This window comes from Cynocephalus volans, chromosome X, assembly GCF_027409185.1.
Source record: "Cynocephalus volans isolate mCynVol1 chromosome X, mCynVol1.pri, whole genome shotgun sequence".
NCBI lineage: Eukaryota > Metazoa > Chordata > Mammalia > Dermoptera > Cynocephalidae > Cynocephalus > Cynocephalus volans.
In genome coordinates this window covers 161299887-161444065 of record NC_084478.1, presented here as the reverse complement: position 1 = coordinate 161444065, position 144179 = coordinate 161299887, and the positions used below count along the sequence as shown (strand labels likewise).

At 38.6% G+C, this 144179-nt stretch overlaps 1 protein-coding gene, 1 non-coding gene and 1 pseudogene across 2 annotated transcripts in view; 1 reads left to right on the top strand and 2 right to left on the bottom strand.

Moving 5' to 3' along the window:
- SLITRK2 (SLIT and NTRK like family member 2) overlaps positions 1-1511 on the bottom strand; it is a 2538-nt gene extending 1027 nt beyond the window's left edge. The window contains exon 1 of the mRNA XM_063084419.1: positions 1-1511. This exon is cut by the window's left edge and continues 1027 nt beyond it. Within this exon, the coding sequence (XP_062940489.1) occupies positions 1-1511 (1511 nt within the window).
- A 48342-nt stretch (positions 1512-49853) lies between these two features.
- On the top strand, positions 49854-49959 carry LOC134368771 (U6 spliceosomal RNA). Its single transcript, XR_010022480.1, has one exon. It is a non-coding gene; the product is annotated as a U6 spliceosomal RNA (small nuclear RNA).
- A 15723-nt stretch (positions 49960-65682) lies between these two features.
- Positions 65683-137836, bottom strand: LOC134368501 (peptidyl-prolyl cis-trans isomerase FKBP1A-like; annotated as a pseudogene).
- Between the last annotated feature and the right edge of the window lie 6343 nt (positions 137837-144179).

Genomic DNA, 144179 nt, shown 5'->3' with positions numbered 1-144179 from the left:
TTGTTTCTCAGATTCAGTCTGGTGAGAGCTGTGCCCCCAAATACATTATCAGGTAAGGACCGCAGTAGGTTGTTATTCAGAAACAGTAGCTGTAGGTTAATCAAAGCATCAAAGGTCAGTGGCTTAATTTCCTTAATGACATTATACTCTAAATAGAGATACTGCAAGCTCTGCAGTCCATCAAACATAGAAGGATACAGCACTTCAAGGTAATTGCCATTCAGATAAAGTCTCCGTAAACTGGTTAGGTTTGTGAAGGCACCTTCCTGAATAACTGCAATCCTGTTGTTTCCTAAATGCAACAAATCCAAAGAACTGTATTCTAAGAGGTCATTCTTATAGACAGCTTGCAGATAGTTCCCTGTTAGGTAGAGTTTCTTTGGACTGGTGGGTTTGGGCTGCAGGTCGGAGATATTACTGAACTTCCTTTCTTGGCAGTTTACATTTAGACCATTGTCTGAGCTCTGAGAGGTGCAGACACAGCTACTCGGGCAGGTGAGGGGCACAGGGGACTTGGTCTGGTATACCATGATGGGGCCAAAGCTCTGCCTGTCCTTTGACACAGTCACTCTGGGAGTTGGACGGTTTCTCATTTTAGGTGGTCGGCTGGCTTTTGGAACCCTGGTTGGGTTGAGAGCAGGATTCATTGTAGGTGATAGCCTTTGGACGTGTGTGTCAGCATGGCTGCCCCTCTGACTAGAGTCACTGGCACTTTTTCTGGGACAGAGGTCTTGCCTGGTCAGTTGGGTTACATCTTTTCCATGCAATCTAAAGGGAGTTTCACAGACAATCTCCCCCACAAAAACAGTTATGGTGTCCAGCCAGGCCTTGAGAGGAAGTAAGTCACAAGTGCAATTCCATGGGTTTTCCTCCAGCTGAATCTCCATGATCCCTCCGATATGTTCAAGGACACCAGCGAAAGGCATTACTTTCAGCCTGTTCCCTCGCAGGTCTAAGTGGGTCAGCAGGACAAAGCGAAACACATTGCTGGGCAGCGACAGCAAAAGGTTGTCATTCAGGATGAGCACTTTGAGCTTATTAAGTTTGCTGAATGCCCCTGCCTCAATGGCACTGATGTAATTGTAGTCAGCCTGGAGGTACTCAAGGCTCTCCAGGCCCAGGAAAGTGTCCTCCCTCAATACCTCGAGCTTGTTGTTGTTGAGGTGCAGTCTCTTGAGGGTTTTCAGGCCGCTGAATGCCCCCGTTCGGATCTCCTGCAGCCCGTTATTACCCAGGTGAAGAGTCACGGCGTTGGAGTAGTTGACAAATTCGTTTGGGTACAGTCTGGTCAGGAGATTTCCATTGAGAAAAAGCTGATAGATTCGATACTGGGGGGGCTGGAGCAGGCTGACAGTTGTAAATCCTTTGTTTTCACAGTTAATATTCAGTACATTTTCCTTCTCTTCGCACAGGCAGCGGATCTTGCAAATGTCTTTGGCAGTTTTGCGACTCTCCGTCTGTAAGATCCCGGCCACGGTTAACATACTGAGGAACCAAACGCTGCTCAGCATCTTTAGGCACCTTCGGTGTCAGCCCAGGTACCTACAGGCAAACCTTGGGTGGGGGGCGAGGGGAGGAAGCGGGATGCAGGGAAGAAAGAAACAAGGAAGCCCGATTAAAATGGCAAAGCAAGGAGGTGGAGTGGGAGGGAGGGAGAATGAGGGGGTGGGCAACACGGCAGAATGAAATCACTGCGTTTTTCAAAGCGGTTTCTTGTCTCCTCTCCTTTACCGCCCCCCGCCCCCAGCCCACCCACACACAGGCGTCCCGGAACGCACATGCTTGCACCTGATTTCCAGGCAGGTCACAGCCAACCAAGGAGTCATTAGTAACCGAGTTGTCCTACTAAATCCAGCCCATCTTCTCCTCCCCTGGGGTATCTAAAAGAGATCTCCGGCGGCTCGCCCCTCTTGGTCTCGCAGCAGAAATTGCTTTACATTTTTTTTTTCTAAATGCTTTTTTTTTTTTTTTTTTTTAAACTGCGCAAAGAGGGGGTGGGAATATCAGGAATCAGGGGGCTGGCAGCAGGGGTGGAGATGGCAGAGCAAAGACAGCGCGGTGGGGGGGGGGGTACTCACACATCAGGAGAAGACGGGACGCCCCTCTGCAATCCGCCAGGAGTTTAGCATCTTCAGGAAGAGAGGGAGAGCAAGGTAAAGGAAGACGCCGCTTCCAGGGGGGATGCCCTGCTTTTTGTTGGTTGATTTAATTTGGTTGGGGGTGGTGTTGGGGGACGGTGCGCAGAAATTAAAAATCCGGCAGGCAGCAGAAGAGGAAGAGGAGGGTTGGGGCGAGGGAAGCTGAGCCGCCAGAGATCCGGGGTGCGATTGCGTACGGAGGTCTGGGAGCCGGCCGGCCAGGTCGGCGGGCGGCGGCGACGGCGGAGCCTGGGTGCGCGCTTCCAATCCGGTAGTGGCAGCAGCAGTGCGTCTAGCAGTTTGAATTTGAGAGGCTTTGCAGGCTCCCCGGGACAGGGCTAGGGTGACGTCACGGGGGGAGGGGGCAGGCAGAGGATCGCGGTGGGGGAGGGTGGGGCAGATGCTTCCTTTCCCTGCGAGTGGCTTTGCAAAGCTTAATTCCAGGATGCGTCATTTGATTCTGAACTACTTCACTTCCATCCAACCCTGCTGGCTGCGGGAGAAGCTCCTGCAGAGGGGTTTCTCAAGGAGGGGCCCCACTAAGGGACTGACATCGCCGGAACTCCATGGGCCCCTCTGAGTGGATTCTTCCACCCGCCCCTCCCTCCCTCACCTAAACACTGGCCATTGGGGGTGGGGGGTGGGGTGTCTCAGCACAGATTCTCAAGCAGGGCTCCAGACCCTCCCAGGAAGATTAGTTGTGTGTGTGTGTGTGTGTGTGTGTGTGTGTGTGTGTGTGTGTGTGTGTGTGTGTGTGTGTGTGTGTGTGTGTGTGTGTGTGTGTGTGTTGTGTGCCTCTTTGCTACAGGACTGGTGCCTGCTTGCCAGCCTCCTAGTTCACATGCTGTCGATGTGCAGAGTGGGGTGTGTGTGCGCACCAGTATGTCTATGTAGGAGGGTGAGGAGTTTTCCTAGGGGATTTATGCTTTACATACAGAGCTTTATTTCAGTACTGAGAGAATGACTTTCTGTGTGGTGACCAGCCAAACAGATATTGGCCTGAACTCCGAAAGCCAGCTCAATGTTAGCTTAAAGTCTGAGATAAACAGAAACAAAACCCTTCTCTCCCTGAGGTTTATACTTAGCCAGATAATAAGGTTTGAACATGAGCTTTTTGTCTGGGGGAAGAAGAGGAGTGGGTGTCAGAAAGGTACTGCCAGGCTGAGCCTCAGCTGAGAGTGGGAGCCCACGGAGGGGTGGTTGAGCCCTCCAGGCTGCAGGGCCAGGGGAGCTAGGAGAACAGAGGAAGGCAGTGCAGGAAGACTGGCTCCTGAGGAAGAGAGGAGAGGTAAAAGGAGTCCTGGCCTGAGATCCAGCCTACCTGAGTTCTGATCTAGCTTTTGCCAAGTATGTCACTAGCTAGTGTCTGGATCTTCTTGTCTCCATTTGCAAAAAGGGGTAGACTATGTAGGCCCTCCCATCTCAGACATTCAATTTGAGTTCAGATAACCTTTTCAGACCATTACTTAATGACAGGTGTTGGATTTTTGCCTTCACTATCTCTTTTCTCCTTAATGATCTTATAGCCCCCTAGACCCAGGTGTCTCCCAGTGTGGAGTCCATTTGCAATGTGTGAATAATGTCTGCTGTTGCTTGGAAGGGCCATGAGCTGCCTTTGGTGGGAAGGGAGAGATAAGTCAGGAAAAGGAGAGAATGAAATACAGTGGGAAAAGGAACTGAACAAACTATGCCTATCCCACAAAACAGTTCACCTTGCTTTCCCTGCCTCTTTAGTCCTAGACCTACTGCAGAGAGAGTCAATGCAGGGTCCCATTGCCTGGCCAAGCGTGGAAGTGACAACCACATAGGCAAAATGAGCCATTTGAGAATGGAAAGCCTCTTGCTTCTCCCCTCCTCCTTCCCTGTTAAGCCAGAGTCCTAGGATCCTTCCGCTGTTACAAGCTCCTTCCTTCACAAGAAGGGTTGGGGTAGTTTATAAACTTAGGCAGTAAGGCAACCTGTGGCTCTGGCGGTCTCCTGTGCATTTTTCTCGGGCTTTCTGCCTTCCCTCTCCTTCTCCTTCCAAGAAAGCCTTGGACAAGAAGATATCAGGAGCCTCCTCCCCCTTCCCTTTCTGGCCTCAAATTTTCCTTCTCTATGCCATAGGGCAACCTTGAGGTGAGGCGTCCTGGGGGCGGGGTAACAGCGTTGAATGGCCTCCTACTGTCTATTGCAGTTGCACCATTGGATGCAAACAGAGTGATGCAGTGTGAGCACAGTTGGGCTTCCTTTCATAGCAAAGGGGCATTTGTTTCTACGTATTTCCAAATATTAAAAGTACATAGTTCCTAGAGAGATAGGGTTTATTCGTTCAGTCATTCATTCAACAAACATTTATTAATTAGGTTAATATTTCACTGAATTAGAAGCCAATGTGAGAGCTGGACAAGACCTTAGAAATCAGGTTCATTTTACAGATGAGGACATTCCTCAACCAGGGGAAGTGCTGACTTGCTTAAATTCAGGAAACTAAAATTAGAAGCAGAACCCAGGGATTCTGAGACCAGCAGCTTTCCAAAGAAGCTCTCTACTGCTTAATATGAATTAGAGAACTATCTACCTAAAAACTTAAAACAGGGGTGGTGGTGGGTTACCTAAATGTGTTCTTTTTAAAAATTGCATTTGAAAGTGAAATATCAAGTATTAGTTGTAGCTCTCAAATATAGTAATTTCCTCCAAGACATTGATGATGTTATACTCCTTGAGGATAGAGATTCTTTTGCTAGGAATTTCGGGGCTGTGGGATAGATGGAGACTGAAAGGTCAAGGAGAGTTGGGGCCTCTTGAAATTCTTGATACTTATGGAATCAAGGAAATGCGGTGGTAAATTAGCTGGGGGGAGCAACACCAGGGACTCTGAGGTGGCGTGGCAGGTCTTCCTTCCAAGGTTAGCTTCCTACACGGGGCTGCTGACCCTTCCACCCCTCCTTGGTCTCCCGCCTGTCTCTGAGCGTCCACAGCCGCTTTCCGAAACATAGTTACTGGGAACAATTCAGCCTAAAATCTAATAAACACTTTTAAGGAAGTTTTCATTCGGCACCGCCTCTCGGGAAGAGCCGCCGCAGCACCCCGCTTTTGAGGCGGTGGAAAGGAGCAGGGTGAGCTGGGAGCCCAGGGGAGGCAGAGGCGGGCGCTAAAATGAGGACAAGGTCCCTCTCCTCACTGAGGCGAGGGAGGCTTAAACAGGGACACTGTCGCCTAGGTCGCACTCGCATCTAACCGAGTAGAGCCTGGTTCGGGTTGCCAAGGCTTTCACAGGACGCGGTGGATGCCGGAGGGTGTACAGCCCACCTCTGTCCCCGCCGCCCGCCAGGCAACGAGGGGGTTCAGAGGCATCCAGCTGGCATGAGAGGGGACACTGCCTGCCCGCAGCCCCCTTCTTCACCCCACCCCCCGCAACTCTGGGCGAATCCCATTTCCGAAGGACTCTTTCCGGAGACAGGGGGTCTCGGGGTGGTCCCGGTTGCTGGGGACCGGGCACCGGCCGCTAGCGCAGCCTTGTCCCTCTCCCCCTGGCCGCTAGACGCCTGGTACCCAGCGCGGGGCCCCACGACCGCGACGGCCACTCGTACTGCCCTCGTCCGGGGCCTTGGGCACCGCAGGCCAATGGAGCCTTGTGTCGAGCGGCAGCTCTCACCGGGTGCGCGGGCCGCCCCCGGCACCGGTGGCCCCGGCGCTGCGCGACGCGTCGAGCCCCACCACGGCCGCGCGGACGATCCCGGGGCGAGGAAGCCGGCACGAGGGTGGAGGGCAGAGGGGCGTCCGCCAGCCTGCTGCCCCCGGAGGATCGCGCCCAGCCTCCCCACGCCCGTTTCCCCCGCGAAGGGAGGCGGCTGGGAAAGGCAACGGGCTGAGAGAAGCCAGCTCGCTGGCCGCGTCGCCACGGCGTCCCCGAGTGCTCAGAACTTACCCAGCGAGCGCGCCGCCCGGATCTTCCCCCGGAGGCGCCCGCAGCATCTGCCACTCTGGGAGGCGCGGGAGCCGGCACAGCCTCGGACCGGCGCGGCTCGGGAGCGAGGGCGCGTTGTGGGGCGCGGGCGGCGCCCCCAGGGCTGGCAGATCCCCACGGGAGCGGCTAGCCGCCGGGCAGCGCTTCTGGCAGGAAGGAGGGAGGGAGCCGACGAGGAGGGAAGAAGAGCGGGACGGAGGGAGGGAAGGACGGCGTCCCCTCTCCCGCACTTATCAATCACCCCGTAGATCAAATGTCGCCGCTGTGCACCCGGGAGGGGGACGTACCAGCCCACAAAGGAGCCACGGCTCCATTTCTCTGACAAGCGCCATGGAGCGCTGCTCACGCCTCTCGGCCCCTCTCGCCTGGAACTCTGCCCAGCGCTTGCAGCTCCTGCCGTGGGCTGCAGCTCAGACTCGGTCAAGTGAAATAAGGATGGTAGTCGGTCGGCACCACATCCGAGGGGAGACTAAGACCACTGGGTGGAAGTTACGGACAAGTGAGAGCGCAGCCAGCCGTCCCAGCTGGACACCCTCCGGGACGGCTGCCTCCCCTCACTAGTAAGCGCACGATCATTGGAGTTCGCAGGCAGATATTTAAGGTCCTCCTACGAGGATGGTAAACAAGGAATTTCCATATAATACAGAGCTGAGCTAGACCTGTGCATATGTGTTAACAAAAGCAAGCCCTTTGCAGCGTTTCAGTCCCCATTTTAATATTGATTGTTTTTATTCTTCACGATAACTTTGCCTGGATCTACTAGAGCATTCTTTCTGCCGTCCTCCTTTGCTTTTTCTTGTTTCTTCTTCCTCTTATTAGTGGTCCAGGTGGTTGGGATTCTATTAAAGGAAGGCGCTGAGTGAAATAGTCAATGTACTTGGAGAGGGAGGTGTGGTTTTCTCCAAGAGCGTCGCGGTTCTCCTCAAGACTTGCTCTCCCTGGGGCCTCTCCTCCACGCTCCCATAGTATTCCGGATAAAGTTGCAGTTTTATTAATTTAAGCCAGGAGTAGGGATTTCATTTGATGGCACCAAGACATTTCCCCCTCAATCCTGGAAAAGAGCTGCCTTAGTTGAAATCATCACCGTCCCCTTTCCTTTTCATACTCCCCACAGAATCTGTAAAACCCCCATTCTTCAGAAGATCCAGAAGCTGGGTGGTCGAGAGCAGAAGGGGAGGCGGAGGAGAGGGATGCAAAATTGGAGCAAAAATTACATCTGGAGCTAACGAATCCGCACAGAGATTAGTCTGTTTTCAGGGTTATTCCCCATATGTCTAAACCAGGTTCACACAGCACCGACTTTCACCTCAGTCTTCTCCTCACCCTTGGGAATCTTTTGTGCTTCTTCTGCCCTTCTTGGCTTTCTTTTCATGATGGTTTTCAGAGGAGACTATGCTAGGTCTTTTTAAAAGGAAACTACTGATAATCTTATATTATGAACACATGCAGAGTTTAGTAATAGACCAAATAATTATCTTATAAGCTTATCTCTGGGGTCTTAAGGATCATTACTGTTCCTTTTACTTTATTCTTGAGAAAGCCTTTTATGAAATGTCCCTACCATACAGATAAGCAATTTTAGAATAACATAGTCTTCACATATTCACATGGGCAGGTTATTTACAGTTACATATTCGGAAATATTGCTCTTCTCTTTTAATATCCGTATTTATGTAAAACAGCCAATGTGCTGTTTCCTACAGACTGTAGCAGCGCCCTGGGTACGTCATATTATTGCTAACTGAGGGCAGTTAATGCTTTTTCCTCTTTGTCTTTACCTCATTTCAGACTGTGTCATCTTTTCATGGAGTTACTTAATGGGTGCTGTAAACAACCACAAAACACAGAGCCAAGAGGCCATTCAAATGCAGAAATAGTGAGACAGTCATGCCGGAAAAAGGAGACAGTTTACTGAGAAGAGTGGTGTGTCTCTAGACAGAGAGAACACACGCAAAAGCAATAACTTGTATACCTATTGATGGAGAACATGGTATCAATGACAAAAACCTGATATTTAGATCCGGTGGAAACCCGTAATATATGGCACACATCAATTTTAATTAGCCTTGTAAGCAAGTCTAACATGCTTACCAGCCTTCAGAAAGCATTTAGCAGCCTGCCTTTCCACATGGGACCACACTGCTAGTAAGATAAAATTAAAAAGAGAAGACTTTTCTTTTAGTCAGCATAAAATTTTCAAGTAGGTACGTAGTTATTTAGAAGGGTGCCCTGAATGCACACACACACGAAAATGATGAGCAATAACCAAAACTTTCTGTGAGGGTTGTTGCCTAGATAATTATAGTACAGGAGAGCTTGAAGTGTGTGAAAAATTTGAAAGCTGCTTTATACTGACTTTTCTAAAAGTTTCTGTGTTAGGGAAAATTACCAGGTGCAATTGAACACCAAAGAGGCACATATTAATGTACTTTTGTTAATTAATAAAAATCACATTATTAATTCTTTTGTGTAGTAGCATTGTAAATGCATCTATGTATTTGTGTGCTGTTCTCTATTGTACAGTTCATGTTGCTAAAGGGCTACATCCCTGATTACAATGCTAGTGGGAAAATAGAGAATTAAAGTGAAAGTTTGCCTGGGTTTTTAGAATTTCATTCTAAGATTAGAAGAAAACCAATAATTTCATCTAAAATGAATGAAAAAAAGTGCATATGTTTCTAAGATGGTGCAAATGCTGTCCAGTTACTGTGGAGTACATAGTTTACCTGAGAATGTTGTTACTCCACCTTCTCCACACCTATCCAGAGCTAGAAAGCTTTAAAAAATAAAAAATAAGACAAAGTAGAAACATCATACAGTTAGTAGTTCTAAGACAAGTGTGCTACATTTTCAGAGAATACTGTCCCTTTTGAACCAAAGGTTTAAAGAAGAGTTCCATAGGACAGACAGATTCCTAAATAAAGAAATGCATCACAAAGAGGACATGCCCTTAATACCAGTAATTATAGCTTAAAGGATATTGTAGACTGTGGTTCCTGATGCTATTGAAAGTGTGGATATTTTTAAATTCAATTCAATTATTTTGATTATTTTGGCAGGCATTTTGGCTTGGTTGGAATAGTGCTGAGCCAGGACCCAGAGCAGTTTGTCTTTGAATCAAACACATATCCAAGCCCTTGGAGCCCAATGACCTGGGTTCAAATCCCTCCCCTGCTACTTCCTCAGGCTGGGACCAGAGTAGGCAGTGCACCTCTTTCTGTTTCCCCATGTATAAAACTGGCTACTGGCACTTGCCACGTGGAATCAGTAAGGACGGGCTGTATATAGAACTCTTGAAAAAGTGGTACACATATGTGCAGGGAAATCTGAACTGAACGATTCCTAAACTCACTTCTGAAAATAAAAAAAATATATATACAAATCTTAATGATTGTAGCGAGAAAGCAATATTTTAATTAAATTGGATAATAGAATCAGGATTAGAAAAATACTTATGATTCAATTGGGGCTACATAATGTCACACATTCGAAAGAAAACTTCAAAAAATTCCGTGTTTTCCCCCAGGTTTTTCTAAATATTTGGATATATGTATACATCAGAGATTCTCAAATTCAGCGCTATTGACATATTGGACGAGATGATTATTTGTTATGGGGGCTGTCCTGTGCGAATTAGGAGGATTAACAACGTCCCTGGCAGCCTGTGTGTGTGTGTAACTGTGTGTGTAGTATGTGTATGTGTGTATGAACACCTTACTCTTATTTAACACTGAAGCAATTTGAAGGAACATAATGTACATTATGACATAGTGACAGAGCAAGAGCAAGATCTCAGGCTGCCTGCTGCCCTACTTTGTGATCTATTACACTCTGCAGCCTGCCACCTCTTATGCCCCAAGTATTATCAGTGGAGACAGGCAGTGCATACTGGTGCTGCTTCTCAAGAAGAAATATATTTTACATTATAACCCAGGGCACAGTCACGGATTGAAACAAGAGCTTTCTGAAACAATATTACCATTGTCTTAGCCTTGCACCTTGAAATATTATATTGTAGTTGGTTTTTAAAATTGCTGCCTGTAGCCCACTAAATTGATTTCAGGAGTGACTAATAGATTGCGTATCACAGTTTGAAAGACACTGGCACACTGGATTGGCCAGGAAAGGAAGGAAAATGGGATGGAAAAGAGAAAAGGGGTAGTAGAGAAAAAGGTGAAGAATAGAAATAGAGAAGAAAAGAAGTGCATGTGGGACAAAGTTAAAGCAAAATTTATGGTGCTTCACCAATTACATCAAATGTCACTTAGAGATGGCACCTGTTCCCTAAGGGTTCTAGATCCCCACCTTACTGGCTGAAACCAGTGATTCATCAGTAGGAACCATATTCAAGCTTATTGGACTTGAGAGTAAATATACATGGTAAAAGTCACAGATTTTACAGATAAGGCTTAGGACAACATTAGCAGGCATTTTATTTATCCTGACACATTCCATCCTATTAATCTCACTGCCATTGGAAGTTATATTTTGGCCTGGAGTTACAACCTAATGCGTGTGTTCAGGAGGAAACCAAATTTATTAGGTTTGCCATTACACTTTACTGGAATGGTATAATGCAGTTGAGCCTCTTAGTAAGTTCTGTTAATTTTATTTATGTATTTACGTTTGGCTAGTATAAAAATATGGTAAAGTATGTACTGTGGTAGAGAGCTTAATGCTGATTCTGCTGGAACATTCAGAAGTGTCTGCATGCAAGATGCCTAGTTCTAAAGAGTTACAGCTAGAAGAGCAGCTACTGAGGATTTGCATTTAGCATTTCTGATTTTTAAAAATGTCATCATTTATGAAGAGAACTAGTCTATTAATATTAAAAAATGGGAAGGATCACACACTCCAGATCTACCTTGAAGTTGTGATTTGTACAAATTGAAGCAGAGTTCAGAAGCTGTAGGTTCAGAGGGGAGGCGAGTAAGATCTAGAATGTAAATAAGATCATTTCCGAGTAATAGCTGGATGCAGCATTCAACCATCATTGCAAATCAATGAGGAGAGATGTATTTTTGGTTTTTTTCCCTTGAATCTTGATGACTTATTACTCAAATATGGTATTGGTGCTTTTTTTTCTTCCGTTTTTCTTCTCCCAGGCAGTTTCCTAAGTGAAATTGCAATGACACCTGGCACACAACCATACTTACCTAAATATTGCAGGTGAGGTAACCTGAAATATCAATGCAATGTCAAATGTAATGGCCCCAGGACATACGCCAAATAATGTTTGCATCTGGACTATGGTCTTACTATAGTTCCTAGGCAAATTGAAAAGAAAAAAGCCCTTTAAATTTCATGACCTCTGATAACCTAAATATCCTTGAAGTTCTCTAAGTAAAATAGCCTGACATGTAGCTAGGGTGGAGGAACCATATGGAGTGTCTTGAAAGCATCACTTTGGGGCAACCCCGGGAAACCATCACAATACTGGAGGCATAATTGTTATCAGATTTTTCCTCCACCCGGCACATCAACACAGCAACTCAGGCATGGTAGTAGGGTCAGTGTCACTTTATTAATATTTTGAAAGGAGGCAAAAGCAAGGTTGTTTTATTTTATTTTATTTTTTACTACACATCATTGCTTCAGAATAATGAATGCAGTATGCTGATCCTTTAGCTCTTTATATATAGACCTAGTTGTCATGGGTCAGGAAATGGCACTATTTGAACTGTACTACTTGTTTGCCATAATTTCAATATATTGAATTGTTTTATTTTAATGTATTTTTCAATAGAAATACTAATATTTAAGAAGATGTGTACATGACTGCTAAATGATGAATGCTGGTTATTGTTTGCAGCAAGAAAGGACAACTGTCAAATTAATGAATCGATGTTCTGCTTATAATTTTGAAAAATATTATCACTCAATTTAAGATAACTCCTATCTCTTGAATACAAATAAACCTTGCACAACAATTTTGGCTAACCCTAGGTCCTTGCTGTAAAGTTCAAGTTGCTTGAATTCAAATGTCATATGATTTACTCAAGGGTCTGAACAGGTCTGCTGTGATTTACATTGACAACATTGGGGTGTATTGGATTCCAGTGAAATTGTTGTTATCTCTGCTATGGCCATTAGCCAAACTCATTCTTGAGCTATAGAGGTGATATTGATCACAGGCCCCCTGGCTTCATCAAGTTGTGCTTCTCCACTGATTCATAAGTAAGTGGTTTGGCTAAAATTAGAGTCCTAGAACACTGATGAAACATAATACCTGTATTGAATTAAATCATCCAACTTCTTGATCCATTTTCAGTATTAATATGCAAAAGCACCTTAAGTAATTAAAAAACTATCATGATATATTGATATAACATAATTCTATGTAGAAAGTTCCCAAAATACAGGGGTGTAGGATGGGTGATCTGCAATCAAACTGCAGATTTACAGAGCTGCTTTCGTGCATGTTCAGATGTTATCTTTCACTGAAATATCAAATTAATAAGTGATCTTTAAGAATTTTCTACTAGAGATTTTGAATATAGATTAGTAAAATCAGTTGATAGCCTAAGAATTTGTGTTTTGTAAATGTGCCTGCCTGCCTGCCTTCTTCCTTCCTTCCTTCCTTCCCTGAATTTTCCATAGACTATTAGAGTGGTAGAGCTGGAGGGGGATCTAGATTTAGTGTACCTTATGGTATTGTTTGTGTGCATCTCCAGCATCTGTAACGCCTGGGCCCTTATTAAACAGGCAGAGTTCTGGGCCCCACTCCAGACTCACTGAATAGAATTTTAATTTTCTATGTGTAGAGTCTGGGCGTAGTATTTTTATGACTCTCAAGGGACTCTGATGCAAACTGCAAGGTCAATTCTAGTCCATCATCTTCATTTTATTGATGAGGAAACTGAGGATCAGAGAGGCAAAGTGACTTACTCAGTCACACAGGCAGAGCCAAGAGTAAAACTCAGGTCTCCCAACTCTCATGTAAATATCTCTGCTTGGTTGTTTAATGTTTTGGTACTTTAGTTTTAGAGTTGTATTTTTTTCATTGATGATCAGCATTAAAATTTAATGCAGCACAATAATACAGTTTTCTTATGAACCGTGTTACTATAGGCCTGTAATAAGTGCCTTGTTGGTCAGCCATGTAAAGTAATAACATTTTATTTTCAAATTCTTTTTACTAAAAGTTTATGGCTTTTTCTGTGTGTGTGCTTTGGGATAAACTATATAAAATGGAATAAAATGTTTGATAAGTAAATATTGAATTGAATAAATGAGCACAGATCTCAGTATTGAGTTTGAAAAGATTTGCCTTATTATTAGCATGTAGATACTAAAATGTCAAATTTAATGGAAGCCGAAGTAGCTTACTTTTTATGTTATCATTTACTAGGTCTACTGAATAATTTTAAGGATATTGCAGGGAGACCAGAGTTCATAATAGTTTATTTTTTTCTTTTCGTTTTGCTTTCTTCGTTTCAAATTTTTGAGTAAAGTTATATAAACCTTTCAGACTAGGTTTCAGAAGTGTGGAGCTGAGGACCCTATTGTGAAGCTCTCTTGACCCATAAGTGTCAACTTCAAGAAAATTTCTGCAAAAAACTTTTGAAGATAAAATAGAACATCTAATTAACATTTAGAAGAGGAAGATATATATCCATTTCAAGTAAGCTGACCTGGATTTCAGCAGCAGAATCTCTTCTTGACACATTTGTAACACATTTTAATTGCTAATAGGTACTGTGTGTACACACCGAAGGCAGAATGGGACTTAACCTCTCAGACTTACAAAGGTGAATTAACTTAAAATTAAACAACACAATTTTGTGAAAAGACTTTTCAGTTGCTATAATCTAATTCTGAGCCAAATACATATGATTGACAAGCATCAATTATCCAAGAAAGCTGAAAGGACTAGTGATATTTTCATGCCCCATCTACATTACTATAATTATCTTCAAGGGGAATCAGGTGATTTAATTAGTTTAAAGTACAGATAGTAGAAAGTGTGTGGGCTTTGGAGTCAAACAGCCTTGGGTTTGAATCCCAGCTCAACAATCTAACCAAGAGTTTGAATATGACTATGAGCAAGTTACTTAAATTCTCTGAGTCTCATTTTACTCTTTTGTAAAATCAGGATATTTTGTACTGACCTAGTGAGGACTGAGAGAAACTTAGGAAACAGATATAAAATGTTTCATACTGTACCTAGCATTTAGTAGGTAAAGAGGGAACCATGTTCTCCTTCCAGCGTCCTTAGCTTAGTCTATAGAGTAAGGAATACCATTCCTCTGGAAATAATAGAAATGTTCATCTCCCCCCAACCCCCCTCCCCCCAAGAGAGAAGTGCCCTTGTGGTGAGTTTGAGAAAAGAATCTGAAGGAGCTTAGCTCAGCACCTTTTGTGTTCTCTTTCTTTCAGGGCCACCTACCCTCAGAATATGCCTAGTACTGCCTGGTACTGGGTGGCTAAATTCAATTCAAAAATTTTCACTGGGAAGTCTAATTATGGTCATAGACTAAACCAAGTTATTGAATGTTCACAGTGATTAAGCTGGTATATTAATCTCCATATATCTGATACCTGTATTTGCTTCTTGATTGTTTATGACACCACCGTGGATTTGAAAAAATGAGCACTATCACCCCCCAATCCACAACAGTAGGCCACTAATAAATTATAGCTGTTGTTATCATAGGCACTTTTGACAGCACCCTCATGCTTTCTGTAGTAATTTGCCATTTTAAGCATTTACAAAATGTCTATAAATAAGTAATTCAATATACAAAATGTCTATAAATGAGTGAATTCCTTGCAGGACATTGCTGTGTACTCTATTTCTTTATTAAGTAATTGGGAAAAAAATTGTCCATTAGTATCCTTTATTTATATGAGTAGCATGATCTGCCTTATAGTTTGTCAAAAATAAAATTCTCTTAACTTCAAATCAAAAGAAAATGCTGGGTCTGGTGCTTCCTCAAGGTCAACTTTACTTAGTCATAGATGTGTGGACTCTTTTTAAACTCAGGAAATGTCTAATATATCAAAAGTAACTGGATTTATAGGTATTATGAAGTAATAACTTTTACCATAACAAGACCAATGCTCCTATTGTAGCTTCACCAAGTTTGTGAAAATGTGCACATGTGTGTATGAATTTGTCATTTATACTTGGTGACATGAATATAGTAGTGGCAGAACACAATGTGTGGGTTCAAGGAAAAATGTTAGCGGTAGGATCTTTACTTCTTAGTGGGCCAAAAAATTCTTTATCATTTAAAATTTTTTTTTGGAGAATTAAAAGAATGAAAGAATAAAAAAAGAAAAAGGGACAGAAGAGAGATACAGAGAATAGCATAGCAAATCCCTTGTTCTCACCATCCAATCTGACTATGTAAAAAAAAAAAAAAAAACCTAAAGCAAATATGAACAATATTATTATAATAAAAATAAACACATAAAGATAAAGGTGAAATTGGCTTTGTATACCATTCCTAGTTCCATTTCCTTCACTTCTCCACAAAGGCAGACACATTGGTATGTATAATTCTAGCCCCTTTTTTTTTTTTTTTTTTTTTTTGTCTTTTTCGTGACCGGCACTCAGCCAGTGAGTGCACCGACCATTCCTATATAGGATCCGAACCCGCGGCGGGAGCGTCGCCGCGCTCCCAGCCCCACACTCTCCCGAGTGCGCCACGGGCTCGGCCCTAATTCTAGTCCCTTTTGTATACCTTTATATATATACTTATCCATGAACAATGTATAGGCTTATTTTGAGAGAAAAATAATGCATGCATTATTATCAATTTTTTAACTTAATATTTCTTTTAGATCTTTCCATGTTGGTGCATGCCATCTAATTCATTCAGCTTAACTGCTATATAGTGATCATCATATTAATGTATTAAATTATATTTATCAATTCCCATATTCATAGACATATAAGATGTTTCCAATTTTTTCATCAGTGCTGACAAGCCACATTCTTGTAATAAATACCTTTTCTTGTTACCTTGTCTTCAGTGTTCTGAGTAGGTGCCCATTTTTCTTTTATATTTCAGACTCCTGTTTTTTCCCCCCATGGAATTTAACACAACTTTTAACAACGTGTTTATTTTATTTACTGGTTACTTTTTTTTTTTTTTTTTTTGTCCTTTTTTGTGACCGTGCTCAGCCAGTGAGCGAACCGGCCATCCCTATATAGGATCCGAACCCGTAGTGGGAGCGCTGCTGAGCTCCCAGCGCTGCGCGCTCCCGAGTGAGCCACGGGGTCGGCCCCTTTTTCTTTTCTTTTCTTTTTTTTTTTTTTTTTACTGGTTACTTTTTAAAAAATGTCTACCTCCCTCATTAGATTGATCGACATGCAAGAACTGTGTATGTTGTTGTTTTTGTTCTCCAATGTATGTATACTCAATGACTGGAATGTAGCAAATAATAAATATGTATTTGTTGAAAAAAATGAAAGAAGTGAGAACAACGAATGAATGACTCTTTCTTTAAGGTGAATTTGCTGCCAGGAATCTCCTTAGTCTTTCACACAAACAGACTTCTGGCAAGCCTGCCCCACTGGTTAGCTAAAAATATCCAGACCTGTCTGGCTCCCCATGGTTAATGTGGCTTAGCCTTAAGCTTGAATTTCTGCTACATAAGATATAATCTACGAAGAAACCAGATCCCATATGTACATGTCATTTCCATGAATCCTAGAGTCACTGGTAATAGAAGTGACTGTTATTCTCTGTGAATATAAAGTTGTCCTTAGACACATCACAGTATTTAGCATATCCATCACCTCAAACATTTGTCAGAAATAGGGGGCTGTGCATAATGAGAATTTATTGCTTGACAGGTACAGAGTTTATGTTTAGGATGATAAAAAAATTTCCAGAAATAGAAGTAGTGGTTACACAGCATTGTGAATATAATTAATTCCATGCAAATGTAAGTTTAAAAATGCTTAAAATGGAAATTCTTACGTTACATATGTTTTACCACAATAAGCAAATAGAAAACAAAATAAAATAAATGTAAAAATATAAATAAATAAATAAGTAAATAATAAAGTTGTCCTTAGAAGAAGAGGAACCTTAAGACAAACAAAAGCTACTGAGCCAAATATTGCTAGTAGCCTTTCAGTGTCGATTCTTCATTGCTTGCTGAGTCAAAGAAGCCCAATTTTTATTCCAGCACATTGCTTCCCAGAATAAAGATAATTATTCTCAAACTTGTTTGCAGCTAAGCATGACAAGTGACTAAGTTTCAGCCAATGAAAATGAAAGTGTGTTTTAAGAGTTCTGGGAAGTAAAAAAAGGTAGACGAATGCCCTTATTCTGCTCTTCTTTGATACTGTTCCCACAGCCATCCTGAACCATAAAGAATAGGTCTGCCTTCCATGATGGTGGAACAGATTCCTACAAGGTGCTTGAGTCATCAAGGACCATATGAAACCATTTTATTAGCTTTCAATTGCCTACCTGTGGGCATCCTTTTTTAACGTGAGAATTAAACTTCTATATTCAGGTGACACTAATCCAGCCAGATATATGGGAATACTTTGAAAGGTTCATGGAAACAAAACAAAACAGAAACTGTGGTATATATACACAGTGAAATACTATTTAGCTATAAAAAGAAAAAATGATATCCTGTCATTTGTAGCAACATGAATGGAACTGGAAACCATCAGGTTAATGAAATAAGTCAGGCACAGAAAGACAAATGCCACATAATCTCATGTGGAGTCTAAAAAGATAAAAAAGTGGTTCTCATAAAAGAAGAGAGTAGAATAATGGTTACCAGAGTCCAGGAGGGGAGATGGGTAGGGGGAGGAGAGGGCGTGGACTAACAGTACAAAGCTATGCTGTCTACCCTAAGTGAATCATTGTGCAATATATGCATGCATTAAAACAACACACTGTACCCCACTAATATGCACAAGTACATGTGAAAAAATAAAATAATAATGCAGTAAAAAAAAGATAATACGAGTCTTTCCATGAGCTTTTTGAAGACCCTTGTAGCACTACCATTCTAAGAATTTTGTCTTTTGAGAATAAATATCTACACATCCTGGCAAATGAGCCACTTATTAGCTATATAAACTGGAGCAACTAACTCTCAGAGTCTGTTCTTTTCTTCTATGAAACAACAGAGTAATCTTAAGACTATATAAGGTCTTTGTTGTTAAAGAATTCTGTGACCATATCTAAATATGATCACTCTGGATTGTTGGGTTAGCATTAGGAAGAAATGAAGCCTATCTTTACAGTGTGGCAAAAGCTCATTATTATTATTATTATTTTCCTTTTAATGTAGGCTAGGTTGAAGTTTATCTTTGTATTATCTAAAAAAAAAAAAACCTCAACAAATCTGCAGGGTAATTGTTGGCTTACTTTAGAAACCAACAGCTTTCTAATTGAAAGTTGGCAGCTCCTATTTGCATAGAAACAGTTAATGTAGTAATTTTGAATGATTTTTTAAAATTTGTTTACTAAAATAGTCTGGCAAGACCTCGTTAATGTTACTCATATTGTTGTGAGGTGGTCCAAGACAGAACCTCAGTATTTCTGATTCCTTGATGACTGGCAGCAGGGATAAAACTACTTTTCAAAAATTGCAGAAAATTTGCTTCCTGGGGCTGGAAGAGTGAAAACGGGACTGTGCCTTGGGGATAGGTACTCTTTCTCTGTTCTGAAAGGGATTACTTGTGAGCCTTATTGAAATGCAAAACTACTTATCCTTTGTCCTCTGATATTGGAAGTAATCTAAGTGTAAGTAATTCAGACTGGGATGCTAACTTATTCTAATAATGCAAAAGTTTACTTTTGGTGGGGGGTGAGGGGGTGGAAATCCAATCCTTGTTGATATCTAGAGATTTTCCATTTCCTCTTGCCTGCCCCAGGACAAAAACTTAAGAGCCTTGGAACTTGGAAGAAAGAGATGATGGGAGAAGAAACCCTGGCAGCTGGCTTGCAAGAAACCGTTCATATTGGGGTGTGTCCTATGGGTTTTGGCAGCAGTGATATCTGATATTGAGCTAATTTTCCTTTCCTGAGTTGTAATATTTTTACAAAATTCTGATGTTTCCAGCCCAGTGTGTTAACCACCACAATCTGGTTTTAGACTTGTGTTAGCAGTATCTTAGGGAGGGGGAGGGGAGAGACACTACTGTATTCAAACAGAGGTTTGTGAGAACTGGAGTGGCTGGGCTTAATCGTAACCAGATGGATCAAAGTCAGCAGTGATCCAGAGAAACTAGATACAGCAGTTTGAAGCCAAATGTCATAAGGAATGAGTAGGATAGATAGATTCATACTCCCCAGGAATCAGCATAGTCTTCCAGGATGAGGTCTCAAGTTATTTTATTTAGATATTCAGGAAAGGTGATTCCTAGAAGGCTAGAAAACTTGGGGTACTAGGTTTCTATAATAATACAATTGCTATTTCTATTGAATGTCTATTCTAGTCCCTATGCAAGACACTTGATATACAGAGTTTCTTTTATTGCTTATAACACACCTGAAAGGCAGCATTATCTTCCTTACCAGACAAGGAAAATGCTTAGAAATACTTTATTAGTTGGACATTTGTCTTATTCTAAGTTCTTGTAATGAAAGTATATTTCTTTAACTTTTCTCTATCAGTTCATACCGGTGTTCCTTACAGGGAATATAAATTGGTGACATTTTGGTAGTCAGATTATGATACACTTGCACGAATTACTGATCTATAGAATTCCATTTTCAGGAAAATCATAGGAAAATTTCTACAATCCCAGAATATTTAAAAAATAACAATTATGCTTCAAATATGTAAGGGAAGAGTCTTTATAGCTTACAGTTAAACAGAACTTTATATATATATGTAATTATATTTCTTGTTTTGAATCATGATGAAAAGTAACAATGAGAATACTGTGTTTAATATTTTAGTATTAAATGACTAAAAGTCACTGGTATTTACGAATGAGCTTCATGATTCAAATTTTATTGCCATGTTCTAGAATGAGTAGAATGAGTATTTGTTTCTAATACAGTATATTATTTGCAAGCTTACCAATGGAAAAAAAGTAGCAAAAATAAAAGGCTACATTAGTAATGGGTAATAAAGTCTTGATGGGCAATAATACAGTTGCTGAGTCTGCCGCTTTTCTTAAAATTTTTTTAACTGCTTTACTACTGTTTTACTATGGAGGGTTTAACACTTATTTCTTCCTTTTTTCTCTCTTAGCCAACTAGATAGTTAAAGATTATATGCAGAAATGCACTCAAGTGAAAGTGGAACTGCCTGGCAGTAAAAGTCTATTGGCTTTTCCTAAAATTAGAAGAAATATTTATAGCCACTCACAAAACAGAGTTCGTTGATTACAAAACAGATTAGAGTGTGAGCTTAAGTGAACTCCTTGAGGTACCTTTTTGTCACTTTGCCACATGCACAATAAAACAAAATTGAGCTAGCAGCTTGGTATGATTTGAGAAGGGGTGGATATAGTGTCTTTATCACTCTCCTACCCCCCAGTACCTGATAGCTTCCCATTAAATCACATCTTAGGAAGTTCCTTGAGTCATGTGCCTAGTGAAAGGCAAAACTGTAGCCTGCAAAGTCAATGTGGATTCAAGCAAGAGAGAGAGGTGGTCAGGCTGCCTGGCGACAAAACAAGTCACAGTATAGGTAGAGCTTAAGCAAGAGGTGTAGTCAGAGAGTTGGCAGGGGTGTGGGGGAGATGGGGCACTGGTTGTGACAGAAAGAGAAACAAAGCCTTGTTCTTAAACAGGAGACAAAGCAATTTCAAATGATTTGGCAGAATAAGCAGGACTGATCCCAAAGAAAAGTCTGGACAGGAGCAGGGGACAGGAGCGTGTCTTGCTGAGCCTAAGTCAGGGATGGAGCGGGCCTATACAGGGACTTCAGGATTGGGGTCCAGGTCCAGCAGGACTAATTTTCAATGGGTCTTGTGGCTTCTCCAGGAGCTTACAGCAAAGTTTGCTTCCCAAGTTGTAAATGGTCACTCTTTGGAGTGACAGTCCCTAGTCTCCAACGAATGAAACTAGACTTCTGACCTCTAAGAAGCCCTCAGTGCTCATTGCATATGATGATAACACATTCTCTGGGTGTATTATGGACTGGGCATGGTCATTGCTATTCTCTTCTTTTCAAACTTCTTTGTCCAGGGTCAAAATTTCTCCTTCTCCCTCAGGTCCCTACAGCTAGAATCTTAGCAGCATTTTTAAAAAGATGCTATGTTATTTAAGCCTAGTAACACCTTATTGCATAAGAAATTTGTTAGCAATATCTGTGCCTTCACCTCTACCTCTAATACAAGGCCTTATACAAATGTCAACAAATATTTATTGTGTATATTTTACGTAAACTGATGCACTTGGCACTATGAGAGATACAAAAAAAGCACATGAGATGTAGTAATTTCCATTGAGGACTGTTCAGTCTTCGAGAAAGACAGAAAATACATCCACAAATATTTAGATAACAATTCAAGGCAGGATGTAAGTAGGTGCCAAAATAATGTGACAGCCAATAAGTGTTGTGTGGTTTGGAATGATCCCGAAAGGTTTTATGTAAAGAGGGAAGACTCTCTAGGGTTGAAAGGATAAATGGGTAGGATTTGGGTGGGAAAAATGGTAGTAAAATTCACTTATTTATTTGAGAAACATATATAATGCTTACTACCTACAAGACACTCTTTTGAGTACTGCACAAGTAGTAACTCATTTAATGTTCACAACCACCCTATGAGGCAAACCAATGTATTAGAAAACTGAGGCACAGAGAGGTGAAGGAACTTCTGCAAGGTCATGCAGCTAAGTAGTGGAGCTGGGAGTTGGATCCAGATGGTCAGACTAGCACTGCACTGTCCAATCTGGTAGTCACTGGTGGCTATTTAAATGTGTTAAAATTAAATAGAATTAAAATTTAGTTCCTCAGTTGTATTAGCCACATTTCAAATTCTCAACAGCCACAAGTGACTGGTAGCTACCATAGTGGACAGCACATATATAGAACATTTCCATCATCACAGAAATTTCTGGTCTACAGCCCTGGTCTATTATCCATGCATTTAACTGTTCCTCTATGCCATCTCTTCCTGGGATAATTGTAAGAGCAACAATATGGAGGGTGACTGTATATTTATGAGCCCTTGTGTAGATAGACGTCTTGGGCTAGAACAAAGAGCAGAAGAAGACAATTTTGCAGAAACAAGAAGTGGAGGCTTGTATTAAATGGCAGGCAAGAAACTGGACTTAATCCATGTATTACTTTAAAAAAAATATTTTAATTTTTTATTTTGTCGATATACAATGTGGTTGATTATTGTGACCCATCACTGAAGCCTCCTTCCCTCCTCTCTCTCTCCCCTCCCTCCCAACAATGTCCTTTCTGTTCGCTTGTCGTATCAATTTCAAGGAATTGCAATTATTATGTCTTCTTCCCCCTCCCCGTTTTGTTTTTTGTGTGTATTTATTTGCTTTTAGCTCCCACAAATAAATGAGAACATGTGATATTTCTCTTTCTGTGCTTGACTTGTTTCACTTAATATAATTCTCTCTAGATCCATCCATGTCGTTGCAAATGGCAGTATTTCATTCTTTTTTATAGCAGAGTAGTATTCCACTGTGTAGATATACCACATTTTCCGTATCCACTCATCTGATGATGGACATTTGGGCTGGTTCCTACTCTTGGCCATTGTGAAGAGTGCTGCGATGAACACTGGGGAACAGGTATACCTTCGACTTGATGATTTCCATTCCTCTGGGTATATTCCCAGCAGTGGGATAGCTGGGTCATATGGTAGATCTATCTGCAATTGTTTGAGGAACCTCCATACCATTTTCCATAGAGGCTGAACCATTTTGCAGTCCCACCAACAATGTATGAGAATTCTTTTTCCTCCTCATTCTCACCAGCATTTATCATTCAGAGTCTTTTGGATTTTAGCCATCCTAACTGGGGTGAGATGGTATCTCAGTGTGGTTTTGATTTGCATTTCCCGAATGCTGAGTGATGTTGAGCATTTTTTCATATGTCTGCTGGCCATTCTTATATCTTCCTTTTAGAAATCCCTATATAACTATTTTGACAATTTTTTAATTTGGTTGCTTGTTTTTTTCTTGTAAAGTTGTTTGAGTTCCTTGTATATTCTGGATATTAATCCTTTGTCAGATGTATATTTTGCAAATATTTTCTCCCACTCGGTTGGTTGTCTTTTAACTCTGTTAATTGTTTCTTTTGCTGTGCAGAAGCTTTTTAGTTTTATATAATCCCACTTGTTTATTTTTCCTTTGGTTGCCCATGCTTTTGGGGTCATATTCATGAAATCTGTGTCCAGTCCTACTTCCTGAAGTGTTTCTCCTATGTTTTCTTTAAGAAGTTTTATTGTTTCAGGGTGTATATTTAATTCTTTAATCCATTTTGGGTTGACTTTAGTGTATGGTGAGAGGCATGGGTCTAGTTTCATTCTCCTGCATATTGATATCCAGTTCTCCCAGCACCATTTGCTGAAGAGGCAGTCTCTTTCCCAGTGTATAGGCTTGGTGCCTTTGTCAAAGATCAGATGGCAGTAAGTGTGTGGGTTGATTTCTGGATTCTCTATTCTATTCCATTGATCAGTGTGTCTGTTTTTATGCCAGTGCCAGTTTTGGTTATTATAGCTTTGTAGTATAGCTTAAAGTCAGGTAGTGTTATGTCTCCAGCTTTGTTTTTTTTTTTTGCTCAGCATTGCTTTGGCTATGCATGGTCATTTGTTATTCCATATAGATGTCTGGATAGTTCTTTCCATTTCTGAGAAAAATGTCATTGGAATTTTGATGGGGATTGCATTGAATTTGTATATCACTTTGGGTAGTATGGACATTTTCACTATGTTGATTCTTCCAATCCAAGAGCATGGGATATCTTTCCATCTTCTTGTATCCTCTCTAATTTCTCTCAGCAGTGGTTTGTAGTTCTCATTATAGAGATTTTTCACCTCCTTGGTTAACTCAATTCCTAAGTATTTTATTTTATTGGTGGCTGTTGTAAATGGGCAAGCTTTCTTTATTTCTCTTTCTGTATGTTCACTATTGGAGAAAAGAAATGCTACTGATTTTTGTGTGTTGATTTTGTATCCTGCTACTGTGCTGAAATCATTTATCAATTCCAAGAGTTTTTTTGTAGGGGCTTTAGGCTGTTCGATATATAGGATCATGTCACTGCAAACAGGGACAGTTTGATTTCATCTTTTCAAATCAGGATGCCCTTTATTTCCTTTTCTTCTGTGATTGCTCTGGCTAGTACTTCCAACACTATGTTGAATAGGAGTGGTGAGAGTGGGCATCCTTGTCTAGTTCCTGTTCTTAAAGGAATAGCTTTCAGCTTTTCCCCATTCAGCATGATATTGGCAATGGGTTTATCATATATGGCTTTAATGATGTTGAAATAATTTCTATCTATACTTAACTTATAGAGGGTCTTTGTCATGAATGAATGTGGAATTTTATCAAGTGTTTTTTCAGCATCTATAGAGATGACCATATGGTCCTTGTGTATGATTTTATTAATATGGTGTACCACATTTATTGATCATATATTACTTTTGTATTGCTGTGTAATAAATTACCACAAATTGGTGACATAAAATAACACATATTTATTATCTTACAGTTTACATGGGTCAGGAGTCCAGGCACACTTAGCTGGGTTCTCCTCTCTGGGCCTGACCAAGCTGCAGTCAAGGTGTCAGTAAGGGCTGCATTGTCATCTGAGGCTTGGGATCCTCTTCAAAGCTTATTGGCTCTTGGCAGAATTCAGTGTCTTGGAACTGTAGAACAGAGGCCCACAGCATTTGGTCTTCCTGGCCTTCCTGACACATAGTCTTCTACACAGCATGCCAGTTTGCTTCTTCAAAGTCAATAAGAGAGCATCTGCTGCTGCTGTCCCCATCTCTGAACTCTAGTCCCACTTTTAAAGAGCTCATCTGATTAGGTCAGGCCCACCCAGGAAAATATCCCTTTTGATTAACTTAAAGTCAATCTAAAGGGACCTTAATTAATTACTTCTGCAAAATCCCTTACTCTTTGACTGGTAACAGAGCATACTCACATATTTATGTGAGTGAAATCCCATCATATTCACAAGTCCTGTCCATACTCAAGGGGAAAGGATTATACAGGGTTTATATAAGAGGGTGTTTTAGAATTCTGATTGCCACAATTTTATACTTTTAAAGAAGTAAATGGGTTTTTTGAGTAGGGGTGATACAGGGTGGTGCTGTTACATTTTCAAGAGGCCGTTTATTCTGTCTTAGTTATTTGACCACCAATTAACACACGAAGGTACTTCAAAAAGTTCATGGAAAGATTTATATTATGTTTCAATTCTATTTTTTCATGAACATTTTGAAGTGCTCCAGTATACGGTCAATTTAAAATCTTGGTCTTTTGGGCCAACCATCTTGTCTACTAATACACAATCTTAGCGGGAATATTTGCATGCTTTTTCAACCTAATTATGCTTAAAAATAAAAATTATAACTCATTATCATTATTTTTTTAAATTACAAGAGTTACACATATTTCTTGTAAAAGAAAAAAGTAAAATGACATGGAAGCACATTGACTATACAGTAAAATGTAAAATTTACCCACCCTCTTTCAACCTCTCCTCTTTCACTCTCCTGAGCTGTATTCTTTCACATATTTTATTAAGCATATATAGACACACATACTCCATATATTTTTATATTTTTATACTTATCGTCTACAGTATAACATGGAATTATATATACATATATATATATATACAGAGAGAGAGAGAGAGAGAGAAAGACAGAGAGAGACATAAAATTATAAATATAGAGATCGAAAGAGATAGTTCTAAAGGAAAAGCTATTATAAAGAATAAATGTTCAGATACAACTCCTTATCTTATCCCTGTAATAAATTGTTGTTTGGTCTAACCCTGGTTTTAGCCTCCTTAGAACGAAGCAGAACCCATCTCTAAACTCACCTAATTCTTTAATATTTGTTTTATATCAAGAGCTATTTTGAGACCATAATCACAGCTCTGGTGCTTTAAAGCATTGAGGCAATTTGATATCAAAAGGATTTGACTTTGTTCTTTCTAGACAGATAAAAAAATGCCTGCTTGAAATAATCAAATGGCAGCAGAGTTGGCTCTTTCTAATCCCTGTTTTCTCCCTGGATTAGGGAGGATGAAGAAGAAATTGTTCAAGGAGAAGAGAAATATAACATCTTTCTGAAATCTTCTGCCAGGCTTTTTGAATACCCTCGGCCAGTTGTAGAGACTCATTCCTGTCACTGGTTCTACCACCAACCCTGTTCCTTAGGCAGGCAAGATTCAAGAAGCCTGAGCCAGACATTTTACTGTGAATCAGTTTTTTTTTTTTTTTTTTTTTTTTTGTCTTTTTGTAACCGGTAAGGGGATCGCAACCCTTGGCTTGGTGTCATCCGCACCGTGCTCAGCCAGCGAGCGCACCGGCCATTCCTATATAGGATCCGAACCCGCGGCGGGAGTGCCACTGCGCTCCAAAGCGCTACACTCTCCCGAGTGCACCACGGGGCCGGCCCTGAATCAGTTTTTTTGCTCGTACTGATATGATAACTGATTTCTAACAATTGGCTTCTTGCCTTGTTCCTCACTAAGGTGGCATTTGGGGAATTTTTTGTGAGTGAAAAGGGGTGTTATTTATAACTAAGCTGGGACAGCAGGTGTAAAGCTGGGATGTCCTGTGAAAACTGGGCATACAATCACTGTACTTATGATCAACTAGCACCAGTGAATGATAATAATCATACTGCACTTTGATTGAGGACTTATCAGGTAGTGTACTAAGCACTTATAGTGTCTCATTTAATCTTCACAGTCAATTACCTTATTGGATAGGTATTATTATCATTCATGTTCTACAGATTAGGAACACAAGATATAGAAAAGTGAAGTCACCTAAGCCCTCATTGCTAAGTTCCCATATACAGAGGCAAATTGGAGAGGGTGAATGTTTATGTCAGGTGGCTTGAAAACAAGGGGGTGTGGGCTATAATGAGAAAATGAGAGATACAGGTGAATTGCACAGACTATGTGCTAACATCTTCAGCTGGGATTTTTTTTTAGGGGGAAGGGATTCTTAAGGAGGCCAGGAGGTATGGGCTAATGGATTATTTTTGTTGCAATGCTCAGTGATTTTTTTCTGTATGACAGTCCATTGTTGTGGTGATGAGACCCACCCATCACCTCAGGCTCCCTTTATTTGCCCAGGGATCTCATTTGTAACATGTCAGGCCTGCAGCACAGTGCAATGACAGATAACACAACTGTGTCAGCAGTTCTCCAATGCCATCCTTCTGTATCTACAGAACGCTTCATTAGGAGCAAGACAGGCCCAGTGATTTATGACTGCTTGTGTGGTCAGAATTCCAGGAGCACTTATCCTCTATATCCTTCACTTTAGCTAGAAACTCTATGTCATCTTTTATTACCCGCTAGGCATTCCCTGTATAAACCTTTTCTCTTCAAGCAGATGGTAAGCAGCTCAAGGGCAGGGAACACACCATTTTGGCATCTCTCCAAGTAACTGCCACAGTGCTAAACACAGAAAGATAATCAACAAGAAATGTTTTTTGTATCAATTTTCTAATGCTGCTATAACCAATTACTACAAACTGGATGGCTTAAAACAAAACAAATTTATCATGCTACAGGAAGCCAGAAGTCTGAAGTGGGTCACATTGAGCTAAAATCAAGGTGTTAGAAGGGCTGCGTTCCTTTGGAAGTGCTAGGGCAGAATCCATTTCTTTGCCTTTTCCAGTTTCTAAAGGCCACCTGCATTCCTTGCCCCATGGCCCTTTCCTCCATCTTTGAAGCCAACAATGGCTGGTCAAATTGTTCTCACACTGAACCATTATGATCCTACTTCTGGCATCAAGTCTCCTTCCCTGAGTCTCACTCTCCTTCTTCCCTGTTGTACTTATAAAGACCTTTGTGATTATATTGGCGATAATCCAGGATAATCTCCCTGTCTCAAGATCAGTGGTTAGCAACTCTAATTCCATCTACAACCTTATTTCCCTTTTGCCATGTAACCAAACATATTCACAAATTCTGGGGATTAGGATGGATGTGGACACCTCTGGGAGGGGCCTATACTCTGCTCCATGCCTTTAAAAATTTTTTTAAATGTTCAAATGTACACAAAAAGGAAATAGAGTTAATACAGTTTTTTTTTTTTTTTTTTTTTTTTTTTAGCAGCCAGCCATATGGGGATCTGAACCCTTGACCTTGCTGTTATAACACGGTGCTCTAACCAACTGAGATAACTGACTAGCCCTAGAGAGAAAGTATGATAAATCCCCATTTACTCTTCCCCCAGCTTGGACGTTGTTAATTTTTGAGGATTATTCTGTGAGTGGTTTGAATATTATTTCACACAGTGATACTACTTAACTTTATTTCTAAAGTATTTCCATTTCTTGTTACATAAATGTTGAGATCATAAAATGTTGTTTAAAAGTTATTTTGTAGACTTCATTTCATATTAATAATGATTATAAATGAAATAAAATCATACTTACAAACACCATTAAGGCAGAATATTGTATTTAAAAAATAAGAAAAATAGGAAGGACCCAAAATAATCTAATAACCTAATATTCTGACATCTCTATATACAAAAGAATACCTCTGAAAACAAATTTGTAGAAAATTTTGTCAGAGTTTATAATTTTTAAGTCCATGATCTATTAGAAACTTATACATGTGTACAAACCCTATGCTTGGTTTGTAGCTTATATTTTAAGACAGTCTACATTATTGAACCTGAGGACACAGATTTAAAGTAGAAACTGTTCTAATTCTTTGCACTTTCCTAAGAATTTATAAGATTTAAAAGGTAGAAACGCTTTTTATTTTTTGATAGTTCAGTTATAAAACATCTAGATGCTATTTTTCATTAGGGCTAGCACCTTACCTTTCTCTGTTCCTAGAACCTTCTTGGACTTAAAAATATCCAAAATTCCAGCCAAGGGATGTATTCGGAACAGTGTTCAGGCTTTTGCTGTCAGTGTTTATGACAGTAGATCTGACTTTGTGTACTATGTATACATGTGTATTTGTATTAGTCAGGCTAATGCTTATTTTTGGCAACAGCATACCCCCTGAAATATGCAGTATATTAACTAAATATGGGTTTACGGTAATGTGCTGCATAACAATGTTTCTGTCAATGACAAACTGCATAGATGATGGTGGTACCGTAAGATTATAATAGCTATAATATGTAGCCTAGGTGTGCAATAGGCTATCCATCTACATTTGTATATGTGCACTCTATGATGTTTCCACAGTGATGAAATTGCCTAATGACACATTTCTCATAACGTATCCCTATCGCTAAGCGATACATGACTTTATTTCTCATTTAAATCAAATCTGCTGTAGGTGTTCCTGGTTAAGACTCTCCCTTGGGCAGTTCTACTCCCAGCTATGAACTTGGGAGTCGGGCTTCTTCCATCATCATAGATTGCTTCACTTTCACCCGTGCAGATGGGGGAAGAGAGGGAGAGCATGGACGATTGCATGGGACAGTTTAGGGGCCAGGCCGGGAAGTGGTGTATATCACTTACATCACACTTTGCTAGCCAGAACTGGGTCCACCTACATAAAAGGGTGGACTAGTAAATATAGTCTGTGTGCCCCAGAGAAAAATTAAAATATGTGATGAACACATAGTATTTGTCTCGGCTACACTTTGTGAAGAGGGTGTTCACATCTTAGATCTTGAGTAGAACTTCATGTTTAGCATCTTATTATACAGAAGTAGAAACTGAGGCACACGTGGGGGAAGCCTTGAAAAAAACTATAAAATGCCTGGCCAATATCCTAACACCTAGTATGTAAATAGCATTTGGGGTTAGTTTAGATGCATTCTAGCATCATTTCTTCCAATCTTCTACCTAAGGGAAATATGGAATCTCCTCAACAGCACCACTGACATCCTTATAATGAAAAGTTGATTTTTTTTTTCAGTTAAAGAATAAAGAGAGGTACAAATTTGGAAATACTGAGATAAACATATATGTAATTTCCAAATATTTTGACATAGGCTTTAACTTCCATTTCATGAAATAGTGTGGCGTTATATTATTCTGTGGTGCTGAAAGTTTTTGCTCATTAATGAGTTTTGTTATTAGCATTAAGTAGCATTTTTGGAAATTATGCATGAGATATAAAACTAGGATACTTAATATTCATACTTGTTATATTTTCACCTCTTGCATAAGAGTTCAGGGAGAACACGGCATTTGTGCTCTGCATAACCAGCGTTTCTAAACCTTTCCGTAAGTATTCACGTTAGTTATAAGTAAATGAAAATAAAATTTATCTGGAAATTGAAATGTTATTGCATTAAATTTGAGGTTTTAATTTCTAGAGTATATTATTATCTAATTTCAGCTCTTGTAATCTAGTTACTACCATGTGGCCAGTACATAATGTACATACATTGGCTTGGAATGGGATAGCAAATGTAGAGTTATAAAAAAATAAATATGGATGGACCTTGAGAGAATTATATTAAGTGAAACAAGTCAGGCACAGAAAGAGAAATACCACATGTTCTCACTTATTGGAGGGAGCTAAAAATTAATATATAAATTCACACACACACATACACACACACACACACAAACCGGGGGGGGGGGGGAAGAAGATATAACAACCACAATTACTTGAAGTTGATACGACAAGCAAACAGAAAGGACATTGTTGGGGGGGAGGGGGGAGGGAGAAGGGAGGGAGGTTTTGGTGATGGGGAGCAATAATCAGCTACAATGTATATCGACAAAATAAAATTTAAAAAAATAAATAAATAAATAAATACAATTTCTGTGAGATTATTCCCTCTTCGTATTGAAAGGGCATCAGAGCTTTCTCCATAGCTGCAGTGGGATGAATATTATTTCTTCATTCCTACATCCTGTTAGCTCTGAGCCAGCTTCTGCGTATGTAAGTTGAAAAATCCTTGAAGTGCTTGGTTTCCCCAGCTCTTGTCAAAGCTCTTCCTGTGGCTATGTGCCTTCATAAGCAGTGACCCACCGCAGGCTAGCGTTTGTCTTATCTCCATTGAGAGAAATATTATGTATGCATCTTGTACCATATTTAAGGTGTTATGGCCATTCTAGGATATCACAGACTAACAATAACAACAGAAATAGCGATAACAATAATACCTAACAATTATTGAGTTGTTATGTGTCAGTCAGTCGTTGACTGTTTGCCAGGCACTGTCCTAAGTGTTAATTCTCAAAACAAGAGTATTTATCTCTCTAACATTCCTTTTCTTCCCAGAAACCTTCAGCAGACTTCTCCTAACATCTCATTGGCCAGAATTACATCACTTGCCTATGCCTAAAGCAGTCATTTACCCTGCTGAATGAGACCCAGTCAAAGCTCAACATTTAAGTCTGATGAAAGACATTGCAGTACAGAGGGGAATGAACAAAGCCTTGGTTATGCTAGCAAGAAAAAAGGGAGAGGTATGGCTGCTGGTAGGCAACCAACAATGTTTACCACAGTAGCCAGGGAGGAAGCCAATTTGGAGACATTCTTCAAATGCTGAATATTGAGGTGAAAATAAAATTCAGCAAGTATTTGCAATCCATATCATATCCGTGGGTACCAGGCTAAAATAATGAACATTAACTAAAATAGCTGCAAATTTGGGGGGCATCTCTAATTAATTTCTTCATAATAGTTCACAGTGTAACTCCAGGCAAGTTAACTTGAGCATTTGGCACTTCTTCTCTGAATATGACAACCTAGTAATGAGACTTTTTAATTCAAGAATCCAGAATTGTCATCCTGTGCTCTGGCTTAGTCCATTCCAGATCTTCACAACTTGATCTAGTTTACTTGCCACATCACCAGGATCCATCAGGGCAAAGAGAAACATTTCAATAAACACTGAGAGCATTTCGAAAGCCCTTTAACTCTCCTATATCAGAAGGCCAAAGAGCCACGGATATGATATGGACTGCAACATTTGTATATCCCTCTTTTCCCCAAGTTTGGGCTACACTCTTCTCCCTTCCCTCCTGTTTGTCATCCCATTTAGATTAACATTACAGCAATTTTGTCCCAATCTTACCAGGTATCTGGGGCCACCACGCATTTGTACAACTGTTGGGGTACGTGTGCAATTTGGCAATCTTGTAGGCATCTCTTTCCCTCAGACAGATGGACAGATACAGAGATAAACAGAGATAGATTTTTTCCAAATACAATATTTACTGTAGTTGGAATTATACTCTATATAATTGTTTCCTGATTTTTTGTGCTTTTTACAAATATATTTTATTTTATTTATTTTTAATTGAAACATAATTCATTATATGTATTTGTGGGGTACAGAGTTGAATATCAATACCTGTGTACAAAGTATGATGATAAATCATGATAATTAGCATACTCATCATTACAGAATGTAACCATTCTTTTTTGTCCATTAACCACTTTCTCACTAATCCCCTCCCACTTTCCCACCTCTAGTAACCAGAGTTCTGAAAATTCAGCGTGTTATTGTGATTCTTTTTCTTTCTTCCTCTTCCTTTGTTCCTTCTTTCCTTTCTCTTTCTTTCTTTTCCTTTCTTTCTTTCTTTCATCTTTATGTTTTAGCTCCCACTTATAAGTAAGGACATGAAGAAAGAGAAATACCACGTTTCCTGATTTTTCACTTAGCAGTATTCTCAGTGTGTAACTGTTAAATTTTCAATAGATCATTTTGAATTTTGTCTTTGGTATGTGAGTCTCACCCTGGGGCCAATGCTGCATCTTCATTTCATTTCCCTTGCCTGCCAGTATTACCAGATTCCTCTTCCCTTATGGATCCATCTCCCTTGTTCGTACATAACCAGTAAACCACCATAATAATGTTTTTGTCCTTGGGAGTGACAGTTGACAAGAATCACTTTGCCCAAATAGTGCAAACCCTTCTATTTTGTTCCTTGTGAATGCTATCCAGCTATTATGGCAATGTTCAGTCACTCTACTTTGGAATCACCCTCCCAATTATTTTTCCAGGAACAGATGAAACTTCTTTCATTATTTTCTAGTCAGACCTTGCTTTTGACACAAAGAATAATATCCAGGTTGACCACTCACTTTTTAAAAAAAAATTAGACTTAGCTCCTAATGGCATTTGGCTTTTTCTGAAAATTTACCTTAAGCACATGAAGATCAGCCAATGAGTATGAAATATGCTTTGGAATAAAGAATGTTGCAGGCCTTTTCAACAGACTTTATGTTAAGAGAGTCATAGAGACTGAAATTTACTCATTATGAAATGTCAATTTCAAATCCATCCCCCATCCCATAAAGCTTTCCTTAATAATTGGTGGAAGTGATCTTTTTCTCCTTAGCCTTGTGGATTACTCATAAGACCCTTAATTATTTGTACGCAAAGATTTATGAGAAAGCAGGGCCAGTCATTGCCAGCTGACCTAAACATTCAGCCCTTGTGCTATTTAGCTCTCCACCTTTATGCTAAGCTTCAGCTGCAGAAGCAGAACTCACAGGAAATGCACACATCTGAGCATGCCAGAAGCTATTTTATACAAGTGGATTTTATAAATAGCCACAAGCTCTTCTTATCTATCAAATCCCAACACCCAAGCTCCCCTGCGTTCCCTGGAGAAGTGTGCATTCCCTAGAAGAGTGCCAAGAGGGAGGAGAGAAGAAAGCCTTTGAGTCTTTAACCCTGAGCTGCCAATGTTTGCATGTACTGTGACAGGTAACTCCTGATTATTGGACTCCTTATCTTAAGGAAAAATATAGAATTAAGATTCCCTGCATTGTGCTTTATCTGCATTTTCAGAAATAAAGTGTGTTTCAGAGAGGAAATAAAAAGGTCACTGGGCCACATTCATTATTAGGAAAAGAAGATTTTAAGAGGAATTCTTGAGCACCGTGCTATTCAAACTAAATTTTGAGCAAGAATAATATATACTATCACGTATTCAAAACACATACTTGAGCTTTTTGATGTTAAATATAGAGGAGAAGGGGGCCTTTTTATCTAAAGATAATGAATACTCAGGCTGTACACCGCTCGGTTGTGACCCGTATGTCCTATGTGTTTGTTATGGGTGTGGATGTGTACTGAGCATAATTGATTCTCCAGGTTAAATTTTCTCCCAGCCAGTTCTCAGACTTATCTTATCTAGTTTAGTAGCCCGTAGTCCCTCCTGTCCAGAGTAAACTTTCTGCAGCACCCCAATTCTAACAGTGCTTTTAAAACTGCTCATCTTTTTACTTGGCTTTCAAAGACTCCACTGATAAATAGAGTACTTCAAAGTGCCAAAAGAAAGATCTTACTCTGCAGGGAGAGAGCAGGGTCTTAGTGTATTGCACTCCTGGAAAAAGACCATTCTCCGGGCAAACTGCCTACATCATTTGTTTTTTGTTTTTTAAATTATCTATTTATTTATTTTTGATTATACATATTTATGGGGTACAGAGTTGACTATCAGTGTTTGTGTACAGTATGTGATGATCAAATCAATATTATTAGCACGTTCATCACTACAAACCGTAATTATTCTTTGCGTCCCTTACCCGATTACTCCCTAGCCCCCTTACCCCTCCCCTTGCCTAAGTCATTTGAAAAGGAGTTCTCATTTGAGAACCTGAGCCCTGGACAGCAGCACACTGGGCAGAATGCTGAAGGAGACTGGAAGAAAGTGGCAGACCAGCTCAGCTATTCAAAATGCACTCCGTTCCATAACGATCACCATTATTGCTCCATAGCCCAGTCCTTCTCTTGAGCTATTTGCTTAGAGCTTCTTTAGGGTCCCAGAAAAGTTCTCTTTTTCATTAGCTATTTGGCCTAGGGTTTTCAGTCTTGTTTCTTCAGTCAATCCCATCTCATCTGCTTCTTGCCATCTAGTTTTTCTTTGAAATTTCCGATCTTCTACCTGTTGCTCTCTTTATTTCTCTGGCACTGCAATAGCTTTTTCTTTTCCCAAAAAAGTCTTTTTAATAATTTCAAGAGCACCTTGGGAGGGAAAAGAAGTAGATCTGTGTGCTTAATTCGCCTTTTAAAATTTGAAGCCCAGATTCCTCTTTATCTCTTTCTAATCGTCTATTAGTGGAAATGTATTTCATGCCTTATCGATTAGACAGAAAGAAGTCAATCCTGTTAACTATTCTAATTTAAGAAGATTCCTAAGCACATTGCACAACTTATCAGCTAACCTCTCTGATTACACAGTCATCATCTAAGCTAAGGGCCTTTCAACAGCCTCTCTTGGAGCTCAGTGGGTGCTTTGTGCGATTTCTTTTCCCTCATGCCAAATACCGATTCTATGGCTTTTACTGGTGATTTATACCCCATCTTTTTTGGTGATGTTTTTTCTAAATATCATAATTATAGACATAAGCTACAGTATTTAATATGATCACACAAATATCATAACATCATTAATTTTCTTACAACTGCTTCATTATATCGGTCTGTTCAACACAGAGGTATGTAACATCCCTACTTAATAAAGTCAGTAGTGGGATTTTAAAGGCAAATTGAAGTAAAATTTCCCAGAAAAAAAAAGCGCTCTTTTCCCTTATAAATAGTGATTCTTTTTGATATGCAGATAAAGCCAGGTTGACTTTCTCTCCACTCTGCCTACTACCAACAAGTCTTTCTATAACATTCTATAAAGTCATTTTTTTTCTTTCTTTTCCCCATTCTACTTGGAGTGACTTAAGCTGTGGGCACCCATGGAATTTTTAAGTTACACAATGTTACAAATTGGAAAATATCAATAATTGATTAAAATGGATCAATGAAATATTCTTCACTTGGCGTAGCTACTTTGTTATTTGCATAAGAGAGCTGCTCATAAACAGGAAAAACTGTCTAGTACAAAGAAATCCTTTTACTACTTTTTTCCCCCCAGGTTTATAGAGGCATAATTAACAAATAAAAATGGTACAAATTTAAGGTGTACAGTGACATGTTTTGATACACATATACATTATGAAATGATTACCACAATCAAGCTAATTAATACAGCCATCACCTCACATAGATACCTTTTTTTTTTTTTGATGGTGAGAATACTTAATATCTACTCTCTTAGCAAATGCCAAGTATATTATGCAGTGTTAGCTATAGTCACCATGCTATACATAGATCTCCAGAACTTATTCATCCTCCATAACTGAAAATGTTTACCCTTTTGTATTAGTTTCTGTTGCTTATAACGAAATACATGGAACTGGGTGATTTATGAAGGAAACACAATTTATTGCTTACAGTTTCTGAGGATGGAAAGTCCAAAGTCCATCTGGTGGTGGTAACAGTGACACAGGGGTCTCACATTGCAAGATGGTGGAAGCAGAGAGAGCAGAGAAAGACAGACTCTTTGTGCTCCCCTTTTAAAGTCCTCCAAACCACACCCGTGACCATTTTTAATCCATTCACTAGAGTGTGGTCCTATAATCTAATCACTCTTCAAGATCCCACCTTTCAATTACCATAATAAGATTTCCCACCCTCTTAACAGTTACAATGGGGATTTAAACTTCAGTGAGGTTGGGGGGGCATCCAGTCTACAGCACCTTTGGTCAACATCTCCTCATTTCTCCCATTCCCCAGCTCCTGGCAACTACCATTCTCAGATCATGCAGTATTTGTCTTTCTATTACTGGCTTATTTCAATTTGCATAATGTCCTCCAAGTTCATCCATGTTGTTGCAAATGGCAGGGCTTCTTTTTTAATGTTGAATTATAATCACATTTTCCTTATCCATTCATTTGCTGATAGACACTTAGGTTGTTTCCATATCTTGGCTATTGTGAATAATGCTGCAATGAACATGGGAGTGAAGATATCAGTTCCACACACTGATTTCATGTCCTTTGGAAATATACCCAGTAATGAGATTGCTGGATCATATGGTAGTTCTGTTTTGATCAACAACTTGCCAATCCCTGCAACCCCCAGCCTCTGGTAACCATCATTCTACTCTCTACTTTTATGAGTCCAACTATTTTAGATTCCACATGTAAGTGAGATCATCCAGAATTTGTCTTTCTGTGCCTAACTTATTTCACTTGACGTAATGTTCTCTAAGTTCATTAAGTTGTCACAATTGACAGGATTTCCTTATTTTTATAAGGCTGAATAGTATTCCATTGTATATATATATATACCACATTTTCTTTATCTATTCATGTTTTTTAAAGTTTATTTATTTATTAAATTTTTTATATATTCTATGATGTTGTTGAGAACAGTTGGGGGGAAGAGGAAGGGAAGGGAAAAGGAAATAGGGTGGGAGAAGGAGGGAAGAGGAGGGGTGGGGTTGAGGCCTGTGCCACCACCCTCATTCCTGCAGGGGAGACCAGGGGGCTTCCAGCAGTGTCTTGGTCATTGCTGATCAGGGTGCAGATGTCAGGAGGCTGTGGCTGAAGCCCTTGTCCCCCGACTACCCCAGGTCAGGAGCCTGGGGCACTTCTTGTGGTGGCTTGGTAGTCGTTATTGGGCTGGTTGCAGGTGTCAGGTGAGCATGGCCAAGGCCCTCAACCCCCTACCACCGTGGCTTGGGAGAGCCTGGGGCACTTCCTGCACTGGTTGTGGGTGCTGAGGGGGTGGGTGAGGCCCTTGGTCCCCCCACTGCCCCAGCTTGAGAGAGCTTGGGTGCTTCCTGTGGCAGCTTGGTAGTTGTTGCTGGGCTGGTTGTGGGTATCAGGAGGGCGTGACTGAAGTATTCAGACCCCTACTGCACAGGCTTGAATGAGCCCAGGGCGCTACCTATGGTGGCTCGGTGGTCTTCTCTGGGCTGGTTGCAGGTGTCAGGAGGCATGGCTGAGGCCCCCACCCCTTCCTACTCCCTGGCTTGGTAGACCAGGGGAATTGCAGTCCTGCTAGGTGTTATAGGTGTTCGTTGGTGATGTGAGATCTTTACTAGTTAATATCAAACTTTGTCTCTGGTCTGTGGGTATTTTGTTTTTTCTTCCAGTTCTGTGTTGGATTATTTGCTGTTCCTACCACTTAAACTCTGCACTGTAACTAATTTGTTGTCCTTTGCTTACTTCTAAAATTGGGGAACTTCCTGTGGGGACCAGTATTTGAGCTGTGTGGTTGAGCTAAATTGTTGCTTTGCTTCTAATTCCTTGGGGAAGGCTTTTTGTGCAGCTGAGATTTTAATGGTTGACTTTATAGGTACTTCCGGCTCTTGTGAGATCTGGTGCACCTGGGTTCTGTGGATACTCTGGTCTGGGCCTGAGACTTTTCAGCAAACTGCACACCCTGCAGTTCTATATTCCTGACCAGTCTCCATTGAGTGGTCCTGTGCTGACTGGGGGCAGATCAAATGTCCATGCTATGCCTCAGTGTTCTCCTGGTGGGCCTATCTTCCCCACTGCCTGCACTCCAAACACTTCCCATAGGGCCAGTCTTATGCCTTGTGATGACTCAATGGCCTCTGAGTGGCTACTTTTTTTCAGTTGTTGTGGCTTCTTGCTCCTATGTGGGTCCATGGGAACCCTATTAGTAGTCTTGCTGGCCTGGGGGCAACCAAGGCCCTCTTCTCCTCTGCTGCCTCCAAGCAACTTCATCTGAAGAGCACAGCTACAGCTTTTGCCAGCTACTGCTCTGTGCACTCAGCAGCTCCAGCCTGGGTGTGGCTGGGGCTCAAAATGGTCAGAGCAGTACTTTCTTTTTCTCATGGCCTTTCCCACCTTCATGCACTCTGTAGGTCTCTTTTCCTCTTCCCCTGATCTCTAGCGGCCCCAACTTGGCTGTCATTGCTTTTTAATATTTGTAAATTTGTTGATTTGTGGGAGAGAGTGACTCTGGAGACTGTCTATTCTGCCACCTTGACCAGAACTCTCTATTCATGTGCTAATGGATACTTAGGTAGATTCCATATCTTGGCTATTGTGAATAATGCTGAAATAATCATGGGAATGCAGATATCTCATCAACATACTTACTTCATATCCTTTGGATATATATCCAGTAATGGGATTGCTGTGTCAGATGGTAGTTCTATTTTCTGTTTTTCAAGGAATATCCATACTGTTTTCCAGAATGCCTTATTAATTCACATTCCCACCAACAGTGTGCAAGCATTCCTTTTTCTCCACATCTTCACCAAAACCTATCTTTTGCCTCTTTGATTATTGCCATTCTAACAGGTGTGAGGTGATGTTGTGGTTTTAATATACATTTCCCTGGTAATTAGTGATGTTCAGCTTTTTTTACATACCTATTGGCCATTTGTATGACTTCTTTTGAGAAATGTCTATTCAGGGTACTGCCCACTTTTTAATTGGATTATTTGTTTTCTTACTATTGACCTTGACCTGACTGAGTTCATTATATATTTTGGATGTTAACCCCTTTTGGTTTGCAAATATAGTTTTCCATTCCATATGTTGTCTATTTACTCTGTTAATTGCTTCCCAGCTGGAAACACCAGAGTCATCTTCAACTTATCTACGTCTTTTCTCTCTCTGTGTCCCATGGCCCACTTGTCACCATGTTCTTTTGAATTGCTCTCTTCCATGCCCACTGCCATTGCACAACTTCAGGACCTCCTTATTTCTTGGCTCAACAATTACAATAACCTGTGACTGGTCTCCTTGACTCTGATCTAGTCCATCCATCACCAAATTGTCAGAGGGCTCCTTCTACAACTAAAATCTGATCATGTTGTTTTCTTCTTGGAAGGACCACAATGCTCTCCATTGCCTGAAGAATAAAGTCCCGGGCATCTCTGGGATCTGATATCACCTAAGCTTCCAAGATTCTCGTCTCATTACCTCTTTTCTTGCCCATGTCTTTTACTCATCTTCCACAGACAGAACTTGCCATTCGTGCAATTTTTCATCATGACTTTCCATGTTTGGGCATCTTTATCCTGGAATATCTTGCTGCCCAAAGCCTACTAACCAAAAGCCTTTTTCTGGTTCAAGGTCCAGTTCAAATTTTCTTCCCATAAAACCCTCTAAGAAACCCCAAAAGTATTTAAACATTTATTTCTTCACACTTCTATAGGACATTAACCTACTATTAACCTACTTCTTTTTCTTACTTTTTATTGGCTTGAAAACACCTTGAGGGTAGAGGATTTTTTGTTTGTTTGTTTGTTTTGTTTTGCAGCTACAAGCCTGTGCTCTAACTAACTGAGCTAACCAGCCAGCCCCAGTAGAGCATGTTCTTAATTCATTTTTATCCAGCAGCTCCTACACTGCTGTGAGCATGGGGTCAAATACATTTTGATCATATGTACAATCTGATTTTCTGCTAAAGGTCTATCAAATGCTAGGCAAAAAGTACATTATTCTCCCTTTCCTAAAGTTTCTAGCAATTAAAAAAAAAGATACAAATATTTTTTAATATATATATACACACACATATATGTATTATATATATGTATATATAGCATCAAAGTACTATATACACATGGTTGATTTAAAAAGTACAAAAAGGCTTAAAATTAAGAGCAGCTTTTTCTTGCTTCGCATCTCTCAATCCTGTTCCTCAGAGAGACACACTTTTTAGCTCTTTCAACTGTTTCTTCTGGGGTTACTGACAAATTTCTAAATAATTTGTAAGCCACATTGTTTTTTCATTTATTTTTATTGTACATTATACATATTGACTTTCTGTTCCCCAACCTTCCTCTGGTATGACTTTTTTACTCTTTTTAGCACCTCTCTTATTTACCTTTGTTAAGTTTAAGTAATATAGTAACAATTCTAATGCTGATTTCAACAACTTTAGACAGTGTTTCTGAACTACTGATCTTGTAAGATGATGCTTGGTGGGCCTGCTGAACAATGGTATTCCTGTGACATCTCTTTTCTGCTTTCCTGGATTGGTTACATTGTTTTCTGGACCCTCTCTTTTTCTTTGTCTTCTCACTCCCTAATTTATCCTGTTAGCTTTCTAAGAGCAACATGGGTTTTGACATATTCGAAAATTCATTTTATCCTTTTCTCACTCTTGATAAATACTTCCACTCGGTTTAGGATTCTGCCTTAAAAATTGTTTCACCCTGTGTTTTTAGCAACTGCTTTTGATGATGAGGTCTGCTTGTCATTCCTTTGTAGGCAACCTAATCTTTTCTTTTAAAATCTTATTATCATGGCTGTGCTGATAGGTCACAATGATGAGTTGAGGTGTGGGTCTTTTAACTTTTATTCTGTGCTGGGCACTTAATGAGGCCCTGCATTTGGAGTACTCAAGTCCTTTAGTTCTGGAAATTCTCTTTTGCTTCTTCTATCAATTCCTCTTGTGTATTTTCTCTATTCTGACTTTCCAGAACACGTGTTTGTTGGATGTTAGATTGACTATATTGAGTTTCTGTCTTTTATATTTTTCTCTTATTTTCCTTCTTCTTTTTGGTTCATTGTGTTTTGAAGCTTTCCGTTATTATATTTTAATTAGATTTTTAATTTCATCAATCATATTTTTAATTTTCAAGTACTCTTTCTTGTTCCGTGATCATACCTATTTTATAACATCTTATTCTTTTTTATTTCTGGATGCAAAACACTTTCCTCTTTGGCTGCTGCCACCCCCCTCTCCCCCTCACAAACTGAGAATGCTGTCTATGCTGCCAATGCTGCCATTGCTATAGATGCTGCTCCTTTTCATTTCATTTTTCCTCCTCCTCTCCTCCTCCTCTTCCTCCTTCTCCTCTTCTGTTCTCTGAATCATTTTTATTTCCTTTTACATCACTTCTTTTTTTGTCCCAATTTGCAGATCTTGCTTTTTCTTTTTCATGTCACAGATTTTCCTTAAATCTCTACTGATCCTTGCTTGCCCATTTATATGTAAGAATGAGCTATCTATGAGTTTTCTGCACGTATGTCTGGCTTGTTAACTGGCAACTTTCATTTTAGGTTAAGCTGGAAGGAAGTGACTATTATCCTTTGGGACCCATTAATGTCAAATATGGGGGTTTTGTTTTGGGGCACAAACTCCCACACTAGTTTTCCCTAGGTGATTTATTCATTTTTATTAGAGAAGAAACCTTTTTTGTTTTCCTGGAAGGTAAACACCTGCCTGCCTGTTCTGCATGTCTATCGATGAGAATATGACTGTGGTGGCCTGTGTTGTTTTCAGACATTATGGTAATCATCCTGCTTCCAGTCTTTCTCACTCCTGCCCTCTGTGTTACCTGTTGTTTCTGAGTTCTCTGGTCTTTGACAGCACAGATCATTTTCTCTTTGGCTGCTGCCTCTTCACACACATTCTAGTCTGTGGCTTCTTCATTTCCAGATTATCTACTTGCTTTCTTCTAGAAATTTGTTGTTATTTCTTATTTGCAGATGTTCCTCCTCTCCAACTTCTTCTCTTTGTTCTTGTGAATTATTACTTTGTTATTCTTTCAATGTTATTTTATTGAGGTTTGGGAAGCGAAGGAGGTAAGCACATGAGCTTGAGCCTCTGTTGGAAATTGCTGATCTCAAACAATTGCTTTTAAAGTAAGGTAGTACGTGGAGTTGTTCAATAGGCATGAAGTTTTAGTTATGCAACATAAATATGTTCTAGAGATCTGCCGTACAACATCGTACATATAGTTAACAATGCTGTATTGTACCCTTAAAAATTTTATTAAGAGGAAAGATTTCATGTTAATTGTTCTTACCACGATAAAAAAAAGCAATAAATTTTTAAAAAATAAGGTAAAGTAAGGTAACATCACAGGTGCTTCTCTCTTAGCAGTTGCTTCCATTTCTCAAGCAATGTTCAGTGGCATTTTCAGTAATTAGAAACATGCTTTTCTAGGTTTGTGAGAAAGCCAGCTTATTTCTGTGAAATGAAGTTAGGATCGTGGATATGAAATACAGACAAGTAAATGGAAGTGAACAGAAAGGGGAATTCCAGGGGACATATCAAATAGGATTATATAAGAGGATGCAGAGAAGGAAGTAGAGGGAAGAAGCAGTAGATTCAGGAAACACAGAAAGCAAAGGCAAATGTGATCACTTTTAGAGATGGGGGCAAATAATTTCGAAGAAATGATGTAAAGTTATAAGAAGCTGCATTTGTGGCTTTTTGAAGGAGAGCTTCCTAAGCTATCAAGAGATTTTGAGATGTTGTGGTCTAATATTTAAAAAAAAAAAAAAAAAAAAAAGAAAAAGAAAAAGAAAAAAAGAAAAAAAAGAAAAAAATCCACTGCTCTTGTCTCTGCCCCTTTTAACTTAGGATTATTTTAACTGCAGGAATCTGAAAAATTAATCAAATAATTTCCATTTTCCATACAGCCTTCAGTGTGCTTCTTCCTACTACATTCGTACTCAAAATTCAATCTACCCTCACACAATATACCTGATAAATAAAAACAAGCCAAATGTGATTAGCCTTGCACTTAGCAACAGGGGAAATATTTCAGAGCTAGTTAGAATTTGTTGGAAATTCAACTGGATAAGATCATCTTTTACGTGAGCTCAGAATTCTCCTCAATGCTAGATGAATATTCTACAGGCAGAGCTCTGTTCAGGTCACTCCCTGCTCAAATACCTTCAGCAGCTCCCAGCCATGTAACAATTCCAGATTTTTGAGGATGCAGTTTAAGACCTTTCATAGTCTGAAAGGTCTAATGAAGACTTATAGCTCTTTTTCAATACCTATACACACACACACACACACACACACACACTACGCACACCAACCTGTACACACATCCCACCCAAATATACTACACACCAAACACCCCCCACACACCTATGTACATCCTCTCAGACACATGTCAAATATATCTTACCTACCCACCTCACACACAACCCACACACCTTCCACAACACAATATACAACTCCCATACCTACACATATACTAACACATATTCCCATGCAACAAACCCAACACATGTTCCCTACACAAACACCCCTCACATCCCACACTCATCCACCATACCTTCACAGATACCCAGACACAAACATCCCCCCCACATAGTAGCAAACCCCGCACCTTTCTCCCAACACATCATATACATGCACTGCTCATACCTACATTCTCTAAATGGACCCTGGGGTTTTCTGTTTTCAAGCCTCTCATCAGGCTATATTCTGAAGCCCAAATCAAATGTCCCTTCTCAAGAAAATCATCTTTGACCATTCATCCATGAGCATTTTACATCTCTTCTTCTGTTTTAAGGAGCTTCTACCTTTTTTCACCTTCAAGCCATGCAGAGGTGCTAAAAAGGTGATTATGTGCCAAGTCAAGTCTTCAGCTCTTTCCTTCCTGGTCTTCCTGCTTTTTAAGTCTTCACCTCTCTCTGCAGATGAACAGTGGAGTGCCAAAGCCTACCAGAGCCCCAAGGTTTTGCTTAATTTCTACAGTCCTAATGAGCCACTAGTCAGAAAACTATTCTCAGCTTCCTTGAAAGTGCTCCCTTTCAGTGCTTTCTTGAAATATAGTCAATATTGGAATGAATTTCAGTGATACATTTTAAGACTCATGTCCTTGGGGATATTGGGATGAAAGAGGCTATAATGTACAGGGCCAGCACCTCTTTCCTATTTTGTGCCCAAATTCAAATTCCTATCACATTGTTCCTTGATGTTTGTGTAAATAAAAAAAATAAAAAACTACTCAGAGATGAATAACACAGTGACCAAAAAACTGTGTGAAAGTAATGAATGGAATTGATACCTCAAAAAATTGAGTTAGTAAATAAAAAGACAAACTTGAGAAACTCTTCAGAACACAGAGAAAAAGAGAAATGAAATAGTGAGAGTGGTGAAAGTAAATATGGTGGAGAGGTACAACAGATAGGAGCAACAAATAAAAGGCAGCCTGAAGACAGGTAAGGATATATGGAACAGAAGCAGTGTTTCTTATCTCAAGAAAGATTAAATCTAGCAAATGAGAGCATTCACTGGTTTCTACGAAAATAATAAAAACAGACTCTCTTCATGAATGCCATTTTTATTATACTAGTCGTTTTTGATTTTTCTTGGGTTTTTATGGCAGTGGTAGTTATTATTATACTAGTGGGTTTTGATTTTTCTTGGGATTTATGGCAGTGGTAGTACCAAAAAAATAAAATACTTAGGAATTGAGTTAACCAAGGAGGTGAAAAATCTCTATCATGAGAACTACAAACCACTGCTGAGAGAAATTAGAGAGGATACAAGAAGATGGAAAGATATTCCATGCTCTTGGATTGGAAGAATCAACATAGTGAAAATGTCCATACTACCCAAAGTGATATACAAATTCAATGCAATCCCCATCAAAATTCCAAAGACATTTTTCTCAGAAATGGAAAAAACTATCCAGTCATTTATATGGAACAATAAAAGACCACGCATAGCCAAAGCAATGCTGAGCAAAAAAAATAAAGCTGGAGGCATAACACTACCGGACTTTAAGCTATACTACAAAGCTATAATAACCAAAACAGTATGGTACTGGCATAAAAACAGACACACTGACCAATGGAATAGAATAGAGAATCCAGAAATCAACCCACACACTTACTGCCATCTGATCTTTGACAAAGGCACCAAGCCTATTCACTGGGGAAGGGACTGCCTCTTCAGCAAATGGTGCTGGGAGAACTGGATATCCATATGCAGGGGAATGAAACTAGATCCATACCTCTCACCGTATACTAAAATAAACTCAAAATGGATTAAGGATTTAAATATACACCCTGAAACAATAAAACTTCTTAAAGAAAACATAGGAGAAAAACTTCAGGAAATAGGACTGGACACAGACTTCATGAACACGACCCCAAAAGCATGGGCAACCAAAGGAAAAATAAACAAATGGGATTATATCAAACTAAAAAGCTTCTGCACAGCAAAAGAAACAATTAACAGAGTTAAAAGACAACCAACAGAGTGGGAGAAAATATTTGCAAAATATATATCTGACAAAGGATTAATATCCAGAATATAAAAGGAACTCAAACAACTTTACAAGAAGAAAACAAGCAACCCAATTAAAAAATGGGAAAAAGAGCTAAGCAGGCATTTCTCTAAGGAAGATATACAAATGGTCAACAGACATATGAAAAAATGCTCAACATCACTCAGCATCCGGGAAATGCAAATCAAAACCACACTGAGATACCACCTAACCCCAGTTAGGATGGCTAAAATCCAAAAGACTCTGAACGATAAATGCTGGCGAGGTTGTGGAGAAAAAGGAACTCTCATACATTGTTGGTGGGACTGCAAAATGGTGCAGCCTCTATGGAAAATGGTATGGAGGTTCCTCAAACAATTGCAGATAGATCTACCATGCGACCCAGCTATCCCACTGTTGGAAATATAACCAGAGGAATGGAAATCATCAAGTCGAAAGTATACCTCTTCCCCAATGTTCATCGCAGCACTCTTTACAATAGCGAAGAATTGGAACCAGCCCAGATGTCCCTCATCAGATGAGTGGATACGGAAAATGTGGTACATCTACACAATGGAATACTACTCAGCTATAAAAACGAATGAAATCCTGCCATTTGCAACAACATGGATGGACCTCGAGAGAATTATATTAAGTGAAACAAGTCAGGCACAGAAAGAGATATACCACATGTTCTCACTTATTGGTGGGAGCTAAAAATTAATATATAAATTCACACACACACGCACAGACACACACACAAAAAAAAAACCGGGGGGGGGGGAGAAGATATAACAACCACAACTGCTTGAATTTGATAGGACAAGCAAACAGAAAGGACATTGTTGGAGGGGAGGGGGGAGGGAGAAGGGAGGGAGGTTTTAGTGATGGGGAGCAATAATCAGCCACAATGTATATCGAGAAAATAAAATTAAAAAAACAAACAAACAAACAAACAAAAAACAGACTCTCATCAGGTAAAAATACTAAATAACACAAAGAATTCTGTAGTTGTCAAGCCTCTACATTCCACCAAAACCAAAAGCAAACCAACGAACCTACAAAGGAACAATATCAGACTATTCTTAGTCTTCTCTGAAATAACACGTTGAAGACCAACCACAGAGGTGGGAGGAGGAAACGGTGTGAGTTTATAATTCTAAATTGGACCAAAGTACCAAATTTTCATTCATCTTTCAAAGAAATGGTATATATCTATATCCATATCTACTCTTATGATATGTAAATCCAGGGTTTGTGCAGCCAGAAGCTTTTACAATTTAGAAGACCCATTTAAGAAAAAATAAAAATTTAAGTATGAATGTAATATTTATTTTGGCTAAGAAAGCACAACATATTACAAATTACCAAAGGTGACAAATACCATAAACACATCTGCTTTTTCCAATAACATTTGTGGACAATTTGTAGTCATATATTATATTAATAAGGGTCAGTTAGGAAAGTAAAATATACTGTTCTGCTATTGACATTGCTTCTCAAATCCAATGGTCACTTAATTATTGTATTAGTTAATTTATGTTGCTTATAACAAAATACCTATGACTGGGTGATTTATAAAGAAAATGAAACTTATTGCTTACAGTTTCTGAGGCTGGGAAGTCCAAAGACCATCTGGTGGTGGTGACTGTGACCCAGGGGTCTCACATTGCAAGATGGTGGAAGCAGAGCAAGAGAGAGAAAAAGACAGACTCTCTCCTCTTTTAAAGCCCTCAGAACCAGGCCCCTGACCACCATTTTTAATCCATTCACTATGGCATGGTCCTAAAATCCAATCACCTCTTCAAGGCCCCACCACTCAATTACCATAATAGGATTTCCCACCCACTTAACAGTCACAGTGGGGGCCAAGTTTCTAATATATAAAACTTGGGGGACACAATTCAAGTTGCAGGGAGTTTTGGGGGGACATAATTCAATCCACTACAATTATCTTCTGCTCACTCAATCACTCAGCAGTATTTGGCATAGTTGACCACCTCCTACTTGAACATGTTTTTCTGTCTCCTATGACACCACACTCTTCTGTGTTTTTTTTTTTTTTTTTTTCTTCTCTACTTCACTGGCTGATCCTTTTCAGTCTCTTTTGCTGGCTTCTCTTCTTCTTTTGGACTTCTAGAAAATGGAGTATCCCAAGAATTTAATCCTGGGCCACTTTTGCTGTTCTTACTATGCTTACTTCCTATATGATTTTATTTCACTATGTGGTTTTAAGTAACAGTCAAAAAACCTTAAATTTATATCCTTAGCTTTGAGATTTCCATTGAGCTCCTGACTTATTAGAACATATCCAACTCCTACACAATATCTTTGCTTAGATGCTAAATAGGCATCTCAAATCTAAACAATAAAAAACAGACATTTAGATTTCCCTCTAAACCTGTACCCATCTTAGTCTTTTGACAACTCAGCAAATTGTACTGTCACATATCTATTTGCTCAAGCCAAAAGCCTTGGAATAATCCTCGATTTCTCCTTCTCCTTCAACTCCTTGCATTCAACCCATAAGCAAATCCTCTCAACTCTACTTCCAAAATAGCTTCTGAATATGTCCATTTCCTCCTATTTTTTTCTATCATCACCCTGATTTAAGTCACCGTCATATTCTGCCTAGACTTTTGTAATGCCTTACTAACTTATGTCTCTGCTCCTATTCCAAAGTCTTACCTACCCACAGTAGCCAGAGTGATATTCTAAAAATGTAATTTTTATCATGTCATTCCCATGCCTAAAATCTTCTAGTGGTTTGCCATTTTTCTTGGAGTAAAATTCAAGTTATTTGCCCTAGCTAACAAACAAACTCCTGTATGACCTGGATACTCCACTTCTCCAACATCAATTCTCAACGCTCTCTCCTTAGCTCACTGTACTTGGGCTTCACTGGCCCAGTCAAGTTGACATATAAAATTAACCATCAAAATATGCAAAACTATGCATAAAATAGAATCAGAAAGGGTTGCATTATTCCATAAATTATGTTGAGGAAACTGGATAAATACCTTGGAAATGATGACATAATCTTATCTTACTTGCCACACTGAAATACATTCAAAATGTGTTAAAGAGTTAAGTGTAAAATAACTATTAAAATGTAACCTAGAAGTGTGGTATTATTGCAAGAATTAATAGAAATATCAGATTGCCCCCTAGTTGAACCCTACTTAATGTATCGAAAGGAATGTATCTGCCAAAATGTAAAGGGTATACTTGAGATACAGCCTTTAGTTAATATTTTGTATAGTTAAACATGTCCTTTTCTTTGATATTTCCTCTACTGCTTCTAACTTTATAAACTTCAGACCTACAAGAGGGTTAATAAACATTTTCTTGTGATTTTTATATTATCCAAATTTTCTCTCTTACCTTTATAATTAATATATAAACTGTAATTAAATGCAATTAATATTAAACCCAAATTATAAACCTTATAAACATGTTGGACAATCCTTTACAACCTGACCCCTTTCTCTCTAAACTTAATGCAAGACTGGGATTCCAAAGACTCCTCTAGTAGTCTCTGGAATAATGCTTGGTGTCTGTCCCATCAATCCATCCCGTCTTGTGCAATGGAAGGCTTGTAGTAGAAAGAGGATAACGGGAAGAGTGTAAACTGGAGTCAGTCTGATCTAAGCTCAAATTCCAGTTATATCATTTACTATCTTTTTGATTGTGGGCAATTTATCTACACCCTCTGAATTACATTTGCAAAATGGGCAAAACTAGGATTTCCATGAGTATTAAGTGAAACAATGTATGTAAAGCATCGAGCACACAGAAGATACTCAATAAATTTTAGCAGTCTTTGCTTTTTCCCACCTACACCTCATGGGTTGCACTAGCTCAACATTCATTACTGGCATGCTCAGCAGGGTTTTTTGTTGTTAAAAATACTTACTCTTGTGCTCGCTTCGGCAGCACATATACTAAAATTGGAACGATACAGAGAAGATTAGCATGGCCCCTGCGCAAGGATGACACGCAAAAATACTTACTCTGCAAACTCAGGGAATCAGCTGGCTACCTGCCCCTGAGATAAAAATTGTAAGATGGAAGTTGTATTTTCCACAGAATTTTGCACAGAACATTCTGGCAGGACACAAGCTCAACTGAGAATCAATTCATGAAAGCAAGGCAAGATTTTTTCTAGTATATTTTGCTAATTAGTCAGCTTTTGCTAAGCTATCATATGGCAACAAATAGCCCTCAAATCTCAGTAGCTTCCAAAAAGAAAAGTTTATTTCTCACTCACCTTTCACAACCTTTACAGGTCAGCTGGAGTTCTATTCTAGATCCTTTTCATTCTGAGAACAAAGCTGGAGGAGCAGGCCCTTTCTGAGAAATGCCAGTTTCAGGGCAGAAAGAAAAGTGAAGGAGAAAAAAAGCACATGCCACATAATGGCTCTGAAAGTTTCTTCTCAGTCATGGCCTATGGCACTTTCAGTCATGTTTCATTGGCCAAACCAAGTTACATGCCTGAGCCTGATGTCAAGGAGATGGAGAAGTATAGTTGTCCTGCAGGGATTACCTAGTACTGAGATTCTAGGTAAGGTCAATGATAGCAAATATTATAATACAATCTAGCACACCTGGTCTCTCAAATATATGACTCTCTTTTGAGGTAACTACAGAATATCTGAAGCTGCAGTAAGGCAACTGTAACTTGAGTAAAATGGTGTAACAGGTGTGCAAATTAGTCATTTCTGGATTCTGTTAGGTCTATTAATGTAGTGTGCTACCAAAATATCTTTTGGTGCTTTAATACTTTGGACTTTTTTGTTCTGGGGAGATGCTTCCCTTCAGCTATGGTGGAATTTTATGCCCTCTGGCTCTTTAAAGATTCTAGACAAGAATGGCCTATCTGTCAACAGTGATTCTGTGTCTTTTGTAGAATCACAGTTTAAAATATTGCCCACTTTGCCCCTTACACAGAGACCCATGTGATATAATCAGACCTTTCTTTTGCAGAAACAAAGTTTATTCTGTAGGCTAATTTGTGTGCTTTCCCTCTGCAGATAATGAATAGAGAAGAGATCTGCCATGTTTTTTTCCTTGGGCTTTCGTTGTGAGAAATCTTGGTACCCAATTTATTGCCAAACTATAGTTGTGGCTTGACCCAGCTGCCTGGTAGAATTTTTTCTCTCTGTTGACGGCAAATAATTCCTATTTCATTTTATCTCCTGATTGTGTAAATTTGCATTTCTTAAGCTTCTAACCTGTCTCGATTGTTTTGGGAAATAGTCCAAATAATAAATCCTGAAAAAATGAAAATGTAAACTATAATTATAAACTAACTCAGAAGAAAATGTTCCAGCTTGTACTACAATTTCTATAGAAAGATACAGCACATTACACCCAAACATTAATGCACTATAAAAACTATCACTTAAGCCCTAAACCGCAAAAAAGTTCAGAATGACGTGCATGTGTCAGAGAGTGTTATATAAAAATGCTTTTATGTGTTAAACTCCTCAGCTAAAATGTGACCCCGATGAAGACAGAGATCTGTGTCATCATTGTATTTCCAGCACCTCCCAGGTAGCCCCAAAGGGGAAGAAACATTTCTTGTACTCTTAACATAGAGTACCTTGCTATGTGTTGGAACTCAGGAAGGTTAAGTAACTTGCCTGAGTTCACACAGCTACGAAGTGGCAGAAGAGGAATTAGAAATGAGTGTTGTGTCATTCTAGAGTCTGTGAAATTTGCATTATGCTGGTACTCCCAAAGCGAAGCAACACATGTAAAATTGGTGAGGCATGAAATATTTTGGGCTGGTATATGTAAGAATATTTAAATTTAATTTAGTTTATTTCAGATTAATATGTTTTTAATAGATAGATCATAATGGTACACATTTGTGAGGTATAATGTGATGTTTTGATATCTGTGTATGATGTGGAATGATTAAATCAAGCTAATTAACATTACCATCACCTGGCTTAGTTATTTTTGTGGTAAGACAATTGAAATTTACTCTCTTGGTTATTTTGAAATAAATAATATATTATTATTGATTATAGTCACCCTGCTGTGCAATAGATCTCCAAATGTATTTCTCCTGTCTCTCTGAAACTTTGTACCCTTTGACTAATAACTCCCTGTTTCCTCTTGCCCTCCCTTCCCAGTCTCTGGTAACCATTATTCTACTCTCTACTTTTATTAGTTCAACTTTGTTAGATTCTACCCATAAGTGAGATCATGTGGTATTTGTCTTTCTGTGACTAGCTTATTTCACTTAGCATAATGTCTTCCAGGTTCATTCACATTGTTGCAAATGACAGAATTTCTTCTTCTTCTTCTTCTTTTTTTTAATGATGACCAGTAAAGGGGATCTTAATCCTTGACTTGGTGTTGTCAACACCACACTCTGCCAAGTGATCTAACTGGCCATCCCTATATAGGGATCCGAACCTGTGGCCTTGGTGTTATCAGCAACACACTCTCCCAAGTGAGCCACAAGCCAGCCCAAAATTTCTTCTTTTTTAAGGCTGAGTAATGTATATGTACCACATGATGAATATGTACCACATTTTCTTTATCCATTTATTCATTGATAGACACTTAGGTTCATTTCATGTCCTGCATACTATGAATAATGCTGCAATAACATGAGAGTGCAGATATCCTTTTGACATATTGAGTTCAATTCCTTTGAATACAGACTCGAAAGTGGAATTGTTGAACCATATGGTAGTTCTATTTCTTTGTTTTTAGAAGAACCTGCATTACCTTTTGTCATAATGGCTGTACTAATTTACATTCCCATCAACAATGTATAGCAGTCCCCTTTTCTTTTCATCATCACCAACACTTGTTATCTTTCATCTTTTTGATAAAAGCCATTCCAACAGATGTGAGATGAAATTGTATTGTGGTTTTGATTTGCATTTCCCTAATGATTACTTATGCAGAGCATTTTTTCATGTGCCTTTTGGCCCTTCACATGTCTTCTTTTGAGAAATGTCTCTTCAAGTCCTTTGTCCATTTTCCAATGAGTTTATTTGTTTTCTTGCTATTGAGTTGTTTGAGATCTTTATATATTTTGGATATTAATCCCTTATCTGATGCTTTGTTTGCAAATACTTTCTCCAATTCTGTGAGTTGTCTCTCCACTTGATAATTGTTTCCTTTGCTGGGCAGAAATTTTTAGTTTGATGCAATCCCACTTGTCTATTTTTGTTTTTATTGCCTGTGCTTTTGAGGTCAAATCCAAAAAGTCATTTCCCAGACCAATTTTGTGAAGCTTTTTTCCTATGTTTTCTTCGTAGTTCTACAGTTCAGGTTTTGCGTTTAGTCTTTAATCCATTTTGAGTTTATTTATTTATTTATTATTTTTTTAAAAATTTTAATTTATCAATATACAATATAGTTAATTTTCATATCCCTTTACCAATTCCTTTTTCTCCCTCCCTCTCTCCCCTTCCCCCATCAACATCATATCTGTTCACTTGTCTTAATAAGTTCAAAGAATTGTTGTGATTGCTGTATCTTCTTCCCTGCCCCCACCACTGTTTGTTTGCATATTTATTTATTTATTCTTAGCTCCCACAAATAAGTGAGAACATGGGGTATTTCTCTTTCTGTGCCTGACTTATTTCACTTCCTCATCAGATGAGTGGATACGGAAAATGTGGTACATCCACACAATGGAATACTACTCTGCTATAAAAAAGAATGAAATACTACCATTTGTAGCAACATGGGTGGATTTAGAAAAAACTGAGTTGATATTTTTATATTGTGTGAGATAAGGTTCTAATTTCATTCTTCTGCATGCAGATAATCAGTTTCCCAGCACCATTTATTGAAGAGACTGTCCATTCCCCATTGTGTGTTCTGGGCGCCTTTGTCAAAAATCAATTAACATTAAACATGTGGGTTTATTTCAGGGCTCTCTATCCTGTTCCATTGGTTCATGTGTCTGTTTTTATGCCAGCACCATGCTGTTTTGATTACAATCGCTTGATAAAATCAGGGAGTGTGACACATCTAGGTTTGGTCTTTTTTTCCTCAATATTGTTCTGGCTATTTGAGGTTTTTTAAGGTTCCGTATGAATTTGTGTATTTTTTAAATATTTCCTTGAAAAATGCCATTGTAATTTTGATAGCAATTGCATTGAATCTGTAGATTGCTTTGGGTCGTATGGACATTTTAACAATATTATTCTTCCAATCCATGAACATGGCGAAAACTTGAAGCTTCTTCTTTAAGATTAGGGACATGATAAAGATGCCTACTGTCACCACTTCTATTCAACATAGTTCTGGAAGTCCTAATCAGACTAATTAGGCAAGAGAAAGAAACAAAAGGCATCATAACGGGAAAGGAAGGAGTGAAATTGTCTCTATTTGCTGAAGACATAATTTTACATATAAAAAATCCTAAAGACTCCACCAAAATCTGTTAGAAACGATAAATGATTTCAGTAAAGTTGCGGGATACAAAATCACCACAGAAAAATCTGGAGCATTTCTATATACTAATAAGAAACTTTTTGAAAAGGAAATTAAGAAAACAATTCCATTTACAATAGCAACAACAACAAAAAATACTTAGATGTAAATTTGACCAAGGAGGTGAAAGACCTGTATACTGAAAGCTATAAAACATTGATGAAAAATTTGGAGAAAACACAAACAAATGAAAAGATATCTTGTGTTCTTGGATTGGAAGAACATTTTTAATTTTAATGTTATGCATTTATTTTCATGTGTGGCAAAATTTAATTAGCACAGGACCCTTATGATTTCGTAGATATTATAGCTTAGATGAAGCAACATTTATTTAAGTAGTAAATGTGGGTCAATTTAGAGAACAGTGTTAAGTAAACAATAATATGGGTGGTGTAAGGGATATGGCAAGTAGGCTGTAGGTGTCCTAGAAATGACTGAGGTTTGGGAAGCACTGTGTTACAGCCTGCTGCCTTAACCATGAATTGAATGGACAGAAATATATTTTAAACCCTCATCTCGTTCTGGTTGAAACATCTAACATACTGCATTTGTCTAAAGATACAGCATATTTAATTTAGGATCTCATGAGCCTCTCCTACATACCAGGAATTTATCCAGGTACTGAGGATACAAAGATAAATAGACATGTTGGTTGCCTCCTTTCATTAAACTTTCAGTAAGGACCTCAAAGACACCTGAAATCTGCCGCATCTTTTGTGGATGGAATTTTTAAAAAGAATTCAATCTGTGGACATATTTCCCCACCAATTCTAAACATGTATTTCTAAATTCTGTTATTAGTTTGGTTAATCCTTTACTGTGTGTCAAGTTTTTGTTCTTTTTAAAATAGCAATTTTGATGTAAGTTTATTTAGCTATGCTTTTCACTCAAAGATAGATGATCAGCTCTGATTATCAGAGTGTTGTCTCTTCGCATTGGTGATATTGGCTTTAAAAACAAGGATGCCAGAGACCTAGATATTAGGTAAATCTGTGCCCTATAAATAGCACAGATAATAAGGCACTTCAGGTTTCCGGTAGTAAAACTTGATATAGGATCTTGGTGACTAAAATTACAGGCATTTAGAATGTCAAGAAGGGGAAAAATCCTATTGTAGTAAAATAGCACAGAGTTTGCCTCTCTGTAATAGTTACGAGTTTTCCTTGCTTAAAATAACATAACATGATTTTATGAGCTTATAATACCTGCTGGAAATTAAGAGGAGTACTGCATTTTGCAGCTCCTTAAGTGTTGATTACATAAGTATTTCTGGGTGAAGTGTCATTTGAATTTTCCTCCAAAAGAAGAACTGACAGTTTTCCTCTATCACTTTTGTTATTATTTTCTCAATTATGTGTTCGTAAAATACATAATTGCTCTTAGTTATTATCATGAGTATTCATTTTAATATCTATTAACAATCTTAGGTCTGAATAAGTTTTGCAAAAAAAGCAATAGAGAAATCTATGCAGTGTTAACTGAAATTAGCATTTATGAATATTTTAGTTGATTTTTCTATAGCTAGTTTTCATTATCACCACATTATTTTCTCTATCATGTCTTAATCTAAATACGTATGAAGATGAATTAATTTAGTTGTCAGTGGAGAACACTTTAAGCAATGTCTATAGCTCTTTTAATTATGTCTCCAGATAGAAAGCTATTGAGGAATGATGAGACCCATGATAGCTGAATCTTGGGCTAAACACCAAGTACTCCCATACCTTCCCCAAAAGATAAGATATTCAGAGCTAGAGAGAGTGGAGGGAGAGGAGCTAGTATTTCCTCAACAAATGAATGTAGTTCTACTAACCTAGGTATAAGGAGACAGAAATCACACTGATTTGGAGCTAAGAGACAATAAATTGATAACTGGCAAACTAGGTATTGGCTTTCACCACTTTTGGGAGATTGGTCCCTCTACTTTTCTCCTCACCTTCATTCCATTATGTTTTGAATATAGCAGCCAGAATGAACCTGTTAAAATGGAAATTAGTTCATGTCACTCCTCTGCAAAACCTTCTAGTGGCTCCCATTTCATTCAGAAGATTAGCTGAAGTCTTTAAATCTATTAAATCAGATGCAATCCGTGTCCCTCCTTTACTTCTATGACCTCTCCTTCTACTCTTCCCATCTCATGACACCTCAGTGACAAAGATTTTGCTGTTCCTCAAACACTCCAGGCAGCCCCTGCTTCAGACCTCAGTGCTTGGTGTTCCCTCTTTCTAGAAACCTCTTCCCTGAGATAGCACAGGACTTACTCCTTCACTTCTTTTACCCAAATGTCACCTTCTTAGTGAGGCATTCCGTGGGCATCTATCTCACCTTACAACGTTCTTTTAATCCTTTGTATCCCTTTTGTATGCTGTGCTTTTTTTCTCCTCTATACCTGCAATTCTGTATACCCATAATTAGTCATGCCAGGGTTACACTAGTACCTATTTTTCAGGGATATTGTCAAGATTAAATGATTAACTTATATATATGTGTGTGTGTGCGTGTATCTGTGGGTAGACATATATATTATACACATATATACATATAAATGTACACACTTATATATATATCCTGACACATAAAGAGCACTCAGTGAATATTAGCTACATATAACCGAGAAGCCCTATGAATGATGACCCATGAAAAACTGTGGGTGAACCCCAGAGACCCCTTTTGTCTAGATTAAAGGCAGGCCTCATCTTACACTGAAATTTGGCCAAGTAGTCACCTGGTCCCACACTCAAATATCCTTCAAATAGACTATCAAGACCTTAACCTTCTGATGACAAGAAGAGGCAAGTAAAGACAGACATAAGGAAAAATGTACCAAGAAAAAGAATATTTGTGCCATGCAGCCTTTTAACTAGACATTGTTAAGGACTTATCAATGGCAGCTGGCCAAGGATGTAGTAATGCCATGTTGTACTTACAGAGTGTTACAGAGGAATATAAGTAAATCCTAACAATATCATATCATGAACAGCCATTTGAAATGTGGTTTCCAAGTGCATGCACACATACCATGCCTCCTCAGTCACCTACTCCACCCTGTCTTGTTTTTGTGCCATTCTCATCCATCCATAAGAGATTTCAGGCATCTTAGATCTCTTCCTCCTTTCCCTCCTTCTCCCCTTGTCCATTTCCACAGTCAGCATTGCTTGCCTGTGTCACCTCCTTTCCATTCCCATTGCTCCAGTTTATGACTAAGCATTTGTCAGTCAAATTACTGTAATAGCATCCTAGCTCATCTTCCCATCTCTTTAACATTCACACTACTGTAAGTTATTCAGATTCAGAAAGCGTACATTGAGCACTTACTATATTCCAGACATTGTTTTAGGTAGTTCACCGTTATCATTTATTTAATTCTGTCAACAACATTTTGAGCATAGTACTCGTAATCGTTCTTATTGCAAATACAGAAGAAAGTTCAGAGAGACTAAATGGCTAGCTTTAGGTCCCTCAGCTAAATAGAGGCAAGGTTAAGTCTCGTGGTTTTGCACCACCTCATACCTGCCTCTCATAACCTCCCTAAATCACAGACTCTTTTGTAACACGTAAATTTTAATTGTTGGTATTCAGTGATCTTCATTAGCTAGCTCTATACTACTCCTTAATTTTTATCTCCCATTTAGTTGCCCCTGGTAATTCATGCTCCAAGTTTACCATATGACTGCTTTCCCCCTAATATTCTAGGGACTGCAATGCCACTATAAGTTTGCATGTGCTTTCTCTCTGCCTGGAGTACATGTTACCTTCTCTGCCTATCAAAAATTCTATAATTTTTCATGCTCAGGTTAATTACTACTTCCTTCATAAAACTTTTTCCAAATGCCTCTTGGGTAGGATTCATGGCATTTTCTCCTATGTTCTTACAGCACTTGGCATTTATTTCTAATACAGTATTTTTTCATTCTGTCTTCTATTGTAGTTGTTCATATATTTGCCTCCTCTCTCTGACCATAAGTTCCTGTGGCCAAGGCCTGTGAATGATTTATCACTCAATTTTCATTACCTAGCATAATGCCTGGCATATAAAGTTTCTTTAGAAAGGTCTGTTGAATGTGGGATAAATATTAGACTTCTTTAAGGTGGTAGCTCCAAGGTATCAGGTTAATTCCCACCTGCTGTAATTAGCATAGTCAGTCAGGCCCCTCAAATCAGGGTTAGGAGCCTCTTCTTGAGGCTTTCAAGATATGCTATGCACTTTGAACATTGCATTATAATTATCTGTTTATGTATCTGCCTGGAGTGTAGGGAACATGTGTGAAGCCCAATGACTACGGCTCAGTAAATAAGTGAAGGCATGCTGAACTTACACAATGCCTGGCATTCTACCTTTGCTGAAGGGATATCCTTTTCCTCACTGACACAGTTCTGACGCTGTGTCCTGGCTAAACCATTTGAATCAGTCCACAGTAAATCACAGTGTGATTCACAGAGAAATGAACAAATCAACTGTTCTCCGGAGTAAATGGATAACCATTAACTATGGAACAATTTGAACGTAATGATGATCCGAATGACTATAGACTTGTGCTTCTGCTACTTCCCATTTACATCTAGCCTGAAACAAATGGACTGGATATTTGGACAGCACAGGCACATCCATGGTTAAGGTAACAATAAAAATGCATATCTACTCCTCATCTGCTATTAAGGGAGATCTGTCAGGTGTTCTAATTTCCCATTTAGATAAAATCAAATTCTGAAAGTTAATTTCAACATAAATTAACAGGAGATTTGATATTTTACAAGAATAAGTACATGGCAGATGATCCAACAGAACCAAACAACTTCATGAAGGGTGACCTGGGACATTATCAACATAATACCCAGACCTTAGTTATTTAAACTTTCAATTGAAGAATACAAAATATTTGTATATATAGAGCCTTCAATAGTAATATTTTTTCTTTTCTGATATCAACCTACCTGGCCTAAGATTTCGTAAATCAGGTGGACTTTTTGATTCTTATAAACATGACATTTTTATGAACATACCACAAAAATATGTATCAGTGCCAACACAACTAAAATATTTTCTATCAAACTGTGACCTTTTCTATTTGAGGTAATATCTGAATCTTTTTTCCCTGTGTTCATAAAATACACAGAGAAACTCCCATGATATAATCCGAAATATAAAAGTATGTTTAGTAAAATTGTTTAAAACTAGATGTATATTCAGGGATGCAACAGCTAGATATAGCTGCTGATTGAAATTAGAACTGTAGGCTCCTGGATTAGTTTGTGTGAATTGTCTTCCACGTGAGTGAGGCCACAGGACAAATCAAACGTATGCATAAAGAGGAGTATCAAGAAGAGTGAGAACAGATCTCCTGAGGGATTAGAATATATTTTATGAGATATTTAGAGATTATTTGCTCCCTCTCTTGGGATTGGACAATAAGTGCTAAGGGTGCCAAGATGGTGTGCACATGGTTTGTGAGAGTATTCTCAGAAGCTCCACTCTATTCTTTCCTGTAAATTCTTTGAAATGTCATTCTTTCCTGTAAATTCTTTGAAATGTCTGAGCATATTTGATTCTAGCCCCTTCTCCTTCCTGTATTCCCACCAATTGTGACACAAGTAATTGGGGAAACCACGAGAAATAGCAATGCTGTATTGGTGCATGTGTTTCTTCCCCAGAATCCACAGAACTCAGATACAAAGAGACTAAGTGATCCTATTATAGTAAGTAACTCAAAAGAAACTCCCAAGGGGTAAAATAAATAAAAAATATCCTATTTCTTTCCTTAAATAGGATAAGAATTCTTTCCCTTTTTGCTTGGCAAACTCCTCATATATTAGAATCAAGCATAAATAACCTCCACTGTGAAAGACTTGCTAACTTCTCTAGTTATAGTCATAAACATCTCTAGGTTGCCCTCTGCTCTCTATATGCCAGGCATTATGTGAAGCAGAAATGCAAGACACGACCTTTGCTCTCAAAGATCTGACAGTCCAGAAGGGAAGATAGACATATGAACATAAAGCTACAATATTTCAGTGAGATGCTGCTATAATGAAAATGTCTACAGAATGTAATAATAAAAAAGTGCCTCAGACTGCCTAGGAAAATTACATAAGTCTCTTTCAAGAAGTGATCAAACTAAGACTTGATCTTGCTTAAGCAAACAAAGACAATTTACTAAAAGTTTTCAAAAGGTGTCTTAGTGATTCCAAAAACAACTGAAACCACAAATTCAAATGCCATAAGGATCCTTGATTTCTGTTTCTCAACTCTATTCTTGAAGAAGTTGTCTTCAGTCTCTCCCTTTCTGTATCTTCATCTTTGACTCTCTGTTTCTCTCTCTCTCTCTGTCTCTCTCTTTTTCTCTCTCAATCAGCTGCTGACACTTCAACATATTCATAGTAAAAGATGGCCACTTGAATTTACATATTACTGTTCCAGGTACACATAGAAAGTGCTTCCTGGGAAAAGAGAATCTGATTGGCTCAATCTGGGTCAATGTCTACCCCCAATCCTGTACTCTATAACAAGGGATCATGGTTTTGCCACAGAAACATAATTGCTGGATCACAAACCCCTAGATAATGAGAGGAGTTCCCAGTGAAAAGTGGTTGGACTGAAATCAATAAGAATTCTTTACACATAGCCTATGCAAAAACATTCCATTAGTTCAATACGACTGAAACGTAGGCATGAAGTGGAGGGAGAGGCAGAAGATGAGGTACAGTGCTAGCCAGGGACAAACTTTTAAGGGCTTTGAGTTTGGACTTCATCTTATATGTAAAGTAAGTCATCAAAGCAGTTCAAGCAGTGATATGAAAAAGCTTTGCAGGGGGACAATAATATATAACTATTGATTGAGGAAGAGGAACTGGAAAAGAAACAGTTTGGGGAATATTGTTATATATTATATATAACTGTATACTGAATGCAATGATATTGTGAATTGCATACAATAACGGTATTGTATATAGTATTATACATCACATATTAGATATAATATTGTATATTGTATATTTTTACATTTTACATTTTGCTGTTGAGTTTGAAGTACTAAAAGGTAGTTCGAGTGGAAAGGCTACATAAAGAGCTAGGATTTATTAAGTATTAACTGTATGCCAAGCTCTCCACTTAATGTATATTTATTTAATCCACAGTAGTTCTCAACCAAGGACTTATTCAATATTCTATAACAAGAATATTTTTCATTTTTATCCTCATTTTACAGAAGACAACTCTGAAGCACACAGAGACTAAGAAACTTTCCCACGGTCACACACATAGAAGAGCCAGTATTTGTATCCATGCAGTCTGATTGCAGTGGGTACTCTTACCCTCTATGGCTTCTCAGTGCAGCTACTTATATATGCTAGTCTGAAGCTCAAGGACAGCAGTTATATTTATTATAATTATTACTTTATACTGCTTGTGTGTCTTCTCCCCTAGACTAAGAGCGTCTCAAGATTAGGGATGGAGTCTTTCTGGTTTCTGTCCCTATTGCCTAGCACAGAATTTGGCATGTTGTAGTCTCACCTATATTTCTAGCTGCTTTCATACATCTGTAATTTTAGGTATGGATGTGTAAATTTTTCTTGCCAATGAAAGGTGAGCAGAAGCAATCTGTTTCACTGTTACGAGGAAGCATTTTAGAGTTGCACTGTGATTCTCCATGTTCTCTTTCTTTGTTGTGGAAAAACCTGAAGACTTGTGTTTTTATGGAGGAATTATAAGATAGTGAAGTCACTGTCAGCCTAGGTCCCTGAATGACTACATGGAGCAAAGGCACCACCCATCACCTCTGCCAAAATGTACTGAATATATAGCTTGAAGAAAAAATAAATCTTTGTTGATTTAAGCCATCGAGTTTTGGAGGTTGTCTGTTAGTGCAGCATAATCTAGCCCATCCTTTCTGGTATGGTGAGTGATATTTATTGGTTGAGTAATAATATCTCTTCATCATTTATAATTCCCCAGATCAGCACTGTCAACATGATTATCTCAATCTCTTTTGGAAGAGTCAATTTTGTGAACAGAGGTGATGAGAATTTGTGAGCAGTATCAGAAGCATATATATCTATTATATGAGGAGGAAGAACTATATTTTACTTTTACTAATATTCCTAATATGACTTCAATAATCTGAATTTGTGAAGTTCCTCGTACCTCGTGCCAATATTTGAGCACCAGACACTGTTCTAGATAGTGGGGCTATATCAGTGGACAAAACAGACAAAAAATGCTCTTCTGGAGCTTATATTAAAGACTGAAAGACAAAATAAGTACACTACACAGGACATTAGAAATTGTTAGAGGTCATGAAGAATAGTAAAGGACATGAGGGGGATAGCTGGGCTGAGGGGAATAGTGGAAGAGAGGGTTTATAATTTTAAATAGGGTGGTCAAGGAAGGTTTCATTGAGAAGAAGGTGAAACAGAGCCATAAAGATATGGGGCAGGGGGTGGGGGGAAGGTATTAGGCAAAAGTAAAGCAAGTGAAAAATGCCTGAGTCAGGAGTGTGTGTGGTATTTTCTTTTATTATCATAGTAAAAGACATATAACATGAGATCTGCCTTCTTAACAAATTTTTAAGTGTATGATACAGTATTGTAAATTATAAACACATCTTTGTACAGACAACTATATGCTCATTTTTGTAGAGCAAATCTTAGAACATTTTCATCTTGCATGACTGAGGCTCTGTACCAATTGAACAAGAACTACCAATTTTCTCCCAGCACTTGACAACCACCACTATACTTCGTGCTTCTATGTGTTTGACTACTTTAGATACCTCATATAGGTGGAATCACACAGTATTTGTCCTTCTGTGACTGGCTTATTTCACTTAGCATAATGTCCTCCAGGTTCATCCATATCTTTGTTAAGGCTGAATAGTATTCTGTTGTATGTATATACCACTTTTTGTTAATCTATTCTTCCACTGATAAATATTTAGGTTGTTTCTACTTAGCTATTGTGAATAATGCTGCAATAAACATTGGAATGAAATTATCTCTACAGCATCCTGATTTCAATTCTTTTAAATAAATACTCAGAAGAGGAATTGCGGGGTCATATGGTAGTACTATTTTTAATTTTTTGAAGAAACTCCATACTGTTTTCCATATTGAGCTGCACCATTTTACATTTCTATCAAGAGTGCACAAGGGTTCCAATTCCTTCACATCCTTGCGAGTGCTTGTTATTTATTTTTTTGCTGGTTTTGTTTTGTATTTTAAAAATAATGGTCATTTTAAGAAGTGTGAGCCACAGTTTCATTGTGATTTTGACTTTGATTTGTATTTCCCTGTAGAAGAATGATGTTGGACATAATTTCATATACCTGCTGACCATTTGTATGTCATGAATTCCCTCAGCTTTTGTTTATCTAGAAAAATCTTTATTTATCTTCTATTTTTTGAGAATAGTTTTGCTTGATATAGTATTCTTGGTTGGCATTTTACCCCCAGCACTTTGAATTTATTATCCCACTCCCTTCTGGCCTGCACTGTTTCTTCTGAGAAATCTTATCATAGTCTTATGGAGGCTATCTTGTATGTGACAACTTACTTTTCTTTTGCTCCTTTCAAAATTATGTCTTGTCTTTGACTTTTGACAATTTGATTATAATCTGTCTCAGTGTGGACTTCTTTGGGTTGATTCTGTTTTGAACTCTTTGGTATTCTTGAATTTGGATGTTCATTTCCTTCCCCTGATTTAGAAATATTCAGCTTTTGTTTCTTCAAATAAGCTTTCTCCCCCTGTTTCTTTCTCCTCCTGTTCTGGAACACTCATAAAGTGTGTATTGATCTGCTTGATGGTGTCCCATAAGTCCCTTAGGCTTTCTTTACTCATTTTTTTCTTATTTTATTTTCCTCCTTTTTGCTCTCTAACTGGATAATTGCAAATAGACTGTCTTTGAGTTTGCTGTTTCTTTCTTCTCCTTGAACTAGTGTGCTGTTTAACCCACATAGTGAATCTTTCAATCCAGTATTATATTCTTCAGCTTCATAATTTGTTTGGAGCTGTTCTGTATCTTTGGTGAGAGTCTCATTTTGTTCATGCATCATTTTGCTGAACATATTGCACATATTTATGATGGCTATTTGTTTTTCAGGTAATTCATAAAACTCTGTTTTATTTTATTTTTATTTTAATTTATTTTGAGAAGAGCCAGCATAAAGCACTTTTATTGGAATAATAAAACTTGGATCTCAAATGTGGTGCTGGGAAGGGGAGGCAGCAATGATTTTTCTCACCAAATCACTGCACAAGATAGCAAATGGGTGAGAAGGGGCCAAGGGAGGAAAAGACAGGAAACTTTGAGATCAGCAGAGGGTGCCAAGCGTCAAAAAACAGGTGATGCTGAAGCTGCAAAGACCAGCACCATTTTGTTAGAGAACATTTAAGAATTGGTCATGATGGCTTGGATTTCACTGGATGTTAAGTCTACAAACAGCACCTTCAATTTAAACTTTCAATTAAAGTTCTTAAAATTTAGGAAGTGGTGGAGTTGGACAGTTATGAGATTACAAACATCCTGAAAATCCATTGGAAAAACCACAGGATGGAAAAAAAATCCAGGACATGAAGAAGGCTTCAGAGCTCCCCACTGGCCCAGGGACAAATACCTGTAGTGTCCAACATTGCACTGGAAATAATCTGCTTTCTAAAGGAAGAGGGTTATGGGGGTGGCAGGGGCTGGTGGAGGCAAAGGCTCTCAGCCTCTCCATTTCAGTTTTGGGTAGGGCTTTTAATTTAACCCAAGGACATCTCTCAACTTGGAGAATAATTCAGCCCTCAACAGCACCTCAAATCTGCTATGGCTTTGCAGCACAGCTCCAAGAATGTTTAATATATAACAGATAAACATTTCACCCCCAAAAAACCCCATAAATTAAAGATTCTTGCCCCCCCACCAACACCAATTCAATTCTAAAGTTAACTCATCACTTTTGCTATTAATACTTGACCATATACTTACTTAATTTGAAACTTAGATCCAGAGAACTGAAACTGAATCTTCACCCCCAAATGAAACACAATAAGTGAGTGAGTAACTTGATGTCTATGGCATATTGTTTAGGTAAACACACATATGTGGAGAAAAGGGTAGAGCAAATGGCAGTGTCAGAAACAAAGCTGAGTGACAGAACACATTTAGCCAGGGTAGATATTTATATAAAGAGTGCAGTGGAACATCAGGAAAAGTTCCATATGGATTCATGTGCACATGTCTGGAGGCACCAGATCCCTCCATGGCAGAACCAAGTAAAGGATGCTAAGGGGGGAGGCCATTCCTGTCATTCCAGTTTTAGAAGCTCCACGTCAAAGATGAGAGTAGTATGTGGTGGAACAATGCCCTGGTGCCCAGTGGTAGTGCAGGAATAATCTGGTGAGATAGTCAGCTTGGCTCTGACCCATACTCATCCAGGCATCCCCTTCTTCCCAGCCTTGGATCACCTCCTGCTTGCCTAGCATAAACTTAAAGGGATTGTTTCTGTCCAAGGATGATTCAAATTTCTTTCCCTCTTCAAGCATTCTGGGGTAGTGCACCATGCAGGTCTCTCTGCACCTCGGGAAAGTGTGCCTGTTTTCTGGTGAGATGGTCTCCACAACACTCCCATGGTGGTGGCAGATACTAGGTAGGCAGATGGCACGACTGGCAGCATGGACCAAGAGCAGACCTGGTGGCAGCTCCATGGCTCTGCCTTGTTCTTCCACATGTCACCTGTGCACCCTCTGTTTTATTAGTGTTAATTGGATATTTTTCTGCTTTTTCTGGAGATTTCTCTGTTTCTTCTTGTGCCTTATAAATTTGTGTTGTTATCCACACATTTCAGAAAACAGCCACTTCTCCCAGTCTTTATGGACTGGGTTCATACAGGGAAAGACCTTCACCTATCTGCCCAGCTAGAGTTTCTGTGGGCCTCTCAAACTTTTTCTTTGGCTATGTCCTTCTCTAGAATTATGCGTGTCAATTCCTAATAGAGGGATTTGTTGGGTTCTTTATTCAGGAACTTGTAATGTTTCATTCCCACTGGTGTCTGACTGCACTACTGCTGGTTCTCTCGAACTTCCATAGCTGCTCACCTCTCTTTTGTTCTCAGAGACTTATAGATTGTTAGTCTTCCGTGCTTCTAGATTATACTGGATCCCATCGGCACAACTTGTGTAAGACAGTAACCAATCCTTTGTGCATCCCCTTAAAGAACTGGAACATTGTACACACATGCCACTCTTTTCCTCCTGAGGGAGCAGATGCTTAGCTATATTGATCTCTGAGTTTTATCATAGGTTTTCTGGAGCAGCAGCAAGCCACTCTGCTCTCTGTTGTTCTTTAATGGCCCTCATGCATCTAGATTATGCTGGGTTCCATCAGCTCTCTAAGACAGTCCAGAGAAATACCAGTCCCTTAAGCAGCACTCTGAAAAGTTGGAATATTGAGTACACACTCTAACTCTTTCACTCCCACGGAGAAGCCAGGATTTGGAGGGTTTTCTCTCACTTGCTATGCCCTAAACTGGGGAAAGGGGCTGTATTGACTGAGGGTTTGCTAATTCAAGCATTTGCCTTTGTTCCCAGTCAACCTCAGCCTGGTGCCCTTTCCTGTCAGCACTTAGATTCAAACAAGACAAAAACTAGTCCCTCAGGCAGCCTGCCAAACTCTGTGCATTGGATGTATTTTTCAGTATTCTATTTTCCACCTCAAGTAGAAGAAGGGAGCTGGGAGTATTCTGTAGATCATGCCATGCTGAGCTGGGGAGAGTGACTATTGCAAGAGGGTGCTATGAATTTTCCTACTGGCTTTGATGTTAATGGTTTCATACTCACCTGGGGTGCAGGAGCCTCTTAACTGTTTTTATGGATTCTTTGCAAGGGTATTTGGACTTTGTATTCTTGAATTGGTGTCTATGTTGGGGAAAGGAGGGACTTGGGCTTCCTGTTTTTCTGTCTTGCTGATGTTACACCACCATTTTTTGGTATTTTTAAGGGGTAGTGTGAAGGCTGGCAGTCAGAGAGTTAACAAGAGGGAAGAGTCATGGAGGGACCTGTAAGATATTGTAAAGACTTTGCCTTTTACCTTTTTCGATTAAAAGCTTGTGATTTTTATGTTTAATTGTGCGTATTTGTTAGAAGGTCAAACAGCAAAGTGTGCAAATTTATGAATAAAGTGTTTGATGAATGCAGTAAAAATATTTCTGTCTTAGGTAGATCTCCATTGATTTCCCAATCTGTTATCTTCCACTTACATTTTCTAGTTTTTTAGAAGTAGTTACTGGCTGCCCATCATTACCACCATTACCACTCTGGTACAGGTCATCCTTGTCTCCCTCGCATCATAACAACGATCTTCTCAGAAGTTTCTCAGCCTCCATCTTCTACCACTCACTCCTCTACTTCACAGGACTTCCTGAAGTACTGTTTACAGCCACTCACCCAAGCTCAAAGTCATGCCATTATCCAAAATTAGTCCTTCCATTGAACTATAAAAATGTATTCGCCATTGGTTAATGCCTAAGAAGGGTTGCCTTAGAAGAGTGTTTTTCAAATTTTCTTCCTTCAAATAACCCTAATAGCAGAAAAGAGGGATTGGGACTGAGCCTTAAGCAATTCATTAGAATCATGAAATGTTTTAAAAGTCTACTTTATTTTAAAATTTCATGCAAGTTTTCATTTTTATTCATTATATAGCCTTATGTATTTTAACTTAGTGATAATGTTTTTCCCCAAATCCTCAAAGGATGTTGATTTTTCCAAGAAATGTGTCCTGTCAATTATTTATCACATATCTTCGATAATCAGAAATAAATGTACCTGGACTCTAGCTAAGAAAAATCCTCATGAAAAAAGCATCTGTGTCTTTTATCAAAGTGTACTCACAAATATTATCTAAAAGAGTATTCAATATCCTTTATACGTGGAACCATGCAATACATTTTTATCAGGTTTTTACTGTCAGTTCAGGGATGCCCCAGGTGTCCATATATCTGAGAAATAAGACCTTGGCACAGTAGTTTTCAAACTGTGTTCTCTGGGCCAGCACCATCAGCATCATTTGGGAACATATTACAAATGCAGATTCTCAGACCTTACCCCCAGACTTACTGAATCAGAAGCTTTGGGATGTAGACTTGGCAATAGTTTTTTTAACAAACGCTTCAGGAGATTCTTATGCATGCTAAAGTTTAAGAACCACCGCTATAGCAGATGCCTCAGGTTCTTGGTAAAATTGTGACAGTGGTCACAGTCAGCATTTTGTCCAACAAGCCACCTTTAATAGTGTCCTTTTTAAGCTCCCCAGCTCATGCCCACTAACTCATAGCACTCTTTCCTTTGACCTACTGGTCTCCTTACATTTCTTAGAATACACTAAACTCCTTCCTGCTTTAGAGCCTTTACACTAACTGGTGTCTCTGTTGGTAGCGCTTTTCACTATGGCTTTGAAGTGATTGATGCTATGTTGTCATTCCAATTTCAGCTTGCATGTCACCTGCTTAGAAACACCATCTAAAAGCAGCTAATTTAAAATAGCCAACTATTCATTCTATAATGTCACATACTTTATTCCTTTTCATAGCACTTATTACCATCTGCCACAATATAAAGTTATTTATTTGTTTATTGTCTGTTTTTCCTACTGGAATGAAGGCTCCAAAAATAGGTACTTTTCTTTGTTTTATTTATATTTTTTCCCCTGTGTATAGAATATTGCCTGGCATATAGTAGACACTCAGTAAATATTTGATAAATGAATAAATAATTACATAATGAACCATGCTAGTGGTCAGGAGACCTGGTATTAATAAGGAAAAGATGTAAATAGCTTGAGCTAATGCACCCACAATTTCAACCTAATGAATTTATGTCCAGAAGTGACTGTGAACTGGGAGTCTGGATCATTAAGTTGGTCTCAGTTTTTACTTGCTGTACATGGATTGGGTATACAGCCATGCTTATTGAATTTTTAGATAATATGGCTCTTATGTGTAAGACAAATTCTTATTCTGGTGCATGACCAAAGAAAAACTGTTATGTTTCAACACTGGAGAAAAAACTTGCTGTGCTGGGCTTATTGAGAGAAGGTATATAGGTCTCTGAGAATATGACATCTTAAAAGATTTTGAAGCATAATCTTGACTGTACTTGATTTTCACCTTAGACTGACATTATAACTTTATCCTTGATTAAGATATGACTTCACTGTAATTGTGCTTAGTGATTCTTTCAGGTAACATTAAAGTTGCGTTTCTGAAATTCCCCACCTGTTTTTCTTTCTTCCTTTCTTATTTTTCCCTTCAAGTTCTTCTGTCTTTGTCAAAAAAGCAGTTAGGCAAATAATTTCTGCAAAGTTGTGGGATACAAATCAACACACAAAAATCAGCTGCATTTCTATACATTAGCAATGACCAATTCAAAAAGGAAATTAAGCAGACAATCCTATTTACAATAGTATTAAAAAAGAGTAAAATAGTTAGGAATAAGTTTAGCCAAGGAAGTAAAAGACTTGAACACTGAAAACTATAAAAAAATTGTTAAAAAGAAATAAACAAAATACAAATAAATGGAAAGACATCCCCTGTTCATGGATTGAAAGACTTAATATTAATAAAATGTCTATACTACCCAAACCAATCTATGGATTCAATGCAGTCCTTATTAAAATCCCAATGAAATTTTTTGCAGAAATAGAAAAATATCTTAAAATTTATATGGAGTTCCAAGGGACTTGTATAGCTAAAACAATTTTGAAAAAAAAATAAAAAAAAATTTGTAGGCCCACACTTTCTGATTTGAAAACATACTACACGGCAACAGTAATCAAGATGTACTGGCATAAAGACAGACATGTAAGTCAATAGGACAGAATAGAGAGCCCAGAAATTAACCCTTACATTTATGGTCAAATATTCTCTCACAAGGGTGCCAAGACTATATAATGAGTAAAGGACAATCTCTTTAACAAATGGTATTAGAAAAACTGGATATCCAAATGCAAAGAATAAAGTTAGACCTAATTAACTCAAAATGGATTAAGAACTTAAATGTCAGAACTACAATTATAAAACTCCTAAAATACAACATAGAGCAAAACTCAGGTCATTGGATTTGGAATTGATTTCTTGTATATTACACCAAAAACAGTCAACAAAAGCAAAAACAGACAAATAAGTCTAATCGAACTAAAAAGCTTCTGCACAGAAAACAATCAACAGAGTGAAGGCTACCTACACAATAGGAGAAAGTATTTGCAGACCATATATTTGATAAGGAAGTAATATCCACAACACAGAAGAAACCTCTACAACTCAACAACATAAAACATATAACACAATTAAAAAATGGGCAAAAGTCTTGAATAGACAATTTCCCAAGGAAAATATACAAGTGTATAACAAGCATATAAAAATAGTCTCAACATCACTAATCATGAGAGAAATACACATTGAAACCAGAATGAGATATCACTTTACACTCATTAGAATGGCCACTATCATAAATACAGAAAATAAGAAGTATTGGTGTGAATGTGGATAAATTGCAGCCCATGTGCTTTTTACCACAATATAAATAAATAAATAAATAAATAAATAAATAAATAAATAAATAAATAAATAAATTTTAAAAAGCAATTGGTCAAAGTTCAATGTGGCACTCCAGTGGTAGCTGAGGCCTGTTCCAGGAGGATGTCAAAGCTATGAAATAGCCTGGCGGGGGATCAGTGATAAGGAGGTTGGATATACATAGGGAGATATAACAAATGAATAAATATTGAATAAATATTTGGACAAAATAAGTACTTATATTGAAGATAATGGGATCCAGGGTTTTTACTGTTAGACAAGGCAGTTACACATATGTAAAGGGGTAAAGCTAGACTGAAGCTTGAGATGTTGGAAATTAAAGGCATTGGAGTAAACTCACTATACAATATGTATAATATATAATATAGAATAATATAGATGTAAATGTGTGCATATATATTTATATGTGAGTATGTAAATATGCATATGTAAACACACACACATGTACACACATACATATACACACCTATGTTTCCTATCTCAGTTCATTGAGCATCCCTGAGTAGTGACAGCCTCCTAACAATGAGTACACTTAGTGTCCAGATCTTGGTTTATGAATACCATTTACTGTCAATAAAAAGAACCAGGGCTCCTTTGAGAAGTGACTGCATCTAGGATTGAGGCAAAAAATGATCTAGATGAACCTGGAGACCCTTTTTGGTTCCCCAAATAAGGAAGTAATAAGAAAGTGCTCTAAGAATGATAGGAGTGATGGTTGACTTTATATTTCAACTTGACTGGACCATGGGATGCCTAGCTATTTAGATAAATGTTATTCTGGATGTGTCTGTGAGGGTGTTTCTGAATCAGATTAATGTTTGAATCAGTAGAGTGAGTAAAGAAAATTACCATCCCCAGTGTTGGTGGGCTTCATCCAATCCTTTGGGGACCTAAATAGAACAAAAAGGAGGAATAAGGGAGAATTTGCTCTTTTTACCTGACTGTTTTCAAGCTAGGACATCATTTTTTTCTGGAACTTATACTGTTGGTTCTCTTATACCTTTGGAATTACACCACCAGCTCTCCTGGGTCTGCAGTTTACAGATGGCATATTGTGCGATTTCTAGCATCCATGATTATTTGAGCTGGTTTCTCAACATGAATCTCTATCTCTCCTTATATTTATATTTATATCTATATCTATATATCTATACCTATATACACACACACACGAGGGACTTCAAAGTGTTCATGGAAAATTAAAACTAAGAGGTAATAACAACCTTTCCCTGAACTTTTTGAAATCCCCTTGTGTGTGTGTGTGTGTGTGTGTGTGTGTGTGTGTATGAATGTGTCTGTATATGTGTGTATGTGTGTATGTGTACGTGTGTGTGTGTATCTTATTGATTCTGTTTCTCTGGAGAATTCTGACTAATACAATGAGGATATATTAAAAGGTTACAAAGGCCAGCTTAATGAGTTTCACACTGGCCAAATCCAGGACAATTTGAGCATCAATATATACAATGGTAGTAATGGATTATAACCCACTAAAAATAGTAATCCATAAATTCTTTCAGATATAAATAAATGAGTAAATAAATGGGGGAAAAGAGGAAGCTCTTCCTTACAGTAGAAGGTCAACTAGTAAGTGCAGAATGAATGATCAAATTAAAAAATCATCATCATTTGGCTATTATCTTAGAATAATTAATTCAATTTAGGAACATCAGCAAATGCTAAACCTAGCAGGTGAAAATGGAATGAGAAATGAGATTTTACGTAGTCCCCAAATATCTGTCCTCCAAACACTTATTCCTTATGAAGGAGAAAACAAAGTTACTGCATAGTAAAAAAGCAGGGTAGACTCCTGATAGAGTTTGGATGTTGTCCTCCCCAAACTCATGTGCAAATCTAATCCCTGATGTGGCAGTTTTGGGAGCTGTTTGAGTCATGGGGGTGGATCCCTCATGAATGGATTAATGCTCTTCCTGGGGGAGAGGGGCCTAAGTGAGTTCCCTCTATTAGTTCCCACAAGAGCTGGTTGTTTAAAAGACCATGGCACCTCCTCTCTCTCTCTCTCTCTCTCTCTCTCTCTCTCTCTCTTGCTTCCTCTCGCCATCTGATCTGCCTGTACCTGCCGGCTGCCTGCCACTTTCCACCATGAGTAGAAGCAGCCTGAGGCCCATGCCAGATGCAGCTGTCCCAGAATCGTAAGCCAAATAAACCTCTCTTCTTTATAAATTACCCAGTCTCAGGTATTCTGTTATAGCAACACAAAAATGGACTAATGCGACCCCATATTAATAAAGTAACTAAATTTAACAGTGCCTTAGGCTGACAAATCAGTACCATCTACCACCTGATAGGATGGAATGAGAACATAGCATTACTCTTGTCATAGTTCAGTCAAAAATGTATACCTTGGGTCTAATCATCAGGAAACCTTAGAAAATCTCATAATGAAGGATATTCTATAAAATGGCTTGTCTATAATCTTTTAAAAAGTCAAGGACATGAACATTAAGGAAAGACTGAGAAACTATTACAGGTTAAAAAAGACTGGAAAGATATATCAACAGGGTGTTACCTGAGGTTCTGGATTGGATCTGTTTACTATAAGATAATTATTGGGACAACTGGTGAAATTTGAATGGGATCTCTGGGAAAAGGGTATATTGCATAGGTTTGTCATTTTTCAAACTGTAAAGAGTTTTTTTTTTTTTAAGGTACTAAAGAAATAAAATAAAATAAGCCCACATAGGAAACTGCTTAATTTTCACTTAGATTCAGGCATCAATTTTGAACACCTACTGTGTACAAGCCATCATGCTAGTTATAATGAGGATTAACATATAATGATGGCTGATGTTCTAGAATATTTATTCATGGGTTATGTGCCATGCCAGAGTTATCATAGGGCTAAACTGGTTTGTTTCTCTCAGGACACTCAGTTCAGTGCTGCCTGAAGTCCAGTATCTGAAAACAGTTGCTTTATTTATTTTGTCCAATTTACTAGTTGTTTGCTATGTGAAGGCAAATATGATATCATTTACTCCATTATGGTCACAAACATAAATTCTGTGTGATTTTATTTTCTACAAATACTTGGGGAAATATTTGGTAGTTTCCGATAAAGTTAAATGTACACTTAGCATATGATCCAGTCATTCTACTTTTAACATATACGATAGAGAAATTAAGGCATATGAGTATGCTAGGGTTTGTACATGAATGTTTATAGCACCTTTAATGTAATAGCCGAAAACTGGAAACAGCTCAAATGTCCATCAATAGGTAAATGAATAAAGATATTGTGGAATATCGAGACAATGGAACAAAAAGGAATGAAGTACAAATATATACAACAACAATTTCTCAAAAATATCTTTTTAAGTGAAAGAAGACAGACACTAAAGAGTACATGTAAAATTTATACAGAATTTGAGGACAGGCAATACTAAATTACAGTGAAAGAAAGCATATCGGTAATTCAAAGGGGCAGGAGGGAACTTTTTGGAAAAATGGAAAGATTCTGCATCTTGATTGTGGTGGTGATTATAAAGCTATTTTACATTTATCAAAATGCACTGAACTGGTCACTTAAGATGATTATATTTTATTTTATGTAAATTATACTCAATAAAGTTTGTTTAAAAAAGTAGCAGACAAGCAGTCCCGATTAGAACAAATAAAATCACTCCACATAGGCAACCATGAATTTAGAGTTTTAGATTCTAATATCATTTGTTCAGTTCTTACTACACACACATTAATGGCTAACATTTACTGAACACTTACTGTGTGCAGGCACTGTGCTAAATGCTTTCCATGGATTTGTTCTTTCAGCAAATATTTATCAAGGGGCTACTTACTATGTGCAAAGTCCTGTTCTAGATATTGGGAATACAATGGGCTCCTGCTTTCACAGAGCTTACAACCTAATGGTGAGAGACAGATAACTTGTCAATGAAAAGGCAAGATGGGAAAATTTTAAGCTGAATTCCCAGCTTAGGGCACTTTCATAGTTAAAACACATGCTTGTGCATATGTCAGCACACATGTGCACACATATATGCACAATATACCTACTCACATTTACGTGTGTGCCATTCTTGGCTGACTGCTTTTGTTGCACACACTCCACAACTGCTGGCTTAAGTCACTCCTTGTTACCCTTGCACATCCACATATGTATTTGGCCATGTCCTCTCAGTCATTAGTGCATACTTACTCACAGGCTTTCAGGCAAGTGTACTTTGTACACATAGCAATTACACACACTTCTTTCACTTACACCCTTTTCCTCCTTCCCTAACAAATTGTGTTTTGCTACACAGAGCCAAAACCTGTAGAAATTCTTGGAACAAAAATAGCCTGGGCCTCATGACATTTGCGAAAACTCTTTATTGAATTCTATTGATTAAATTTTTATGGAATGTACACTGTGGTAGACCTTAGCATTCAGAGGTAAATGAGACCAAATCCTTGCCCTGAAGGAGCCCATTGAGTTATGAGTATTTGAAGATGAACATCACAACCATTACCATCCTGATGCCCACCACACTTTTTACCATTTTTGGAGAAATACTGTTGGGCCTCTTGGTCCTCAGATTTTAATTCTCTGTGTTAGAACAGATGATTCTTGTGATCTGATGCTAGTCCCATTCAGCATCAGTGAATCTAAACCAAAAGCACCTTCTGAGATCATCTAGGCTAATGCTGCCCATGCACTGGGGCTGGAGACTTGAAGGTTATCTTTCTACAACGTACTAAGTGTAGAGCATGAGAGTAAGCATTTATGAGCTTTTTAGCAACATGGCATTGCAGTGACACCCAAGACTGTGAGTTTGTATTTTACAAACACATTGGTCTATGATACATTGGGATAAAAATGTCTTTCTCTATAGTTCGAGAAGCATGACTCCCTTGTGTCACACCTGTGGAAACAAGTGGGAAGTGATTTGCCCAACAGCTCCTGACTCTTGGCTCAGGCTTGTTGACTATTATAGTTCAAAATATATTTCTAATCTCATTAGAGGCAGAATGCCTTATTGATACCAAAAAATGTCAATCATGGTTATGATTTGCACAGTACTGCCTATGTGTCAGACACTGCATGAGGTATTGTTCACACATTATCTCTATTTCTTACACCACCTCTTCATTGTATGTATTATTATCACCATTTTGCAAACGAGGAAGTTGAAGCTCAGAAAGGTAAATCAACCTGTCTCAATTTCACCCAAGAGGTTAGTGATAGAACTGGTATTCAAACACAGGTCTATGCCATTCTTCACAGAAATGGAAAAAGCAATCTTACCTCTCATATGGAACAACAAAAGACCCCGAATAGCCAAAGCAATCCTGAGCTAAAAAGAAAAGCAAAGCCGGAGGCATAACTCTTCCTGACTTCAAATTATACTACAAAGCTGTTGTAAGCAAAACAGCATGGCACTGGTATAAAGATAGACATGCAGACCAGTGGAGTAGAATTGAGACATTTTTTAAAAAATTTTACTTTATTTTGTCAATATACAATGTGATTGATTATTGTGGCCCATTACCAAAACCTCCCTCCCTCCTTCCTCTCCCCTCTTCCTCGCAACAACCTCATATCTGTTTGCTTGTTGTATCAACTTCAAGGAATTGTAATTGCTGTGTCTTCTTCCCTCGCCAGTTTATTTGTGTATTCACTTATTTATTTTTAGCTCCCACAAATAAGTGAGAACATGTGATATTTCTCTTTCTGTGCCTGACTTGTTTCACTTAATATAATTCTATCTAGGTCCATCAATTTTGTTGCAAATGGCAGCATTTCATTCTTTTTTACAGCAGAGTAGTATTCCACTGTGTAGATATACCACATTTTCTGTATCCACTCACCTGATGATAAACATTTGGGCTGGTTCTAACTCTTAGCTATTGTAAATAGTGCTTCAATAAACACTGAAGAACAGGTATACGTTTGACTTGATGATTTCCATTCAAATCACTTCTCAGGCTTATAGCCATCTGATATTAGACAAAGGCAACAAAAAATCTACATTGGGGAAAAGAATGCTTCTTCAACAAGTGGTGCTGGAAAAACTGGATGTCTGTATGCCGAAGAATGAAACTAGGTATGCATCTCTCACCATACACTAAAATCAACTCAAAATGGATTAAAGACCTAGGTAGAAGACCCAAAAATGTAAAATTACTAAGGGAAAATATAGGTGAAACACTTCAGCAGTTAAGTCTGGGCACAGGCTTTATGAACAAGAGTTTGAAAGCATAAGCAGCAGAAGAAAAAATAAACAAATGGGACTATATCAAACTAAAAAGTTTTTGCACAGCAAAAGAAACAATCAGCAGAGTGAAAAGACAACCGACAGAGTGGGAGAAAATTTTTGACAACTATGCATCCGACAAGGGACTAATATCCAGAATATATGTAGAACTCAAGCAATTATACATTAAAAATAAATGACCCAATTAAAAAATGGGCAAAGGAGCTGAATAGACAATTTTCAAAGGAAGACATACAAATGGTAAATAGGTACATGAAAAAATGCGCAACATCACTAGTCATCAGGGAAAAGCAGATTAAAACCACATTATAATAGCACCTCACTCCAGTTAGACTGGCTATAATCAATAAGACGGTGATTAACAAATGCTGGCGAGGGTGTGTAGAGAAGGGAAAACTACTGCACTGTTGGTGGGACTGTAAATTAGTACAACCAATTTGTAAAGCCATTTGGAGGTTTCTCAAATAACTACAGATATATCTTCCATATGATCCAGCAATCCCTCTTCTGGGTATATATCCAGAGGAATGGAAATCATCACGTCGAAGAGATACCTGCACTCCCATGTTTATTGCAGCTCTGTTTACAATAGCCAGGATATGGAACCAACTTACATGTCCATCAATAGATAATTGGATAAGGAAACTGTGGTATATATACACTATGGAATACTACTCTGCCATAAAAAAGAATGAAATACTCCCATTTGCAACAACATGGATGAACCTGGAGAAACTTATTTTGAGTGAAACAAGCAAAGCACAGAGGGATAAATACCTCATGTGCTCATTCATACGTGGGAGCTAAGAGAGAAAGGAAGGCAGGAAAGTAAGGCCGCAGTAGTGCCGTGATCCAACAGAGGGAGGAAACATTCCTAGGGCTACATATTGGAGTTGAGGGGAGAGGGGGAAAGGGAGGGAGGTTGGGCGATAATTGGGAGGGGACAAAGGTTATAAAAGTAATTTCTGGTAATGGATATGCCCCTGGTATGAATCTGGCCCTCTATTCATGTATCTCATGAATATTTGTAATAAATAAATAAATAAATAAATGAAACACAAGTCTATGCAGATTTGAGTTCTTATCTCAGTGAATCCTCAAACCTTCCTATGAGATAGATATTATTAATACCATTTTACAGTTAGATGAAGTAAAGCTCAAAGAAATTAAATGACTTGCCTAAGACCTTCTAGTTAGTGAATGATAAAGCTGGATTTAGTTTGAATGTTGGCTCTAAAACCCACATATTTTCCCACTATGCTACACTGCTTTAAAATGTTCAAGTGAGAAATGTGAGCAAGATAATAGAATATTGTTCTCTTGGTATTGAAGCATATCGGTTTCATGGGAAAGGTCAGAGGGCTAGGGGACTTCGGAAGTCTAATCTGGGAGTTGTGCCAATGTCTGAGTCCCGTCTTGTTGGCGCATACTTAGACTGGACATATATCAGTGTGTCACCAGTGTGGGCTATAGCTCATGTTGACTGCTTTTCTGTAGCCAAGTCTCAATGGAATTCTATAGTATTCTTCTGGAGTCTCTCTCTCCTGGAAGATGACAGTGATCTTCTCTTTGCCTGGAATTATTTTTTCCACCTGTTCATCTGGTTAATGCCTATTTATAATTCAAATACTAGTTTAAATTTTATTTCCTCAGATAATCTTCTGACACCCTTAAGGAAGTCAGTTCTCTCACTGTGCACTTTCATAGCATACTAAAATTCTCTGTAGCATTCCACATAATTGTACTAATTTGATTGTGGAATTCTTTTTTCCCTTTCTTAGTAAGATGTAAGCTTTGAGAGAACATGGGCTTTATCTTACTTACTCTTGCATCTACAGCTCCTAGCACCATGCCAGGAATGCGAAACACTCAATGAGTACTTTTGGTTTTGAAATAAAAGAATGAATGCATTAATAAAAGAATGATGCAAATTTTGGATTCTTATGCAGCCATGTCTGCCATTTTCTTCTTCCCTGTATTCAGTTAGACCAGTGTTTCCTAAATTTGCCTGATCATAACAATCACCTGGTGTGATTGCTAAAATTACAGATGATCAGGCAGAGAAGACTACGGTTGGTCCAGAAATCTCTATTTATTTATTTATTTTTACCAGCACACTAGGTGATTCTTATGGCTGGGTAAGTTTGGGAAACACTGATTTCACATATATGAGTCTTTTTTCTGAGTGTTATTTGACAATTGAGTCTGTAGCTTGATTGATCCTGTTCCTGAACCTACTACTGAAGTATTAGTTATGTAAACATCTTATGTCAAACTTGCAGTTGTGATCAGTTGCCTCCTATGGATCACCACTGATGACCGAATGAAATCCAAAGCTCTTATCCTGGCATTAAGGGACTTCCAGGATTTTTCCCAAAGCTCTTTTCCTATTGCCCCTCTACACATGCCCTCTGCTTCATGTGCACCAAACTACTTCCTATTTCTTATACACACCCCACAACCCAAATCTATGTTATGTATTTTTTTCCCGTTTCTATATTTTCAGACAATACTTTTTAGATCTAGCTCAATGACACTTCCTCCATGCAGCCCTCTGTGACTTTTCCTTCTTCTGATCTCTCCTAACATTGCAGTCCTACCTCTTTTATGACTCATTATTTTCAACTTTGTGTCATAGCTTTATATGTCTCTATGTTATCACTCCTTTCAGGCTGTCAGCTCTTTGAAGGCTAGAGCCTGAAAGTAAATTTGGTCTTCCCTGAAGAACAGACACAAAGTTTTGCCTCCAGTAAGAATGAGGTATTAGTTTAAGATGCTTCCCCTCCAGCTCTCCAGCAACATTAAGAAAATAGAAATCATCAGATAGAGATTTCCTTAACTATACTGTTTTCTCCACCTCCACACCTATCCAGGTCTTCATCCATTTTTTCCTTTTGCCTAGAAGAATCGGCACACCTACTTATTCTCTGTAAAACTATTTAAACATCTTGATGAATAAATAAAGTAATCAGGATAGGTTAGGTCATTCTGTGATAAAATTAAAACAAAAACAGATCTCAGTGGCTTAACACGTCAAAAGATTATTTCTTACTCATGCTACATCTAAAATATAGCTCAGCAGGGGCTTCTGCTCTTCATGGTCACTCAAGGCCCCACAGTGATGGAAACTTCATCTCAACATGTTCTTCCCAGGTCACTTTGACAAGCGGAGGAGAATATAGTAAATTATGCACTGGTTCTCAAAGCTTCTTCCTGGAAGTGTCACACACAGATAACATGTATTGCATCTCATTTTCACTCACATGTAATTGACCAAAGCAAGTCACATGGCCATACCTAATTTTAAAAAGGAGGCAAGAAAGTGTGATCTGTCATTTACCTGAAAGGAGGAGAGAACTCAAATACATTTGAACATCCCTAATGATTACCAAAATATATATAGACAACGTATTTCAGTGGCACTTTTCTTGATTGACTTTTAGTTACTTTACCTAATTCTCTCCTGGTTAAATGTTACAACTGCTTTTCTTTTCTTTGGCACATTGAGAGGATGTATATATTTGAAAAAGTATGGAGTCATCTACGGCCCTGTGTGGATGCAAGAAAGTTCATTACAGATTGTCTCTTGCTTTGGTAGAGAATCCAGAAAGATCCTCAGAGTTAGAAGGAAAAAAAAAAAAAAAAAGAGGCTGAGTGAGTCAAAGCAGGACAAATTTGGGAAGGGTTAGACTCTGTTACTTTAGAGGACACTTAATTACACTTAATAATTTGCACTTTAGTGCTTGATGTTCCATGCAGGTAGAATCTGCTTCCTTATAGAGGACATATAGGAAATAATAACCTCAAAGATGTTTTTAGGAAGGATATTTAATTTAATTTATTTTTAAAATTTATTTATTAATATTGATTTTTTTTACATTCTAAGATGTTGTGGAGCAGTTTGGGGGGATAGGGGAAGGGGGAGGGAAATAGGGTGTGAAGAGGAGGAAGGAGTGAGGCATGGATGAGCCCGTGGCACCACACTCATTTTGGCAGGGGAGCAGAGGGCTACCAGTGGTAGCTCAGCCATTGCTGGGCTAGATGTAGATGTTGGGGGAGCATGGCTGAGACTGTCAGTCCCCCACCGAGCAGGCGCGGGAGCCTGGGACACTTCTGGCAGTGGCTTGGTGTTCTTTGCTGGGCTGATTGTGGACGTCGGGCAGGTGTGGCCGAGGCCCATGGTTGTTCCCGCTCCCTGGCTTAGGAGCCAAGGGGGCTTCCAGTCCTTCTAGGTTTTACAGGTGTTCTTTGGTGGTGTTAGACCTTTACTGGTTAATATCAGAACTTTGTCTTTGGTCTTCGGGTATTTTGTTTTTTCTTTCAGTTCTGTGTTGGAATATTTGCAATTCGCACCACTTAAACTCTGCACTGGAAATAATTTGTTGTCCTTTTGGTTACTTCTAAAATGGGGGAACTTCCTTGAGCCCTGTTGTTGATCTAAATTGCTGCCGATTCCCTGGGGAAGGCTTTTTGTGCAGCTCAGGTTTTAATTGTTGACCTTGTAGTGTACTTCCGGGTCTTGTGAGGTCTGGTACACCTCGGTTGTGTGGAAACTCTGGTCTGGGCCTGAGTCTTTTCATCAGACTGCACCCCCTGCAGTTCTATATTCCTGACCAGTCTCCTCTGAGTGGTCCCTTATTGACTGGGGGGTAGATCAGCTGTCCTTGCTGTGCACCAGTGTTCCCCTGGTGGGCCTGGATCCCCCTCCGCCTGTGCTCCAAACACTTCCTATGGGACAGGCCATATGTTGTTCCCTTGTGATGTCTCACTGGCCTCTGAGTAGCTCTTTTTTTCTGTTGTCTGTGGCTCCTCTCTCCTATATGGGTCCACAGGATCCCTGTTAGTAGTCTTGCTGCCCTGAGGGCCACCAAGGCCCTCTTCTCCCCTGCTGCCTCTAAGAAACTTCACACAAAGGACACAGCTGCAGCTTTTGCCAGCTCTTGCACTGTGTGCTCACCAGGGCCAGCCTTGAAGTGGCTGAGACTCAAGAGGGTGGGAGCAGTCCTTTCTTTTTCTCATCATGGTTTCCCCCACCTTCATGAACTCAGTAGGTCTCTCCTCCTCTTCCCCTGAGCTCCAGTGACCCAAGTTTGGCTGTCATTGCTTTTTAATAGCTATAAATTGGTAGATTTGTGAGAGAGAATGATGCTGGGGAACATCTATTCCCCCATCTTGACTATAACTCTGGAAGGATGTTTTAAAGAGCATTCAAATATGCTGATAATTAACCCTTCTGTTATGGCAAACATTTAGGTTCAGTCCCTGACTTCATCCTGACTTGTTTTTACATGTTTGATAATGTCGCTTAACCTTTCTCCACATTTTCCTGCCTGAAAAAAGGGAAGTAATGCTTGCTTTTAAAGCTCTTTGGGATTTCAAAGGCAAGGTCTGGGTAGTAAGCATAGCATTGGTGAAGAGAGGTTATATGGATATTGGGCTTCAGCTAATGTATGTTAGCATGATCATAAAAATTTATGCCTTTCAAAAGCATGCATAATATAGAAGAAAAAGCTTTCCTTTGGAATAAGAAAGACATCACTTTCTTAAAATTTTTATTTTAACTTACACATTGTAATTGTAATTGTACATACTTACAGGGTACAATCTGATGGTTTTTTAAAAAATCTGATGTTTTAATACATATATATGTTGTATAATAATAGATTCAAGGTAATGTATCAATCATCTCAAGCTTTTATCATTATCTTTGTGCCCAAAACATTCAAAAACCTCTCTTATAGCTATTATGTAATATACAAAACTTAGCTGTTAACCATAGTCACCCTACTGTGCAATAAAACACAGTAACTTATTTCTCCCATCTAATTGCAATTTTTTACCTGTTGGCCAGCTTCTCCTTGTTTCCTACCTCCCCTCCCCCTCCCCAGTCTCTGGTAACCACTGTTCTATTCTCTGCCTCTCTAATGTCAATTTTATTTCCTTAGATTCCACATGTGAGTGAGGTCATGTAGTATTTATGTTCTGTGCCTCAAATGACAGAATTTCATTCTTTTTTATGGTTGAATAGTATTCCGTTGTGAAAATATACCATGTTTTAAAAATTCATTTATTTGTGGTTGGACACTCAGGTTGATTACCATATCTTGGCTATTGCAGATTGTGCTGCTATAAACATGAGAGTGCAGATATGTCTTTGACATATTGATTTCATTTCCTTTGGGTATATGTTCAGAAGTGGGATTGCTGGATCAAATGGTAGTTCTATCTGTAGTTATTTTAGAAATCTCCACACTGTTTTCCATAATAGCTGTACTAGTTCACACCTCCACGAACAGTGTAGGAGGGTTCCCTTTTCTCCACATCCTTGCCAACTCTTGTCTTCTTTTCTCCTTTTGATAATAGCCATTCTAACTGGAGTGAGGTGGTGTCTCATTATTGTTTTGATTTGCATTTCCCTGATAATTAGTGATGTTGAGCATGTTTTCCTATGCCTGTTAGTGATATGTAAATCTTCTTTTGAGATGTGTCTGTTAAGATCCTTTGCCCATTTCTCAATTAGGTTATTTGGGTTTTTTGCTGTTGAGTTGTTTAAGTTCCTTATATATTCTTGATATTAACACCTTGTCAGATGTATAGTTTGCAAATATTTTCTCCCATTCTGTAGGTTGTCTCTTCAATTTGTTAACAGAGAAAGACATCACTTTGAGTCCCAGCTCTGTCATTCCCTATTCGTGTAAACTTGAGAAAGGCACAAGTTTGTGGGACAAATTTACCTCATGGGACTGTTGTGATAAGTAAGAGTGAAAACATACAACTCACCTACCATAATGAATGACCCTTAGTAAACTGTCAGAAAAGGAAACTATTAAAATTAAAGAGCAGGAAAAGAGATGGATTATTTTAGAGGATTCAGCAGCTCCCAAAATGTCCTTGAACTCGGTGTGCATTTATTTATTTATCTTTTTTTAATAGAAGCATGTTGATGATGCATATTTAGGGAATACAGTGTTATATTTCATTACATGTATACAATGTGTGGCAATAAAATCAGGATAATTAGCATGTTCATCATTGCAAAACTTAATTTTTTTTGTGCTGTGAACATTTGATCTCCTCTCTTCTAGCCATTAGATAACATGCAGTAAATTAAAATATAGATGTCTAGCTCAACTGTACACCAATAGAACTTTTTTAACCTATCAAGCTGTAATTTGATGTCTATTTATACCTTTTTTGCACTTAACTTTTTTATTATTAAAAATTTTATCAAGGCATGTATATTTAAGGCATACAATGTGATGATTTTGTATACAATAAGCCAGACAGAAAAATACTGCATGATCTCTCTTATGTATGGAATCTTAACCAAAAAAGTTTAATACAGAGGAATAGAGAATAAATTGGTGTGCATTTATGTCAAATATTCTGGGTTAAAACATTTTACTTTCATAGCTTTTATTTATAATGTACACAGAAATTGAGTTTCTCACCTCTTTCAGAATTAATCATGGTTGGCTGTATTGTTCTCTGAGTCAATAAGACACTTGGCTTCCAAAATTGATGTTAACATCTTCCAGAGTTACATGTATTCTAATGGAGGAGTGTTACCATGACCTTATCTTTTAACGATTCAAAATTGAGACTCAAATATTTTCTACTATGATAATCATAATTAATGTGTAACAGTAGATTTGGAGTTAAAGCTATGAATGTGTGAACTGTTATGGTGTCGCAAATTATGGCTTTGCATATTGAATAATTTCCTATATTAAATATGAATAAAATGTACATAGGCACATTTATGTGATAAATTTGGCAGAAAAGCAAAGAATACTGATAAAAGAACCATTATGAGGAAAGGGAATGCTTCTCTTAAAGTGTCTTTTATTAGTATCTACCAATTTACTTCTATATATTTCTCTGCTACTTAAATAATAATAACCGGTCTCAAATAACACATACTTACATTAACTTCTTCTGCATATGTTGCTTACTTAATCTGTATAGGCCATCTAATGTTTAAATGGATTAGTTTAAAATGCACTTTCAAATATTTTATTGAGACAAGTTTAAATAGCAAAATGAAGAGGAGTATGTGTTCCTGTTAACATTAGAGCAAGGAGGGCATTTAAGATCATCTCTAATTCAGTGTCTTCATCTGGCAAATTGGAGTCACTCATTGATGTTCAGAGAGATCAGATTTTTTGTTCAATGGCTCATAACTGTTTGAGGTAGAAGCAGGATTAGAACTCAGGCCACCAAGCTGCCTCTTGTGTTTGGTTTTATTTTAAAAACAGGATTGCCAAGTTGGAAACTACAATACCACATTCCCATGTAAGGACTCTAAACCTAGTGCTTTTGACCCCCCTTGGGACACAAAGTTTAAGATAGCTGTCATCTTAACTTTTTGTTTCCCTTTGAGAGGAAGCCAGATGAGCATTCAGATATCTGAAAGGGAACAGGTATACTGTGATGTGTCTGACAGGAAAGACCTCTTTGCCCCCAACGCTCAATACCAAGTGTAACCTCTTAGACATTGTCAGTACAGGTAAAAATAGCAATCCGTTGTGAAAGGAGATTATCTCCGGTTTATCCTTGCTTCTCCTTCCTTCATATAGATGTAAAACTTACCTGCTCTATGTTTTTGTGGCTCAAGCTGGGAGTTGACTTAAATCTAAACCATTAATGTGATTTTGTTTGACTCAAGGTCCTGTGATGGTGGGTGAAAACACATTAACAATGTGAACTCAAAGGCATTTCCTGTCCTCAAATGAAAAGGCTCTGTGAGCTGAAGTTTAATTCATATTTATAGCTGCATGTTCCATTGTTACTCTTAATGGAGTTTAATTCATATTTATAGCTGCATGTTCCATTGTTACTCTTAATAAAATTCATCACTTTCTGCCATGTTATTAAGTGATAAATGGCATTAAATAATATGAAACTCGAAAGCAGTCATTTCAATTTATGTTACTAAACAGCACTCTTGCTAAACAAAGAAGAAATTAATAAAAATCAACATGGTTATCTTCTGATTACACCTAAAGATTTTTAAAAAGATTAAATCTATATAAAAATAGAAATATGTTAGTGTGATTTAATCAAGAGAATGAAAAGGAAAACAATTTAATAATTTTTACCTAGTACATGAAGGATTCATGGGGGAAAGAAAGGTGACCAATACCTTCCTTTTCAGACATATGCATTTCAGAACAGTAAGGGTTATTCAATAGTGGGATGGCTGGACCACTTGCTGTGTGCGTCCTCCCCCACCCATCATTTATTCAATCAAAACTTTATTGTAAGCCAATTTCCAATTTGAAAAGGATTGGTGAGTGCATCAATAAAAAGAGATCTTTTATTTAGTAAAAATCCTGTATAAAAGACCATCAGAGCATCAGTTAGCAAGCTGTGTTGCGGGACTTCAAAGAAGTTTCATCTATAGAATAAGACTTGGTAATAAGTATTGAAATAGGATTCTCTGAATATCGGGCTATGCAGAAGTAAGATACAGAGGAGAAGATCGGATGCTTGCTTGCTGCAGTGGCATTCTCCTTGGCATACTTAAGGCCAGGACAAACCAAGCATGGTTTGTAATTGACTTAGAGAGATGGAGGGGGCACCAGGTCCCCACTTCCTTCGATTAGTTTCGCATTCTGAGATCCACTCATGATGTCATACAGACTTAAAGCCTTACAAATCATTTCAAAAACATCTGTCCACAGTCTTTGAAAAGAAAATAAGAACTAACATTTGCTGAGAACTTGCACGTACGTACCGGGTACTCCACTGGGATCTTTAATATATATCAGATACCCAAATCAACCCTAGGAGGTATGCATTTCTATGATCCTCATTTGTCTTCTGAAAAAACTGATGCAGAGAGAGGTCTAACTTTTGTGAGCTAGTTTGTAAGTGGCAGAGCTGGAATCTAAATGCAAATGAGAAACCTTCAGAGCATTTGTTTTTCTCACTACTCTATGCTTCCTGTCTTATTATGTTTTCTTGAAAATAAATGTTTTTAACTAAAGGCACAAAGGCAAGCATTTAGTTGAACTACCTCTGGTGAATTTTAAAAAGGATTCTATATATGTTATCACAGTTGTACTGAATGTCCTAGCTAGCATTCTTAATATTCAGCTCCATAGTCAGGTACTGAGGTATACCCGTGGATTAATTATTTCATGCAATGGTGAATGTTTTGAGAATTGAACTGTTTTAATAGCTAAATTCAGGCATGCACATATGCGTGTGCATACACACACAGAATGGATCAAAGGAATTAATGTTATTGCAGGAAGCTTCAATATTTATGCCTGGTAAAGTGTATGGACAGAAATTTTCAATTAAGTAAGCAGAATAAAATAGCAAAATTAAAATTGAATCTAAACTAGTTTGAATGTTTAAGAATCAATAAAATTAATGTTATATTTAAATGAAGGTTAGGATAAAAACCCTCCCCGCTTCACTCTGATGGGAAAGCCTGTCAGTTCCTTTTTCTGTCTTATTGAGCCAAATATTGTTGATTGCATTATTGTGCTAGTCATGTTTGGGTTTGTGTCTTTAAGACATATGTGCATGTGACTTGTTTAAAGCAAGTTGACATTAGAAAAGCACAATTTGGAGATATTGGTTGAGCCATTCTTAGCACTGTTCATTTCTTTTTTTTTTTTTTTTTTTTGTCCTTTTTCGTGACCGGCACTCAACTAGTGAGTGCACCGGCCAGCCCTATATAGGATCCGAACCCGCGGCGGGAGCGTCGCAGCGCTCCCAGCGCCGCACTCTACCAAGTGCACCACGGGCTCGGCCCAGCACTGTTCATTTCTGTTATTACCTTGAATCCTTATTTTGTCCTGATTTTTGGCTTTTGCCTAAGAGTCTGCCTTCAAAATAAACTAAAGTAACAACCTCAAATCTTTCTGTAGTACCCAGACCCATCTAAATTGACTGAATCATTCCACACAAAATAATGCTATTAACAGATAAAAAAGCTACCACTATTCAAAGTCCATATCTGGATAAACAAGAGTCCACGGCAGGAGTCCAGGCTGCTTGTCCATATCTTGTTTCATTCCCCTTTCTTGAATTTCTTTGTAGACCTTCTCATCTTGACTCCAGTTATTACCTGCTGATTTCCATCTTGAATTGGGGATAACAGTTCAATATTTTATTGTAAATTGAAAAATTATAATTGCATATGTTTACGGGGTACAATATGATGTTATGATACATGCATATAGTGTGGAATGATTAAATCAAGCTACTTGATATATCCACCACCTCAAATAGTTTTGTTTTTTTTTTTTTTTTTTTTTGTGCAGAGGACATTTGAAATTTACTCTTAGCGGTTTTCAAGAATATAATACATTATTATTACCTATAGTCACCATGCTCTGCCATCAATCTCAAAAAACTTTTTTCTCTTGTCTAGCTGAAATATTGTATTGTTTAACCAACATTTTCCCATCACCCCACCCCCAGGCTCTTATAACCACCATTCTGCTCTCTGTTTCTACGAGTTCAGTTGTTTTAGATTCTACATGTAAGCAAAATCATGCAGTATTTGTCTTTCTGTGACTGCTTATTTCACTTATCATAATGTCCTCCAGATTCATCCATTTTGTTGCAAATGACAGAATTTACTTCTTTTCTTAAGGTGAATAGTATTCCATTGTGTGTGTGTGTGTATACATTTTTTAATCCATTCATCGGTCGATGAACACTTAGGTTGATTCCATATCTTGGCTCTTGTGAGGAATGCTGCAATGAACATGGGAGTGCAGATATCTTTTTGAAATACTGATTTCTTTTCCTTTGGATAAATACCCAGCATTAGGATTGCTGGGTCATATGGTAGTTTTCTTTTAGTTTTTTGAGGAACCTCCATACAGTTTTCTGTAATGGCTATACTAATTTAAATTCCCACCAACACTGTACAAGGGTCCCTTTTTCTCCACATCTTCGCCAACACTTATATTTTGTCTTTTTTGTAATAGCCATTCTGACTGTCGTGAGGTAGTATCTTATTGTGGTTTTAATTTGCATGTCCCTAATAGTGATTCATTTATTGGCTCTTTATCCTGTTCCATTGGTCAATGTGTCTATTTTTATGTTAATTATGTTATGTTTTGATTGCTATAACTTTCTAATATAGTTTGAAATCAAGTAGTGTGATGCCTCCAGCTTTGTTCTTTCTGCTTAAGATTGTTTTGGCTATTTGGGGTCTTTTGTGGTTCCATATGAATTTCAGGATTTTTTTTCTATTTCTGTGAAAAATGCCTTTGGGATTTTGATAGGGATCGCATTAAATTGGTAGATTACATTGCATAATATGAATATTTTAACTATGTGAATTCTTCCAATCCATGAACATGAAATATCTCTCCATTTATTTGTGTCTTTTTCAATTTTTTTTTATCAATGTTTTATAGTTTAACAGTTTTCAGTGTATAGATTTCACCTCCTTGGTTAAAAGTATTTCTAAGTATTTTCTTTGTAGCTATTGTAAATGAGATTGTTTTCTGGACTTATTTTTCAATAGTTCCTTATTAGTGTATAGGAATGTTACTGATTTTTGTATGTTGATTTTGTATCCTGCATCTTTACTGTATTCATTTATTAGTTCTAACAGTTTTTTTGGTCTATTCTTTAGGATTTTCTGTATATGATATTGTGTCATCTGCAAACAGAAACTTCTTCCTTTTGTGTTTGGATGTCATTTATTCTTTACTCTTGCCTAACAAGCAATGTAACTTTTAATTTCTATTCTGAAGATGTTAAGCACTGTTTCAGAGCATGGATTTACCTATCTGCCTATAACTTGACTCAAGGAAATCCTGGGTAAGAGGTACCTCATACTTCATTTAAAGCCCTGTTAGACTGACCAGCCAAGCTCATGCTTTGCCTAGCTCCCATCTGAGAGAGGAGGTGGGCAGGATCAATTTGGGTGTCTGACTCCCTCACTTGGGTCATGGGCTGTATATGCTACTTTCTCCTTGATTATAGCAGTGACTTTGTATGACTTATGCCTTCCAGGCACTCAGGGTAATCTTGGTTAACATAATTTTCATTGCTTACCTCTGTAGCTGTAGAACACACAGATTGGCAATTGCATCTCTCTTCATCTCAATATATCCATATGAAGCTGCTTTTTAAGAATAAATTCTTCATGTTCACTTACTTTCTCTTAAAAGCAAAAGGTTAGAAAATTCTAGGGATACAAGGGTGTGACTCAGTCAGCTACAGTAATGTGGGTACTATCACACATTTCTAATGGGTCCAAATGCAGTTACCCAGGTGCTAGGATAAGAACAAGGTAAAATTAATTGAAGAAACATTACAGGAAATGTGTTGTTCTAGCATTTTCTTTGTTTTTAGCTTTTTTTTTTTTTTTTAAATTTTATTTTGTCGATATACATTGTAGCTGATTAATGCTCCCCATCACCAAAACCTCCCTCCCTTCTCCCTCCCCCCCTCCCCCCCAACAATGTCCTTTCTGTTTGTTTGTTGTATCAACTTCAAATAATTGTGGTTGTTATATCTTCTTCCCCCCCCCCCCGGTTTGTGTGTGTGTGTGTGTATGTGTGTGTGTGAATTTATATATTAATTTTTAGCTCCCTCCAATAAGTGAGAACATGTGGTATTTCTCTTTCTGTGCCTGACTTGTTTCACTTAATATAATTCTCTCAAGGTCCATCCATGTTGTTGCAAATGGCAGTATTTCATTCGTTTTTATAGCTGAGTAGTATTCCATTGTGTAGATGTACCACATTTTCCGTATCCACTCATCTGATGATGGGCATTTGGGCTGGTTCCAACTCTTGGCTATTGTAAAGAGTGCTGCGATGAACACTGGGGAACAGGTATACCTTCGACTTGATGATTTCCATTCCTCTGGGTATATTCCCAACACTGGGATGGCTGGGTCGTATGGTAGATCTATTTGCAATTGTTTAAGGAACCTCCATACCATTTTCCATAGAGGCTACACCATTTTGCAGTCCCACCAACAATGTATGAGAGTTCTTTTTTCTCTGCAGCCTCGCCAGCATTTATCGTTCATAGTCTTTTGGATTTTAGCCATCCTAACTGGGGTTAGATGGTATCTCAATGTGGTTTTGATTTGCATTTCCCGGATGCTGAGTGATGTTGAGCATTTTTTCATATGTCTGTTGGCCATTTGGATATCTTCCTTAGAGAAATGCCTACTTAGCTCTTTTGCCCATTTTTTAATTGGGTTGCTTGTTTTCTTCTTGTAAAATTGTTTGAGTTCCTTATATATTCTGGATATTAATCCTTTGTCAGATGTATATTTTGCAAATATTTTCTCCAACTCTGTTGGTTGTCTTTTAACTCTTTTAATTGTTTCTTTTGCTGTGCAGAAGCTTTTTAGTTTGATATAATCCCATTTGTTTATTTTTCCTTTGGTTGCCCGTGCTTTTAGGGTCGTATTCATGAAGTCTGTGCCCAGTCCTATTTCCTGAAGTGTTTCCCCTATGTTTTCTTTAAGAAGTTTTATTGTCTCAGGGTGTATATTTAAATCCTTAATCCATTTTGAGTTGATTTTAGTATACGGTGAGAGGTATGGATCTAGTTTCATTCTCCTGCATATCGATATCCAGTTATCCCAGCACCACTTGCTGAAGAGGCAGTCCCTTCCCCAGTGAATAGGCTTGGTGCCTTTGTCAAAGATCAGATGGCAGTAAGTGTGTGGGTTGATTTCTGGATTCTCTATTCTATTCCATTGGTCAGTGTGTCTGTTTTTATGCCAGTACCATACTGTTTTGGTTATTATAGCTTTGTAGTATAGCTTAAAGTCAGGTAGTGTTATGCCTCCAGCTTTATTTTTTTTTGCTGAGCATTCATCTAAAAGTTTTCTAAAGTAGGATTTCGCTTCTCTTGTTTTCTTGATGTTAACTCAATCTTAAGTGTAAGCTGGAAATATATAGATCTGAAAACCCACTAGAAATTATATCCTTGGTTATTTTATTACCTATCAGTAAGAAGATTAAAAAGGCTTAGCATCGATTATCTAAGTAGATAACCAATGGAAAATAAAATTACATCCAAATGTAATGGGGATAATAGCATGTTCAGGCTGCTGGAGACCTTATTCACTTGCCCTGTGATTATACCTTCATTATACCCCACTGAAGATATGGCTCTGTGGCGTGCCATGATTCTTAGGATAAAGCTCAATGTAGCAGCAATATTATACAAAGAAGCTGGAATGTGACAGATGGAATTGGGCCAATTAAGCACATATAATTCTGAGACTAGTCAAATTTGTTCATACCAGATTGCCTAGTTAGTGTAAAACATATTTGCCCAGTTCATCTGATAATGGTTTTACCTTGTGTTTAATCTTATCCAAATAAGTGGAAGTTAGGCTATGGACAAAAAGATACCAATCCTATTATTTTAGTTATTTCTGGCAGTAGTGTTTTTTTTTTAATATTATTATTGTTGTAACATAGTTGATTGTACATATCTGTGGGGTACAGAGTTGAATATCAATATCCGTGTGTAATATGTGATGCTTAAATCAGGATAATTTGTATATTCAACATTATACAATGTAATCATTTTTTGTGGCCTATATCTATTCCTCCCTTAGCCCTCCCTCCTCCTCCCCCTTTCCCACCCCTGGTAACCTCACTTCTGTTCTCTCCTTTGGAAAGTTCAATGTATTATTGTGATTGTTGTATCTTTCTTTCTTTTTTATTTTACTTGTTTATTTTTTTAGCTCCCACTTATGAGTGAGGACATGTGGTATTTCTCTTTCTGTCTGGCACTATTTTTAAGGGCTTGTCCATGAACAAGGCTGTAAGTTTTACTCCTGCTCCTTGATCAGAAAATGAATCCATTTAACCTAATGTGGCATAGGCTGTCCTCCTGGGCTGCAATATCCTTCTTGCCTCTCTTCACAGGCTCATTTTTACTCGTCTTTTAATCCAAGGGAAAGCTTTCCTGTTCTGCTCCTTCCCTGCCACACCTCCTAAAATTTAGGTTGGGTGACTCTCTTAGGTGCACTTCTCTCAGAGCCTGTAAGAGACAGGTTATAGCATTGCATTTCAAAGGTCAGATTCACAAATATGCAGAGATGTCATTTCAGATGACAACGTTCTGACATGGAAGGGACATGTGACAACCAACAGTAGTTTAGCATGGTTCCCTTAGTCTTTCTCAATCCCGCAGAGGGGCTCTGACTGATGGACCCAGATGTCAGTAGGTGGGTCTTATCAATTCTAAGGAAACACCCACGAACTTTTAAAACATTTTTGTACACTTTCTTTTTTTTGTAAGTTAAATATTGCTGTTATTTATCTTAAACAATTAATCTTCAGCTTATCATGATTTTTCTGTATATACCATATTTAAATAACTTGTTTAAACCCTTGGGCAGCTACTTACATGAGTACATGGTCCAGGTTTCTTTTTCACATAAATCCCCCTACATTGTGTCTCACACAGTCACATATCAGTGTTTCTACTTTTTTGTCATCTGCACCTGACTGTACTGACTGTAAGCTTCTTGAGGGTGGCCAAAGGGTTTTGTTCATCACTAAATTACTAAATATCTGAAATAATGCCCAGCATATAGTAGGTGTTCAGTGTTATGGGCTGATTGAATGCACAATAGCTAGCATTGATTGGATGTTTTTAGTATATGGCATCATGCTAGTCACTGTCCCCCATGGTTATGAGGTAGTTACTATAGTTATTGTCATTTTATGGATGAGGAAACCAAGCTCCAGAGAGTTAAAATTGCCTAAGGTCACAGAGCAAGTAGGTAGCTGAGTGAAGATAAGACCTAGGATACTCTGACCTCAAAGCCCTTGACCTTAGCTGTTATGAATAATGTCTCTGATATCTGAATTTCTCTATTCAAGGAAAATAGAGACCTGGGGCACTATAGAAAGCTAGGCTTAAGCCTGTTAGCACAAGAATCTAGGATGGGCTATCATTTGTCTTCAGACTATAGTCTATGAAACCAGGGAGATGCTATCTAAGAAAAGTAACCCTGTGGAGAAAAGATGATAGAGATTGACAGACAGTCCCACTGAACCATCAGACTGAATGGGCTAGGCAAACAGAGTCTCCAAATATAAGACCATGCCAAGGGAACTGGCAAAAGGCAAGGAGGTTCCAAGCAGAGGGATGAAGCCAGAGTCTCGAGGGATTATTGAACTGGAAAGAATAGCTATGGCAGAGCGTGTATTTGTAAGGATGCCAATCAGCTCAGACAGCTGAAGGAGCATCCATCCATTCAGATAGTGCTCATTATTGAGAACTTATCTTGGTCAGCCACTGAAGATACAGAGATAAGCTCCTGGAGCAACAGAGAAGGAGATTCTGCACACTTGCACAGACTTTGGTACACAGTGAATGCTCCCACTGCCTTGCATCCGTGGCTGCCTAGCAAGAATTGATGCTAATAGTAGACGCTCTTATTGAGCACTTAATATGAGCCAGGCACTGTTCTAAGTGCTTTTTGTGCTCTAAAATCAACCCTCGCAACAACTCTTTGAGGTAGGTGTGATTAGCATCATCATGTTACAGATAAGGAAATGGCAGAGAAAAGTTGAGGGACATGCTTGAGATCATACAGCTAGCCAAGGTCAGAGCTGGCATTTGAAACTATGAAGTCTGACTGCAGTGTTTGAGCTCTTAACTTTTATTTTATTTTTTTGATAATGTGAACGTTATTATATTTTCTACACTATAAAGATACTGTTTTTTTATTTTTAAAGTAATTTATTATTAGCATATTCATCTTTACAAATCATAATCTTCAGATGAACTAACTTTCTGTGTTACTCATTCCCTAGATTCCCTTCCATCCAATGGCATTTATTCATTCATCACATCTTTACTGAGAACTTAGTATATGCTTAGCACTGGGGTAGATGCTAGGGTGTAACCGTGAAGAAGATAGGCAAGCTTCTAATATCAACATAGTGGGACTGATCCATGAAATGAGAAAAAAACAATGACACCCCACCTTCCACCTGTAAGATCCCAACCGTGTCTCTTCTCTATTGCTGAAAGCTGCACATGCTTCCCAGTAAAAGCCAATACTGAATCAAGAGAAACTCCATCCACTTTTATGACTCGGAACTGCTAGGACTTTGGTTTGAGTCCCTTCTGTGTTGGGATTCGCTAGTGTATGTGTGACACACAATTCAGCCAGTGTATAAAATGGAATTTATACAGAAAATATTTAATTTCTGCAACCAAGGAATTTAATTTGACAGCAAGCATATTAATCAATACTCTGTGGCCTCACTACTGCCCATAGACAAAACCACCTTGCATGAGTTCACTGAAGAGCATTGATCTTCACCTCCCTCAGGCAGTCTCCACCAGAGTCAGCAGAGGACTAGAAGGTACACACTAAAATAAAAAGACATATCTAGATGAATTTTTCTTCTACTACATTATTATGGTAAATACTTAGTATTTTTTAAAATTTTTTATTAATTTTTGAATTTTTAAAAATTTTAATTCTCAATATACATTGTAGTTGTTTATCATGCCCCTTTACCTGTTCCTCTCAACCCCCTTCTTCCCCCGACATCATATCTGTTCACTGGACTTAAATAATTCAAGGAATTTTTGTGATCGTTCTGTCTTCTCCCCTCCCACCCTTTATTTGTTTGTGTGTTTATTTATTTATTTATTTTTAGCTCCCACAAATAAGTGAGAACATGTGGTATTTCTCTTTCTGTGCCTGATTTGTTTCACTTAATGTAATTTTCTCTAAGTCCGTCTATGTTGCCGCAAATGGTAGTATTTCGTTCTTTTTTATAGCAGAGTAGTATTCCATTGTGTAGATGTACAACAGTTTCCTTATCCACTCATCAGATGATGGACATTTGGGCTGGTTCCAACTCTTGGCTATTGTAAACAGAGCTGTGATAAACATTGGAGTACAGGTATCCCTTCAACATGACGATTTCCTCTGGGTATATTCCCAGCAGTGGGATCGCTGGGTCATATGGTAGATCTATCTGTAATTATTTGAGGAACCTTCATACCATCTTCCATAGAGGCTGCACCATTTTGCAGCCCCACCAACAGTGTATGAAAGTTCCTTTTTCTCCACAACCTCCCCAGCACTTATCATTTCAGTCTTTTGGATGTTAACCGTCCTAACTGGAGTGAGAAGGTATCTCAATGTGGTCTTGATTTGCATATCCCGGATGCTGAGTGAGGTTGAGCATTTTTTCATGTGTCTGTTGGCCATTCGTATATCTTCTTTTGAGAAATACCTGTTCAGCTCCTTTGCCCATTTTTTAATTGGGTTATTTGTTTTTTGGCCATAAAGTTGTTTCAGTTCCTTGTATATTCTGGATATTAATCCTTTGTCAGATGTATATTTTGCAAATATTTTCTCCCACTCTGCTGGTTGTCTTTTCTCTCTGGTGATTGTTTCTTTTGCTGTGCAGAAGGTTTTTAGTTTGATATAATCCCATTTGTTTAATTTCCTTTAGTTGCCTGTGCTTTTGGGGTCCTATTCATGAAGTCTGTACCCACTCTTACTTCCTGGAATGTTTCTCCTATGTTTTCTTTAAGGAGTTTTATTGTTTCAGGATGTATATTTAATTCTTTAATCCATTTTGAGTTGATTTTGGTATATGGTGAAAGGTACGGGTCTAGTTTCACTCTCCTCCATAAGAGTACCCAGTTTTCCCAGTATTATTGCATGGTTTTATTAGTTAAAATAAAAGTGGAGCTGATTAAAACCTTAGAGAACAAGGTAAATGGACATGTAAAATGTTCTTGCTTTCAAGTTCAATGGTGAGTAACTGAAAACTCAATTTTTAGGGATAGCAACAAGAGGGAAGTAGACACTATATTCTGTAAAGCAGATTTCATCTGGACCACGTGGGAAGCCCTTCTGCAGTGGAATACAGGCTATTATCTGGGAAATATATTGTACTTATCTCAGAATCGGGCAAAGGATTTCATACTGCATCTCCACTTTGAGTCATTTTAATCCCCATCCCACCTCTTTAATTCTGGTTTCAATATTAATTTTATTTTATTGGCTTAGGTGTTGGGAACCACAAATGCTAGAAATCCATATTTTGGATTAGCCAACGTGAAGCACCTTTGAATTCCAATGTACAGATTTTGACAGGGAGACTGGGGGTGGGGTAAATTCTGAGAGATATCTGGAGTTGAATTAATTCCAGCAAGAGTGTTCATCTGTAGCTGAGGTCCCCAGACCAAGCAAAAAGCCACCCAGGTGGGAGCCAGATTAGCAATTGTAGGTGAAAGCAGTGGTAATTAAGGGGACCATCTTTTGCATAAGCCAGATCTGTGCCAATGCTCTACTCTAGAAACTAGGAGTCATGAGGTCTTGGGAAAGTTAATTAACCTCTCAGAGCATCCATTTCTGGAATTACTGAAGGGTTTTACACAGAGCGAGGATATAGTCAGATATCTGCTTCAGGAAAATTTCCTGAGCATCTGCGTGGAGAGTGGGTTATAGGAGGCAAGGTGGGAGGCAGGAACAGAGAGTAGAGACCTGAGCTCTGTTGAGGAAATCAGTGCCTCCAAATGCAGGCTCTTTTATATGCATTGCCCAGCATCTGGCAACGCTGGTGCATCAATGATTCACCATATACAGTACTTACTTCAGGTTTGGCAAGTAGCCAGGGATCAGTGAGGAAAGCTACCCCTCCTCTGCGCTCAGCACACAGGGCCCATTCAGTGTCATTCCTTTAGACTACGGCTGGGCTTCTTGCCCTCCAATCCCTGGGCTCCACCAGCCCTGGGGAAATGACAGACCCTGGGAATCAGAGAGACAGTGCCCTTCCTCATCATGCTCAGCTGCCCTACTGTCTAGGAGGTCATGGATTGTCCCGGAGGTAGTGCAGCTTTTCGTGCATTTGCTAGGAGGGCTTCGTGGATGTAAACTCTGTCTGCCCCTGGCTCCCCAACAGGATGTGGGCAGCCTGCATCTCCGCTGGACTGGAGCCAAAATGCAAAAGCACAGCGCCTTCGAGCTCCCTGCCTGCAGAAGGGCTTGTCCCTGCTCACTGGGACAGTGCTTGTTTGCAAGGGAGATTTTAAAGCAGTTTGTGGTGTTTCCCAGGATATTTTTTTCTGCTCTGTCTTTGGAGATGCTCTTTAACAACAGCAACAACAAAACTAAGGTCCATGTCTCTTTGTCTACTGAGGGCACAGAGAAATGCTACAGTAAAGAAACCTGTTTAACTTTTCCTTAAACCAGTTTCCTCACTGTATTTGGCACTGAACCCTTTTCTCGTACATCTGTGAACAGCTCCATTGAAATGACTTGGAGAAATGCTACTGTAATGAATCCAGGAGGGGCAGGAAGGATTTGGGGAGTGTGGTGTAATGGAGACAGGCCTGGTTTTGGAGTAAGCTTTGTGCTTTACTCTCCATATGACTGGACAAGTTAGTTAACCTTCCTGAGCCTCTGTTTCCTCACCTGTAAAACTGAGGTAAACACTTAACTTGAGGATTGTCATGAGGATTACCTGAGATGAAATAGGTAAATTTCCTGTACATAAGAAGCAATTGGTAGTTATTATTTCTGCAGTATGGGCAATCACAAATCTAGGCTTCTAAGAATTAGTTCTCCTGGTACAATTGTATTCACTCACTAAGGCTTTACTTGCAAAACCTTCAACTGACCCAAATATGATTTATTTGACACTGAACAACAATAGGTTGATTTTAGGTGCAAGGGAAGAGGCAGAATATGAAGTGGTTTGCTTTTTCTTCATGAAAATGAGGTTACCTAGAAACTTGGATCTATGCTTCCTAATAAAGAACAATGTAGGCACACCTTTTAAAAAAGATTCCTAATCTTCAAGTCTGTGACATTAATAGTTAACAAATTTTGTCTGTTCATCATCGTTTCTGTTCTTCTACCTGCATAGAAAAATAAGGCACTGGACTTGAGGTATAAGGAGGTTCTGATTAATAGGGAAAGTAGTTTGATTTCTGGGGCCCTTTACTTGCCTAAAACATTTCCCCATCTGCTGGCTGTTGCTTGAAGTCACATATCACAAAGCTCTTCTTTCCATAGTTGACTATAAAAGCTGCTGCATAGATGATGGATGGACAGATGGATGCACGGATGAATGGATGACTAGATACAGTACAAAGTTCCAATGCTGTTACCTTGATAAATAGTCTGTTTACACACAACATCCTTTTCCTTATCTGAAGATATCTATTTTGTAGCCTCCAAATCATCTCTCCTCCCAGCTATACTTCCCCTCTTTCTGCTGCTCTTGCCTATATGTCAGTCTGTTTCCCAGTCCTCTGATCCCTTGCCTGCCTCACTCATTTAAGCAGGTCCCTTATCCACAAACATCTCTGCTAGGGAAAGTCTAATCCTCAGCCCATGCAATCAGACCTGTCAAATGTGAACCATGGACACTGTATTCTCAGCAGCCCCTACCCTATTTGCCCTTGCCATGCTTTTGGAGTTCAGAGGTCAGAGTACAGGAAGGTTCCTAGTTCTGTGAGGGGAGGGGAGCGAGAGTGGGAACAAACGTCAGCAGATGACACTCCCTGACATCGCTTCCCCTTTCACAGAAGCGGTGTTTTGTTGCTTGCTTTCCCACAGCTGAGCTTGTCATAAAGGAGCTCTGTTCTCTGAGAGTTTGTTAATTGCAGCATCGCTGGGTTAAAAAAAAAAAAAAAAACTTTCAAGAATGTAGAGAATCTTGTCTTCATTCATTTTGATAAGTAGTCCCTTACTGAAATGTCAGTTTCCAATCTTATTTTTGATACATCAAAAATTATCAACTTAAAGTCAAACCGACATACTCACGTTTCCATTATTTAAATAACCCTCTATGCTAATTAAGTGTAAATTACTTTAGATATATCAGGTTACAGCACTGCATATCACCCAACAGTTACATAATCTTTTGAATTCTGTCAAAACAGTGTTACCATTTTGGGGGGGAATCTCTGTTAATATCTAGTGAATATCTAGGCCCCTCAGTGAAATTTTTTTGACAACTAATTTTCTAGTGAAGCAGATACCAGTTATACTTGGAGTTGGCTTTGATCCTTTGATCTGGTGATGTGGGTGTGAGAGTGGGAGAGGGAAAAGGCTGAGTATAGTTCGCTTGGTGATTTATATAGCTCCTTTCACAGGATTAGAGAGAGAATCCTAAAGAAAACAGCATTGTTTGAAGCCATAATAATTAGGTGGTCTCTCGTTAGCTGGACTAAATTCCAAAGTGATCCCAGTGGCTTGGAAGTAAGAGAGTCCATTTCATTCTGTGCTTAAGAAGCATTTCCCTGAAGGAATCCTGCTGACTCTGGAGATTAAGGAAGAACTTCCTGGTGGTAATTAATTAATTGCATGCAACACTTTAATTTAAAATGAGTCACTACAGTTTTGGAATAAATAAACTCCTCTAAACTGTGAAAGTAAAATGAAAATAAATGTTGATAGCCATATTGCCAATTTTGTCTGTGCATCTAAGTGTATTCCTTTTGGACTCTTAGTACTAAGGCTGCCAGGACCACAGCCTGTGTAGCTAAGTGCATTCAGCTCAATCTCAGAGCCCACACTGATCTCCTTAAATCAGGCTTCCACGCCCACCACGTGAATTGCCAGGGAAACCCAGTTAGAGGGGGCTCGGCAAATCTGTGTCATCCTCTTCTAAACCCCCAAGACAGGGCAGCAGCATTTGCTTCTCCATCAGGTAAATTTTCTCAGGGCACCTGAAGCCAGAGGCTTCTGTGAGAAGCAGAGGTCATGACGGGGAAGCTGACAGCATTTTCATCCTATGAATCTTAATCTTTTGGTATGCAAGTTCAGTTGTGCATTTTTATTATCCCTACTAACTGGGTACTTCTAGAAAGTGAAGTTTGTCTGATCTAGTTCCAGGCTTGCAAGAGTGCTGCTTACAACGGGGCTTCTCTATCTACTTACTCCTACATGCTGCTGCTCCTTTCCTGAACCTCCCACACATACTCCATCTCCATCTGAATCTGCTCTAATTTTCCTGGCCCCAGTCTTGGCACAGTTTTCAGACTTATCTAGGCTTTTGCCCTGTGGTAGATGACGACGTTTCAATTCTGCTTCTAACACTGTGCTGTAAGCTCTCCCATCACACAATCTCACCTGCACCTAAAGGATTATAGGTCGAGTATCCCTTATCTGAAATGCTTGAGACCAGAAGTGTTTTGGATTTTGGATTTTTTTTTTTTTGGATTTTGTAATATTTGTGTATACATTATGAGATATCTTGGGGATGGGACCTAAGTCTAAACATAAAACTTATTTATGTTTTATGTATATGTTATACACATAGCCTGAGGATAATTTTATACAAATTTTTAATAATGTTGTGCATGAAACAAAGTTTCTATACATTGAACCATTGGGAAGAAAAGGTGTCAGGTGTGGAATTTTAAACTTGTGGTGTTATATCAGCACTCAAAATGTTTCAGATTTTACAACATTTTGGATTTTAGATTTTCAGATTAGGGATGCTCTTTCTGTGTTATAAAAAGCCTCAGCAGCTGGATACCGGTCAACTAAGAAAAATATTTCAAGTCTTGCCTTCCTTTCTCCAGCTCCTACTTCCCTAAGGTTTCAGACTCTGGTATGGTATCATAGTTGTCCTTTCTTTCTCTCTCTCTCTCTCTTTCTTTCTTTTTTAAATTCTCTCTCTCTCTTCCCCCCCTCCCTGTTTGGACTTGATGGCTAAACTCCAGCCTTTTGTCCACAGCTAACTCAGAAATGCCACAGACTGCAGTGCTTGTAGATGTGTCAGGGCTTTAGTTCTCACTGCCACAGCTAGAGGAGGCTGCCTTGAAGAACCCACTCCTGACCTCTGGTACAATGTAGTACAATTCATGGAAAGGGACTGAACACTTTTTGTCCATCCCCAGACATGGCTTAGTGCTTTCTGGGGGCCATCAGATCCTACCCCATACTGATCACTAAGCCCAACCCTGGGCTGACCAGCAGCTGGGACATGGCTCTTTCTTCTTCAGCACACCCATGACCCTTTGCTTGTCCCCAGTTCTTTAATTCCAACCTGTGTAAGGGTTAGTTGGCTGAATAGCTATTTCTCTCAATAGAGCATGAGCACCTCAAGGGTGGATGAAGCCTTAGTCACTTCATTCCTTCCTATAACATCTAATGTATTAAAGGATCTCAACAAAGAGTTTCTGAAATGAATTAATTCTGCCATTGCTATCCATTGTGGCAAAACTCTAGGAGAGAATAAACAGCAAAGATACAAGAGGGGAGAGTAAATATGAAGGGCAGGCTTAAGTCTCTGAGAATCTGTCTGTGGAAACAGTATCTTGAAATCGTTCTTGAACATGTAGCATTGTGGGTTTAACATTTATCAAGCCTCTCCTTAGAAGTTTGCCTTGGTTAATATCATTGGCTTTATTCATATTTGAAAATCCCACCCCTTTGTATATTCATCATAAACAAAAACTATTCAGAAATTTTCAACTTTATAACGACCTTGGGCCAGGTTACTAGTTGGGGGGAGGGGAGAAAGGCATTTTTAGAGGCCAAGGGAGAATTCAGATTGTGTCTGGGTGCGTTATCATTTCTTTGTCAATCAGGCCACCTTCCTTAGTTGCTAGAAAACATTGTAGTTTTTGTTTTGACACTCAATGACTAATAACCAAATAAAGTAAGCCAGCATAGTTTTATTTTCCTTGTTATTTTAAATAAAACTTTGTTATATGCAGATGATAGTAAGTATCCTTGGGCTCGGAGCCAAATTGTTGATCTTGTTTTGGTGAAAATTCACGATTTATTAAGTGCACAATTATTAGCTGTCTGTCTTAGAGCATCATGGAAAACATTTGTCTAAACTGGGGTCTGATAGAAGAACATTTTATCAGTCAGCTTATGCTGTGGTAACAAAAAAATTAAGTGGCTATTAATAGCAAAAGTTGATTTCTTGCTCACATCTCATGTCCACTGTGGGTTGGCTGCACTTCCTACAAAGAAAGGCTGTTGCTATGGGTGTTGGGAAGTAAAGCATCACTGTGTTGCTGATGATAATTCTTTCACATACAAAACCAAAATCCACAACATTGGTGACGGCCCAATCACAGACTACATAGAAAAATTAATTGATTTCTAGCCCATACATATTGCCATCAAATACACGCATGCATGTGCGTGCATGTGCGCGCACACACACACACACACACACACACACACACACACACACACACACACACACACACACACACACACACACACAGAGGTTACTGCTAATTGGAAGGCAGCTTGTTTGGTCTGGAATTCCTAAAGATGGAGGTGGCAGCAGAGAGAACAAATAGCACATTCCTTTCAGACAAGACAGCCAGTTTTCTCATCAATAACCTAAGAATAATCATAACACCTATGTCAAAGATTGTTTTTGAGGATGCAACATGATATTGTATATACAATACTTCAATAGGGCAGGGCACATAGGGAGTCGTCAAAAATGTTAACAATTCACATTGTTGTAAAGCTGTCACCAAACCAGTTTTTGAAAGCGGAGTCAGTGCTATGCTTTATATGCCAAGGGGATGTTCTAGAGTCTCCTCAGTGAGTGTGCAATTAGCATTGGTTATCTAGAACTGGGGTTGTGATCCCTCACCCCAGTTCTAAGTTCCTTTCTCAGGTCACTGTACATACCTATCATTGAGATAACTAGTCAGGACTGCCACTATTGCCTGGGGCCCAGAAATGAAATGGAGTAAAATTCAACTCCTGTATGGCCCAAATTAGAATTTTATAACAGTCCCTCTTTGTTGAGTGCAATTCTGTGTACCTAGCATCATTCCTGGTTGTTAAGATACACAATCTTATTGAATCTACAGAATAACTCTAAAGGTAGGCACTGCCATTAGCACCACTTTACAGTACAGGTAAATGAAGCCCAGAAAGGCTAGGCACTTGCCTTTCCTAGCTAGGAAGTGGCAGGGCTGGGAATCTAATTTAAGCTTGTCTGAGCTCATAGCATGATCTCTAACATCCCAGACCTGAGAATATTGTAATATTAGCAATAATTGTATAAAATTCCCTTCTATTTCTCATTTTTAAATATTTCCTGAGGGGTCTTATATCTGCTATGAACTCAAAGAAAAGACAATGAAAATCTCTTTTAAAGCTAAAATGATTATAAGTAAATTTTCCTCATATACTTAAAGATTTATTAAGGAACTATTATGAAAATTCCTGTTCAGGATTAAACTGTTCTATTTATAGTGCTTGATAAATTACTTTGATACACTTAGCATTTCCTAAAATTAAATTTTTAGTTTAAGCAGAGAACACTGACAAAAATGAGGCCTCAAAATAAAATGACTGAATCCAGAAATCTGTATATAACTCTAAGATTTCTGAATGTCTCAACATTTTAATTCCTATCATGGATATAAGCTTGGACTTAAAATATCTATAAGTTCACTTTGAATCATACATTTAATTATTATTTTTTATGCCTTGCTGAATTTGATTCTACTCTGTCTCTTCACCATAGCCTTGCTTTCACTGACAGTGAAGTGACACTAATCATGAGACCAGGCTGGAATTTATCTTAGTAATATGCATATATACGTGTATGCTGAGGTGGTATTAGCAATGTACCCATGTACTGGACTTAGCAATTTTGGAGAAAAACTTGGCAGAACTCAAACACCATGAGATTTTAAGTTAGATTGTGTTAAATATTATTCCTGACCCTGCTACATACTCACTGTGTGACTCTAAACATATCATTTGATCTTAGTGATCCTTCACTTCCTCATCTGTAAAATGGGACTGATAATACATTCTTCCCAGGAAAGATGATATGATGTGCATTAAGGGCATAGTCCAATGCTTGGGACAAAATAAGCACGCACTGTTATTGAAAATAGGAAAAATTTTTGATTCCAATGATTCTAAACAACGCTGCCATCTCTTATATCAATAGAAATGAGAAAAAGTGGACTGCTTTCAATGTATATATGTATGCACACACATTTCTATATACACTTGCACTTGCGCACTGGGACACTTAATCAGTGTGGAGAAAGGGTAACTAAAATTGGGCTGCTTAAATGAGATTCTCTCCATGTCCTCCCTCTGCTCAAGAACAATGAATCTCCATTCTTTAAAATTAAGTTAGAAGTCCTGTTTACTTCATTTTTGTTTGTATGTTAAAATTATTGTGTTAGTTTATTTTAATTATTTTAAGACAATGACTATATTAGGCACAGTGGTTGGCACTTTCACATAAATGATCTTATTTAAGCCTCAGAACAACCCTAATGTGTAGGTGGTATTGTCCCTATTTTTAAAAGTAGCTTCATTGAGATATAATAAACTTGCAATAAACTGCACATCCTTAAGTGTAAAATTTGATAAGATTAACTTATGTACAGACCCATGAAACCATGACTACAACAGAGAGAGTAAAACTTCCTTTTACCCACAGAAGTTTCCTCATACCACTTTGTAATCTGTCCCTCATCTATCCTTGCCATTGCTCTATCCCAAGCAACCACTGATCAGCCTTTTATCACTATAGATTAGTTTACATTTTTTACAATTTTATAATATAAATTATATAATATTTAGTATTTTGTATGGCATTTTTCACCTAGTATAATGTTTTCAAGGTTCATCCATATTGTATCATGTACTGGCACATCATTTCTTTTTGTTGCTGAATAATATTCCATTGTACAAATGTTGATGGACATTAGAGTTGTTTCCACTTTTTGGCTATGATAAATAATGTTGCTGTCAACATTCATGTGTACATTTTGAGTGGACATATATTTTTTGTTTCTGTTGGGCATATAGACATAAATGGAATTGCTAGGTCCCATGGTGATTCTGTGTTTTACTTTTAAGAAACTACCAGACTGCAACGTGGCTGCAAAGTGGCTGCAAAATTTTACATTCCCACCATGTTTTTTAAGTATATGAATAAACTGAGTTGGAGAATAGGAAGAACTTGCTTTAAGGCCACACTGCTAGTTGGTGGTGTCAAACCCATATTTCCCAGAGTGTGTCATTTCAAAAATCCAATCAAGGTGACGGTGAGCTCCTTCAGGATAGAGATGTTTCTCAGACTTAGTTACTTTATAGTATAGGTTGGCACTGAGTCAGATTGCTTGATTCACATACCAGCTCTACCATTTTCTGGTTGTGTAACACTAATTGAGCAAGATTCTTAATCTCTCTGTTCTTCAATTTCTTACATCGAAAAGTGGGCATACTGGCATACTAGTAATGATAGCTACCTCATAGGATTGCTCGGTGATTAAATAAATTAATAGGTAAAATACTTTGCTCAATCCCTAGCACATATAAAGTGTTCAGTAAAGGTTTGTTTTCATCATTATCATTACTCTTGTTGCTATAATTTGCATCCAGTACAGAGCTGGGCTCATGATAGATGTGAAATCAATCCTCCTTAGTAAACAAACCAACACGTTGCTCTGCGATGCATGGATTGACATCTGGTTCCAGGAGGGATACTTTATTCATGTCTCAAAATAATGTGGTGCTGTGTATATAGAAATGAGTAAGGGACTTTCCTACTTTTGAGACTCTCAGTCTATCATAGTAGCTAACATTTTGGCTTTGAGCATTGAATGAGAGTTACAGAACTTCCCTCTAGGAAAGTTCACATGCATGAATAACTTTGCAACTCATTTCCGTGGTTGACTCTTCTAGATAAAGGCATGAGAACTAGCATTTAGTACACATCTCCTCTGTGATAGGCATTCTGCTAGGCACTTTACACCCGGGGTTTCATTTAATTCTCATAATAGCTCTACAAGGGAAGATTTATCACTTTAGTTCCTAAAAGAGAAAGCTAAAAACCAGAATGAAGTAGGTTTCTCAATGTCACACAGCAGTGGTGATGCTTGCTCTATTTGAAAAGCCATTTCTCCTCTGTCATCTTTTCTACTCCTTATTTTTTTAAACTATAAATTCAAGAACCCTTAAAGGTGGAATAGTTTTATAACTTCTTCCATGATTTGACAGTACATTTCAGCATTTTGCATAATTGGAGAAGTCAGTCGGTAGGTGAATCTAGCTGGCTGTAGTAGAAACCAGTATGCCATCTATTTATGGAAAGTTTCCTCTGTTTCCTTTCCTTTTCCTGGATGTCATTTTTTTTTCATTTATTCATTTTTATATATTTATTTTAATTTAATTCAATTTTTAAAAGTCAATTTAATTGCCTGTAAGTTTATTTTATTATTTTAAATTTTATTTTATTTTGTCAATATACAATGTGGTTGATTATTGTGGCCCATTACCAAAACCTCCCTCCCTACTCCCTCTCCCGCCTCCCTCCGAACAACCTCATATCTGTTTGATTGTCCTGTAAACTTCAAGGAATTGTGATTGTTGTGTCTTCTTCACTCCCCCCAGAGTTTATTCGTGAATTTATTTATATATTTTTAGCTCCCACCAATAAGTGAGAACGTGTCATATTTCTCTTTCTGTGCCTGACTCGTTTCACTTAATATAGTTCTTGCTAGGTCCATCCATGTTGTTGCAAATGGCAGTATTTCATTCGTTTTTATAGCTGAGTAGTATTCCATTGTGTAGATATACCACATTTTTCGTATCCACTCATCTGATGATGGACATTTGGGCTGGATCCAACTCTTAGCTATTGTAAAGAGTGCTGCAATGAACATTGGGGAACAGGTATACCTTCGACTTGATGATTTCCATTCCTCTTGGTATATTCCCAGCAGTGGGACAGCTGGGTCGTATGGTAGATCTATCTGCAATTGTTTGAGGAACATCCATACCATTTTCCATAGAGGCTGCACCATTTTGCAGTCCCACCAACAGTGTATGATAGTTCCTTTTTCTCCGTAACCTCATCAGCACTTATCATTCAGAGTCTTTTGGATATTAGCCATCCTAACTGGGGGTGAGATGGTATCTCAGTGTGGTTTTGATTTGCGTTTCCCAAATGCTGAGTGATGTTGATCATTTTTTCATATGTCTGTTGGCCATTCATGTATCTTCCTTTTAGAAATGCCTATATAGCTCTTTTGCCAATTTTTTAATTGGGTTGCTTGTTTTTTTCTTGTAAAGTTGTTTGAGTTCCTTGTATATTCTGGATATTAATCCTTTGTCAGATGTATATTTTGCAAATATTTTCTCCCACTCTGTTGGTTGTGTTTTAACTCCATTAATTGTTTCTTTTGCTGTGCAGAAGCTTTTTAGTTTGATATAATCCCATTTGTTTATTTTTCCTTTGGTTGCCCATGCTTTTGGGGTCATATTCATGAAGTCTGTTTCCAGTCCTACTTCCTGAAGTGTTTCTCCTATGTTTTCTTTAAGAAGTTTTATTGTTTCAGGGTGTACATTTAATTCTTTAATCCATTTTGAGTTGACTTTAGTGTATGGTGAAAGGTATTGTTCTACTTTCATTCTCCTGCATATTGATATCCAGTTCTCCCAGCACTATTTGCTGAAGAGGCAGTCTCTTCCCCAGTGTATGGGATCGGTACCTTTGTCAAAGATCAGATAGCTGTAGGTCTGTCAGCTGATTTCTGGATTCTCTATTCTATTGCATTGATCAGTGTGTCTGTTTTTATGCCAGTACCATACTGTTTTGGTTATTATAGCTTTGTAGTATAGTTTAAAGTCAGGTAGTGTTATGCCTCCAGCATTATTTTTTTTTGCTCAGAATTGCTTTGGCAATTTGTGGTCTTTTTTTTATTCCATATGAATGTATGGGAAGTTTTTTCCATTTCTGAGAAAAATGTCATTGGAATTTTGATGGGAATTGCATTGAATTTGTATATCACTTTGAGTAGTATGGACATTTTCACAATGTTGATTCTTCCAATCCAAGAGCATGGGATATCTTTCCATCTTCTTGTGTCTTCTTTAATTTCTCTCAGCAGTGGTTTGTAGTTCTCGCTGTAGAGATTTTTCACATCTTTGGTTAAATCTATTCCTAAGTATTTTATTTTTTTGGTGGCTATTGTAAATGGGCTAGCTTTCTTGATTTCTCTTTCCACATGTTCAATATTGGAGTATAGAAATGCTACTGATTTTTGTTTATTGATTTTGTATGCCGCCAATTTGCTGAAATCATTAATCATCTCCAAGGTTTTTTTTGTAGAGGCTTTAGGCTATTTGATATATAGGATCATGTCATCTGAAACAGGGACAGTTTGACATCATCTTTTCCAATCTGGATGCCCTTTATATCCTTCTCTTCTCTGATAGCTCTTGCTACTACTTTTAACACTATGTTGAATAGGAGTCGGAGAGTGGGCATCCTTGTCTAGTTCCATTCAGGTTGATATCGGCAGTGGGTTTATCATATATGGCTTTAATTATGTTGAGATACTTTCCACCTTTACCTAACTCATAGAGAGTGTTTTTCATGAACGAGTGTTGAATTTTATCAAATGCTATTTCAGCATCTGTAGAGATGATCATATGGTCCTTGTGTTTGCTTTTATTAATATGGTGTATCACATTTATTGATTTGCATATGTTGAACCAACCTTGCATCCCTGGGATGAATCCCACTTAATCATGGTGTATAATTTTGCGTATGTATTGCTGTATTCTGTTAGCTAGTATTTTACTGAAGATTTTTGCATCTATATTCATCAAGGACATTGGCCTGTACATTTCTTTTTTGTTCTATCTTTACCTAGTTTTGGTATCAAGGTGATGTTTGCTTCACAGAATGAGTTTGGGAGAATTGCCTCTGTTTCAATCTTTTGGAATAGTTTGCAGAAAATTGGTGTCAATTCATTTTTTAATGTTTGGTAGAATTCTGCTGTGAACCCATCTGGTCATGGATTTTCTTTATTGGGAGCCTTCTGATAACAGCTTCAATCTCTTATTGTTATTGGTCTGTTCAGATTTTGTACATCATCTTGGCTTAGTTTTGTTAGTTTGTGTGTATCCAGAAATTTATCCATTTCCTCCAGATTTTCAAATTTGTTGGCATATAGTTGTTTACAGTAGTCTCTAATGATTCTGTGTATTTCAGAGGTATCAGTTGTAATATCACCTTTTTCATTTCTAATTTTTGTTATTTGGATCTTCTCTCTTTTTAGTTACTTGTGCTAAAGGTTTGTCAATTTTATTTATCTTTTCAAAAAACCAACTCTTTGATTCACTAACCTTTTGTATTGTTTTTTGGTTTCAATTTCATTAAGTGCTGCTCTGAACTTAATGATTTCTTTCTGTCTGCTAACTTTGAGTTTTGATTGTTCTTGTTTTTGTAATTCTTTAAGGTGAAGTATTAGGTTGTTCACTTGCCATCTTTCCATTCTTCTGAAGTGAGCATTTCATGCTATATATTTCCCCCTTATACTGCTTTTACAGTATCCCACAGGTTTTGGTATGATGTATCATTGTTTTCATTAGTTTCAATAAATTTTTTGATTCCCTGTTTGATTTCTTCTTGGACCCATATGTCATTAAGTAGAATGCTGTTTAATTTCCATGTGTTTTTATAGTTTCCACAATTTCGTTCGTTATTGATTTCTAATTTTAATCCATTGTGATCTGAGAGATTACATGAGATAGTTCCAATATTTTTCGAATTTTTTGAGACTTTATTTGTGACCTAAAATGTGATCTATCTTGGAGAATGATGCATGCGCTGATGAGAAGAATGAATATTCTGAGGTTGCTGGATGGAATGTTTTGTAGATGTCTGCCATGTCCAATTGGTCTAAAGTGTTGTTTAGATCTTGTGCTTCTCTGCTAATTCTTTGCCTAGATGGTCTGTCCAATAATGAGAGTGGGGTGTTTAGGTCCCCTGTTATTGTGGTTTTGTGTCTATTTCCTTCTTTAGGTCTAATAGATTTTGCTTAATAAATCTGGCTGCTCCAACATTGTGTGTGTATATATTTATGATTATTATGTCTTCTTGATGGATGAATTCTTTTGTCATTATGTAGTGGCTCGCATTATCTCTTTTTATGGTTTTTAGTTTAAAGTCTATTTTATCAGGTATAACAATAGCTACTCCAGCTCGTTTTTCATTTCTGTTTGTATGGTAAACCTTTTTCCATCCTTTCACTCTTAGTCTATTTGAGTCTTTATAGGTGAGGTGGGTCTCTTGAAGGCAGCACATAGTTGGGTCCTCCTTTTTAATCCAGTCAGTCAGTCTGTGTCTTTCTATTGGGGAATTTAAGCCTTTTAAATTGAGTTGTTATTGAAAAGTATTGATTTACTCCTAGCATTTTATTGATTTTTGTTTGGATGTCTTAAGTGTCTTTTGTTCCTTTCTTTCTGATTAACTGTTTGCCATCTGTATTTGTTGGTTTCTTGGGCTGTAGATAAACTTTTTTTTTTTCCCCTCTTCATTTTTGGCATTTTTATTTTACTAGTGGGTTTTGTTTTTTCTTGAGTTTTCATGGCAGTGGTAGTTGTTTTTCAGGTACTAAACCCAGTACTCCCTTGAGAATTTCTTGTAAGAGTGATCATGTGGTAGTGAACTCCCACAGATTTTGTTTGTCTGAGAAGTATACTATTTGTCCTTCATTTCAGATGGATAGCCTTGTGGGGTAAATTATTCTTGGCCATCAATCTCTGTCTTTTATCATTTTGAATATATCATCCCATTCCTTTCTGGCTTTTAGGGTCTGTGATGAAAAGTCTGATGTTAGTCGGATTGGGGGTCCCTTATATGTGACTTGATGCTTCTCTCTTGCAGCTTTTAAGATTCTCTCTTTGTCTTTGAGTTTTGCCAATATGACTATAACATGTCTTGGAGAAGACCTTTTCGGGTTGAATATACATTTGGGGATCTTTGAGCTTCCTGAATCTGAAGATCTGTGTCTTGTCCTATACCTGGGAACTTTTCTGCCACTGTTTTGCTGAATATGTTTTCAATGCAATCTCTTTTTTCCTCCCCTTCTGGAATACCCATGACTCAGAAATTTGAGCCCTTAGATTTTCTTGAATATTTTTAATTCTTTTTTCTTTTTCTTTTTTTTTTTTGTCTGCCTGTGTTATTTCAAACAGCCCATCTTCAAGGTCAGAAGTTCTCTCTTCTGCTTCTGCAAGCCTGCTGGTTAAACTCTCTGTTGTGTTTTTTTTATTTCATGGAATGAATTCTTCAGCTCGGCAAGCTCTGCTACATTTTTTCTCAGAGCACTGTTTTCCTTGCACATTTCTTCTTTCAGGTCCTGTATACTTTTCCTCATTTCATTGCGTTGTCTAGCTGAGTTGTCTTGTATATCACTTAGTTTCCTTAGAATCATCACTCAAGTTTCCTTGTCAGACATTTCAAGGGCTTCTTGTTCTATAGGATCTCAATAGCTTGAGAGTTATTACCCTTTGGTGGTATACTTTCTTGATTTTTCATATTTCTAGTATCTTTCCTTTGATGTTTAGTCATTGTGGCAAGGGATTTCACAGTCCACTGGTTCGACAATATTGCCTGGCTAGGATGCTGCTGGGGCTGGCAATTTGGCATGGCTGCCTCAGTGCCTGCTTGGTCGCATGCTGGTGCTTCAGGCGCATGTTCGCTGAGGTCTCAGGCCTCTCTGGGTGGCACCTCTCTGGTCGGTGTGCACTCAGCCGGGCTGGGGATGGGGTCCGGCAGTGGCAAGGCCTACCTACTCAGTCACGCACTGGCAACACAGGGAATGTGGTCGCCGCAGGTCTTGGGCCTCTCGGGGTGGCGCCTCTCTGGTCAGCGTGCTCTCGGTCAGGCTGGGGATGGGGTCTGGCAGCAGCGAGGCCTACCTGCTCCTGGATGTCATTTTAAAGGATGCCAATCCTAACATGGTTCTTGCACCTAACTTACACCATTAATTATTGACTCGTGAGAAATGTAACCACTGTATAAAGGAGCCCATTCACTTTGACACCTAAATTATCTTTGAATGACATTGTGCTCAAGTCAATCAACTTGAATACAAGGAAGTTTCATAATGTGCTTTTTATACGACTTGGAGGGTGAAGAGAGTGTTTTCCAATTTCAGACCCCCAATTTAATTTGCTAAACACTGCAGATAATAACAGCTTTTAAAGTAGAAGAGGACTTAACTCTACCACTTTCCTAAGTGGACTTTAAACCCTGCTGGAGAATACACCTCAGTTCTGGAATCCCAGGAGTAGGGGTGATGTTTAAGATAGGGCAGCGCTCTTCAGAGCAGAGAAGTAATTTGGAAGCAGTGGGGAGAGGGGAGCTTTAGCAATGGGCAGAATCCTAAAAGGAGATTTCTACTGTGTCAGGGGCTGAAGTCCAGCAAAGGAAAAGGGAGCTCTTTAGTAGCTGTTGTTTGTCAAAACTCAGTGGAAAGGCCTGGCAACAATCATGGTGTGGTGGTGTGTCAGGTAGGCAAGGAGGGCGAGGTTGGTGGGGATGTGCAAAAACCTCTTAAACCCTCTTGTCCACCCCTACGTCCTTGACTCAGACATTGGTTTTCCCTTGGTTTTGATGCCAGATCACTTCTTTCTGAATCCTCTAAGGTGTGTGAATCGGGGAAAAATTATACAAGAGATTGCATATGCTTTTATTGGCTGATTATATTAAGTACTAAAGAAAACACATTTTGGGCTCCATCTCACTATGTTTTTAATTCTTCTTCCCAGTGTGCCATAGGGATCCCATTTTCAGAACCAGCCATCCTCCTTCCTCTTCACACACAGAAAGTAAAAGGGATAATTATCCCCCAGGAGCACCTTAATTGTTCCAATTAACCTGACCACATTTTGCAATCAGAGCCAAGTAGAGAAGAGGATTTAAAGTGATGTAACACCATTTTATAGGCTGTACATAAGTAATAATCAAGGCAGGACATTTTCTATAAAGGATGGACTTGGAAATGTCATAGGCTTGCACTAAGAAACTTTACTACCATCATTACCAAAAAGAAAAATGACATTTTAGAAGCTTTTAATTCTACCATCAACACACCTCTCTTTATTGCTATAGCGCATGATCACAACTATCTGTGCTTGTTTAAGCTGTGGAAGCAGTCTGTGAGTGAAACTGTTTAATTGCTTTCTCAGGTGAACAGGAAGGCAGGCCTGAGTTTGAGTCCTCCTTCCAACACTTATGTACACTCCAACACTGGACAAGTCACTAAACTTTTCTGATCCTCACTACCCATTATTGTGTGCCAGGAACTGAATATACATCATCTCATTCAATCCTCACAACTCTGGGGGTGGATATTGTCCCCATTTCTTAGATGATCGAATTGAGGCTCAGTGAATTGAACTGACCTTTCCAAATTCATTTTTCAGCTTGCTGGTGAGTCATAGAGTTCATTTTTCTTTTCTTTTTTTTTTTTTTTCATCTCCTAACATTTACTGAGAATGTAGTATGTGTCTGGCATTCTGCTAAATATTGAGGGCATAATGGTAAGCATAATGGACACGGTCTATGTCCTCCTGGAACTTAGAATTCTGCTCTGTCTGATTGCACAGCCCATGTCCTAGTCACTATACCATAGAATTCTGCCTTTCTTATGATGTTGTTAGGCTCAAATGAGTAAATGCATGCAAAATGTTATAGTCTTTAAGGGAATTGCATTATGTATTCGATGTATACACATGCACACATGAACACACATTCGTATCTTACAAGACTTTTCGAGTCTTTATGAACTTGTTCAAATATCATTTAGACATGACTGAAATAACTGTGTAACTAAAAATTGGGTAATTTGGGTCAAAATCAGTTAATTTTCTTAATGCAATATAATAGGATAGGCAAATAGAGTCAGAAAGCAGATTAGTGGTTGCTTGGGGCTAGGGCTGGGAACAAACAGTTATTGCAAATGGGCATGAGTTTCTTCTTGGAGGGATGGGAATGTTTTTCTAAAATTAGATTGTGGTGAAACACACAACCCTGAAAATTTACTAAAAATTGTTGAGTTGTACACTCGAAATGAATGAATTTTATTGTATGTAAATTATACTGCAAATAAAGATGTTAAAAACACAAAGTAAATTAATAAAGGCCTATGAGTTAGTCCTAATAGGAAAATGTGATGAGTTTGAGTATTTCTGGGTTGATTAAGGAAAAGACAGGATTGTGAGAGATATGCAAACTTCACTGGGCAGTGCATAGACAGGTTTGCATGAGAGGGGAAGTCCTTCATGGCAGGAGACTTTCTAGAAACAGTGGCATGGGGCCACCATTCCATAAAGGGATAGGGCAAGAGACTTCCCAGGGTAGAGGCAAAATAAAGAAGGAACTTCTGCATCTAGGTGATATTGCTCAGCAGCATGGTAGAGAGTCTCTGGGCCAGAGAACTCTGAAGGAGAGCAGTGGCTTAAGGTCTTCTATAGCTATGGTGTTTGTCATATCTGTGGTTAGTGGATGTTGGGTGTTGTTTCACGGGATATGTAAAGTAGGTAGGCTCTAAAAGGTTAAAAATGTTTGTTTTTTCATTCAAAAACATTGGTTACACATATTTATAGGGTACAGAGTTATATTTCATTACACGTATACAATGTGTGATAATTGAATCAGAGTAATTAGAATAGTCGTCATTGTCAAACATAACAATTTCTTTGTGATGTGAGCATTTGATCGCCTTTCTTCTAGGCATTTCATAACACGTAGTAAATTATTTGGACTATATTTAAAGCAATTGGATGTGTAAGAAGTAGACGACATGGGGACCATTTTTAGCCAATATACAGGGGCTATCTCTGGTATTTATGTAACAGGAAGGTATCATGAATTTGCCACATCACTTAGCACACGGTAGGTAGACAACCTCAAAAATTATAATGGTCAAGAGCATCAGCTTTGGAGTCAGCCCAGATGGGTGATATACCAGTTATATAATGATCCTAGGCAACTTCACATGCCTCAGTTTCCTTATATATAAAACAGGAAAATATGAACATTTACCCAACAAGGCTCTGAGGATTACATCTGTTAGTACATATAAAATAAAACACCTATCACAGTGTCCTACATAGGAAACATTCAACAGTTTCTAGCTCTTATTATTATTCCAGAAACTTAAATAGTAAACAGTTTTAGAAACCTCAGGAAGAACGGTTTTGATTAATAAAATGTCTACACTATTTCTATTCACTACAAATTTTAAATCAGCATTGCTATAAAAATCACTAGAAGTCATCCATGGAAATGCAAGCATCTTGCTAGCAGCGACATATGGGAAGTGAATTGGCACTAACCCATTCCCACGTTCTCCCTGTGAGCCATTGCACAAACACCCAGGGATGGGCGACTCTTGGGTAGGGTGCTTCACTGATCTGATCATCATTGTCTGTGCCTGGCGATAAATCCTGCCTCATTGGACCACTTTGCGGGTTAAAGGAACTAACATATGTAAAAGCACCTAGTTCACTTACTATTATTTGGAAATTGAGGCTCTCAGAGACTTTAAATAGCTTGCTGAAAATCTCATGGACAGTAAATACTAGAAGTAAGACTTGAATCCAGTTGATCTGATTCTAGAGCTTGTACTCATAACCATTATGCTCCACATCTTACAGGCTGTGCACCTGGAGGCAAGTTTAACCTCTGTTATCCTCAACATCTTCATTTTTAAAATAGGGGAGTTAATAGTACCTCTGCTTAGGGTTCTTATGAGAATTAAACAAGATATATAAAGCACTTAGAAAAGTGCCTGGCATGTAGAAAGTGCTCAATGAGTGCCATCAAGTATTCTTTCTATTATTACGATTATTTTTGCCTGGGGCACTTTCACTTTAAAACTTATCTCCTGAAATTATGTCACAACTCATAGGAGAAAAAGAGGTGTGGGGGAACTCCAGCCCAGGGTTTACTTGATTCTCCTTCTCAGTAAATGTCAACTCCATTCTATTGTCATTCAGTTTAAAAACTTTGGAGCCACCCTTGACCCCTCCCTTTCTCTCACACCCCAGTTTTACTCTGTCAAGAAATTTTTTTTTCAAAATAAGCCCGGAATCTGACTCCTTTTACTCCCCTCCACCACCACCGCCCTGCTTCAGACCAAAACCATCTCTTAGCTGGATTACTGCAGTGGCTTTTCGACTGCTCTCCATGCTTGACTGCCCATGCCCCCTTCAGTCTGTTCTCAACACAGCGGACAAAGTGACCCTGTTAAAACTGAAGTCAGGTCATGCCACTCTTCTGCTCTTCTGCTATTTTTCTCCTTTCCTCCCTAGGTAGCTGCAAGGCTACCTCTTTCAACTTCCGTATTAGTAATCTACGACTGCATCACAAATTACCACAAACACAGCAGTTTGAAATAACACCATTTATTATTTCACAGCTTTCATGAGTGAGTCAGAAATCTGGATAGTGCTTTAACTGTTCTCTGCACAGTGTCTCAGAGGGCTGCAGTCAAGGTATTGGCTAGGCTGTGCGCTTATCTGGAAGCTCAAATAGAGAAGGATCCACGTCCAAGATCCCTCAGATTGTTGGCAGATTTGATTTCCTTGCAGCTGTAGAATTCCTGGCAATTTGCTTCTTCAGAACCAGTAACTGAGAAAGAAAGTTTCTGCTGCTTCAAGTCTCTGACTTCTACATGATTTTTTAAGGGGCTTACCTGATTAGATCAGGCCCACTAAGGATGACCTAATTTTTGAAATTACGTCAAAGCAAGCTGATGAGGGACTTTAATTACATATGTAGAAGTCCGTTGATCTTCTCCGTATAACATAATTTAATCACAGGAGTGACATCCATCCTGGTCACATGCTCTGAACACACTTAAGAGGAGGGGTAGGAATGTTGAGGGATTATCTCAGAATTCTGACCACTACACCTACTTCAAACCTTTGATCAAATGATGCCTACTCTGGTCACACTATTTAATATTGTTATCCATCCCTCCTCCCAACCCCTACCTTCCTTCCAATGACCCTTACCTTGCTCTACTTTTTTAAAAATATTTTTTAGAACAGTTTTAGATTTTCAAAAAAACTGTGAAGGTAGTACAAAGAGTTTCCATATACTCCATACCTTTTCCCCTATTAATAACATTTTATATTTGTATGGAACATTTGTTACAATTAATGAACCCATATGGATACATTATTATTACTAAAGCCCATACTGTATTCAGATTTCTGCAGTTTTCCCCTAAGATCCGTTTTATGTTCTAGCAGCCCATCCAGAACACCAGATTACATTTACTGGTCATACCTACTTACAGCTCCTTTAGGCTGTGACCGTTTCTCAGACTTTCATTGTTTTTGATGGCCTTGACAGAATTGATGAATATAGGTCGTGCCCAAGTATTTTGTACAGTGCCTTCTATTGGTATTTTTCTGATGTTTTTCTCATGATTAGACTGGGGTTATGAGCTTTGGGGTGGAAGATTAGAGGGATTAAGTTCTGCTATACGCTGAATATTTGTGTACCCCTCAAGTTCGTATGTTGAAACCTACTCCCCAATGTGATGCCATTAGGAGGTGGGATCTTTGGGAGGTAAGTGGGTCATGAGGGTTGAGCCCTCATGAATGGGATTAGTGCCCTTATGAAAAAGACCCTAGAGAACTGGTTCAAGTGGGGCAGGATGCCCCCACTGAGTGCTTCGACGGTGGGACCCCTGCAGAGAGCTGTGGCTTGGGCTACACACTGCAGAGTTGTGGGATGAGAGATGCAGTGCTTCACCCTCAGGCCAGCAGAGCCACTGGAGCATGCTACCAGCTTCGGAGTGCTGTGTAGTCGGGACCACCACTTCAGTGGGTCTGGGGGGTGAAGCATTGAGCCAAAGATTCTTGAGCCTTAATATTTAAAGAAGTTTGTCCCAGTAGGTTTGGACTTACTTGGGCCCTATCACCCCTTTCTTTTTCCCTATTTCTTCCTTTTGGAGTGGGAATGTCTATCCTATACCTGTTCCACCACCGTATTTTGGAAGCACATAACTTATTTGGTTTCACAGGTTCACAAAAAGAATTTTTCCTCAGGATGAATTGTACTTTGTGTCTTACCTGCATCTGATTTAGATATTTAGATGAAACTTTGGAATTTAGACTTTAGAGTTGATGCTCAACAAGTTAAGACTTTTGGGGTTGTGGGAATGAAATGAATGTATTTTGTATGTGAGAAGGACATGAAATTTTTGAGGCCAAGGGTAGACTGTTATAGATCGAATGTGTCCCCCCAAATTCTTATGCTGAAATTCTACATAGAGTATAATATGTATGGCTAAGGAACTCAGACTTTAAGAGCAATTGAAAACTATTGAAGGGGAATAGCACCATCAGATTTCTATTTTAAGAAGATGATTCTGGTTGATATGTGGAGAATAGATTGTCGGAGGTGGTGGTAAGACCTCATGAGGAACATTGGGGACACCAAATGGGAGTCTGGGCCCCTTCTATTAACCTAGATGAAAAATGGTAATGGTCTGAACATCATGGTGGCAATAGGCATGTACAAGAGTGGGTGAATTCGATAAATATTAGAGAAATATTGTACAATTTGTTGGTATTGATTAGATTTGGGGCATGGGGAGGGAAGAAGAAGGACTCAAGGATGATTTGGGGAATTTGGATGGGGACTTTTTTATCCAGTACCAACAGTGCCTTTGAAAAATAGTGTCTCAATAGTTATTAATCCTCCCAGTAGCTTCTCAAAGATTATATGCAGTTAAAGTAATGGTTTAAGGATATCTTCTGTCTTAGAGCATTCGGAATTTGAAAACTTTGGGTGAGATTAAATTTCTGGTGAGGAATGCCAAATACATACAATTGTAACAAATTGTAGAGATAAAAAAAAGAAGAAAGCCTATTTTAATAATGTGCACTCCTGGTGTGCAATCAGGAAGCTTTCAGTTCGAGAAGCAACTAGTTGTAGGGTAATAACTGAAGACAGGATGATAAGCTGAGGATTCATTAATTCTTTGTTCTTTGCCAGGTCTGTCCTTGTTATTGATAAATCAATTACAGACAAACTGAGCTTATAACTGCTCAATTGGACAACTTTTAAAAAAAATTTGAAGTATTTACTGCCCTGAACTATTTACCTGATTGAATTAGCTTTAAATTGCACTGTGAGAGCATTGCCAAATACTGAGAGTTGACACATCATCTTAGCAGAGGTGAAGTTTGTTTGTGAAATTGGCCATGAACTTATCTGGCAAGAATACAACTTCTGAAAAGTCCTTGCTCAAAATATTTCTTCTCATATAAACTTATGAGAATGTCAGAAGTGAAATTTTAAAGGTCAACTAATACAGTCCTTTCTTAGGCATGGATGAAACTACAACCTACAAAGAAGTGGTTAAAGAACCTGCCCATTGTCATGTGTTGCCTTTAAAACTGAGTCAAGACTCAAAATCATTAGTTTTCAGAACTTTAGGTGGTTGTTCCTTGACTGTTTTGCACCCCTGTGTATGACCGGTCTCCAAATGCATATTGGTGATATTACTAATAAAAAAAAAATTATAAGGTGCCACAGGCTTTAATCCTACCCCTCATCCTTCCTTCTTCCTCCATCACATTTCCTTCCCCTTTCCTCTCCAGCCCTCCCTCCAAACTGCTCTGCAACAACATCATAAAGTGTAAAAAAAAAAAAAATAAAAAAAAATTAAAAAAATAAAAATAAATAAATAAATAAGTTAGAAAATACAAATGATTTGAAAACATTACTGTACTTAGAGGAAGATCATAAAAATCAATATAATTTTTTTCTCAAACAACGAACACTAAGATTTCAACTCCCTGCATGTAGAGGTCAGTATCATTGTGGGGGAACATTGATAAAGTATTCTCATACTCAAAAATTGGGAACTTGTTTGTTGTGGGTTGATTTGTGTTCTCCAGAAAGATATGTTGAACTCTTAACCCCCAGTACCTGTGAATGTGATCTTATTTGGAAATAGGGCCTTTATAATGCACTCAAGATGAGATCATGCTCAATTAGAGTGGGTCCTAATCCAATATGACTAACATCTGTTATAAGAAGAGGAGAAGAGATACACAAGGAGAATGCCATGTGACGACAGAGGCAGAAATTGAAGGCATGCATCTACAAGTCAAGAAATGCCAAAGATTGCCAGCAGCACCAGCATCTGTGAGAAAGGCATGGAACAGATTCTACCCTAGAGACTTCAGAGAGAGTATGGCCCTGCCGACACTTTGACTCTGGACTTGTAGCCTCCAGAACTGTGAAACGATAAATTGCTGTTGTTTTAAGCCATTCAGTTTGAGGTGCTTTGTTACAGCAGCCATTGCAAACTAATACGCTGGTCTTCTGCAAAGAGTGTTGAAGGCTGCCAACAGGATATGGGAGAAAACTGCTTGGATGGAATGTTATCATTACATGCTTTTTCTTTGCCAGACTTATTTCCCTTCATCTAGACTCTACTGCTTTCAGCATAGAGCTGCTTCTTCACTTGTACTACATACTGAACAGATTTTAAGTAATATCATATATCTTCCTGCCCTCCTTCATTCTCTCTCTTCACCCCCCCCATTCTACCCACCCCTCTCTCTTCAGAGATGGAGGTCTTCCACATAGCATTTGTAGATTAGGTTTATTTTAGAGGATGAAAGTGGAAGGGGTAAATCAGTGATTACTTTAATGAGCTCTATTACGCTTTCTTTTCTTTTTTAAAAAACTCAGTTAGCTTTTATTGCAAACATGAAGGATTAATTTTCTCACTGGTCCTTCACTTCCAAACTGAGCTCCATATTTCCTGTCATCTGAATCCTAACTGAATATTTGGGATCTTTTTTCTGCTCCAGTGAAAGATCAAAGCACAAGTCAATATTAAGGAAAGATAACAGAGAACCATGAAGTATGGTATTTCAGTGGCATAAAATAAATACGATTATTCCCTTTGGCAATTCTGTTTCAATTAGATATACAAGTAAGCTCCTTAATTTATTGTTCAATGTAGTCAAGTGTATGGCTTCTTAAATTTTAATGTAATACTGGCTTGAAATCTTGCTGTTTGAACTACATCATACTCTGTCATTTGGAAGGGATCTTAGAAGTCAGCGAACTCAGTGAGGCCTCTAGAAGTGCTGAGACCTGTACAGCTTCACAGGACTAATTGATGGTAGAATCAAGCCTGGAACCCAGGTCTCCTGTGGCCCAGTCCAGCATTCTTTCAGCCAAATATCTCTCATTTTAAAATGAGAGTTAGTTTCCTTTCGGAAAATGATGTTGTTTCTCTTCTAAGCAAGTGTACTGTAGTTCAAGCTCTGATCTCTCTAAATGCAGAGAGGACAGAACTTCCCTGAAGAGTCATCTACTCCAGTTCCCTCCTATTTCAATTAGTGCAGCAAAATTCTACCCTCCTATCAATAAAATAGAATAAAAGCTTCAGAAGATGACAGTTAATTCACAGCAAAATTTCAAAATTAAATGGTCAAAATTTCTTAATTTGGATAGTTGTATTATGGCTACATAACTGGTTAACATTAGGGGAAGCCGAGTGAGGGATGTAAAGGAACACTGCACTATTTTTGCAACTTTTGTGTGCATCTAAACTTATTTCAAATTAAAAAGTTTTAAAAAATTGAATAAGTGGGATTTTGAAATGTACCAATGGTTTTCCTCCTTAACCTGATTCCTGAAAATAGTGTGTGTGTATTCCTCAAAACATTCTTTATACAGTGAATGCTGACCTTATGCTACTATAGCACAGTGAGCTTGACAGGCTCTTCTTATCTTGTGAAAATTGCATTTTGTTAATAGTCATTAACAATCATAGGATAGATGGTGTGCTCAGTAGCTGCAGTTTTCACAAAGTAGAAGAAAGATGTGATATGTGAGAGAAACATATTGGGGCAAGGCAATGACTAGATAATCCTCTATTGGAAAAGCCATGGTGTCCCCTTTCTCCTGGGGAAAAAAATGCAGTTAGTATCAACTAGAGTCCAAAAACTGGTAGACTCTTCCCTTCAAATTCATTTCTGTATAATCATTTATTGAGTGCCTACTATTTGGAAAGCTCCATTTTTATTGGAAAGACAGACAAGTAAATAGGTGGTTATTATATAGATCACCTATATTGGAGGAAATAAAATCAACTATATTGGAAGGAATAACATGGTCCTATCAATGCACAGAGAATGAGAACTTCTAACTTGTCCTTTGGCGTTGTGGTGTCAGAGAGAGCTTCCTGAAGGAGGGACTACCCAAGGCTGAATCTATAAGGAGAGCAAAAGGTAGTTGAACACAGGAGGTGAGCACTACAGAGAGACATTCCAAATAAAGAAAGGAATATGAGCAAAAGTACCAATAAAAGTCTTGCATATTTGGGCAAGAAGTCCATTTCAGTTGGATCATGAGGTGTATGTGTCTGCGAAAGAGATACAGGGACAAGACCCTTTATATTGAACCCTTTAGGAAGAGAGGAGCAGCATGGGCTGACTTTTGTTTCAGAAGGAACTCTCTGGCTACAGAATGGAAAGTGGATTGGAGGTGAGCTAGAAAGGAAACAGGGAACCTATTTAGAAGGTTATCGCCATAGACCAGGTGATAGATGATGTGGCTGGAAGTAGGGTAGTGGCAGTAGGGGTGGTCAGAAGTGTATTCTTTAAAGAGATATTTAGGAGGTAGATTTTAAAGGATATGGTGCTTTATTGCATGTGGGAGTTTACAGAGAGTAAAAGATAGTGTCCAGAATTTTGCTTTTCCATATTGACCAACTTCTTTCTGAGCATCTCATTTACCTCCTTGTCTAACTGAAACCTGGTTCTCCTAAAGACACTGCCTTCCCTGGGACTTTCTCAAATTAAGAGGTAAAGTGGACAGCATATGCTTCCAGATACAATTTAAGGGGATGTCAAAAAGACACAGGTCAAATAATTTTCTTACCATTTTGCACTTAGCTATAATCATTGAATTTTAAAAATATTAAATAAAGAAACATATTCCAGTTTCACTATGAATTTATTGTTTACTAGGCAAATCTTAGCATGACAAGAAGGCACAAACAGATTGCACTGCCTCCTGAGCATCAATTGTTCTTGCTATATCACTGCTCAAGTGGTGGAAATGGAAGTAATTATAGGGTCACCATTGCTCTCCATGGCCTCTTCTAGAATGTTACTTCTCTATGCTGTAATTAAATCTCTTTGCTGTCATGAAAGTCCTATCATCCAGCTCTAAAATTCTCTTCCTCTCTATATTGCTGCCAATTATTCTAATCATTTATCTAGGACTTTGGCAGCTTCTTCAGTTTTCCTCTTCACTCTAAGTCTCTCCACCATCCTAAGATGACATCAATGCTTACACAGATGGCCCATCTACATGTCTTGACCTCCTAGTTCTGATGACCTTCTTCTCCAGCCCTCCTTAGTTAGCCCTTCCCACAGCTACACTCTGGACCTTGTTATCATCCATAAGTAGTCTACCTCCAAAATCTCTAATTCCGCCACTCCAATCTATTGCCATTACCATCTTCCTTTCCACATTTATAGTTCAACTACTATAGTTCAACTGTTATTTTATCTATTTAGGAAATCCAAACCACCTATTCTTTATTTTCTCCCAATCAATATATTCTCTCCTTTCTTCAGTTGCCCTTTTACTTGGCTGATTTCCATACTTAATTATTTCAATAAGATCTTTGTCAATATCCTGAACACCTGCATTATTTGTTTTTTCATTGCATCAACCTGAAAAAAAAAAACAACCTTGCATCAACCCAGCTGTCTACCTTCTTCAATTGTGCAAATGGGCAGTTGAATTCTGCAAAAACTGTAATTAAACAGAACAGATGATTTCTACTATGAGTTCATGATTATAAACTTCAAGTGGGCCTTCAATTCTTCCTAGCAAGCCTATCATATTTCTATGGTCAATCTTATCTCCCTTACTGTTTTTCAATCTGATGTTTGTCCCAAGTCACTTTTTGTAGATGACTTTTTTTCCTGTCTTACCAAGGAAAAGGAAGCTACAGAAAGGAACTTCTGCATTCCCCTATCATATATATATAAGTCTGCCTATATCCTAACTGCACCCATTTTATCTTCCTTCATTTTTTTTCATAATATAGGACCTATCCATCCTTCAATCCAGGCATTCAGCTTGAGCTTCAGATCTCATCGCCTTCTACTTTTCCAGGACCTTTATACTGAGGAAACTTAAATTGTTGTTTACCCCATATCTTTATCATTTTCAACCTTTAACTCTCAAGTAGGCGATTCATGTCAGCTTTTATATGTGCTTAGTTCTCTTTCATTGAAAGAAAAATAAGCACCTATTTACTGCCCTCCCTTCTTTCCTGTAGAGCCATGCTTCTAGATAGATTGCTTATACTCACTGCCTCCAATTCCTTCACTTCTGTTCATTCCTCAATCCAACACAATACAGCTGCCATCCAATCATGCCACAAACCGGCTTTCACCAAAGTTATTAATGGATTCTATGTCACTAAATCCAGAAATACGTTAAGATACTCATTTTACTTAGTCTCTTACCAACATTCACCTGTTGGCCATTCACTTTTCTTTGGAAAAAAAGCAAAAACCTGCCTTACCTTTTATAACACAACCCTTTCTTTCTTTTCCTTTTTCCTCTCTCATCCCCCATTCACTGCCTTCTTGACAGGTCCATTCTTTATCTCCACCTGCATCTCAAACCTCAAGCTTCCCTTTCTTTGCAGCTTAGGTGCAGCACATCATAAGAGAGGATGACATAAATAGATAGAGCTTCTTGCATCATTGTATTCTGAGTTCCTTGGTGCTTCCAATATAAGAGTCCAGTGAAAAAAATTCTACTTCAGACTTCTCACAATCCACCCCCTCAGTCAATGGTCTTCAGGCTATATTGGCAGAGTCCTGGACTTCTGTGAAGCTGCTTCAGGTAGCACTGTGGGGTGTAGCAAGAAGAAGGCTGAACCAATGAAACTCCAGGTCCCTTCTTGTTTTAGTAAGGCCAGTTCCATTTTTATCTGGTTTATATTATTGGAGTTTTATGTAATATATCATTTGGAAAAAAAAATGTGTTTTGTTCTGCACACACCCACATTTATATACACTCACACACACATTGGCCTACTCTGATGACTGTGCCAAGCCTGAAACTAAGAAACAAAACCTGTTTGTGTTATTTTAAATTTCAGGTGTCTGTCGGCTCCCAGTGCAAAGGCATCTGTAGAGACAAACTAAGGGTTGTATGTGAAGATCTCAGACAGTATGCAGTATTCTGGTTTCAGTGGTGCCTCATCCTGACTCAAAGGAAAAATTTGTTTTTTTACCCCACTGCCTGAACTGGATCTATCCTGGAATTTCTAACCAAATATCCGTTTAATCTGTCATGGCATCTAAAGCCTTTTGCTGATGCCCTAAAATGGAAATTGCCAATGAGGGATGGCAATTTGACTGATGAGTATACTAATTATTTCAGGGGATAGATTCTGTATAAAGAGGACTGATGGGAAACACTTTCATTGTTAGCTATCAAGAAAAGGAAAGACAGCATTTTAGCAAATAAGATGCTTAATCAGCAAGAGAAGACATTTAAAGATCAGTTTAAATCTTAAGCACAAAAACGTACTTTAGAGAATGCTGGGTTGAGTATTCAGCCTGTTCTCTTCAATTTTAGTTCAGTTCGAAGCACATTTATTGAGGCCTGGTATATGTTAAGCATCTCTTCCCACACCATGGGGCATGTAGATGAATGAGTGATAGTTCCTACCCTGAGGAGCTTGCCATATATTATGTACAGCTCACATGTCCTTTGCACCAAACAATTAAACCCTAAATTCTTTGAGTTGCTCATGGTGAGAATGCAGAATTCAGTGAAATCAAACAAAAAGTACCATGACACTGATCAGCATTCAATTTCTAGAAGGACCCAAATAGGAAGTAAAATTTTCTCCAGGAGGGGTTTAAGACACCCTCTATGTTGCCATATTGCTCTGAGAACATAGATAAATAGAAATAACATATCTTATAGAGCAAGCACATACTATATAGGCTAACAACAGAATACCACAGCATCATGAAGCAATTCCCATAAATTAATAGAGCAGGAAACCAGTATTTTGCATGGTTAACTGAGTCAATGGTGCTGAGAAGACACATAGGAACACTAAGGATTGCTTTTTGGATTTATTAATGTTACTACTGCTGCTGCTGCCACTACTACTACCACTACTGGTACTAGCAATAGATAACATTTATGGAGTATATAATCTGTTTCAGGCACTTTTCTGAGAATTCCATTTATACTATATCATCCAATCTCCCAAACAAATCTGTGAAGCAGATATTTTAATTTTATTATTGAAAAAGCTAAAGCTTGGAGGTAAACTAACTCATCCAAGGTAAGTGTTATAGCCAATAATCAGAGGCTAGACATTGGTGACCTGGACAAAAATGATTTGATGGAGTAGTAGGAATCTGAGACAGATTGGAATGGGTTAAAGAGTGAATATACAGGAGAAAATACTGACAAAAAATAGTGACAATACATTTGGAGAGATTTTTTTGTATAGATTGTTTTTAATTAAAGAAGGAAATCTCCACTGTAATGAGAAGGAAGAAGGAAAAGACTGGTGCAGATATAAGAAGGTTTGTAACATTTGACAGGCAAAAACTGAGAGACATTTTGTCTGATCACATCTATTTTCCTTGTGAAGGAAGACACAAGATCATCCTACACAGAGAAAAGGGAACACGGGGTCACAGCTTTGGAAAAGAGCGATCGTGCTTGAAATAGACCTTGTAGAGAGTAGAAAAGTCAGTTAAGAAGAACATAATAGAAATGCTTGGCAGTGTTGAAGATTGATTTATTTAAGGTTTGTGACCAGGAATTTATAGTTATATGAACTTACACTATTTTAGGATTTACTCCTGCAGCTCAGGTATTCTTCATTGCAGGGAGAGAAAAGGTGGATATTTGAGGTTAGCTCTTGTTGGGTTTTGCCAGGGAACTGCAATGAAAGACAGATGGGTAAGGGAGATTATGACAATGGCTGTAGTGTTACTGATGTGATAGAATGTGGAATCTAAGCTGGGTAAAGAGGGCAGTAAAGAAAGTCGAGGGACAATTAATAGGTAGAAAGCAGAGAAGTCGATGGACTGACTGTCACAAGGAGTGGGGGGCTAATTTAACACTCACAATGGGGATGCTTTACAGTAACTGGAAGGGATAGAATGATGTATTTGAATCCATGCTTTCAGGGGCAGCATAGTTTCAGGTAATGACAGAGTCCACAGTGTGAATGTGGAGATGGGTAGATGAGCTGAAATGGAGAAGAAAGCTTAAATCTTTCTGGCTATAAAGTCTGATATAAAGTCTGGGAGTTTCCATTGTTTCTTTCATTATTTATTTAACTTGTAAAGTGAAATAATGCATGGTCTGTGGAGATAGTTTTGTCTTATTCTTGTAGGAAATTTAAAAAATCAAAAGGTAATATTGCCCTTCATGGTCAAGCCTTATGTTCTATGACCTAGGCAACTGATTCTAAGCTAGAGTAGTATATCTGCTCCCCCGCTACCAGGAAACTCTTTGGAAGCATGTTGCAGTGTTTGATTATTGTCACAAGGATTAAGGAGAACTACAGGCATTCAGTGAGTAGTGGACAGACAACCTAGATGTTCTGCCATGCTGCAACAGGCTTTTGCAAAAACAAAACTAATGCCATTTTCTGAACTGTTTTGGAATGTCTCATCAGACATTATTGTAGGCGTAAAAACTATTTATATATATCTGAGTTTGGAACTAAGCCTAATTTTACATAGAAAACCAAAGTATTTGTTACATGTTTTAATAACCATTAAGTTTTCCAGGAGATGAAAATTCCATGGAAAATGGAAGAAACCTGTCCTTAGTTTTGTTTGGAACTTTGTGAAGAGTTGTTCAAAATATCACAGATTTCAAGACTAATAGGAATTCTGCTAGAACTGTTTGAGGCACTTGTATCCCCAGATTAGTAAAAGGAAATTTTTACTTCAAAGTCTTTTCAATGGACATAAAAGTAAATATTATTAAATTAGCAGATATATGAATTGTAGCAATCTCATTGAACTTCTTCAGTAGTGGTTGTTTTAAGAATACTATTACTCTTATTGCAATGCATCAATTAGACCAATTAGACATCTTAGTTGTAAACGTTTTATATGGAAATTTTAAGTTAATTTTTGGGTTGGCTGTTGTTTTTCAATGTTATTCTGATCTTGTCCTTTGAGGTCAATTATAACCCTGCTAGAATTTCTTTTATTAGTTTTCTTTTCTAATAATCCTCTCTTACCCCACTGTCTATCGAAAGATATACTCTCCAAAGGTCTCTTTATGTATTAAAGTCTACAATGTATACCTTGACATGTGATAGAATTTCAAATTAGACATGTTTTTCTTGATACTTTAGATCTATCTGTCCATCTCATGATCCTTAAATATGGGGACAAGCTCATTTGTAGAAATAATGTTCTTGTTCCTTTTCTCATCTTGGAGTGTTTGATTTGTTTGGCATATTAATGCCATTACAAAAAAGGTTGTTTCTCCTTTTTCTCTTATCATACACAAATCTGTATAGCCCATTATTACTTAGTCTCACATGCTTTCACTCATTATTAATTTATTTTCTTTAATTTCTCCTTTTTTTAAAAAAGATTGAATCCTAATTAATTATACATATTTTTATGGTTCAACATTGATATATGCTGATCAAATCAATATTACTAGCATAGATATTGTTATAAATAGTACTTATTCTTTATGCCCCTTGTCCAATCTCTCTCCATCCCCCTGTCCCTTCCACTTTCACCTCTGATAACCCTAGATTTCTTCTCTTCTACTGAAAGAGTAATGGTTACTCTGTTGATTTGTTGCCTAGATGATCTGTCCAATGCTGAGAGGTGTGTTCAGGTCCCCCAATATTATCATAGAGCAGATGCTTCTTCTGTCATTCTGGAATGAGCTTTTTGGAGAGAGACATCCTCTTCTTTTCATTGGTCTCTGCTGGTGACTCTCCTTGTGTCAATGCACTCCAGTGACTGGCAGACCATCTGTGTGGTGGTTGTGGTGTCTAGCCACTTTTGTAGCAGCTGTGGTTATTGTAGTGGCTGTGGTGGGCCACTCACATGGAGGTGATGTTTTTGACATGCTCCTTGGTGCTGGTGGTGTGTCTGATTGTGGGGGTGTCTGGTCCCCAGATCCATACCTCAGGATGCTGGGCAGGCCCCAAGGAACTGGTGGTGTGCCTAGTTGTGGGAGGGGGTGTATGGTCCCTGGCTACATACCTCAGGTCCCCAGGTGGGCTCTGAGCCACTGTTGGTGTGCCTGGTTGTGGGAGGGGGATCCGGTCCCCAGATCCATACCTCAGGTCCCCAGGCAGGCCCTGAGGTGCTGGCAGTGTGCCTGCACCAGAGCTAATTTTTTGTCTTTGGCTTACTTCTAAAATGGGCCAACTTCCTGTGGGGACCAGCACTTGAGCCCTGTGGTTGAGCTAAATTGCTGCTTTGCTGATGATTCCCTAGGGAAGGCTTTTTATGCAGCTCTGGTTTTAATGGTTGACCTTATAGGTAGTTTCAGCTCTCCAGAGACCCAGTGCACCTGACTTGTGTAGAAACACTGATCTGGGCCTGAGTCTTTTCATCAAACTGCACCCATGTAATTCTATATTCCTGACCAGTCTCCTCTGAGTGGGCCTTCGCTGATTGGGGTGCAGATCAGCTGTCCTTGTTGTGCCCCAGTGTTCCCCCAGTGGGCCCATCTCCCCTACCACCTTTGCTGCAAACACTTCCTATGGGACGGGCCATGCACCAGTCCCTCAAGATGACTCATTGGCCTCTGAGTGTCTCCTTTTTTACAGTTGTTCTGGCTCCTCATTCCTATGTGGGTCTGTGGGAGCCCTATTAGTGGTCTTGCTGGCCTGGGGGCTACCAAGGCCCTCTTCTCTCTTGCTGCCTCCAAGCATCTTCAATCAAAGGGCACAGCTGTGGCTTCTGCTGGTTCCTGCTCTGTGCGCTCAGCAGCTCCAGCCTTATAGCAGCCATGGCCTGAAACCATCGGAGCAGTTTTTTCTTTATTTCATCATGGCTTCTCCCACCTTCATGCACTCCATAGGTCTCTCCTCATCTTCACTTGAGCTCTAGTGGCCCCAGCTTGGCTGTTGTTGCTTTTTTATAGTTGTAAATTGGTTAATTTGTGGGAGTGAATGACACTGGAGACTGTCTATTCTGCTGTCTTGACCAGAAGCTCAGTTTCTCCTTTGTGCTGGCATAATATTCTTTATCTTAATTATGTAAGTATGTAAATTTCACTAAGTGTGACTTAATTTCCAGGATAGTGAAATTGGTGTTACAAAATATTTGTTAGAAAAGAGAACACCAAGTTTGATGTTTTCAACACCAGTGGCTGGGCTGCTCTCCCAAATCTCCTTCTCCCAGATAAAAAATTTGTATGTCTCAGTGTTATATCCCTCAAGGAATCATGCTGAACTTGAGGAGAGGGAAACTAATGCTTGAACCACAGTGAGAAGTGGCCTAACCTGGGATACTCAGTGGATTCCATTAGGGTTTACAAATGGGTTTGGGTTTTATATGGGATGGATGGACATTATACGCTTGAGCTTGGGAGCACTGTGAAGTTCTGTGCTTAAGCTTGGCATGTAAAGAAGAGAACCACTCACATTTGAATTAAGTAGGCTGGTCATGAGCAGCCTGTCATGATAGACTGAAGAGTCTCCCAAAACACTGCTGAGATTGAATTTCCTATCAGTTGTAACAGATAGGGACTAAATTAGATTTATTTCATTTTCAAAAAGGAAAAAGTAAAATTTGCTAGCCCTGAAATGCGCTAGTGCAAATTTATACCAATTATAATTAAGTTTGATAATATTATTTTAGACATATTTTCATCAGAGGAATGTTGAGAAACCTTTGTTAAGAGAATACATTTTGCATGGGTCTATAACTTCATATTCCAAAGCAATAGTAGCTTCTTTTTGACCTTCTGTCCTATCCTTCCAGCACCTTTAGAATGAATATATTTTTATCTTTAAATTTCCACATCCACTAGCCTCTCTGTGTGAATACCCCTGGGGAACAACTCAGTGTGAGGTTCTACTTTGCAGAATGATTCACACATCTTGCTCCTGTTTGTACACTACAGAGGGCACGGTAATACTTCTGCTAAAAGAGGAGCTCCAAATTGTCAAACCCCAGCACTTTTGTGTGAAGCTGGTGTTTGTAAGAAAGCAGATTGAATTATTTAGGGTCAGACACCAGTTGGAGTAAATCACCAGGGAAGACCATGAGTGGCAGAGAGAAGCTATTTGGGTGTAAACGCTTGGGAAATAAGAAAACAGATCTTTCAGCTATGCTTCCTAAACAGAGCTTTTTGGAAATATTGCTTAGGAGTGATAGGATAGTGAATTAAAATGTCTGCACTTGTATTTCCCCCTGAATGACTGTTGCACAATGGGCTAATCTGAATGCTTTTGAGGAGAGTTCTGTATGGCTTATTTTCTACTCAACTGAAACCTCTCAAGCTCAAGACAAGATATTTCAGTTGTGTGACTTCATTGTGTGAGTTGTCACAAAATGAGGTGGGGAAGAAATATTGCTCTTTAAAAGTTAGTGAACCGTGGGGATTTTACATGGAATTGTAAAGAGTTCAAACTAGTCAAGGAAAGAAATGGCAGATGGACAACTTGAAGAGGGTTCCTTCCGGCAAGGCTTGAAAGACATAGGCATTGATCTCAAAGGCCTTTCCTTTCAGAGATGCACAGCCTAGGCCTTGGTAACTTCAACAGATGGTCAAGAAAATATCCGTATTATTACTCTGGGCTTTTTGCTGAATAAAGTTTCCACATCCATCCTCAAGACAAGTTTATAGCTAGCTCCACACAGCACATAAATCGTTTTGAAAAGACCCCAAATGTTTAAATTTAATCAAACAATTGGTAACTTTGAAAAGTAACTCATTAGCATCCCGTTGCCACGCAGAGCATTGGGTGAATTAAGTTGCTTGTTTTCAAACACCTGTTTGAAAATGTACTGTATGCAGACTAACTCAAATAAAAGAGAATTTTCATTTTCAGACACACAATCCTAGACATCTTTTAAAAACAAATAGTAATGTCCAAAGCATTTTATGTCACTTTGAGGATGACGTGCTTCTGGGTATCTTTTAGTAGCTATTTTGCAACTATTGCAAGAGTAAATTGTGGTCCAATAAAATGTATACTCTACCTGACTTCTCAGCAGCATTTGACTCCTGTTCACCTTCCATTTTGCAACTCTGTATTCCATTATCTACTGACCCACTAGCTTCCCACCTTAGCTCTAAGACTCTTCCTAATTAGATTCACTTGTGCATTCCAGTTTATTTGCCCATCCTGAAATCCTTGTTTATTCCCCTCAGTTCTGTCTGAGGCTTTCTTCCCTTCTCACTCTACACATTCTCTCTAGGCAATCTTATCCTCCACCAGTTGGTCTTCAATTTTCCTCTGTTTTTGTGCTGTCCACTGTGGTAGCCACTAGCCATGTATGGCTATTTAAATTTAAATTAATTAGAATAAAATAAAATTTAAAATTTAGTTCTTCACTCACACTAGCCACATTTCATGAGCTCAGTAGCTACATGTGGCCAGTAACTAGTGCAAATATAGACATTTGTATCATCACAGAGAGTTTTATTTATTAGAAAATTCTGCTTTTTATGCCATTGTATCCCAGATAAATCTCTAGTTCAGACATCTCTCTGGGGCCTCAAACTGGTAACAGCTTACTGGACATCTCCATTTGGATGTTCCATAGGCCTCACAAAGTATTTCCACGAAACTGCTCTTTTTCTGGAAATTAAACTGGAACCTGGAATGCAGAAATGAATAATCTCATCTTTATTCTTTGTAAACAGGATGGCCATCAAGAATTTTGACTGTTCACAGATGATTAATTTCAATACTGGTAGTTCTTTAAAATAAGGAAGACACCCAGTTATTTTGTGTTGCATTTGACAATTTCTAAATTGAATCATTCCTTGCAGTGACCTTGTAACTGGTACTATTCTCTCCCATTACCCCTGCCCCCAAATTAATTTCACACACTGAATGCAAAATGAGGTTAACAAAGCAATCTTTGTGATGGGAATTCCACAGATTGCTTAATTGACACTTCTAAATCTCTCATTTATTTGTATTTCCAAATCAACAGAATTAGACTACAAATTAATTCATTAGTTCAAACAATAGAAAATGAGGTCAGGATTATTAGGAGAAGAATAGACAAGGAGATGAATTGATCCACATTCAGATATACAGGTTGATCCCTGAAACTCAGAAAAAAGTAGGTCAACTTTTCCCCTCTCTCTTAATTACATGCCTACAAGCTTTCTCCTGTCAGGTCTGGAAATCTTGGGGCTTATTGCTACACAATGTAATTATGTTTCCATATCTGATCGCGTCCAATTTTGAAATGAAATAAACAGTAGGAACTAGTCACATTAGCAAGTGGAGCCACCAAATTACATTCATTAAGGCATTGTTCAATTATGGAGTGCAATCCTCCAGTGACCCCAGGAAAGGAAAAATTTAGTTTACAATTAAGGATCTCTGGTACTCAATAAATATACGCACCATTTTAAAATAATGCTTTATTTTCCCTTCTATCAAAGGGAATCTAGATCTGGAAAGGGCTTGAATAAAGAATAATTACACTTTGATGAAAAGAAGCTGAATTCACCTTGATATAAATCAGGTCAGTAATTATACACCCTAATGCAGTATAATGATCCTTTTGGATTTATAATTATCAACCTTCGGGAGAGTCTCAGTGTAATTCTAAAGTAACAGCAAGGTGACAAGCAATATTTCCCATTTCATTTTCCATAACATACAGTACAATTCTATACTGAATTGCAAGTATTTTTTTTATTGTAGTAATTTCTCATGCTTTTGAATTTTTTTTTCCTCTTTAGCCAAATATACAGCTCCCATTGTTAGTCTTAGCTTATCTTCTCACATTTGAATACATTGTTCTTCATGACTCTGAAGCAAACTCTCTCTTATCAGGCTAGCAAAGGCAAAATGTCTGTTGCCTCCCAAAGTATTCTTTCCAAAATTCTTTCTTCAGTGAGACCTTTTTCAGAGCTGCCAAGCATAAACAAGGAGGGATGACTTCAGCTGAATGACTAAAATGGCCAGAGAGGCCACTGTTATCCTTGTTCGACCTATGTCTGCATGTCTTCTACATTGGGTGACATAGATATTTGACTATTTTACTGGATTATAAAGTTACACAGCATACAATCTACATGGCAATGAGGGAGACTTGCACACATACATAGACGGAAAGACAGAGAGACAGAAAAAGAGGGAGAGGAGAAAGAATGAGAGGAAGTGCACATGCATGTGAAAAAAATGCTTTCACATACATTATGTGACCCTGAACCAAATATTTAACCTTCTGAGTGTCAGTTCCTTAATCTGTCAGAGTAGATATCTCATAGAGTTGTTGAGGATTAAATAAGATAAAGCTCTAAAGTATTTAATATAGTGCCTGCCACAGAGAAACCATTCAACAAACAATAGCAAACACCCTATTGATTGCTAAATAGCTGCACAGACATATAAGGCACATCGGCACACATAAATAGGTGAGCACACAGTATTACACATATGTTCTGCCCATTTGAATTATAAGAAATAAATATTGGGTAGATATTTATATTATGGGATATCTACCCAATAGTGTTGGGAAATCAGCGTTTGAGTTTTGATTCTGATAGTTAGTAGCTGGATGACCTTGGGAATGTCATTTAGCACGCAAACAGGCTTATGTATGTAACACTCTTTACGCATGTGTAAAACCTAAAGGTGTCACATCCTGTTTGTATCCTTTGCATTAGCAGAACCAGTTTCCAAGGAGTGCCCTCTCTATGTATGTATGTGTGGTTGAGAATACTCACCCAGGACTCTTTTCTCCAAAATGGCCTTTTGAATTGCATCTGGAACCTGAGCCAGTCTTACACTTGGAGTCTGACAATAGCGTCTGGCCCTGTGTGCATTCAGCTTTTACATTCTGCTTCTTGAGTGGCAACTGCCACAGTTGCATGCAGTGTCCAGGAGTATATCATCCCGGAGTCAGATAAAGGACCCATCTGGTCATTGGCTATGGAGATGAGAAGGCAGAGGTGCAGACTTCTCAATGACTCTTGCAGGGCACACCAATTATCAGGGATAAGAGGCACAATATTGAAATCATATTCTGCCCATAACCGTCTAGAACAAAAGCCTAGCACGCAGTACGTGACCAGTAAATATTTGTCAGAGAATTCCAGGCCATCTCAAGGTTTGTGACCCCAATACATCAAATGACTTGGAGTCAATTGACTCTCCATTCAGTCACAACACATACCATTTAATGGAGATTTTATGCCTCATTCCTGGGAAAATGACTTGTCTCACTTGTCTTTTTCTTCTTTGAGAGAAAACCTCCCTTTGTACTCTCAAGTGACCACATTTTCAAATCTCAGTGAAATCAGGTGGGAAGCACCTTCCGTATTTTCTTTCCCTGCCAGATTTTAGTTGCTGGTAGGGTTGCCATTTTGGATTGCTAAATGACCTTCTTATTCCCATTTCATGCCTGGCGCTTTGTCTCTTGTAGGTTCTACGGGACTGTCAGAACCTATTTCCTAACCTCGCCTACCTCTTCCTTTAGAACTTTTCAGCCAGGCTCTTTTTCCTGCTCTGTATTCTGTTCACTGCTCCTCCACCCTCACAGGCCTCAGCTGCAGCTGAAGAGTCCATGGGAAATAGGGAACTCAGTTCCATGACACATACATTTCAAGGAAAAATGCCCTCTCACTCCTGAATTTGTGGAGTTTTAAATATCAGAAGTTTGTCTATTAAAAATTTTCCCCAAAAATAAAAATGGATTTAATTGCAACAAAATATCTGTGTAATTAGAAGCCACACAAGTCATATTTGAGTGAACCTGCTTGGGTGGAGGGAATGCGCTGCTGCCAGTCACTATTGTATACATTTAGTTTTCTGGAAAAAAAAAAAAATCTTTGTAGATCAACTGGGAAAGAAACCCTATCTTCTGATACAGTTTTGGATTTTCTTTTCTGTTGAAGATTTTGCACTAAAAACATTTTAACAGACATGTATTAATAGCCAAAACATTTAGTGATTTCTTAAATGTTAATAAAGTTTTAACACGAAAAAAATAGATTTTCTGAGATAGCAACTGGCAGTGTGGGGATAGAAATAATGTATTCAGTAAATAAATTTCACACAGCACGACTAAGCCCTCCTACAAACTATTCAGATCAATATTTGATGAGAATGTATCAAAGCAAACTTATTGCTATGAGGAGCCACTGCTATCTTTTGATTGAAGTTAATGAAGCAGACATATTAGTGTAAAGCACTTGCTGGATGCATTCGAAATTTGTCGTAACCACCACTAGTGCTGCTAATGGAAGATGGTAATTACTGTCCACATAATTCTGAAATAATAAGGAAAATGGGCACTTTTTGGAATCATCATATTAAAATGCAGGCCCGATAACAGAAAAGTTTCTGGACATGTGCTGACTTGAATCAGTGAAGATGAAAGTGACAGAGTACCTTTATTCTTTACAATTGAAATCTCGCTTCTGTCGCAAGCTGTAAAGCTTTAAAAGGATGAGGAAGTCAGAAATGTTGCCAACGACACAGAGTAAAGAAGAGTGCAGGAAGTAAAGTGTGGTAACAGCAGAATTCGGCACATCCCCATTACTGTCAAAGGCACTGTAGCCATCGTGCAGCTTGAACCCTGCTCTTGCTTCATCCATGTAAGGGAAGACACCTGATTTGATTGGGTCTCTTGGATGCTTCCCTGGAGGCATATATAGATCACAGCATTGACAAGGACTTCCTAGGACTGAAGATGCTCAGGGCATTCATTTCCATCTCTGAATAAATCAGGGCAGAACTGGCAGCGCCAGACAGGTGTGACTTGCTCCCAGCACCAAGCCCAGGCCCAGCAGATTTGCAGTCGGTGCACTCTCCTGCCTGAAACATGAGAGAATGCTAAATGCGCTTCATGTGAAAGAAAAGATGAATGGTTCCTGGAAGCATATTGTCAGTCACGAGATAGGTTTCCCTCCCTTAAAAAAGAAGGAGATGCTTAAAAAAAAGGATCCTCGGACAGCATCAATAAAAAGGAGACAACCTGATAAGCAAACACAGTCTCCATGGACCAGGGCATGGGTGTACTTTCCCAGTCAATTTAAAATGTCTTGAAAGTAATTTGTACTTGTGGCTTGTCTGATCTGAAAAAAAGAAAATCCTTACAAACGATGGGCCTGCTAAGAATACGTAGGGGAAAGCAGTCTCTTTCAAGTGAGATGGCTGCTTGGGAAATACTGCACACATCCAACAAAAGTGCACTGGTTGTGCACTCAGGAAAGCTCTGACACAGGTTTTCTGAAACAAAGGGTTAAATCATGCAGCAATTTTCATAGCCCCTTGCACAGTCCTTTGCAGCGCAGAAAGCTCTTTCATACATATGCTCTCAATTCTCTGCCTAGCCACCCTGTGAGGAATGCAGGATGGGGATGATCATCCCCATTTTAGAAATGAAGAAAATGGGGCTTCAATGAGGCAAATGACTTGTCTAAGGGCAGACCTTCCGACTGCCAGCCCAGTGCTCTGTGCACTGCAGCACTCAGAGGTCTCTGCTCTGTGAGGCTGTGCTCCACACTGCTATTCTTGGCACCTCTGTGTCAGGGGAAGCTGTGTCCCCAGGTGAGCCCTGCCACCCAGCCCCAGTCCCCAGCAATCCTCTGATATGGCTCTGCTTAGTTCCCTGGGCAGGCTGGCCATGAACATCCCCCACAAAAAAATCTGCTCTTAGAAAGAGAGAGAAAAAACTGTCTCCCACAAAAGAAAAGAAAACCTGTCAGGAGAATCATGCTCTTTAAAGACAGTACTTCTTTACTGTCATTTTCACACCAGTCTTCCAGGACTTCCAGGTTAAAGTCCAAACCTCTGAGCCTGGGATGTGAGCCCCTCCATATGTGATGCTTCATCATACGTAACCCCAAAGGAACCTTCTGTCTAGCCGGACAGAGAACCCTCTTCCCCAGCATTGGAAACCATGATTATTTTTAATACCACAGTTTCTCCTACAATATTCTCTCCATATGGTAAGGCCTCCTTTCCCTTTTTTTTTTTTTTTGGCCAAATGTGCCCAAGGGTGCTGATGTAGACTTAAGTCCCACTGCCCCATGAAGCTTCTCCTGCAGGTTCAGCCTACAGATTGTAGGAACATTCCATTTCCATGTCACACATTGGGTCCTGAGCGATTGCTAACCATAGTTGTCACAACTGTTCTGATTGCAAGTGACAGAAATTCAACTTGACCTGGCTAAGGCAAAAAGGGAAATTTACTGGAAGGCTATTGAGAAATTGAATGTACCAAGAAAAGGTGGAAGATCAAGGGCAGCTGTGCCTTAGGGACATTTGTAATAAGAGACTCAAAATGCTGCCAGTGCTCTGTCCCTCTCTCATCTTTGCTTCCCTTGGCATGGAAACTTCTTTCTCTCAGCTTCTTCTGGGAAACATGGCAACCAACAGTTCCTGTGCTGCATATCTCACAGGCTTTTCCACCAGAAGAGGATGTAGGCTCCCTCCTCAGTTTCATTTCAGATGATTCTAGGACAGTCCTCTGATTTGCCTGCTTGCTTCAAACACCTATCTCCAGAAAAATCTGGTATGGCCTGGGACAGAATCACTTAACCTAGACCCTGACACTGGGGCCTCAGGCCGTGTATCATTTCTAGGGGAGAGAGGTAATCACCGTGATGCACGCAGCCTCCCTGGTTGCTGTCTCCCACATTGTCTTGTGGTCTCTGGTGAATCACTCCTTCCCGTTCCACGCATCATGTCTCCTTGCCCAAACAATTTTGACAGCTCTTTGAGGGCTGAGTCTAAGGCCACAAATTATCTTTCAAGAGTTCTCACGGTACCTGGCATAGTACATGTCCTTTCACTTATTTACTCATTTATTGAGTGCCTCTTCTGTGGCAAGCCTGTGCCAGATGTTACGGGTGGAAACTTGTTATTCATCCCGACTCTTGCCACACATTATTTGTAGTTCCCTAAAACCACCATGCCATTTCTCACCACTGGGTCTTCATACATGCTATTTCCTTCATCCAAAATACCTTTCCGATTCTTCTTGCCCTGACAGAAAAGCCCACTAAGCCTCTAAGACTCAGTTCAATTGTCACTACTTCTGGAAAGCCTTTCCTGACCTCTTCGCCTGGCCCCCTTATCCCAAAGCTGGGTGAAGTGCCCCTCCTATGTGCTCCCAGAGCACTCTTGATGGCACTTCCTTATCACTGTGTATTGTGATCATTTACTTACTTGTCTTCTGTGAGAACAGCCAGTGGTTCTCAAAGTCTGGTCATCCAACCATCAGCATCTCCTGGACACTTATAAATGCACGTTCCTCAGCCTTGCTCCAGACCTAAAGAATTAGAGACTGTACGAGTGGCACCAGCAATCCATGTTTTAATGAGCCTTCCAAGTAATTCTGATGCACACTTAAATTTGAGAACTACTGAGATAGATATTACCAGCAGTCATCACAGGATCTGGTTCATATTCAATGCTCTGCAAACTTTTGATGAGTGGTTTAATGAATCAATATTTTCTTCTCCACGTGAGGATTTTGGATGTGTTGTTTCTACTTGCTTGCTTTTCAAGCACTCATCAGGTTAATGAGTGATTTCCATTCATTCATTAGGCCATCCATCCATACATTCATTCGTTAGACTGCCTAGAAAACTAGGGATTCCAATGTTGAGTTCATACTGTTTGCCACAACAATGAAGCGCATAGCTCTCCCAACCACCAGGAGTATTTCGGGGGCCTTATTTTACGGCTGTAGGATACAACTTTATAAATATGATATCTTCCATTGATACCTTTTCAAAAGAGTCAAGAAGAATTCCAAAGAAAATCTTGTTCTTGCACTTGCTGATATCCTTTGAGCTTTACATGATTTTGAAAGAAAGAAAGAAAAAAAAAAAAAAACCAAAAAACCCCACTTAATCCTGTATGCCTCCAAGTCATCTTTGCTGATGAACCCCAGATTTAAGTTCTAAACAAATTAAAGATTAAGAACTTTCCTTTGACACATTTTTTTCAAAAACTTTATTGCTGTCTGCGAGCTACTTGGTTCCTTTCAGAGGGAGCAATGTTCTGTGTGCTGGGCGGAGCAGGACCATCCTGCACCTTGGCAAAGCTGAGTGGGAGTGTGTGTGAGAGATGGAACTGTCTCAATAGCCCAATGTTATGCTTTAAGCAAGCTTTTGAGAACAAAGTCTTTTTTTTAATTGCTCTGCCTGCCAGTGATCACGACTGTCTTCTTTCATTGGGACATTCCATGCCTTTGCACTGAGTGCCAAGGCAGGGCATCCCTGGAGCACTCTAAGCTCCTCACAGAGCCCTGAAATTGAGGCCATTCTTGAGGCCACTCTCTCTCCCATTCTGCACACACACACACACACACACACACACACACACACACACACACACACACACACACACATTTTCTGATAATCCTTTCCTGCATAAGCGTTTCCTGATTGGCATTTTGTGGCTGCATCACAACACCTGGAGATTCATATTGAGCATGCAAATTCTCCTGAAATATCTCATTCTGTAGGCAGTACAGGCAAATGTTAATTTTGACAATTTCTCTAGGTAATTCTGATATGAGCTACTGTTGGGAGTTACTGGATTAGGTGATGTTCAACTTTCCTTCTAGTGCAGACTCTATGATGTATTATTACACACTTCACGATCTCTTTCTCTCTCTTTCTCTCTCTCTCTCTCTCCAAATACAGGAGCAGGTAATAACAGCTTCAACATTATTTTGCGAGTCACAAAACCTAGGTGTGATTCCATCTCTGCCATAATCTAGCTCTGCTAATTTGGATAAGCAATTAGCCTCCTCTGACCTTCTGTTTCCTCATGCACAAAACAAATAGTGTGTACTACTAGATCCAGTGGTTTGCTGGTAGAAAGAAAAAGAAAAAAGAAGTTTTGATTTGTGGCGTTTTTAGCATGTGACAATTTTTATGTTGCAATCACTGCCACTCACCATGGCCAATTTCAAGCTATGGAAGTGATGTCACTGAGCATGGAGTTGGGAAGAGATACATACAATCTACTCTGCAAACTGGTGCACAGTGGCTCCATCTCACCATGGACTAGATTTCCTCCAACCATAAATCTCTGTTTTATGTAACTACTTAATTAATAATGGCAGCAGCTTTAAGAACAGAAAAGTCAGTTATTGGTGCTGTCGAGAGCCTGAGCTTTGTAATTGAGCAGACTTGGGTTTAAATTCCAGTTTTCCTGTTTAAACTGTGAAACTTTTGATAAGATACTTATCAGTTGTGGTTTCCTCATTTGTAAAACAAATGAATAAAACCCCCTATTTAGTGAGGAGTAATGAGATAATGTATATAGAGTGCCTAACATAGTGTCTGGTAAATGTAACATGCAAATGAATGTGAGTAGAGAAGATAAAGCAAAGCAATAGCAGCTATTGTGGTAGAAACACCAGGAAAAATATCTAAACACAAAATATGAAAGAGAGCTCATAGTGAAACTCGAAGTTAATGATAACAGTTGCCATTTTGTTGACTGTTTGCCATACTCTTTTTTTTTTTTTTAAAGATGACCAGTAAGGGGATCTTAACCCTTGACTTGGTGTGTCAGCACCACACTCTCCCAAGTGAGCAAACCGGCCATCTGTATATAGGGATCCGAACCCATGGCCTTGGTGTCATCAGCACCACACTCTCCCGAGTGAGCCATGGGGCCAGCCCTGTGTTTACCATGTTCTAGACACTGTGCTAAGAGCATTACATGGGTTTTCTGACTTTAAAAGCCCAAAAAGCTGTAAGTGTTATGAACTAAGCCGTCATCTAAAAAACTAATTTAAATTCTTAAAAGCTAGTTTCAGATTTGAACTTATACACAAGAAAATTTTCAGAGGGTGAATCTAGAAAAGAAGGATAGGAGATATGAAACTAACCACAGTTCCAAGATTTGTACTTTGTATTCAAACAAATTCATGGGTAAAGTCATTCAGTGGACGTACACTATATACAAGATACTGAACAAGGCACTGGGGCAGGAGGAGATGCAAATTAAAATAATAATATCTCTGAGAGAGAAAGACTCAAACATAAATTGCACTGATTTCAGGCTGACTTGAACCAACTCTCATTTTCCCTTACATTGAATGGATCTGAAACTGTTCACCCGGGCCTCCTGTTCTCAGCCTTTTGTTCTAAACACACTGCACAATCCTTCTCAATTTCTTCAAAAAATTGAAGAGGTGGGAAAACATACAAACTCATGTTACACGGCCAGCATTACTCTCATACCAGAACAAGAAAAGGACGCTATAAGAAAAGAACATTAGAAGCTAATATCCTGAAGAACACAGATGCAAAAATCCTCAACTAAATACTAGCAAACCAAATTCAACAGCATATTAAAAGGATCATTGACCAAGATCAAGTGGACTTTTTCTCTGGGATGTAAGGATGATTCATCATACACAAATCAATAAATGTGACATACCACATCAACAGAATGAAAGATAGAAAGCCCATAACCTGAATAGATGCAGAAAAATATTTGATAAAGTTCAACATTCTTTTAATGCTCAACAAACTGGGAATAGAAGAAATGTGCCTCAGTTATAACAAAGGCCATATATGACAAGCCCACTGCAAACACCATACTCAACAGTGAAAAGCTGAAAGCTTTTCCACTATGATCAGGAACAAGATGAGTACTGCTACTCTCACCACTTCTTTTCAACATAGTACTGGAAGTCCTAGCCAGAGCAATTAGGCAAGAGAAAAGAAAAAGGCATTCAGATAGGAAGGGAAGTGAAATTGTCTCTGGTTTCAGACAGCATGATCTTATATATAGAAAACCCTAAAGACTCCTCCATAAATTCAGTCAATTTGTAGGATGCAAAATCAGCATACAAAAGTCAGTAACATTTCTATATACTAACAATGAGCTATCCAAAAAAGAAATCAAGAAAACAACCCAATTTAAAATAGCAAGAAAGCTAGCCCATTTACGATAGCCACA